The 144179-nt window shown below is 38.9% G+C and overlaps 3 protein-coding genes, 1 long non-coding RNA gene and 1 other non-coding gene across 21 annotated transcripts in view; 4 read left to right on the plus strand and 1 right to left on the minus strand.

Annotated features, from left to right (window-relative positions):
* Nucleotides 1–3415: 3415 nt before the first annotated feature.
* UBN2 (ubinuclein 2) lies at nt 3416–94524 on the plus strand. 7 transcript variants are annotated; one of them, XM_045495829.1, is made up of 18 exons: nt 3416–4219; nt 10278–10370; nt 30724–30825; nt 34750–34887; nt 35495–35598; nt 37638–38127; nt 43053–43123; nt 48252–48381; nt 51450–51568; nt 52075–52188; nt 52774–52917; nt 53647–53697; nt 56579–56621; nt 60527–62077; nt 68494–68725; nt 69159–69248; nt 72495–72671; nt 91839–94524. In XM_045495829.1, exons 1-17 carry the CDS (start codon nt 3749–3751, stop codon nt 72542–72544), a joined length of 3993 nt encoding a protein of 1330 aa, XP_045351785.1. In that variant the 5' UTR covers nt 3416–3748; the 3' UTR covers nt 72545–72671; nt 91839–94524. The 7 variants fall into 7 exon arrangements, with proteins under 7 accessions (XP_045351785.1, XP_045351784.1, XP_045351790.1 ...); XM_045495828.1 differs by lacking the exon at nt 91839–94524 and adding an exon at nt 82294–82851; XM_045495831.1 differs by lacking the exon at nt 91839–94524 and adding an exon at nt 82294–82851 and having other exon boundaries at nt 3506–4219; nt 10281–10370.
* Nucleotides 94525–99440: 4916 nt separating this feature from the next.
* TRNAR-CCU lies at nt 99441–99513 on the plus strand. The gene has a single exon. It is a non-coding gene; the product is annotated as a tRNA-Arg (tRNA).
* A 517-nt stretch (nt 99514–100030) lies between these two features.
* FMC1 (formation of mitochondrial complex V assembly factor 1 homolog) lies at nt 100031–103498 on the plus strand. Its single transcript, XM_045495848.1, has 2 exons — nt 100031–100263; nt 103210–103498. The coding sequence occupies exons 1-2, from the start codon at nt 100120–100122 to the stop codon at nt 103411–103413; spliced, it is 348 nt and encodes a 115-aa protein (XP_045351804.1). The 5' UTR covers nt 100031–100119; the 3' UTR covers nt 103414–103498.
* A 6192-nt stretch (nt 103499–109690) lies between these two features.
* Nucleotides 109691–111162, minus strand: LOC123606944. The gene is made up of 2 exons (XR_006716576.1): nt 111054–111162; nt 109691–109845 (listed from the first exon to the last, which is right to left on the minus strand). It is a non-coding gene; the product is annotated as an uncharacterized LOC123606944 (long non-coding RNA).
* A 103-nt stretch (nt 111163–111265) lies between these two features.
* LOC123606942 (putative RNA-binding protein Luc7-like 2) overlaps nt 111266–144179 on the plus strand; it is a 58347-nt gene continuing 25433 nt past the window's right edge. Inside the window, exons 1-5 of one of the 11 annotated variants that reach the window (XM_045495837.1) lie at nt 111398–111797; nt 121767–121843; nt 124606–124676; nt 125685–125758; nt 126251–126345. In XM_045495837.1, coding sequence (XP_045351793.1) covers nt 111737–111797; nt 121767–121843; nt 124606–124676; nt 125685–125758; nt 126251–126345 — 378 coding nt within the window. In that variant the 5' untranslated portion in view covers nt 111398–111736. Of the gene's footprint in view, nt 111798–114787; nt 114858–114926; nt 115051–117626; nt 117649–120015; nt 121844–124605; nt 124677–125684; nt 125759–126250; nt 126346–144179 lie in introns of those variants that run through there. The other 10 variants (XM_045495838.1, XM_045495839.1, XM_045495836.1 and 7 more) reach the window with 10 other exon arrangements.

A 144179-nucleotide genomic window follows, 5' to 3' on the forward strand; every position in this document is an offset into this window, starting at 1 on the left:
AATGTGTACTATTTATTAATCGAGTTGGTATCAGTTGTTCTCAAAGAAGTTTCTTTGTTATTAGAAGAAATAATAACGTGAGAAATATAGAGGCACCTGGGTGGCTCAGTCAGTTAAGCATCTGACCTTGGCTCAGGCGTGATCTCACGGTTGGTGAGCTCGAGCCCCACTTCGGGTGGGCCCCAGTTCTCTTTCTCTCTCTCTGCCCCTTGTGGGACTCTCTCTTTCCCTCTCTCTCTCTCTGCCCCTCGCTCACTTTCACCCTTTCTCTCAAAAAAGAAAAAAAAGTAAGAAAGAAAAATACAGAAATTGTGTTCGTTTATTTATTTATTTATTTATTTATTTATTATTTTTTTTCAACGTTTATTTATTTTTGGCACAGAGCGAGACAGAGCATGAACAGGGGAGGGGCAGAGAGAGAGGGAGACACAGAATCGGAAACAGGCTCCAGGCTCTGAGCCATCAGCCCAGAGCCCGACGCGGGGCTCGAACTCACAGACCGCGAGATCGTGACCTGGCTGAAGTCAGACGCTTAACCGACTGCGCCACCCAGGCGCCCCCGTTTATTTTTAAAATTTTTAAAAATATTTATTTATTTAAAAAGCTTATTTATTTGCTTTGAGAGTGAGCAAGAGCAGGGGAGGGGCAGAGAGAGAGAGGGAGAGGGAGAGAGAGAGAGAGGAGAGAGAGAATTCTAAGCAGGCTCAGTGCTCTTAGCACAGAGGCTGACACAGGGCTCAATCCGACGAATCCTGAGATCAAGACCCAAGCCAAAATCAGGAGTCGGAGGCTCAATCGACTGAGACACCCAGGCGCCCCCATGTTCAAGTTTAGCTGTTAGATTTGGATGTGCAGTGAAAATACTGAGAAAAATACGTTATTCTAATAATCAGAAAACAGACTTTACATTTCAAAGAAGAGAAGATAATACATTTCCAGCAAAGAGAGCTTAATAATACCTTCAAAAGTAAAAGGACATTTGAAAATACAGCATGATCAACTTGTCAATAAGCCCCAAAAAGATGTTCTTAAGGAAAAGGGCATAAAGTTATTGGCACAATTATCAGTTGCTTCACAAATATTAATGAGGAACACAATCTTTGTGTTTAGCTGTGGCAAAAGAAAAATGGTTTAGCGCTAAGTGCTAAAAAGCTGCGTCATCCAATATGTCGGTGCATGTGTTTTTGGTGGCAAACAAGCTGATAAGTTCAAAGCTATACTTCCTAGAAATAACACAATATCAACTCAATTATCACAGAAGCTTGAGAAGAATCAATGATTCTTATGCAGTAACAGTCCAACTAGATGAGAGTACTAATATTGCAAATTATATAATACTTTTATGCCAGATATGTGTAGCAAGACAATTTTATAGAGGAGTTATTGTCTGTATGGAGAAAAATATATTCACAACTAGGAAATAGCATTTAAGTCACTAAAAAAAAACTATACAATTTGTAATGGAATTGCAAGTGATGGGACAACAAATATAAACAGGAAACCATAAAGATATAAAAATTATTGAAAACTACTAAAAACAGAAGATAACTTGAAATATTAAATGAAAACAAATGTATAGAAGATTCATTTGGTCTTCAAAACCTTAAATAATTTTATTAAAGTTGATGTCTATGAGGAGAATAAATTATTGGGGATTAGTACCTCATTTACACAGAAAAATGATTGCCATACATGAAATTAATAATCATTATGTTGGATTAAGATGAAAGAATTTACTGCAAAGAAAGTGGATTCACATTACTATTCACAATGCCTATGTGTATGAACTAAGAAATTCAGTTTTGACTCATTTGAAAAATAAAGTTACTGGGGCGCCTGGGTGGCGCAGTCGGTTAAGCGTCCGACTTCAGCCAGGTCACGATCTCGCGGTCCGTGAGTTCGAGCCCCGCGTCGGGCTCTGGGCTGATGGCTCAGAGCCTGGAGCCTGTTTCCGATTCTGTGTCTCCCTCTCTCTCTGCCCCTCCCCGTTCATGCTCTGTCTCTCTCTGTCTCAAAGATAAATAAAAGTTAAAAAAAAAAATGAAAAATAAAGTTACAGATCAGGCTCAATGGTAGACGAGATGAATGTGCAGCATTACCCTCATGCATTGTGGACTGAAATAAACCTATGAACAGGCAAGGATTTCCACAGCATTAAATAAAATCTTCTGTGCTATTTATATTGATTGGTTTGTACATTGTATTATAAAATATATTTATGCTGTATTAATTTTGTTCTTTATTTTACACAATAAGGTAAGTTCTGTGAAACCTGTATTTCAGCTACGTATCTGTGCGTATACTGGGTTTCAGTGTAGAATCTATTTCTCACTGGGAGTTGTGAGAAGTTAGAAAAACAGTACGTTAGAAGTTGGAAGATTATGTTGGAAGAGTCACACGCCTGCAGAACGATTCAGCCCACAGACCGCCAGTTTGCTGTCTGAGCTAAGCTGTGGAGGCTACTGGATACGAGTTACCTTACAACTTACTCTGTAGGAAAAAACTTGAGTGTCTAAGACGTCATACTGACCCAATGAAACGGTCGCGAATTCGTGGTAACATTGTTAATCCGGTTAATGGATTTAACAGAAGGCGTGAATTCTCTTCAGGATTTGGAGGGGGGAGGGCCTCAAATTTGCTTTCTGGTTCGTGGATTAAAATGGACAGTAACTCTCATCCTTTTGAATCTGGATTCCAATTAGTTTATCACACGTGTGCCTACAAGGCGTTCCCAAACAAGGCTCCCCTCCACCCCGAAATGGGTCATTTAGCATTCCACTTGCAGAGAGTACGTTCTCTAAAATACCACCAAATCCTCCTGAGAAGTTTTCTGTTAATTTCAACAGTTTAGGCTTTGTGGACGAGCCCAGAACTGTTCATTTACCCAACTGCAAAACGGTACTGCTCATTTTACGACCGTGCCACACACAATCCCCACCGTGGCCGGGCGACAGCAGTCGGTCGAGGAAAGGTAGGCCTGTGGGAGTCAGTGTTGCGCTCTGCGGAGGGAAGCCGCAGGGCGAGTCCGGCTGGAGTTAGCCATTTCCTTTCTTCCCTCGGTATTTCGGGCAGCGGGGCGCTGGGCAGGCAGGCACCGCAGCTGGTCCTCGCGTCCCTCAACACTTTCTCCGTATCCGCCTCGAGTAACCAGCTTGACAACCCCAACTCATTAGAGCCGAGTGCCGGAGGAATGGGCCGGACGGGACCCAGCGCCATGATTAGGTCAGTCCCAGGCGCATCCCGACACTGGCTCTTTGCTGAGCCCCACGCGCGCCTCCGGTTTCCGGGTGCAAACGGGAAGCTAGGGAAACCCCAGACCCCTCCCTTTTAGGAAGGGCGCAGACGGCGTCTCCGTTTCCAAGGAAACCGGCCCTGCCACTACGTCACTTCCGCTGACCTGTCTGGACTCCAGACTGTTGGGAGGAAAAGAGGAAAACTGAGCCGCAGCCACGACGGTGGACGCGAGCGTCTCCTATCTGCGCATGCGCCCGCTCAGCGGCCTGCTTCTATTTATGTGGGGTATCCAACATGGCGGCTGCGGCGACCCTGGCGATGGCGGTGGAGCCCATCAGAACATAGTGGCTGGGAAGGGGGCACGGTCCGCACTCACGGTGGCGTCGGCAGAGACGACTGAGGGTGGTGGAGGGAAGAAAAGCGACGGAAAGCAAAAGGAAGGGCGGGCAGGCAAACAACTCGGCGTAGAACCGAGCGCCGGCTCGAGCGAAGGCACAGGGCCAGAACAGTGGGGATGGCGGAGCCACGCAGAGTAGCGTTTATTAGCCTGTCACCGGTGAGGCGGCGCGAGGCCGACTACCCGGGGGCCGAACGCGAGCCCGAGTACCCTCGCGAGCCCCCCCGGCTGGAGCCGCAGCCATACCGCGAGCCGGCCCGGGCGGAGCAGCCGGCCCCGCGGGAGGCTGCCCCCCGGTCGGACGTGCAGCCCCCGCCGCGGGAGAAGCCGCTCCCCCAGCGCGAGGTCAGCCGCGCCGAGCCGCCCATGTCGCTGCAGCGCGAGCCCCCGCGGCCCGAGCCGCCGCCGCCGCCGCTCCCTCAGCTGCACTTGCAGCCGCCCCCGCCGCGGGAGACGGCTTCCCGGGCCGAGCCGCAGCAGAGGCCGCCGAGGGAGACGGTGCGCCTGGAGCTGGTGCTCAAGGATCCCACCGACGAGAGCTGCGTGGAGTTCAGTTACCCGGAGCTGCTGCTGTGCGGAGAACAACGGGTACAGAAGATTCCTCCCTCACCCCCCAGACCCTGGGAGTCTCAGGACGCGTCCGCCTCTCCCAGTGGTTGGCACCTTCCGACGCCCACTTTGCGCGTCTCGGGTCGCCTGGGAGGGTGGGCTGGCGGGGGCAGGGGCCGAGAGGGTGGACGAGTGGTCGGTGCTGTTTTCCCCTGCTCCCCAGGGTTGGCCAAGGCTCCCACCCGGCTCCGCCGACCCCCCCTCGCTCGCCTGCTCCGAATGCCGCTCGGAGCCGGTTTTCCCCTGCAGCTTTCGGGACCTCAGAATTTATGTTCCTTTCTGCTCCCCATGCAAAATCTGGGAGCTCTGCAAGTTACGTGGTTGGGTTTTCCTTGTGCAGCTCCAGCAGTCAGTCATTCCAGTAGAAAGGAAGAGAAAACCTTGGGGGACACGCCCCCCGGTCGGAAGCCCAGAGATAGTGTAACCCCTCGACATCGTCCTCTTCACTCTTATGTTTGGCTCTGAGGTGTGCTTGCGAACGTTGGGTATTTCTCTTAATTGAAGGGGATTTGAAAGTAATCTGAAAAATTTCAGACTAAGGAGTCCGCTCTAGGAATGAAGAAGTGGGTTATTTGGTTACTTATTTTCCTCTCTCATGTTGCTGTTGGTAAACCTATTTAGCTTTGTTTTCTGTATAGTTTGTTCTTAGTGTAATTGAATGGGAAGGTGTCTTTGGCGCCTACCATCATACTCTTATTTGAGTGTTTATCATTAGTTTATAGGTCCGCGTTGGAGGATGGTGTATTGGCCATGGTGATTTTTGGAGAACAATGAAAAACATCTTAGCTTTGAATTTTTAGAAACTGTTGAAAATCCATAGGTATGCCTTTGATGGAACTGGTGAACAACCAAGATAGGAGAGAGGTTTGTTGCTAATTGTAATCTTTATTGTAGGTTTTGGTGATCTTTAGAAGTAAACTAGAAAGGGAAATGATAGAGTAAAAGCAGTAAGAACAATTTCCTCTGTCGTTTAGAGATTATGCTCTTTATTAGGTTTGTTTCAGTACAGATCTAATGGACTCAAGAAGTCATTTGTTTTGTTTTTGTTCTCAACTATCTTTATAGTTGAGATGAATGACTCTTTAGTTTAAAAATATATTAATGTCACTTGATTTTGTTTATTTTAAGGCCAATGAATCTTTTGATCATTATTTGTAAATATTGTTGTGTGGTCAAATCACTTTATTATTATTTTTTTCATGTTTATTTTTGAGAGAGAAAGAGAAACAGAGCATGAGCAGGGGAAGAAGGGGCAGAGAGAGGAGACACAGAATCTGAAGCAGGCTCCAGGCTCTGAGCTGTCAGCACAGAGTCCAACACGGGGCTTGAACTCATGAGCCACGAGATCATGACCTGAGCTGAAGTCAGACGCTTAACTGACTGAGCCACACAGGTGCCCCTAGGTCAAATCATTTTAAATGTTTGCAACCTAAATGAATTGGCAAGGGTAGAGATCATATTGGCCATGTCCACATAACATTTTATCCTTCAGACTCACTTTAGTACCCCTCCTTTTTATAAATTTGATGTTTCTTTTTTCCAAAATAATTTTGAAAATACTGGATTGGAGCATTTTTCAAGTAAATTGTATTTGATCTTCTCATGTAAGTAAGTTTGCTGTTTGACTCCCTAATCTACTTCATACATTACAGATGAAAAGCATCATATTTGGGTAAAAATACATTATGGTAGCTAATATTTACTGAAATCTTCCTATGTGCGTGCTAGACACAGGTCCGAGTAAGGTGTATGGCTTATGGAATCAGTCCAGCAGAGCTTCTTGAGGTAGGAACCATTGTCCCCACTTAGCAAATGAGGACGCAGATGCAAAGTGCTTGTATGTAATTTTATTAGTATTTCTTTCCATACTAGTACCACTTGTTAATAAAACAAAACTTCTTAAAATTTTATAGTTTAAAAAAATTTGGAGGATCCTGCCAAAATGAACTAAAATGAGAGTTATAGTAGAAATAGGGATTTGTTCTGATCCTCTTAATGCTATGATATTCATTCCATGATAAAGTAATAGTAGATATTTATCTTTTAATTACGACCAAAAAAAGTTAATTTTGACCCCCTACCTTGTTTGTTAACCTGATAATATCAGAACTACTAGTTTCATGTAATAGGAGAAAGATGAATAATTCAGTTTAGTTTTTCTGTTTATGCTCTCAATTTTGGGATATATTGGTCACTTTTTCTTGTATATTCAGCCATGTATCATTTGTTGTATTCTGAACAAAAAAAACCCCATGGTTTATATAATGCACCTTTGCAACCAAGATTTGCCAGATTTACCTATGATAACTCCCAATGAACATATTTTTAAAGGAATTGTAGGAAACATTTCTTTAAATGAGGTTGTCATATTTCCATGAAAGGAAATCCTAGCAATAGAAACCAACAAAAAAAGCAAAATGAAACCAACAGAATTGATCTGCAAAGCAGTGATTCCCAAATTTGGTTTTTCTTCCCTCAGGGAGAGTCCAGTTATTTTTAAGGATGTTATAATCTTTTCAAAATAGTTTTAATGTTGAGGGGCGCCCGGGTGGCCCAGTCGGTTGAGCGTCCGACTTCAGCTCAGGTTAGGATCTCGCGGTCCGCGAGTTCGAGCCCCGCGTCGGGCTCTGGGCTGATGGCTCAGAGCCTGGAGCCTGCTTCCGATTCTGTGTCTCCCTCTCTCTCTGCCCCTCCCCCGTTCATGCTGTGTCTCTCTCTGTCTCAAAAATAAATAAACGTTAAAAAAAAAAATAGTTTTAATGTTGAGTTTTTGTAATTGAAAAACTTACTGTGTAGCAGAGTTTGAGTAGAAAGGCAAGGAAAAGACATTGTGTAAAATTAAAAGAAAAAAAGATTCTAAATTTTGAATCTTTAGTTAATAGGTGTAGGTATAAATCTGTGTCGCATGTGAATACCATCTTTATCGGGATACATTTAAAAAAAATTTTTTTTTTTTTCAACGTTTATTTATTTTTGGGACAGAGAGAGACAGAGCATGAACGGGGGAGGGGCAGAGAGAGAGGGAGACACAGAATCGGAAACAGGCTCCAGGCTCTGAGCCATCAGCCCAGAGCCTGACGCGGGGCTCGAACCCACGGACCGCGAGATCGTGACCTGGCTGAAGTCGGACGCTTAACCGACTGCGCCACCCAGGCGCCCCTATCGGGATACATTTAAATCATTCCCCTTCATAGATACAAAATGAATAGTAAAACCCTGATTAACCGAATGCAAACAGAATTTTTGCATATTATTTTTTATTAATGAGGCAAAGCGCAGTTAAATGAGTGTATGTTGGCAAAATATGAAAAACAAAATCCCTTCTTGTTAGGTTATAAGGACGCAGGTTAGCTAAACCCTTACCTTGTTATCTCTGTGGACTGCTAAGCCCTGATTGAGGTGGTTCAGGATGATGACTGAGGCATGGCAATTGTCTCTATCCTCAGAGGTTAATGTGTTCACCATTTCTGGCTAAAGGGAAATAGTACAGTTTAGATATAAGTTCTGGCAGTAATTGCTATGCAAGTAATTTTTGTTTAACTTTTAGTAAACCAGGGAATCAGTTAACTAGAGCATCCATTTGTGAATGTGATTAATTGAACATTTAGTATAAAAAGAAAAAGAGGGGTGCCTGGGTGGCTAGTTGGTCAAGCGTCCGACTCTTGATTTCTGGTTGGGTCATGATCTCACGGTTGGTGGGGTTCGAGCCCCACATTGGGTCAGTGCTGACAGGTGGAGCCTGCTTGGGTGTCTCTCTTTCTCCCTCTCCCTCCTTCCCCCTCTGCCTCCCTCCCTCCCCCTCCCTCCCTCTCCCCCCCTTTCTGCCCCACCCCCACCCCATGCTCTCCCTCCCTCCCTCCCTCCCTCCCTCCCTCCCTCCCTCTCTCTCCCTCTCTCAAAATGGATAAAATAAACTTAAAAAAGGAAAAAAATGATTATGGTGTTAATATGGTTATACTTTTACAGAATTCTATGGTATCCCATTGTCATAGTGCATATTTTTGGTAACGTGGAAGATCCGAAAATGGTGTTAATGAGTTAACATCAAAGGACAAAATTATTACAATGTTTATGCCTGCGGGTAGCTCATAATTTTGATATTTACTGATTTTCAAATCTTTTTTTCCATCGGAAAACCATAAAGCTTACTTAGAGCCTTGATTGTGGGTAGGGGTTGATTTCTTAACTGTGAAAGGAGAGTGAGTCAGTTTTCTTAAATTTATTTTTACAGACTGTCAAGAGTAAGAGATTTATTTTTGATGTCTCTATGAAGTCTACATAAAATCTTATAAAATGGCACATAAGGTGATTCTTATTAAAAATATATGTCCGTGTGTTTATATTTCACATATAAAACGGGTCAGACCAACAGGAAGACCTAGTGTTTAGACTTCACAGTGACTTGAAGCATACGTTCATAATGGCAGTTGTGGTGGTTGCTCTCTGTCCTTAGGCTCAGGTTAGGGCTGTATCCTGGACATGCTTCATATTTCTTATTTCATTATCAGTCTCTTCCTGCTGGTTTAATTATTCCTTTCAGGTCATATGTATTTTTTCCACAGGTAACTCCTCCTGGGATAAAGGATTCTGTAAATATATTACTTATTGCAGTAGATAATTTTACAAGTTGATTCTAAGATTACTTCTTTAAGCTTTAAGAGCATCCTTTTATTCTTATACCCTAGGTCTGATGAATTGTTTTGTATGAATTCTGTTCATATTTTTCTGTCATGTTTTTACACTGATCAAACCTCAGCCTTTATACCCAGGATGAAATATCTCTGTTCCAAAGTGTGCAAACCTTTGTCCCTTCTGAATTTTTTTCTTCAGATTCAGCTGAATCTGTATCCAATATTTCAGTTGTAATATACTTTATCTTTAATTCCTGAAAATACTACCTCAGTAAAAATACCTAGCCTTCCTTTTTTAAAAAATTAACTTTCTAGTCAGTTGTTCATAATTAGGTACAAGTAGAATTTTGACGCATATGCAGCTCCTTGTTTCCCCTTTTTTGGGCTGAAAAACTATATATATATGAAATGTGCCTGCTAAAATAGTAAACCTGAGTAAAGGATGTGATTTATGTTTTTGTTTGTTTCGGTAAATGGATGGCAAATGTGGGATCCGAGCTGTTCGTGTGGTTTTTTAAAAACCATGTATTATAATAAACTTTGATTCTTCCCTGCTAGAAGGAGGCCATGGTAATGGAATCTGTTCGCAGCTACTTCACTTTTCTAGCTTTGTTTGCAAGTAGTATGTATTCCCTTGAATGACTATCCATTGATAACAAGTAGGTGATGTTGGGGCACCTGGGTGGCTCAGTTGGTGGAGCGTCGGACTTCAGCTCAGGTCATGGTCTCGCGGTTCATGGGTTCGAGCCCCACGTCGGGCTCTGTGCTGACAGCTCAGAGCCTGGAGCCTGCTTTGGATTCTGTGTCTCCCCCTCTCTCTGCCCCTCCCCATGCTCCTGCTCTGTCTCTCTCAAAAATAAATAAATGTTAAAAAAAAATTAAACAAACAAAAGTAGGTGATGTAGGTAGAGGTGTTGATGCCCGGCCTCAGCAGAAGGCTATAGCAGCTACAGATACTCTAGTGACAGCTCAGGGCAGATGAATCAGTGGTGACACTGATGAATAACCAGGTGATCCTTTGAGAAGCATTTCCTGACCAAAGCAGTTATCTTTGTTGGGAAGATCTCAAACTAGAGTTATAAGTGGGATTTTTTGTTTTTATCTAATTTTCTTGGGGGATTTTTGGCCTTTTTATTTTGGACATGGTGGCCATAGATCATTCTGTAGGAGGAGACAAGTTGAATTGTTGATCTGTTCACCGAAAAACTTGAGAATGTGTAAGAATCCATTAAAACTGCAAGTGTTATTTTGCTACAGATGAACATTTCTTTCTGGTTACTTTTAATGCTTCTAACTCATTTGTTAATATTTGGAAATTTTGACTCTCATTAAATTTAAGGATGTATTTGCCTCTGGTTGAAGCAGTACTAATACTTTTATTTCTTTTCCCATTTTCTTTGAATCAGAAGAAGCCCATTCACACAGAAGACCCATTTAATGACGAGCAGCAAGAGAGGCAAGAAGTGGAAATGTTGGCTAAGAAGTTTGAAATGAAATATGTGAGTATAATATACTCTTCACTAGGTCATTTTACCCTGTTGGCCTTTTTTCCTCCTGTGACTGGTTGGGAGGGCTTATAATACCCACTGCAAACCTTATTTTGCTCTTATAAATTGCACTCCTTATAGAGTCCAGGTACCTTGCTTAACTTATATTTTCTCTCATCCTTATAATGACACCACATACTAAGTAATACTGAGTGTGTTTTACACATGAAGAAACTGAGGCTCTGAGCTCAAGATCACACAGTGGCAGGAACTAAGCTACATGATCTAGCTCTGATCCTTTGTCTTTCCACTGCCATTGAGAAGACCACTTTAATTCCCTTGGTGTAGTAGGTCTCAAGTTTTCATGCCTCTTTAGACTTCAAGAGAATGAATGTGTGTACTTCTAGGCCCTGGGGATCAGAATCAATCAGAAGCAGCATGAAATTTCTTTGAAAGTCTCTTGTTTACCTTAAACATTCATGTACATTTTAAATTCTGTGCCATGAATAGATTGGTATTGGTTTTAATGTAAAAATAAATTCTAATGACCTGATTGTGAAGTTGCTTAACGTTTTCCTCAAGTTTTCTAGTAACTGGGTTTGTAGGAAAGCCCTCTCCCCTCCTCACTCCTGATGTTTATCCTATGACTTGACTTCATGGCACTTTGCTAAAACATAACCCATGAAAAGCAAGACCCCTTTCGGGTTCCCCTGTAAGCACTGAAAATTGTCTCACAGAGATAGGAGGTCAGGTGGTGCTAGCCCTGTCATTCATGTTATCCAGATTCAACTAGGATCTTGGTTGACACTAGTTGGCTCCTTGTGCTAATGAAGAATGTATTTGGGGTGAGGGAAAAGTATGAGAATGCTTTGGGATGTGGATCAGGTTGTAGGCCGTACTTTGCCACCTACAAATTGTCCTTTGGTGAGATTATTTAACCTTTGTGGGCCACAGTTTTCTTTTTTTGAAGACTCTTTGAAGCTCCTTCTGGCTTTATATTCTGTAATTATATAATAATTTGGGTTGGGGATGGACTGGTGGGCATTTTGATGGAAGGAATAGCAAAAGTTGTTATGTAAACTGTAGTGTTTAATTAAAATACGGTGTTCTCATTATATATTCTGATGTACTATGGCTTGATTTTTATTTTTAAGTAATCTCTGTACCCAAAGTGGGACTTGAATTCATGACCCTGAGATCAAGAGTCCCATGGTTTACTGACTGAGCCAGCCAGGTGCCCCAACGATTTTTTTTTTTTTTTTTTTCTGTGAGAGAGAGTGCTAGCACAGGAGAGGGGCATAGGGGGAGAGAGAGACAGAGAGAGAGAATGGGAGAATGAATGAATCCTAAGCAGGCTCCCTGCTGGGCTTGATCCCACCTTCCTGGGATCATGACCTGAACCAAAATCAGGAGTCAGATGCTCTACTGATGAGCCACCCAGGCGCCCCCTATGGCTTTTTTATGCAAGTTGATACATTGGTTAAATTTAATGTTTTAACCAGACAATATATTTACATGGTTCAGAACTCAAAAAGTATAGAGTGAAAAATCTTTCATTCTTTTGTTCACCCACATAATCTCACCTCCCAGAGGCACATAATGTTTTGGGGGGTCCTTCTGTTCTTTGTTTTTTTCATTTACTCTAACTTGGAGATTATTTCATATCGGGGCGCCTGGGTGGCGCAGTCGGTTAAGCGTCCGACTTCAGCCATGTCACGATCTCGCGGTCCGTGAGTTCGAGCCCCGCGTCAGGTTCTGGGCTGATGGCTCAGAGCCTGGAGCCTGTTTCCGATTCTGTGTCTCCCTCTCTCTCTGCCCCTCCCCCGTTCATGCTCTGTCTCTCTCTGTCCCAAAAAATAAATAAACGTTGAGATTTTTTCATATCAATACAAAGAGAACTTTCTTCTCTCTCTCTCTCTCTCTCTCTCTCTCTCTCTCTCTCTCTCCCTCCCCCTCTCTTTTAGGGTTGCGTGGTATTCCATTGTATGGACATATCACAGTTTATTTAACCAGTCCCCAAATGATTTAAATTGTTTCCAAAAATTTGCTGTTGTAAATAGTGCTACAGTAAATTATTTAGTCGTGTGGTATTTCACAGAGTTGCAAGTTTATCTGTTGGGCAGATTCCTAGAAGTGGAATTTTTAGGTCGAAAGATATATGCATTTATTTATTTAGCTTGGGTATATATTAACCAAATTACCGGTTTCTAAGTTACCAGTTTCCATTCCTCTAATACTACATTGGAGTGCCTATTTTTTCCATAGGTTATAGAACTAAGAATTAGAATTGCCCTTTGCAAATGAAAGAATTCCTAGCATATGATCCTATAAGTATTGTGACTCAGTGTATGATGTACTGCTTCAGAGTTAGCATTAAATCTTATTGGGGAGCCCTTGGATAGTACTTGCCATGGAAAAACCAATATTCTGAAGAAGGTGGTTGATGTGTAACATCGAGTTCCAAATAACTGGGTTATATCCAGGCGCTGTAATTATGCAGGGATAAAATATTACTCTTGTTATAATTCAAATTAATGGGCTATATTTCTTCTCTAGATTTTTATTGTGGCTACTTACTCTCTTAATTCCTTTCTTTAAATTTTTTTTTTCTTTTTTAGTTTATTTATTTATTTTGAGAGAGAGAGAGCACAAGCAGGGGAGGGGCAGAGAGAGGGAGAGACAGAATCCCAAGCAGGATCTACACCATCAGTGCAGAGCCCAGTGCGGGGCTCGAATCCACGAACTGCGAGATCATGATCTGGGCTGAGATCAAGAGTTGGATGCTTAACCAACTGTACCACCTAGGCACCCCTCGTATTTCCTTTCTAAGTAGAGATTTAAAATGTCCTACCCTATGAGGCCTTTATGTGCCATGAGTATTACGGGTATTAAATATGTATGTTTTAACAAATTATTTGGACCCTTTTAATTAAGAAAATCATCAGGTTGAAAGTGATGGGAGAAGATACTTTATCCACCTCTAGGCCCCGGGCTGTCACAAAAGATCACTTCTAAACAGCAAAGATTTGGGGCACCTGGGAGGTTCAGTCGGTTAAGCGTCTGATTTTGGCTCAGGTCATTATCTCACGGCTGTGGGTTTGAGCCCTGAGTTGGACTCTGTGCTGACAGCTCAGAGCCTGGAGCCTGCTTTGCATTCCATGTCTCCCTCTTTCTCTGCCCCTGCCCTACTCATGTTCTGTCTCTCTCAAAAATAAGATAAACATTAACAAAAAATTAAAAAAAATAAACAGCAAAGATTTTTTTGGTGTTGAGAGGTAGCAAATTGGGATGTCTGTATGTATATTTATATTTATGCATATGTTATATGTATATTTATATTTCAAGTAAAAAGCCTTAAATAGTATATGTAAAATATTGCAAAATGTTAACCCACCAAGGTTACATTTCCTTTTTTTTTTTTAATTTCCTTAAAAAAACTTTTTTGGTGATAAAACGAGGACTTAATTTGGAGGTTTATAAAACATGAAACTAGCTACCTTCTAACTTTTGTTTCCTTCATATAATTTAGATGTCCTTGTCATGATTTCTGAAAATCACTTAAGGTTACTTCTAGCTCTCTGCTTTTTAGAATGAGAGATGCACTTTTTTTGTTAAATTTTGTGTATAAATGATAAAGTACTTGAGGATTTACGTTGGACATACAAAGGGGCATGATAGTTGCTTTCTCTTGGAGAAACTTTCAGAATAATTGGGAAGACAAGACATAGACACACAAATCGAGTACCAAGCCGTGCCTGTGGAAGTGAATGACTCTGGGGATCTGAAAGTGAGTAGAAAGGCCAGTTCCACTCTTGAAACTGGAAGGAATTTTGGAGACCTTGGTGCAGAGTCATTGAATGGATTCTTCCAGTCTCCTGTCAAACCACATTTGTCTGTAATCCCTGGAATAACTTTTCTGCCCATCATAGGATATCGAGTGGATGAGAAGCGGAAGGAGCACAGGATTGTGAGTTAACACAGCTGGATTCTCATCCTATCTTTACCATGTTAACTAGCTGACCTTAGTGAAGCCTCTTGGCTTTTTTATGCTTTGGTATCTGTCAGGGGAAAACAAGATCTGTCTAGCCAACTTTATATTTATAGCACAGGGGTTTTGTCAGCGTCAGATGAAAAAATAGATTTTTAATGTTGCAATTATTTAAAGTGCTATCTAAATAGGAAATACTATTTAAACATGTCACTCTCGTGGAGAACTGCTCCGTCTTATTGTACATGTCATAAATTCTTTTTGATATAAACATGTATGGGATTTTTAACCTCTATTATTTGACTGCCCCACTGATTTTGATCTTTTAGCTCAGGCATTCTGTTCCAAATGGCCTTTATCTTTGGTCATTCTCCAAACGGTCAATCACCATTTACAGACAGTTAGTTATTACAGTCTTCGTAAAGACCACAACAAAGTATTTGGAACCCTTTAAGAAAATCATTGGGCCAAAGCGACCTGGGAGGAGATATGTTGTACGGTGCTAGGCTCTCACAAAAGGTCACTCTTAATCACTGAAGATCTTTATTGACTGTAGTTTACTGTCCAATAGTTCCTTTAGTATCCTGTAGCAAATTCAGATGCCCACTGATCCACCAGCGAAGCAGGCCACGTGAACAGTAAAGGTGGGGGGTTGTCTGAAATAGGGGACAGCTCCTGTCAGCTGCAGCCCTTCTTACTTTGCGGGGACTTGGGCTTAGGGTTGTCACATCTTTACATTTCTCAAAAGAAGGCTGAAGTCTGGATTTTCCTCTAATATTTCTTAAATATTGGCTTCTAGTTAAAACACCTACTAGACTAAACAATACATCTGTGGGCCGTATCCAGCTCTCAGGCCCTAGTTGGAGACTTGGTACACTTGCTTCACTCTTTCTTTTTTTCTAATTTATTTAACTTATCAGTCCATGTACTTTCACATCTGCCCCTTGTCTTCTGTGAGCTGGGTGGTTGGTGGTACAGGTGGGAGGGCTTGCCATTTCCGTTGTGGAGGAGAACGCATTTGTAGGAAGTTTCAGAGAACGGAGCAAGTTAGACTCAGTTGGGGGTTTCCATGATACGGGGGAATAATAAGATGCATTGAGTGGTGGCTGGGTCTATAAGCAACGTTAGTGACAAATTGAGTGGTGTGGTGGAGGGCTGAGGCAAGTTTATGGGCTTCTTGTGGTCTCGAGTATGTGTGTGTGGCGGTTCCTTGTGCTGGAAAGGAGCTGTGTGGAGCTGGCTGCCACTTGAGGGAAAAGGACGGAGAAGGTGGAGTTCAGGATGTGTCCTTTGTCTTGCAGCAGTTGCTTGGGGGAAGGGATGGAGACAATTTTAGTAGTTGAAAAGCAGTAATAGAAATTATAGGACTTATAAAATTGTAGACCTAGTACCCTGTATCAAATGGTTTGTTTTTTCCCTCTATTCTGTCCTGTTGTTATTGCCTGTGTCCTGTTACCTTTTAGGTAATGTAACAATGAATGTTCAGCATTAATTGCTACATGTTTTCTTGGGAAAAGAGGAATGTAACTGTTCAGTGCTTAATTTTACTTAGAGCATACTAAGTTGGTTGTTGTATATAAATTTTATTAAATAGCTAAGTCCAACCTTTGATACTTCTCCATAGGTTCCAAATTTTTCTTGTTGGTTATTATAGGAAGAAAACAGGATACAATTTAAAGAGGTTTGTGTTCCTTTCCTCATTCTCAGTTTTAAGGCTCCAAATGTTTAGGCTAAATGTCCTAGTTTCCTGAATATCCTGAATTTCCAACTCCGTTTTTAGATGGTTTCTAGATTGTGTATGCTTTTTCTGAGGCTGTATACACTCTATATCAGTGAATGAGGTTCGCTTTGATGGGTATAGACTTGTTCTCTGAGCCTTCGAGGGCATAGGAAAACCTGTGGTGGTTGGAAGATTTCTTTTAGTGGTTTTTCTCACTGTTACCCTAGCCATCTTGAAAGATCATGGTATCCTAGAATTGGATATAAATTCAATAATCTAAATGGAAGTGCTTAGCATAATATCTGGTGCCTTGCGGGGGTTCAGCTGCTCAGCTCTTTGAATCTGAATGACTCTCTGAATAGGAAGACATGTATTCAGCCAAACATTTATTAGCATTTCTGAAATCACATTATGACTTTAAAATTCACTTACTTTACCATATAGATTTTGAATGCCACATTTGATATTTAACTCTATGTGATTTTGGACTCTCGGAGCCCTGATAGCTTCATATTTATTTTAAAAGAGAGGATAAGGGTAGATTTGATGGTAGGAAAGTAGTTTTCAGCAATCTTATAAAGAAAGCAATTGAAAAATAAAATCAGTTGATCAAATGGAGTTAATACTGTTTTTAATAAAAAAGTATATTTATAAAGTCTTGATTTTCTTTTTGTATACAAGCTTTTTAAAATTGATTTTGCCCTGATATGTTTTAAAGAATGGCAACATCTTTTTTTCTAAATTTTATTTTAATTCCAGTATAGTTAACTTACAGTATTATATTAGTTTTAGGTGTACAATATAGTGATTCAACAGTTACATGTATTCCTCAGCGCTCATCGTGGTAAGTGTACTCTTTTTTTTTTTTTTTTTTAAAGTTTATTTATTTTGAGAGAGAACATGAGCAGGTGAGGGGCAGAGAGGGAGAATCCCAAGCAGGCTCTGCATGTGGTCTGTGGGCAGAGCCCGATGTGGGGCTTGATCCCATGACCCTGGGATCATGACTTGAGCCAAAATCAAGAGTCAAATGCTCAACTGACTGAGCCACCCAGGCACCCCATGATAAGTGTACTCTTAATCCCCTTCATCTATTTCACACATCCCCCTACCTATCTCCCCTTTGGTAACCATCTATTTGTTTTCTGTTGTTAAGAGGCTTGTTTGTTGGTTTGCCTCTTTTTTCCTTTGTTCATTTGTTTTGTTTCTTAAATTCGACATCTGAGTGAAATCATGTCTTTCTCTTACTTCCCTTAGCGTTATACTCTCTAGTTCCATCCATGTTGTCCCAGCTGACAAGATTTCATTTTTTATGGATGTGTGTGTGTGTGTGTGTGTGTGTGTGTGTGTGTATATATATATATATATACACACACACACACCATATCTTCTTTATCCATGTATGTATCAGTGGACACTTAGGTTATTTCCATAACTTGGTTATTATAAATAATGCTGCAAGAAGAGAATGGCAATATTTGGAATAACTGTATAATTTCCAATGAGTGACTTCTTCTCAGTAAATACTACTCAATTGAGTGAAAAGGAAATATGCTTTTACATTTAAAATAATTATGGATTGTTTAAAAAGTGTCCTCAAATATGAGACGGACACAAGTGGATGTTAGAAAACATTTATGCACTCTTTCTGGGAGGTTTAAGAATTTTATCAGTGACTCATATTATTTGATAATCATCGACACTTTATGAGGGGTTACAGCTTCCTTGGGAACTTCCTTGGCTGTTTTTCCTCGGTTTTGGCCTTCTGTTAGGTCTGGTCCCTAAAGATCAACATGGTAGGGTTGGGGAAAGCAGTTTGGATAAATCTGCTGTACTACCACAAAATAAATTCTTTTTATGAAGCACAAGTACCAGAAATTTAGGTTCTATAGACCAACAATAGTATGGTACTACATATATAATAAAAACATAAAATAACAACCTTTTAAAACAAACTGAGGTTGGGAGATTCTTAAATATAGGGCAAGAAAGAATTCTTAAAAAATTTTTTTTTTATTTTTCATTTTTTAAAATTTACATCCAAATTAGTTGGCATCTGGTGCAACAATAATTTCAGGAGTAGATTCCTTAATGCCCCTTAACCCATTTAGCCCATCCCCCCTCCCACAACCCCTCCAGTAACTCTCAGTTTGTTCTCCATATCTATGAGTCTCTTCTGTTTTGTACCCCTCCCTGTTTTTATACTATTTTTGTTTCCCTTCCCTTATGTTCATCTGTTTTGTCTCTTAGAAAGTCCTCATATGAGTGAAATCATATGATTTTTGTCTTTCTCTGACTAATTTCACTTAGCATAATACCCTCCAGTTCCATCCACGTAGTTGCAAATGGCATGATTTCATTCTTTTGATTGCCGAGTAATACTCCATTGTATATATAAACCACATCTTCTTTATCCATTCATCCATCGATGGACATTTGGGCTCTTTCTATACTTTGGGTATTGTTGATAGTGCTGCTATAAACATGGGGGTGCACGTGTCCCTTCGAAACAGCATGCTTGTATCCCGTGGATAAATGCCTAGTAGTGCAATTGCTGGGTCGGAGGGTAGTTCTATTTTTAGCTTTTTGGGGAACTTCCATACTGTTTTCCAGAGTGGCTGCACCAGCTTGCATTCCCACCAAAAATGCAAAAGAGATCCTCTTTCTCTGCATCCTCGCCAACATCTGTCGTTGCCTTCGTTGTTAATGTGAGCCATTCTGACAGGTGTGAGGTGGTGTCTCATTGGGGTTCTGATTTGTATGTCCCTGATGATGAGTGTTGTTGAGCATTTTTTCATGTGTCGGTTGGCCATCTGGATGTCTTCCTTGGAGAAGTGTCTATTCATGTCTTTTGCCCATTTCTTCCCTGGATTATTTGTTTTTTGGATGTTGAGTTTGATAAGTTCTTTATAGATGTTGGATACTAACACTTTATCTGATATGTCATTTGCAAATATCTTCTGCCATTCTGTCGGTTGCCTTTTAGTTTTGCTGATTGTTTCCTTCACTGTGCAGAAGCTTTGTATTTTGATGAGATCCCAGTAGTTCATTTTTGCTTTTGTTTCCCTTGCCTCCAGAGACGTGTTGAGGGGCAAGGAAGAATTCTTAAATAATAGTTTTCTTTATTGGAGTTACCAATTGTAATCACTTGTCATGACATGCCTTTTCAGTTTCTTGACCTCTTTGAGCTAAACAAATTCTCTTCAACTTCCTGAAACCAATAGGAACAATTGAGAATGAGCAGTTTTAGGGTATTTGGAAGGAAGGCCCAATATCCTAAGTGCCGATTCAAGAAATCTGTGTACGTTATATCTGTGCTGTTAAGTCAGCTCTTGGGTGTCTTTCCACTGACTTACATTTCTACTCTTTTCTATTGGTGGGTTAAGGAAATCAGTGGAAGTGGAGAATGATAAGGTTGTGACCAGGCTGGGACAAATAGAGAAGCTTGGTGATCAGGAGTTACATTCTTTTCAGTTATAAGATTGCACCTGGGTGGCTCAGTTGGTTAAGTGTCTGGCTCTTGATATCAGCTCAGTTTCTCACAGCTCAGTGATCTCAGTTTGTAAGTTTGAGCCCCACGTCAGATTCTGCTGGCGGTACAAACTTGCTTGGGATTCTCTCTTTCTGTCTCTCTCGCTCTCGCTCTCTCTTTCTCTCTCTTTCCCTCTCCCCCACCCCATTTTCCTCCCCCTCCCTCCCTCTCTGCCCCTCACTCAGTGGTGTATTCTCTCTCCCCTTCTCTCTCAAAATAAATAAATAAACATTAAAAAAAGACTGCAGTCTTAACATTCACTGTCATGCTTCCTCTGTCTTCCATAGGTGATCAATGAATGTTGCTTATTAGTTAGGTTTCTTATTACCTGGAGTTAATTGGCAGGGAGGTGACCGGGGTGGGATCCTGTACTAAGAACATTTTGTTTGTTTGTTTTCCAGCTTAGTGTTATAGTGTAATCAGATAGCATTGGCTTGAAATACTGATTATCAGGTTAAACAGGTACTAATGATTCAGTAAGTCATTTTCTTCTGAGTCATAGTAAACTAGTGATCTAGGGGAATAGATTCAAAGGGGATTCTTCATTTTAGATGTAGCAAAACTCAAGATTATTTTTTTTAATTTGGAAAATAAGTTTTGTATTTTTATAGGATACATTTATTGTGTAAACTGTGTAACATTAACAACGGCTAAGGTCTGGAAAATTTATCAAATAAGACTTTGATTCTACTGCAGGGAGGATCCTTTCTAAGGCCGCTGGAAAAGAGACCAGTTCAAAACAGGCCTATTCGGGAAGACCCTATAATATAATCCTTTGCCAATGTATCTTGATTTCCTTAGAATTAGGTGAAATTCTAATATTTGTGAATTGTCTAGTATTTGGTTCCAGTTTATACCATTTGCGTATCACTGGACTTGAGCGTAACTGGGGAGCCAGAGAACTAGAGGGTGGAGAATGGAAAAGAGGAGGTGAGGCAGAGGGCAAGCCAAGAGAGAATTGTTTCCAGGAAGACTAGGAGATGAGGAAAAGGGAATTGAGGCCAGAAAACTGTACTCTGGTGGCCTCTGTGATGAAGGAAGGAGCTGGGATGTGCCTGACTGTAAATGTTTTGGCAGAAGGCCATTGATAGGTAGAGGAGAGACTATTAAAATCCTGGCTATCGGGGAGGGATTTGAGAAAGAGCTACTTGGGCACTGCGGTGTCAAATACATGTTGTCCAAAGCTCTTTCCCCGAAGTGAGACTAGGAAGCAGAACCATATAAGGAGTGAAAACCCAAATGGTATTGAACATTTGGTGGGCCAGATGAAGAAATTCTTGAATAGGTAGTACATGCACTTGACAAAAACTCAAAAGATATGAAGGGAATATGATGTAAAGTAAATCTCCCTCCTACTCCTAACTCCTAGCTAACCAGTTCCCCCCCCCCCCAGAGATAATCACTGTTTGAGTTTCTTGTTCTAGAGATGTGTTTATGTAACCATTTAAATATTTCCAAAGATTTTGTTCAGTGTAAAAGAATACATAAATACAGATAAAAAAGGGAAGAAAGTAAAAATCAATCATCTATAATCCCACTACCAAGCATAACCACTGTTAGTAGTTGGATGTGTAGCCCTTTCAGGGCTTTTAAAAATGCTTGTCTGCTTACAAATGTACTCTCTTGCACTTAAGAAAATTATTTTTAATCGTCTAAGTAGCATATGAATACATTCCTTTATTACAAACAAATTCACAGTGTTACAGCTCTTCGAGAATTCATCCAGCAGGTTTTCTAGTTCCTACCAAAGGGGGAAAAATTCAAACAATACATATTAAGTCAAAATCTTCCTTCACGACTGCCTCCAATTGTATCCCCTCTCCATTGTAGCAAACATGGTTATCTGCTTGTTGTGATTCTTTGAGCTTTTTACATATATTTATGGACATATATTGTTGTGTTTTTCATAAATGAGATCCTACTGTTTGTATGAGAATTAAAAAAGATCTTATTTTTAAAAAAAGCAAGAAAACAAGATCTTGTTATTTTAATGTCATCTCCACAATTACCAGTTTAGGCTGAACACTTCCTTTTTTAATTTTTTTTTTTTTTCAACGTTTATTTATTTTTGGGACAGAGAGAGACAGAGCATGAACGGGGGAGGGGCAGAGAGAGAGGGAGACACAGAATCGGAAACAGGCTCCAGGCTCTGAGCCATCAGCCCAGAGCCCGACGCGGGGCTCGAACTCACGGACCGCGAGATCCTGACCTGGCTGAAGTCGGGCGCTTAACCGACTGCGCCACCCAGGCGCCCCAATTTTTTTTTTTTTTTTAACATTTATTTATTTTTGAGACAGGGAGAGACAGAGCATGAACGGGGGAGGGTCAGAGAGAGGGAGACACAGAATCTGAAACAGGCTCCAGGCTCTGAGCGACCGGTCAGCATAGAGCCTGACGCGGGGCTCGACCTCACGGACTGCGAGATCATGACCTGAGCCGAAGTTGGCCGCTTAACCGACTAAGCCACCCAGGCGCCCCTAGGCTGAACACTTTCAAATGCTTAGTGAATACTGTCTTTTCTATGACTAGCCTGAACTATACATAGCATTTGGTAAACTACTTTTATTGCCTTCTGTACTATTAAATATTCCTCTACCACATGGTTTTAAAATGGCTGTTAGTGGGGCATCTGGATGGCTCAGTCAGTTAAGTGTCCATCTTCGGCTCAGGTCACTATCTTATAGTTTGTGGGTTTGAGCCCCGCGTCGGGCTCTGTGCTGACAGCTCAGAGCCTGGAACCTGCTTCAGATTCTGTGTCTCCCTGTCTCTCTGCCCCTCCCCTGCTCCTGCTCTCTCTCTCTCAAAAATAAATAAACATTAAAAAAAAATTTTAAATGACCATTAGCATTGAATGGATGTGTCACAGTATATGTAATTTATACCTTTATTATTGTTATGATGCTATGATTGATAGGATGCTTGGTGAAGAACTTATACCTGTACATCCTTTGTACAAGTTATAGCAGTTATGTCTTCCTGTGGTAACTCCTGATCAGCTTGATTAGACTAAAATGTTCCTAGATCTTTCTAGTTATGCAGAAGTTATTTGTGCTAGTTATGCAGAAGTTATGTGTAATCATGCCCATTCCAACAGAACCTATTTGTTTTTTTAGTTTTTCCCTAGGTAAATCTTAGAGGCAGTTAGCTGTTCCTAGATAAAAAATGTTAGGAGAGTAGAAAAAGATCATTTTGATTTTAAGTAGAAAGCATGAAGGAGGAAGGGTCTAAAACTTATTAGCTGGGAAGGGTGGGGAAATTCAGAGAGGAGTAAGAGATTATTCCCAATAAGGGGAAGGCAGAAGAAAGATAAACTTCAGTGTGTTTAGGAGGAGAGTGGATAGATAGGTTGAATGAATCAGAGTGTTCAAGTTGGAAAATTGTAAGAAAAAGTTGGAAAGGTAGTTTAAATGCCTTTAATGCCTTATTAAGGGTTTTGGATTTATTTTATAATAGGATGCTTCTGAAGCATTTTGAACAGAGGAATGATACGAAATGGTATTTTAGAAGTATTAATTGGATGGTATAATGCAGGATAAACTAAGATAAATGAGGGAAGAGAGGCTAATTAAGGCATTCATTACATTTAAGTGAAAAATAGTGGCCGAGATTATAGCAATGGCAGGTGGAATAGAAAGGAAATTGCAGATGTGAAAAACCACATGAACAAAGGTTTGTGGGGAGAGAGTTGAAGTAGAAAGAATAATGAGGAGTTCTAAAAATCAGCACTTCTGAAAGGTAAGTACCTACAATTCATTCGTTTAAATTGTTCTCCCCAGAACCCAGAAAGTTCCCTCTTACCTCTCCATAGATAATCCTCTCCCTTCATTCCTGGTCCCTGGTATTCTCAGACCTACTTCATGTCAGTATAAGTTTTTTATTTGTTTTTATTTTGTGGTTTCTAGAGTTTCTGTGGTTTCTGGGAATCTTAAAGTCTTTTGTGTCTGGCCCCTCTGACTTAGCATGATGCTTTTGAAATTCATCCATGGGTTGCATGTTGTCAGCGGTTCCTTCCCTTGTGTTGCTGCATAGTAAGCCATAGTTCTTGGCTGCTATGAATAAAGATGTTCTGAATGTTAGCATATAGCTTTTTGGGTGAACATACGTTTCCATTTTTCTTGAGTAAATAATAAGAGTGGGATTGTTAGGTCATATGTGAAGTGTACGTTTGACTTTGTAAGAAACTGTCAGCTATTTTTCAGAATGGGTCTTCATTTTGCACCAGCCATGTAGGAGAGTTTTAGTAGCTCCACATCCTTGTTAACATTTGGTATCATGAGTCTTTTTAATTTTAGCTAACTGAAGTTTTAAGGCAGAAAAATAGAATGAATAAAATGGGAATGTTCAAGTGGAAGGAGCTAATTTGGAGGTGGCTGACAGTGGGGACACTGGTTTCAGTCTCTGGTATTGAGTTTTAAGGGGTCTCCAAGTAGGAAAATGACCCCAGAGATTCTATAACTTCTCTTATAGAACTTTTAATGGAATGGCACTTTGGAGCCAGATAGTCATGAGTTTGAAGATTAGCTCAATTACTTTCTGTGTGATCTTAGCCAAGTTATTTGCCCTTTCCAAGCTTTAGCTTTTCCCATTTGTCAAATGTGAAATAATAGATGGTTACACTTAGAAGAGGCGCTGATGCAAAGTTAGCACTCAGCGGGTGGTAGCTATCATCATCTTGGTCGTCGTCATCATCATGTTTGCTGCTTAAATATATATTTTATGCCCCCAGTAACTTAGGAGTTTCTTGCACATGTCTGCATTTCTTCCCTTCCTAACCCATCTCCCTTTGCTCATCTTTGCTCATCCCCCACCACAACAGGAGTGATTTTGTTCAGCACTAATCTTGTCTAGTCACTTCCTGTTCTGATCCGTCCACTCATGTTGTCCGGGCATAAATATCTACGGAAAGCCTTGATTAAGACCGCTGTTAGAAAAGTCTGGTACCACCTATATTTTCCTTTCTACTGTGTATCATTACTGTAATTTGTGTAATCTTTCTCCTGTCTACAATACTATAAAATCCATGAAGGCTGGCACTTGGAAGGTACTCAGTTAATTTTTGAGTAGATTATCTTGTTTTAAGATTGTTCAGGACAGGATTTTTACTACTTAATTTAAATTCTTTCTGAGGGTACCTGGGTGGCATCTGACTGTGGATTTTGGCTCAGGTAATGATCTCCCGGTTAATGAATTTGAGCCCTGGTTCTTGGATTTGAGCCCTGCATCGGGCTCTGCACCGCTGGTAACAGTATACTATGTAATTTTTTACAATTAAAAAAATTTTTTTAATTCTTTCTGACATTTACCATATTACTTTCTTTTTTAAAAAAAAATATTTATTTATTTTAAGTAGTCTGTACAAGCAGCATGAGGCTCGAACTCATGACCTCAAGATCAAGAGCCGTATACCCTTCCTATGGAGCAGCCAGGCACTCCAGCGTGTTACTTTCTATGGCATAAGTTCTTAACAGATATTCTTGAATCTAAGTAGTGGTTTGAAATAAGCTTACATAGAATTATCAGGTCAAATAAGGTAAAGAGTTTTAAAAATTATTTTACTGTATTTCCATTATGACATTAATACTTTATAGAAAGTTTGGAAAATAGAGAAACAAAAAGAAGAAACACAAGAGGATGGCAGAATTCTTGGCAGATGCTTTTAGATTGCTTTCCAGAAGAGTTTCATGGTATACTGTTACCAGCAGTGCCACCTTTCTCATGTTAAATTCTTACCTACTAGGATAGGTTTCTGAACATTGTTGTTGATTTATGTTTATTCTTACATTCCTGGTATGTTGATTTTAACTCCCATAACTTTATTTGTAACTTAATTTTTAAATGTTAATTCCAGTATAGTTAACATATGGTGTTATATCAGTTTCTGGAGTACAATATAGTGATTCAACAATTCGCTGTATTACTCAGTGCTCATCAAGATAAGTGGACTCTTAATCCCCTTCACCTATTTCACCCATCCCCCCACCCTCCTTCCCTCTGGTAACCATCAGTTTGTTCTGTAAAGTTAAGAGTCTGTTTTTTGGTTTGTCTCTTTTTTTCCCTTTGTTCATTTGTTTTGTTTCTTAAATTCCACATGAGTGAAATCATATGGTATTTGTTTTTCTCTGACTTATTTTACTTAGCATTATACTCTCTAGATTCATCCACGTGGTTGAAAGTGGCAAGATCTCATTCTTTTTTATGGGTGAATAATATCCCAGCATATGTATGTATGTACACACACACACACACACACACACACATACACACACACACACACACACACTCTACATCTTCTTTATCCATTCATCTGTCAATGGACACTTGGACTGCTTCCATAATTTGGCTATTGTAAATAATGCTGCAGTAGGCATAGGGGTGCATAAATCTTTTTGAATTAATGTTTTCATGTTCTTTAGGTAAATACCCAGTAGTGGAATTGCTGGGTCATATGGTAATTCTACTTTTAATTTTTTGAGTAGCCCCCATACTCTTTTCCACAGTGGCTGTACCAGTTTGCATTCCCACCAATAGTGCACAAGGGTTCTTTTCTCTTCACACCCTCATCAACACTTGTTGTTTCTTGTGTTTTTGATTTTAGCCATCCTGACAGGTGTGAGGTGATATCTCATTGTGGTTTTGATATGCATTTCCCCAACGATGAGTGATGTTGAGCATCTTTTCACGTGTCTGTTGGCCATCTTGATGTTTTCTTTGGAGAAATGTCTGTTCGTGTCATCTGCCTATTTTTTAATTGGATTATTTGTTTTATTTATATATTTATTTATTTATTTATTTATTTATTTATTTATTTATGGTGTTGAGTTGTATAATTTCATTTGCAAATATCTTCTCCCATTCAGTAGGTTGTTTTTTGTTTTGTTGATTGTTTCCTTGGCTATGCAGAAGCTTTTAATTTTGATGTAGTACCAGTATTTTATCTTTGCTTTTGTTGCCCTTGTCTCAGAAGACATATCTAGAAAAATGCTACTATGGACAATGTCAGAGACCTACTGCCTGTGCTGTCTTCTAGGATTTTAAGATTTCAGCTCTCACATTTAGGTCTGTGATCCATTTAGAGTTTATTTTTGTGTATGGTGTAAGAAAGTGGTCTGGCTTTATTCTTTTGCATATTGCTGTCCAGTTTTCCCAGTATCATTTGTTGAAGAGACTTTTTCCCACTGCATATTCTTGCCTCCTTTGTTGAAGATTATTGGTCACATAATTGTGAGATTTTTTCCTGGGCTTTGTATCCTGTTCCAGTGATCTATGTGTCTGTTTTTGTGCCAGTACCATACTGTTTTGATCAGTACAGCTTTGTAGTATAACTTGAAATCTGGGATTGTGATACCTCCAGCTTTGTTTTTCTTTCTCAAGATTGCTTTGGCCATTCGGAGTCTTTTGTGGTTCCATGCAAATTTTAGGATTGTTTACTGTAGTTCTGTGAAACATATTTTTGGTATTTTGAAAGGAATTGTATTAAATCTGTAGGTTGCTTTGGGTAGTATGGACATTTTAACAATATTTGTTCTTCTAGTCCATGAGCAAGGCATATCTTTTCATTTGTGTCATCTTCAGTGTCTTTCATCAGTGTTTTATAGTTTCCAGAGTATGGGTCTTTTACCTCCTTGGTTAAGTTTATTCTTTGGTATTTTATTATTTTTGATGCAATTGTAAATGAGATTGTTTTCTTAATTTCTCTTTATGCTGCTTCATTATTAGTGTATAGAAATGCAGTATATTTCTATAAGTTGATTTTGTATCCTGAGACCTTACTGAATTAGTTTATCAGGTCTAGTCGTTTTTTGGTGGAGTCTTTGGGGTTTTCTATATGTGGTGTCATACCATCTACAGATAGTGAAAGTTTTACTTCTTGCTGATTTGGATGCTTTTTATTCCTTTTTCTTCTCTGATTGCTGTGGCTAGGACTTCCAGTACTATGTTGAGTAAAAGTGGTGAGTGTGAACTTCCTTGTCTTGTTCCTGACCTTAGGGTAAAGGTCTCCATATTTTCCCACTGAATATGATGTTAACTGTAGGTTTATCATATATGGCCTTTATTATGTTGTTAACTCTCATAACTTTAAATATATTTAATATGTAACAGGGTTAATATTCTTCATTTGTTTTTATATTTTTTATATAGTATAAAAAATATAGTATATTTTTATATTAGTTTTCATGTATCTGTGCATTTTTATATTCTCTTTAGAGTTCTCTCTGGTTTTTGGGTGAAATAGTCCCTCATGCTTAATTGCATGTATGTAACTATCCTAGAAATACCTCCTTCTGTTTGTCTTTTTTTTTTTTTTTAACTTCTGCTTCTAACTGTAGTTCTATAAACTAGTTGTAAGGGTCCCAGTTTGCAGACCTGGCAAATGGAAAAAAATAAGAACCATTTTTTACATGTGTCGTATATAAGCACACACATGCTGTGTATATGTGTGTATGTGTATATATATATATATATGTATGTATATATATATGTTATGTATGTATATGTTTAATGTTGCCAACTAGTATTTCCTTTTATTTTCTTTTTTTAAAAAAAATTTAAATGTTTTTATTTATTTTTGAGAGAGAGAGAGCCAGCAGGGAAGGGGCAGAGTGAGAGGGAGACACAGAATCCGAAGCAGGCTCCAGGCTCTGAGGTGTCCGCACAAAACCTGATGCGGGGCTGGAACCCACAAACTGTGAGATCATGACCTGAGCCGCAGTTGGACACTGAACTGAGCCACCCAGGCGCCCCTGCGAACTAGTATTTCTTGAGAAGGATTTTTGTTGTTCTGAGATTATGCCCTATAATGGCTTTATTTGGGGGTCGGGGGGGGGGGAGAAGGGTTTCCACCTTGTGTTGGTCTCCAAAATTGTTTTTAAAATTTACTTAATTGTAAAAATCTAAAAATACGGGAACTGCTACTTTATCTCACACTGTAATGACTTTCTTGGCGGTAGTGGTATAGTAACAGGGCTGTTTTGGTCACCGAAAAGCATACAATGAAGTTACAGCTTATGGGGGTTAGGTTTTTTAACATCTGGATGTAATAAAAATATAACATTGAATCAGGATTACTTTTACAAATTACTTAGAAAAGGATGTCACCACGTTGGTGACTTCTCAGCAAGTCCAGCATAACCATTTTTTCCTTGAATCACTGGAATAGATTATTTCTTTGCGTGGAAATAAGATAGAGCAGTTTGCTTTTGTTTAAGGGCAGTGTTGCACAAAACTTATCCATCTTCACTGTTAGAATCACACTTTCCATTGAGAGCTATTCACTGAGAATTGAAACCGAATAAGAGATTTACATCTTGCGTCCCATGCTTTCTGCTGGACTTACTCTGGCTCAGTGGTAGCATGTTAGGCAGAATCCTTACCACTTAGTGTTTTCTCTCCTCTTTCTGAGCATCTTCTCACTCGTGACCCACTTCAGTAAAAAAATCAGGGGTCATGGAGGTGTTAGGATGATACTTAGAGCAGTTAAATTTGAGTGAGTATGGTTGAATATCTAAAATGAGTTTTGGAGACTAAACTAAACACTTGTTTCAGCAGTGCCACAATAGTTTTAGGTTTCCTGTCCACTTAAACTCCTTAAAACGAGCTTATCTATACCATTTACCGTACATGTACCATTTATACCTGACATAGAATGTTTTCTTTATAACTGTAATCAACCAGTTAAAACCTCCTGAAAGTATGACATGAATAATGGAAGGTATACTACCTGGTTCTTTTTATTTTGTCGTTGTTTTACTTTAAAAAAACATTTTTTTTCTTTTAAGAAAAAAATTTTTTTTGTTTTTGTTTTCTTTTTTTTGTTTGTTTGTTTATTTAAGTAATCTCTATACCTAACGTAGGGCTCAAACTCACAATCCAGAGATCAAGAGTCATACGCTCTGGGCTCCTGGGTGCCTCAGCTGGTTGAGCAACCGACTTGGGCTCAGGTCGTGATCTCGCGGTTCTTGAGTTAAAGCCCATGTCAGGCTCACTGTTGTCAGGACAAAGCTAGCTTCAGATCTTCTGTCCCTTACTCTCTCAAATAAAACAACAACAAAAAAACCCAAACAAACAAGAGTCATTCACTCTGCTGACTGAGCCAGCCAGGTGTCCCTAAAATACTTTTTATTTGAAGAGATTGTAGACTCACATGAAGTTGCACACACAATAGAGAGGTCCCTTGTACCAATCACCCAGTTTCTCCCAGTGGTAATATCTTACATAACTAGAGTTATCAAGACTAGAAGATTGACACTGGCACACTACAATTAACTAGCCTTCAGTCCTTATTCACACTCACTGGTTTTTGCATGCACTCATGTTTCATTTTCTTGTATGTCTGATGTGTATAATCCTGTGGTGTTTAAAAAAATAATTTTAAGAATAGTTTGGATTTACAGAAAAGTTGCAGAGATAATAGAGGCTTCCCATATAGTTCTCACCCACTCTCTCCTATGACATATTATGAATGATGATATCTATACAGTAGATTTGTTACAGCTAACAAACCTACTTTGGTATATTACTATTAATTAAACTCCACATTTTATTCAGATTTTACTAGTTTTCCCCTAGTTCCCTTTTTTAGTTCCTGGATCCCATGCAGGATACTACATCACATTTAGTCATTACATCTCTTTAGACTCATCTAAACTCTGACAGTTTTTCAGATTTTCCCTTGTTTTTAATTATCTTCATAGTTTGAGGAATCCTGGTTAATTATTTGTAGAATATCCCTTAATGGGACATGGTTTAGTTTGTTGTTTTTCTCATGATGAACGTATAGCTCGGATTATAGGCTTTTGAGAGAAGACCACAAAGGTGCCATTTTTATCATATCGTATCAAGAGTACATGCTATCAACATGACTTACCGTGTTGATGTTGAACTTGATCACCTGGCCAAGGTCATGTTGGCCAGGTTTTCACTATAATTAGTCTCCTCACTTTCATACTCTATTCTTTGGGAGCAAGTCCCTCAACACAACTTATATTCAAAGGGTGGGGGGATTTCAATTCAACTTCTTGGAGGGGGGATTATCTACAGAAATTATTTAGAGTTCTTCTGATAGGTACTTTTAAAGTTTATGGAAACCGTATGAGTACTGATATCAGTCTAACGTATCTGTTCTTTGCAGGGTGGGAAACCCCGTAAACACCGGAAGGATCGGCTACAAGATTTAATTGATATAGGCTTTGGCTATGATGAGACAGACCCATTTATTGATAACTCAGAGGCTGTGAGTAATGTATCTTTAATATAGCAGCAATTCTTTGTTTGGGATAGAAGTCAAGGATAAAGTTACTAAAATAGTTCAGTATTTGTTTTTACTAACTAATCCCCTATTGACGTCCATCTAAATTGTTTCTACTTTTTTATGTGCTTACGAAGAGCTGAGCATCTGTGTACGTTTATCTTTGTGTACTTGAATACCTATGTAAGATAATTAGAGAGTGCAAATGTATGTACAGGATAAATTTCTAGCAGTGGGGTTTATTCATTAAGGGTATTTACATCTTGAATTTGTATTGATATTCCCAGACTTGGGCAGGTGTAATTTCAAATGGCTTCCAGGTAAGACCCATATGAATTTGAAGATTGGAGCTGCTGGGTTGAAGTTAATCTGGCAGACATCTTTAAAATGTGCTTCATTTTTTCATTACTGCCAAGCCTTAGTACAGTGATGGTGATTGAATGCCAGCCTTTATCAAACCCTATCTGTTTTGTTCCAAGCCCTACAGCTTTTTCCCTGGAATCTTCTTTCTTTTATAAAATGAAGAGGAATTTAGGAGAGCATTTAAGGACTATAACAATCCATTAATCACATAGCAAACAAATGCAGGCATATTGTGTTTGGGGGTAGGTAAGGTGTATGTTCTTACATTCTTCTCAGTGCACTGGAGAAATCTAAACAAACCCTGGACTTATGGCATCCTCTGCATTGTTCAGTGATTACTTAGAATACACAAAAAGGGACACCAAGGTAAACATTGTAGTACTACCCACAAATTAGTATTTCTTTTTCCTGTTACTACAGTGCTTGGTTGTATAGATGATGATAAGGCATATAGTGGTAGGAGAATCATAGAACTTCCAGCAGGAGGCATACTGGATACCCTGAGTTGTTTCAGTGTTCTGACATAAACTGGTTTACCATACCAGGCAGCCTGTTCTATAGGAGTAAAATATTGACAATGCCCTTTGGAGCAGAGAAGCCTTCTTGTTACCAGAAAGGTTGACAAACCTTTTTGTAGATTAGGGCATGGGATGTTTTTAAAAGTCTTGACCTTGATTTGAAATACAAGTCAAAATTCCTAGATTCTATACTCAACTCGGTTTCTAAAGATTTCTAGACAAATCTTTTAGCATTGCTCAGTTTTCTCTGCTACAGTCAGAATATTTGAATATGGTGTTTTTCATACTGACTTTTGCAACCCATAATTGGATTACATATCACTTTAGAGAGTGTGGCCAGCATTTTTAACAAAAGTGAAGTAGAATAGAATAGGAGCTATCATAGTAAATCATAGTAGATTATGTGAGTTTTTTTATGTGTGTGTGTACACACTGGGATTTGATGTGTAACATATTTCCCACTTGGATTGTGGTGAAAAAAATTTGAAAAGTACTGCCTTAATAAATAAGGGTAAGTTTTGTATGTAAAAGTTGTTGAACAAAAATTATTTTATTAGTTGCTGACATTTAGAGGACAAGATAGGTTCCTGTTTAGTAAGAGGAAATTGAACTAGATTACAGGTTGTTTATTGACTCGCAAAATAATTTTGTATTGTTATTCTTACAGATTATTGGGTTCTTATGAGATAATTCAGACATAAGACAATTATTATCCAACCAAATGATTTTCTGTTCTTTTCATTGATTGTAAGCTTTCACTGTTTGTAATTATTTGATAGTGAAAATAATCTGGTTCTAATTAATTTTCAGAATCATGTACCACTTATAAATACCTGAAAATAAATGCTTTTAAAGATTATTTTTAGTCTCACTTATGCTGCCACGTTTTGTGAAGACTGAAAGAAATGTTTTTCTTTATTAATAAATAATAATACCAGGCATGAATAACACTTTTATTTAGTTTGTCTCTTGTAAATTTCACTAGACCATTGTGAAGTGATGTTGTCACCGTTAGACAACCCCAAGATATCCATGTTAAGTGATTTCCTCTGGGTCACAATTGCTAATCATTGGCAAAGGATCTAAATCCAGGCCTTCTGATTCTCAAGTTCAGCGTTCCATTGCCTCTTAACACATTCTACTTGGACGGCTAAATTAAATATGCATAAAGAGCTTGTTCTCCTGGAGAGCGTTCCGATAGGGAGAGCTTAGGAAACACTGCAGCAGACCGATATTGAACACACCCATGTTGCTATGTAACGTGGTGATGAATGTGTTTCCCACTGCATGATGTAGTGGATGGTTTGGGATACAGCCAGAGCCTCTACCATAAGCTTATAAAATTACTCTGGGGGTTCTTATCCTCTCTAAATTTGGTTTTCACTTATAAAATGCCTTTTTTGCCTCACAAAGGTATCAGGAGGGCCAAGTGAAATAATTTATATGAAGAAGCATTGTAAATTATAAAGCAGTGTAAGCAAAAAGTAATGTTTGTCACGGTTACACATTTCCAAAATAATTACTACAAAGTCTTTTCACTTCTAATTCTTTCTCTTCACTCCTTTGCTTACAGATAGTACCGGACCCTTTCTGAAGGTCTTACCCATAGATCTTTATAGTAGCCCGTCAACTGAAGCAACAGGAAAGGGATTCATTCCTTTTTTTGACTCAGTATGATTAAACTGGAAATTCTTTTTCTATTTACCATTTAATTTAAAAGGATACAGGTTAAAAGCAAAAACTTTTTTTAAATTTTTTTTTTTTTTTTTTTTTCAACGTTTATTTATTTTTGGGACAGAGAGAGACAGAGCATGAACGGGGGAGGGGCAGAGAGAGAGGGAGACACAGAATCGGAAACAGGCTCCAGGCTCTGAGCCATCAGCCCAGAGCCCGACGCGGGGCTCGAACTCACGGACCGCGAGATCGTGACCTGGCTGAAGTCGGACGCTTAACCGACTGCGCCACCCAGGCGCCCCTAAAAGCAAAAACTTTTGCATGTAGCCTTAATGTTCTTACAGTAACTAGTACATTCCCTATATTCCTTGTCCAGTGCAAAGGATCTGCTTAAAATCTGCCTTTCTTAAAAATATAAAATATGAAGAACCTATAAAGTAGAGTTCTGGGGACCCCAGGTAGCAGGTATGTTGCTTCTATTAGATAAGTAACTCGCTCCTTTTTTCTCAGCCACTATGGACTCCCATCATTTGGTTAAGATTGACCCTCATTTAATGTTTGCTTTTGTCCATTTTCATCAGGTGAGAAATGATAAACTTTAAAAAATCCAAGCTTAGAGGACATCAGCTTAAGTGTTATTTTAGGTCAGACCTTCTATCTAATTTAGACAATTTGCATCTCTTGATCCAGGCAAAGTACCTGGCTCATTATAGTGTATGCTTACTGAACTGGGCAGTTATTTTTCTGTTGCGTTTTTAAACACATGTTATTTTATGTTTTAAACTTTTAAACAATTTTCTTCATTTAAAAGCTTAGAGCTAAGACATAAGAAATAACTCTGGTATTTATAATCTTATGAATAAAATTATATACTGATATGGTAGGAAATGAAATTTATTCCTTTTCTGTATGTTTTGTCATCTATTTTAACTTGTTTCAATTTCTCATCAGAATCATTTGTCTTTGGGGCACCTGCCTGGCTCAGTCAGTAGAGCATACGACTCTTGATCTCTGGGTGGCGAGTTCGAGCCCCACGATGGGCATAGAGATCACCTAAAAAATAAATAAAGGTTTGAAAAAAAAATTTGTCATTAAGAATAGTAGCAGTGATCCTTAAATTTTTCTCAGCAGATGATGGATATACTGAGGATTTGCTTCATTATTCCAGAATTTCCTTTCTTTATATATACTGAGTACTCTGGGCTCATTTTTATCCTAGATACTAACTTTTTCTAAATTTATTCCACAAACATCCTCATTGCAGTCAGTTTTGTAGTTAGGATTTATGGATTTCTCTGATGTATTTGTAGAATTAATAATGGGATATATCTGAAACATTTTATTTTAAATATAGTATGACGAATTAGTTCCTGCTTCTCTAACAACAAAATATGGAGGCTTTTACATCAACACTGGCACTCTGCAGTTTCGCCAAGCTTCAGATACTGAAGAAGAAGATATTACAGACAACCAAAAGCACAAGCCCCCCAAAGTGAGTTTATCCAACACTGCAATGGTAATGAGAGTGTTCAATAAATACGGTATACTTTTTGAATTTACTTGTGGATATGAGAAAAAGTAAAATGCTAACCATTGTTTAATAAATCTGTAGTTATTTACCTGCTTTGAAGTAAAACTATGTAGATATAGGGAAAATTGATATTTACATCATAGTATAATTGTATTTTCTTTTAAGACTTCTCTCTCCATATGTGGTCTAATAATCTACTGTTTGGGGGATAAGGGTAAGTTTCTAGGATAGGTTAAGACTTGGTGTAGACATTAGCTTTCCCGAGACAGCTAATTCTATTTAAGATATATATGGTTTTAGGAAGTGAATAGTGTGTCCTTAGGTGTTTCTTGAAGCGTGATCCAAAGACTGACTTGTGCCAGAATCACCAAAATGTTTGTTAAAAACTAGGCAGTACTCAAAAACAAAAACAGGTAGTGCTCATAGACCCCAAGAGTCTGCATTTTTAACAAGCATTTCTAATGCACACTGAACTTTGAGAAAAAACACTGCCCCAGATGCTAGATCGCTAATCTAGCAAGTAAAGCATTGATCCTCTGTTAAGCGATACTTTCTTTATCATTTGCAGATTCCCAAAATAAAAGAAGATGATATTGAAATGAAGAAGCGGAAGAGGAAAGAGGAAGGGGAAAAGGAGAAGAAACCAAGGAAAAAAGTCCCCAAACAACTGGGGTATGTAAAATTAAACATCCCAAGGGAACTAGGGTCAGAGCATGACTAGCTGCCCTTTTGGAAAGATCTATTTAGCATTCATTAACCCAGCTTAGCTGGGACTAATTTAATACTATATTTAAAAGTGTCAATGACCATTAACTTACATTTTAATAATATTAATATGTATTAAGTATAAGTTTTTATTAAAAAATAGAAGGCTTTGTCATCTTAGAGACTCATGGTGTTTTAGATCAGATTTACAAATTAGTTCATTAAGTATTTTGGTCGTTAAAATTTTTTACCAACAAGAACCAGTTTGAAAAGATGGTATAAACGTTGAGCAAGTTGTTTTCATCTTTTTGTGCTAAAACTAAACTTATTAGATGCCTGGGGATTGAGGACTGGCAGTAGTCTATGTGTGAATGATTTATAGTTGTTTTAGTATTTAAAAAGTCATTTATTTAGCTCTTCTTTAACACCTGTGACTTTAGGTAATGATATCACCTCTAAATACCAAGTAGAATTTCTCGAAAGACTGAAGTCATAAGAATGAAATGTTTGTACCATGCGTCCATAAAATTACCAGTTGGTCTTACTTTTCCATGGCCTTTTTTTGGAGAACCAAGGGACAGAAACTGTGACAGGCTGGATTTTCTTCCCTTCCTCACCAGGGGAGGTGCATCTGAACTTTGGGCTATCAGTATTCAAAAGCTTGATGTAGGGAGGTATTTATTCTCTCCTAAGCATGAGATTTTAGTGAACCTTGAATCATTAATTAAGAAAAAACATATATATATTACTAATGCATGTTTTAAATTCTCATTATTTACAAGTAAATTTCTTTAATGCCTTTTAATGAATTTGTTATTTTCTGAAATCTGTAGCTTATTCATGCAACACACACTTATTAAATACCTTTTATATACTAAGCATTGTTCTGGTTTTGGAGTATATAACAGTAGATAAAACACGGGCCTGCCCTCAAGGCACAAGTGATAGTTTCGATTCTGTAGTGCACCTAGAAGCGTGTATGCCATAGAATGTAAAAAAGATTTCTAGAGAAAAGTGTTAACTACACTGAGACACCTTTCCCCCATGGTTCCCATAGGGAGAAAGTTGTCATAGAAAATCACACATATGTGATTGCCTCACATGGCTGTTCCTAGAATGGAAGGTGAAAATGATCAGAAGGTAGTGGCAGAATAGGGTCTAGAAAGATTTTATATTTCTTTGGCAGTTTGTAGCACAAACCACCTGGGGTACCAGTTTGAAGGTGTACTGTGTGAGCTTCTCTGGTTGCTTATAAGGCAATTCTGTTTTCTCAAGTACATTTCTTTCTCTCTTTCTTTTTTCTTTTTTCTTTCTTCCTTCTTTCTTCCTTCTTTCTTCCTTCTTCCTTCCTTCCTTCCTTCCTTCCTTCCTTCCTTCCTTCCTTCCTTTCTTCCTTCTTTCTTCTTTCTTTCTCTCTCTCTCTCTCTCTCTCTCTCTCTCTCTCTCTTGTGCATGTGCACATACACACTTGCACACAAGCAGGGAAGGAGCATAGGGAGAGGGATAGAGAGAATCTTAAGCTTGCTCCATGCCCAGCGCAGAGCCTCACTCGGGGCTCGATCTCATGACTCTGAGATCATGACCTGAGCTGAAATCAAGAGTCAGATGCTCAACCGACTGAGCCACCCACACACCTCATAAGTGCATTTCTTTACTTGGTCAATTCTTTAGGTGACTACTTTATAGATGTGCTAAAGAATGTGAACATTCCAAAAAGAGTAGTTAGTTTGACTTCATAGACTTTAATAATCCTGAGTTACCTTCAGTTTTGTTTCTTTCTGTTGACTTTTGTCCTTTTGTTTTCTTCACTCTGGTGGCCATTTGCCTTTTGACCTTTCCCAAGTGAGTCCAGATGATGATGAAGGTGCTGTTGTAAAAGGATGATGTAAGAAGAAATTTGCTTTCCCACCCATCAAATGACCGTTTTGATTATCTGTGCCTCCTTATTTACACGGGCTTTAAAGTAAAATCCTACACAGCCTAACTGATCCCTTCTTTCTTCACAGAGTTGTGGCTCTAAATTCACACAAGTCTGAAAAAAAGAAGAAACGTTATAAAGATTCTCTTTCTCTAGCTGCCATGATACGAAAATTTCAGAAAGAGAAGGATGCATTGAAGAAGGAGCCTAACCCCAAAGTCCCAATGAACTTAACGACGTCCTCTCTGAATAAGACCCCCTCCACTGCCGTAGCATTGGGAAGTGATGTCTCGGACTTAAATCTGAACACTGCTGATCCGGACCTCCCCATTTTTGTTGGCACAAATGAGCATGAACTGTTTCGGGAAGCTGAAAATGCCCTAGAGATGCTAGATGATTTTGACTTTGACAGATTACTGGATGCTGCTTCTGATGGTAGCCCCCTCTCTGAGTCAGGGGGAGAGAATGGAAACACCACCCAGCCAACCTATGCCTCTCAGGTTATGCCCAAGGTGGTGCCTACACTCCCAGAGGGTCTGCCTGTCCTTCTTGAAAAACGCATCGAAGACCTCCGTGTAGTAAGTGTAATGATTCCCTTGTTTCTTATTTGCCACACAAACATAACAATAAATGCTTTTTATAAGGCAAAAATACGAACCCACAATCCCAATACCCATATAAACAATTTTTAATTTTCTGTATTTCCTTTCAGGCATTGGCTATATTTATAGGCCTTTGATTTTATTTATTTTTAAAAAAAAATTTTTTTTTTCAACGTTTATTTATTTTTGGGACAGAGAGAGACAGAGCATGAACGGGGGAGGGGCAGAGAGAGAGGGAGACACAGAATCGGAAACAGGCTCCAGGCTCTGAGCCATCAGCCCAGAGCCTGACGCGGGGCTCGAACTCACGGACCGCGAGATCGTGACCTGGCTGAAGTCGGACGCTTAACTGACTGCGCCACCCAGGCGCCCCTAGGCCTTTGATTTTAAGTAGAAGTAGGTGTAGCTATAGTTACAGCATGATATGGGTGATTGTTTTATTATTTCATTTCAACTTACAGTTTTCATAAATATAATTTTTATTGTAAAAGAAAATCATGTAAACACAACAGAGGAAAGGTAGGGGCAAATAGTAACGCTGCAGGAGTGTACCTGAACGTGGTCCAGACTGTATTGACATCTGGTTTTTTTATAGTTGATTTTCCAACTAGTCCTTTGTAGCTAATCAGCACCCTTAGTAAGCATGCATTGTTCCCACTAGTACTTGAGAGCTGAGGTTTTAGCATGTCACATTAGATACCTCTCTAGATTGGCTTGGATTCATAATCTTTAACTAGCTGCAAATCCAGATAAATGTCATCACACTTACCCAGTTAATCTCAAAGAGATAGTATTTTGACTAAAAATAACACGCCAAATCTAGCTTAAAATGCCCTTCTTGATTACTTGAAGATTTGAACCCGTGCCATATTTGAACCCATGCCATATTTTAGTCCCCTTTTTTCCCTGACTACAAAAGTAAAACACACAATACAAAACGTATTTCAGGAACACCTGACTGGCTCAGTCGGAAAAGCATGCAACTCCTGATCTCGGAGTCTTGAGTTTGACCCCCATGTTGGGTGTAGAGATTATTAAAAAAATAAATTAAAACCCAAAAACACCAAATATGTATTTCATACATATGGAAAGATTCCCCATAATCTGATATGCATTCCCCACCCCCCAGCAGAGGTAACCACTATTAACTATGTATTTTTTTGGATTTTAATCCATGCATTTGCAAATGTTATATTATTATAAAAAATAATTAATGGGATTGTAATGTATGGACTGTTCAAAACTTGCTTCTTTCTCCTAGGATTAGTGTAATCCAATTTAAGTCATGTTTTAAAATTTACTAATAATCTTTTTATTGTATTTATTTCTCTTAACTTTTCCTAAAATTTAAATATCTGATTAGGGGAGTAATTAGATTTATCTAATTTTTTCAGTAACTGGCCCACAGATTTTATTTAGTAATTCTGTTTTTTTTTCTGTTTTATTCTTTAGCATTTCTTCTAAACTTGTGACTTAATTGTAATTCCCTGTTAATTTAGTTACCCTTATTTTATTTTAATGAACTTCATTAGTCCAGGACTTAGAGAAGTGTGTTATTTTTTTTTTTAACTTTTTTTTAAATGTTTTTATTTACTTTTGAGACTGAGAGAGACAGAGCATGAGCAGGGGAGGGGCAGAGAGAGAGGGAGACACAGAATCCAAAGCAGGCTCCAGGCTCTGAGCTGTCAGCACAGAGTCCAATGTGGGGTTCGAACTCATGGACTGCTAGATCATGATCTGAGCTGAAGTCTGACGCTTAACCCACTGAGCCACCCAGGCGCCCCTAGAGAAGTGTGTTAAAGTATCTCATTGCCAATATTTCTTTTTAAAAAATTTTTTTAAATGTTTATTTATTTATTTTGAGAGAGAGAGCGTGACCAGGCGAGAGAGGCAGAAAATTTCACACTTAACCAACTAAGCCACCCAGGCGCCCTTATTGCTAGTGTTTCTTAGGTTATAGCTTGTGTTTACCATAGTTTTTGCTTTGTTTATTTCTATGCTGTGTTGTTTGACCCATAAAATTCTTGATGACTAGATCTTTTTTGTGATAATTATCATTTGGAGGTGACTTTTTGTGCTATTAATGCCTTTCATCTTGAATTTAGTTTTGTCTGATCTACTGTGGACTTTTTATTTTTACATAGTATAGCTTTTCTTATCATTTACCTTCAACCTCTTTGATTTTCTTTATTTTAGCTCTTTCTCTTATAAGGCAGCGTAAAAATGGAAATTTGTTTATGGATCTCATTTGAGTCTTTTTCCTTTAACAAATGATTTTAACTTCTTCTAGTTGTTATAATTATGTAATTGATCTTTGTCATTTTCTTTTTTATTCTGTTTTATTACTTCCTCCTTTGTTTTCATTCTTTTGCTATTTTCTGTGCTTATTTTTTGAAAAGTATACAGTTTCTATAGTTTCGGTAATAAATGGGTTTTTTATTTAACCTTTTTAGCTACTCTGTGTAGGAAGTATGGGTCTCATTTCTTTTTTATGGTTCAGAAACTTGAGGTAGGTTATAGCTTGGTCAGGTCCACACAAGTAGTAAGTGGTAGAAATTTAACTACAATCCAAAGTATGGGCTTTTTGCTCTGCCATTTTGCCCATTCCTAAAATCTTTAGTTTCTTCTAAATTTGAAAAAGTGCTTAGTGATGCGATCCACATTTTTCAAGATGTAATTAATAATAATAGCTGCTGTTCATTTAGCGAAACTTGTACTCTGTCCTGAGCACGGACGGTACTGCCGGGTGTCCCAGAGCAGTTACCAGTCAGGAGGCAGCCCTGTGACTGCGCTCAGTGTGCTTCACCTACTGTGCAGTCTAGTCCTCCCACAGTCCAGTGACGTACGTAGTGTTCTTCCATTTAATGGACGAGGAAACCAAGGTTCAAAAGGTTTAAATGCTTTGCTCAAGGCCACATAATTTTTAAGTGTCTGAGTCATGATTTGAAGGCAGAACCATGGAGCTCTGTAGCAGGCACTGTGCCTCTGTGTTATATGCCATTCATTCTCACTTAAGAAACAAAACTGATTAGTAATGAGTGTGTTACGATCTTGTAAAAGCATTGTCTTCCATACCAAAAATTATTCTCTGTCTCTGTGGTAGCCCTGCCAGGGTTAATATATCTGTTCCATTGGTAGGAAATTATCAATAAGAAGTTTGATTTCACTTACTGGTATCTGTGACTTCTATTTTTTCTTTGAAATATGAGATGGAGGGGTGCTTGGGTGGCTCAGTTGGTTAAACAGCCGACTCTCGAGTTTGGCTTAGGTCATGATCTCACGGTTCGTGAGTTCAAGCCGCGTGTCTGGGCTCTGTACTGAGAGCATGGAGCCCACTTGGGATTCTCTCTCTCTCTCTCTCTTTCTGCCCCTCCCGCACTCGTGCATGCTTTCTCTCTCTAAAAGTAAATAAATAAACTTAAAAAAAAAGAAATGTGAGATGGTATTTTTTCTTTAGGAAGTGAGGTTTCATCCTTGGCTTATATGCTTATGTCTGTATGATAAGGAGTTGCTTCTCATGACTCTTCTTACTTTGTAATATTCTTCCACTGTTCACCTTCTTGACTTTTTTTGATTCTCTTTCTTGACATTTAGTTTGCCTTACAGCTTTCGTGTATTTCTGCTTGCTGCATATACGCAGTTTTCATTCTTTCTAATAAGTACTAAGGCACATCCTAGAAATTTTCTTCTATTTATTACATGTAAAACTGTCAAATAACTTGATGGGTTGACATGGTCAGCATATGGCTTGCTCAGATTATTAGATCAGATTTCTTGATGTTTTCCATCTCATGGATCTCAACTACATCCTTTGTGATTTTCCCAGTAAATTTTGCTTATGGTAGAGTGTCTTGGTTTGTACCCTTGGTTTCTGGGCACCTGGTTAAGGTGACAATAATCATGAAAATATTATTCTTAAGCTCATGGCATTAATATTTGCTTCTCCCTTGATAATAATCTTGGCTAAATTTTTTTGTTATTAGTAATTAGGTAGAACCTAGACTGGCTGCAGTTAGCTGAGTATCTTTGTACGGCATGGTCATGTTGCACAATTGAAATCAGAGGGCTTGTGGTCTGAGTCCTGGATCCACCACTTATTAAGTAGTGTGATTTGGGAGGGAGAAGGAGGCGGGATTAAAAAAAAAAAAAAAAAGTAGTGGATTGGGGGCATGCCATGTAACCCTCTCACAGATTTAGGTTCCTTGTTTGTATAATGGGGGCTGTCATACCAATGTCATTGGCTGTTATGAGGATTAAACATGATAATGTGTGTAAAATAGAGGATATCAGACAGATCTTCTGTAGACAGTGTCTGTAGAAAGTGAGCCATCTGCTTTCTGTTATGTTGGAGATCACAGCAGTAATTAATAAAGCAATGGATAGTCAAAATGCACAAGATACTCAAAGCACGAAAAAATCTTGTATTTGGGATGCCTGGGTGGCTCAGTCAGTTGAGCATCTGACTTCAGCCCAGGTCATGATCTCACGGTTCATGGGTTTGGGCCCTGCATAGGGCTCCGTGCTGACAGTTCAGAGCCTGGAGCCTGCGTCGGATTCTGTGTCTGCCCCTCTCCTGCTCATGCTCTGTCTCCCTGTCTCTCTCTCTCTCAAAATTAAAACAAAAAAAAAAATGTTTTTTAAGTCTTATATGTATAATTTTGTTAATTTATAAAGATTGAGAAAAATTAAGTACAGATATAATAGAAAACAGTGGTATATATGCTAAATTTGTTTCAACACTCTGTAATTGCCTACTCATGTCAGGTACTAAACTGAGTATGGATGATCCAAAGGGAAGTAAATCACAGTAGCCTCACCCTTTAGAAGCTTATTCTTTCCTAAATACATATGGAAACAAATAATGTGTTGAAAGCGGTATTGACAATCCTATGTTTCTCTAGGCTGCCAAACTTTTTGATGAAGAAGGAAGGAAAAAATTCTTTACACAGGATATGAATAATATTCTTCTGGAGTAAGTAATTCTCTTCTTTGATTAAAAAAACCTAAAAAATTATTTAAACTTTAAGAACTCATTTAAAACTATAGTTGATTACAACTTTACAGGTTGAATACTATTTTAGATTTAAATGTATTTTTTTGTCACTTTCTATGAAAGTGTCTTTCTGGAACAGCTCTGAGTGGTCATATTAATTTTGGTGTATTTTCCTTCTATTTTCATTCAGACTTGGGAAAAATAATTCCATTGGTATCTAGCAAGGTTGTAGACAAACATTTGGAGACAAATGGAAAGTATGGTTTAAAGAAGAAATTCTGGTTGTGAGGTAGGAGAGAGGCAGTGTGGAGAAGAGAAAAGGAAGAGTGGGAGGGGGAGGCTGAAGGCCGACATATGATACAGATTGTATTGAAATTAGTGACAGTTTTTACTCTCAGCTGGAGTTTGATACTAACAAAGCTGCAAGTTCTAAGTTTGTGGCCAACTAAGCTGTCCTTATAAACCTAACGGCTTGTGAATTCTGACCATTGGTTATAGCATTTGAGTGTGTAATTAATTGCTGCAAGCAGAACTGGGCAAAAAAACAATCCTGGAGAAAACAGCACATGTTACTCCTCTTTCACGAAAATGATGTATGCCTGCTCTTAGTGGTTCAGTAGTGTTATATACAAAGAAACGAGGAGTGTTTCCACTACTGTGTGTGAGGCTTGTCTTTTAAATATACAATGAAGGTAGTTTCTCATATAAAAGATGATGGATTGGTTTGTTTTGATAACTGTTTTTAATTAAGTACAATCTCTCTTTTCTCTGGAATACTTAAAAGATCTTTCTGGTCCCCCATGGACCCATGAAACACCTAACCTAGTATGCCACCGGTATGGTGACAGGAATTTCTTGTTCCTGTTCTTCATTTTAGCCAGGGATTTTCAGACTGATTCTGTCTGCCTGGAAGCAAGGCAAATGTTTCCTGTCTGCACCAGATCCTTTTACCTGGCTCCCTTTTCACCCCAGATTCAATGAAGAGTGTAACCATTACTCATCAGAGCTGTCCCAGATTCCACAGTCAGGAATCTGACTAGCTCTTCTTTTTCTTGCCACTTGAGAGCCCTAAGTTTACTAGAGCAAGTCCTTTTCCTGTGACTGAGACCATTGTTTTTTATTTTACTCTTCTGTAAGAGGGACCCTCTTTTTCTCTCCTGAGAGAAACAAAGGACCATCCTTGGGACCTAACATCTCAAATAAGCAGAATATCAACATTCCATTAACGGGCTTCTCTCTTTCTTGCTTTCTTTTTTTAAGTAATCTCTGCACCCAATGTGGGGGTCAAACTCACGATCCCAAGATCAAGAGTCACATGCTCTACCCACTGAGCCAGCCAGATGCCCCCACCACCCCCAGCAGACTCCTCTTAATCTCTCCATGTCTGTCTTAAATCGTCTAATTTTTTTGGAGCCCTATTTTTATTTCACAGAGTGTGCCTCCAGTTCTACAAGCCCGAGTGCTCAGAGTTTATTTTTTTTCCCTTTTAGTCACTTATTTATGCCCCCTGGCCTCTGTTCCCACTTTCCTAAATATCCCTGATTTCTTTGGACTGAGTTGATCTTCTAAGGGCATATGGCATGTGATTATTTTGAGTAGTAAATTCCCATGAAATGATTCACATGTATTGGCTCTGCCTCACCATTGCTTCTTTATGATGGGGAGAAAGGGAGGTAAGTTTATTGGAACAGGGAACACTTTTTCTTTTTGCCTAATTGAGTTTGACTTGGATCAATAAATATACAGCATGCCGACTTGATCCTCCCCATTTCCTCCTTTACCTCAAGCAGACATTGCTAACCAAATCTTAATGCTCTTTGCCTGTGATCTCAATCCAGCCTGAGTTCTGTTCAACAGATGCTCTAGGAAGGTACTACCAATCCCAGTGGACACTTGCAGTGAGCCCTGTTGTCTGCCATCTCATTGTTAGACGCTCCTTTAAGGAGCTCATGAATGAGTATTGACTTTTGAATCTCAGTATGAATAGACTTATCAGTTGGTCTGTCTGTCTCACCCTCTGTGACATAAAGGAAAGTTACCAAAGTGAGGGGGTTGATCCTCTGCCACAGCTTTCCTTAACTCTCTTGAGGGATTACTTTGCATTTGGAAAAACGAACTTGGAACCACATCTTTAATCTATGCCACACCAGGCGTTCTTTAGGTGACACTAGTACCAGCCCATCTGAATAAAGTCATTCAGGGAAGGAGGGATCTTTTGAATTCTTGCTATAAAATAAATTTTCGATTTTGAGTTTGGGTTACTGCTCCCTAAGTCTTTCTTCAGTTACTAGTTTCAGTGGTTCTGTTATATGGATAGTATTGGTAGGGTATCTGAAATATTTGAGGAAAAATTCAAGAAATTTACTAGATCCTGGGGGCACGTGGGTAGCTCAGTCAGTTAAGCGTCTGATTTCGGCCCAGGTCACGATCTCATGGTTCGTGAGTTCGAGCCCCGCATTGGGCTCTGTGTTGACAGCTCAGAGCCTAGAGCCTGCTTCAGATTGTGTGTCTCCCACTCTCTCTGTCCCTCCCCTGCTCGTGTGCTCTTTCTCTCTCTCTCAAAAATAAATGAACAGTAAAAAATTAAAAGAAAAAAAGAAATTTACCCAATTCCGAATTTATTTGGACTTAGGTTTTCTTTTACTAGTGTTTTTAAACTGATTGACTAAGATATGTATTCTGTTTTGTTGGTTTTTTTTAATGTTTATTTTTGAGAGAGAGCATGAGCCGGGGAGGTGCAGAGAGAGGGAGGAAAACAGAGGATCCAAAGCAGGCTCCATGCTGTTAGCAGAGACCTCGTCATGGAGCTTGAACTCAGGAACCGCGAGATCATGACCTGAGCCAAAGTTGGACACTTAACTGACCAAGCCACCTAGGAGCCCCTGTATTCTGTTTTTTAAAAAGAGGGAGAAGGGTGCCTGGCTGGCTCAGTTGATAGAGCATGTGACTTGGTCTTGGGGTCAAGATTCCAAGCCCCACATTGGGTGTAAAGCTTACTTAAAAAACAGTTATTAAAAAGAGGGAGTTGATGGGATGGGAAGATTTATTTATGTATCAATTATGGTGAAATGATTGTATTTCTAGAATTTTGTGTGAAAATATAGGTAAGACTAAGCATTCCTGAGCCAGAAGAATCTTTTTTATAAAGTTGGCCATTGCTTCAGCTGTGGATTCCTATGTTGTGTTTCTTTGAGCCTTCTTCAGAGGCAAATGAGAGCCTTGTACATACAGATGGGGGTATAAAAGTGGGTTTCAAACTTATATACTCAGGAAATCCAGTGTTTGTCCTCCAGTGCATTATCAGCAGGTGGTCCCAGTATATTTTTATCCATTTAGAGCCTGTAGTAATCTCATGCTTATAATTTATTATCAGAGGGTTGAGACCCAGTCATTGTAACATTCTTGCGTGGATATCTGCTTTGGGGACAGACTTTACTTAAAGAAGGAAAGAAAAGACAAGAAACCTAGTAGAGAGAAGGGGTCGGACTCAGGAAAGTTCATTGCTTTGGGAGAACCTTTATTTTTCTGAAATGTGAAAATACCTGAAATTCAAACTTTGATTGGCATGTGTTTTTAGTCATCTGCAGATCCTTCTTAGACCTTAGAAGATTGTAATTCTTAGGAAAAAAAATAAATAACTGTATGAGGGATGTGTGTTTAAAATATACTGCTGTCAGGTAGGATTTTGTATATATTTGTGATAGACCAGTATAGTCTGTAACCTTAACGGTTAATATGCTTCTCTGATTTTTCCCTAGTATTGGCTTAGCAGCAGGGAGTCAGTTCTTCCTGTTTTCGAGTTTCGCCCTCTTTGGAAACCACTTATTTTTTTAAGTATGTCACTGAGTCAATCTATTCTTAATTGAAATCTCTTACTACTTGGAGTTTCTATTTTATTTTCAGCCTCAACTACCGTTTAATAAAAGGGCAAGCGTAGAAAGCATCCTACCCAGAGTCTAGACTTTTAATAAAGCTTCACGCATAATTTATTTAACCAAATGTTTATACACAGAACTCATGACAGTAATGGTTGTTTCCCATATGATCCTGTGCATTTGACCTTCTGGTTCTTATAGATCCTAAACATTTTTCTATTTGTATATTGTATTTGACTTCTTTAATACCAAGCGTTTTCTCTTGCCAATGCTAAGAGCATAGTTTTCCATGTTTCACTGTTTCTGAACTTGCAGTGTATCTTCTAAGTGATGGATATATTTGATAGGCAGGGTTTCTTCCCCAAAAGCTGTTAACTGAATCTATTTATGAGAATTATTTATTAAATCTATCTATACGTTGTCCTATCATAGAATGTGATGATTTGGATGTAGTTTGTTGCCAAGAGCTCCAGTTAAGTCTTGGCCTTCAAATTAGCATCTGTTCCTATCTTCCTACAATAGCAGCTGCCAGATTTAGTGTCTTCCATCTTGGGAGAAACCTCCGTTATTTCTTGGTAGACTTGTCCAGCTGGGAATATGGTGGCTGTTAAAACTCTTTTCCTTTTTTTTTTTTTTTTTTTTCCCCTTCTTTAAATAACTATTAGGCTAAATACCCATTTAACAATTTATTTTTGATCTAAAAAACTAATTTATAAATGGAAACAGGAACTGAAGAATTGGAATAAATTGAGCCAACTATTAAGTATCTAATTTGTGCAAGGCAGGCATAATAAGGGAGACAAATGGATAAAACAGTCTGTATGTGTAGCCAGAAGAGCTTTACCTCTTCTGGATCTGCAATTTTTTCAGACACCTCTAAGGAAAAAATATTCTAAGAACTCATTGCAACTATGTGACTCTCTAGCTTAGCAATTGTGGTGGGGGAGAGGGGATGTGAATATCTATCTCTTTGAGGAAATGAGGTTTTGGTTAATAATGGAGTTCCTATGCTTTACCCAAAAATGTAGGCTTTGTCCCTGTTCATCAAAAAATTAGTCACCAGACTACTTATGTTTATATAAATTCTCTGTATATTTTTTTCCTTGAAAAATACTGTCTAGGAAATCGTGGAAAGATAAAACGAGAGAAGAGTCATTGCTTTTACCTCCTTGCTTATGTATTAGTACCTAAAGGAAATTCTGTACCATCTATTTGTTGTTGTTTTTGTTCAGCATTGAGTTACAGCTACAGGAACTAGGCCCTGTCATTCGTAGTGGTGTCTACTCCCATCTTGAAGCTTTTGTGCCATGCAATAAAGAAACACTGGTGAAACGTCTAAAGAAGTTACATCTCAATGTCCAGGTAAGAAAAGGAACAATAATATCCGTATCTGGAGTTTTATAACCTATAAAGAGACTAGTTTCTATTTGGGACTTTTGCATATTAGTTGCTTTATAGTCTTAATTGTATGTATTGAATAACCATAGGAGGTTATTAAAGGCATAGAAAATCTCTTGAAAAAAATTACTTTTCAACAGTTGAAAAAGCTAGACGAGAATGTTTCCTAAGGCGTAGATTCCTGAACTGGTAAATTAATGTCAGTTCCACAGGTGATACAACTTTGCCCTCAACAAATATCTGACAGATTTATAACTCGGTTTTCTTATTACTGAAATCGATCTGTACAGATTTGTTCATGCCTACGTTACAAAAACTGAGAAAGAATCACAGGGTTACGTGTAAACTTGGAGATTTTTGTGTGTGTAATCATCCATATTTTGCTAGATTCTTCTCCCCTAAAACACCACCAAGTAATTATCTAAGTTTGAATGCTTCCAGTGGTCAGAAACTTATTTCAGTATAATATCAGAAAGTTCTTCTGTGCACTGAGACATATCCAGATGCTTTCCACCCTATTGGTCCTGATTCTACCTTTGAGTCCATTCATAAACCTAATTATTTGTCACCTTCATGGCTTTCATGTTTTTGAAAGCTTGTATTATGTCCCCTCCTTCACTTCCATATAAGGCGGTTTTCAGTACCTTCACTGCCTGATGATTTTTCCCTTATGATTTATTTGATTATTTATTTTTTAAATATTTATAACTTGCAAGTAATAGGAAATAATGCAGTTTAAGACAAGAAAGGACATTTTTTTTTCTATTAATAAAGGTATTTGATGGAATTAAAAGTACATACGAGGGGGCACGTGGGTCGCTCAGTCAGTTGAACATCTGACTTTGGCTCAGGCCACAATCTCACAGTTCGTTAGTTTGAACCCCACATCGGGCTCTCTGCTGTCAGCGCGGAGCCTGCTTTGGGTCCTGTGTCCTCCTCTCTCTTTCCCCCTCCTCTGCTCATGTGCATATGCACTCTCTCTTTCTCTCTCTCTCAAAAACAAAACAAAAGAAAACAAAAAAACAACCAGAAAGGGATGGGAACTGATAATTTGGATTAGCTCTTGTTTTTCTCTCCCTGTGTCTTATTTTTATCCTTTTATGTGCATCTGAAAATAAGATTACTTCATTCTCAAGGTTTTATATTATAGAAAGGCCACACACAGAGACTGACTCAACCCTCTCATCCCAATCCAAGTTTTTGGATCAGGAAATCTGATTATACTATGTTGGGTCAACCTAAACTTTTCTGGCCAGAGGTTGGGAGGCACACAGCACAACATGGCTGGCCAAGGGCCTCCATAGCTGATGGGGGAATGAACATGGTGCCCAGGACCACTAGTATTAAGAGCTGATTGGCATAGAATTCTTTATTATAGGTATTATACTTCTGCTAATAAAATAACTCTTTTGAATTCAGAAACTGTAAGTTCTTTCTCAACGTAAAGCAGAGTAATCAACAAATGAAATTTACTCGAGGTCACAGATTTTGTGTGATCTGGCTCCTTTTTTTTTTTTCCTGGCTCCTTCAGACATTGACTGCTGGAGCTCACTGCCATACATTCAGGTGACAGACATGGGTACCAGTGAAAAAAGGAACTAGAGGCAGGAGAACAACTTTTCATACATTATAAAATATCTTCTAAGGGGCATTTCAGATTTGATGTTTGACGTTATTTAATATTCCTGTTCTTCCTGTGGAAGAAGACATCTATCTTAACCTTTGATTTTCTTCATATGGTTTTATCATGTATACTTTATTTATTTATTTATTTATTTATTTATTTATTTATTTATTTACTTTAATGTTAATTTTTTGAGAGAGAGAGACTGAGCATGAGCGGGGTAGGGGCAGAGAGAGAGGGAGACACAGAATCGGAAGCAGGCTCAAGGCTCCGAGCTGGCAGCGCAGAGCCCGATGCGGAGCTTGAACCCACTGTCTGTGAGATCATGACCTGAACTGAAGTTGGACACTCACCTGACTGAGTCACCCAGGCGCCCCTGTCATGTGTACTTTTAATCCCTAAATACTATATTATTTGATTTTGCATGTTTTTGAGCTCCGTATGAATGGAGTCATCCTGTCTCCATACTTTTCCTCTGCAGCTTGCTTTTTTACACTGAACATTATGTACCTCAGATTTAGCTATGTCTTTACCTGTGGAGGACTCCAGTTGTACTGCTCTACAGTGTGTACACTGCTCCATTCTGTTAATACATCCCAGTTATTGTGTCTTTTTTACGGCTGATGGATAGGTGGGTTGTTCCCAGGCAGATAGTCGCAGCTACAGAATTAGGAAGTGATCACCTAGGAACCCTGATACCGGACGTTCACATTTCTTTTAATAGGATTTTGTAGCAGACACTGTAACGTGTGCAGTAATGTTTGTTAACTGGTATGCATGAAAACAGTAAGAGTCTTCCAGTTTCCTCTTTCTCTTTGACCTTGACCGTGTAACTTTGCTTGCAGCGTAAGTCACAATTGGTAACAATAAACGAAAGAACAGGATGCCAACGTCCAGTCGGTTGTCACCCAAACCAAATTATGTGTTCTAGTGTTGCAGAGCAGTATCTCCTCTCATGGTACCCCATCAAAATGGGGATCAACCGGTAGTAGTCTGCATAGTGTAGATTTTGTTCTTTACTTAATTTTTTATGACCGTTGAAGTGTCCGTATAATTTCTTGGCCAAACGTGGGACATTTTTAAGAATGTAAAGGAATACGTTATGTGTCATCTCTACTCGAATAAAACATTTTTTTTTTAAAGAAACAAGTGTAAGGAACACTATTAATTATGCTGGGGTAATTACCAGGCACAAACTAGGATTCTCGTTGGCTGCCTGGGAAGTATGGTCATTCTAATTTTATATCCAGTGTGCCTCCTGAAGACTGAGTGCTGTAGAAGAAATGTCCATATTTAAATATGCTTACATTTTAAATCTATAATTAGTGTCTTTTGAGAATCTGCTTGCAAAATAATTTTTTGTAAATGTATTTTAAAAAACTTGTAGTATTTTTTTTTCCCCCCTCAGGATGATCGTTTAAGAGAACCTCTGCAAAAACTGAAACTGGCTGTTAGCAATGTCATGCCTGAACAGCTATTTAAATACCAGGAGGACTGCCAAGCTCGCAGTCAAGCTAAGTGTGCCAAGTATGTACCTCTTCTGTTTGGACTGGCTTTTGCATCTGAGAAATATTTTTAGCTCTTAGGGATTGGTCTTATGTGGACTTTATCACCAAAGAGAAATCCACATATGCCACTGAAACAGTATAATTGAATATTTTCTAAATGACACAACACTTCCCATTCAGTTGCTTTGATGTCAAAAGCAAAAGTTCTGTTGATCTAGTGGATGGGTGTGATGAAAGCAAGAGCTGGCACTGGTCAGGTATTTCCCATGTCACCCAATTTAACTGGCTGAAGTCAGTATTTTCTGAACTCAAAGATAAGTAATCATGCCCTTAAATGACACAGCTTGAAGACCTAATTTACCAAACTACTTTATGATGCTCTTCAAAATATTATGTATAAAGGTAGATTATTTACTCTGCCTTTTGAGTTAACATTCAGTTAAGCAATTTAACAGGTGTCTCTGGAGCATATCATAGGCACTGTTGGGTTAGAACTTCGCTTCATAAAATCTTTTTCATTTTTAGGTTGCAGACAGACGAAGAACGAGAGAAAAATGGATCCGAGGAAGATGATGATGAGAAACCGGGGAAGCGTGTCATAGGACCAAGAAAGAAATTCCACTGGAATGACACCATCAGGTAAAATTTGACCAAAGCCTTCACTTTTAACCAAATGGACAATGCGGAACTAAGGTTTCTAATAAAAAGAATATATAGTAAATGGAAGAGTAGATTGGCAGCAACCAAAAATTGGTGTGTAGGAAAAATTTATTCAAGAGAAGTTTGATTTGGTCCTGGTATCTTTAGAGTGCTCTCACTTTTATTTTCATATGCTACTTTCTATAAACTAATCTTCTAATTATTAAGTCAGTCATATTGGCTTCAGAAGGTGAAGTACTCTGTATACATCTGTAATCAGTCATCTTTTTTGACCAATATTTCTGTACCCCAAATAGAGGGTTTGGTTGCAGGACTATCCCTTTCAGTCTTTGGTGCCTAGATGAAAGGTATCAAAGGAAATTGTTTCATATTGGGGATTTGGCTGTAGTGCAATGAGTGATGTGTGTTAGAAATTATTTATCTTCATGTCATCTGAATTCTTGAGATAATATTCTTTATTATTGCTGTCAGATTTATGTGCTTAAAAAAAATCTGTTTCAAACTTACTTTTCCACAATTTTGCAGTCAGATTTATATATAAATATATATTTTTAATCTGTTTAGAACTTTGTTATGTAACCTTGTTGAGATCAAATTGGGATGCTATGAGTTAGAGCCAAATAAAAGCCAGTCCGCTGAGGATTATCTTAAATCCTTTATGGAGACAGAGGTGAAACCATTGTGGCCTAAGGGCTGGATGCAGGCAAGGTAAGAAATATGACATCCTAGATTTTATTTTACTTTCTTATTGTTGCTGTGTTTAAAGATACATGTATAGAGACAGATATGTGACATTCATTTTGCTAAGAACCTAGTGTGTTTAGCGTTCTCTATAGTCCTCTCAGATGATCTCTGCTTTGAAAACTTCAGGCACTGAAAAGACAAAATGGTTAGTCACAGGGACATGGAGATACAGAGATACACATGAAGGTGACTTTTTTGCCAACCACTTTCTCCTTTTTTGCACCTGACTTTGCTAATAGAGAAAGTGGGTGGAGAGGTAGATGGCTATAAACTTTGGGAGGGGACTTCACATAGGTATCATGAAGATAAGCCTAGAGCTGAATACAAAATTGAGAGTGTAGAAATAGAGACACACAACCTTGGGTTCTGTTGTCAATAGTCAATATAGAGTGGTGTCTCAAAAATGCATAGTCGTCCAATTTAAACCATAAAGCGTTAAGAATGTTAAGATAGGCAGCTGTTGCAACCAGTTAAATCAACAGAAAACATCTTTTGATCTGTTAAAAGATTTAAATAAATAAATCTTCTGTAAAACTCCCTGTAAGACAGATTACTGAATTTACTCTGTGCCATTATAACTTCCATTTGATAAATAAGCAAGTAATAGACTGTTGAAAACCATGTGAGTAAAATGAGAAAGTGGTTATCATTATCTGTTACACAAAAATAATTGTGTCCTTTTAACTTTTGCAGAATGCTTTTTAAGGAAAGTCGGAGTGTACATAATCATCTTACTTCTGCTCCGTGAGTAAAACAGACTCCATAGTTCTTCATTTGTTTTTACTCACATTATGTGCTTTAGTACACAAAAGTACTATTTATTAAATGCTAGGTAACATAGTACTTAAATGTACATTTAGACGATCTCCATTCTACTACTGCCTTTTTTTCCAAAAAGAATCATTTTTCTGTTGACCTGAGACCACATTTATCTGTTTAATAGTTCTCAGGCTAGTCTCCAAACACCTGAATCTATGCTGGCCTGAGATCTGGCGGCTAGGAGCCATGTAGACAGGAAGCCTCTGATGGTTTCCTTTGTTCCTGGGCCTTCTTCCCTCCAGTTATTTTGTGTCCTTTTTCTTTCCCTCTTAATGATGATCAGCATAGCTAACCTGTAGCTTTGTGCCTTCAAAGACAGTTTCTTACACTGCCTTGCCTTGCAGAGTGCTTCATTCTACAAAATTAATCTATTTTTCATGCCCTTCCCTTCTGTTCAAAACTGGGTATTTCCCTAGTGGTATGATTACTAAAGAAAAGTCTCTGATCCTGGTAGGCAGTAGTAAAAAGCTGGGTTTTTTGTGGTTATATTTTTGGGTGAATACTGGTTGACTCAACAAGAATTTTTTTTTTTAAATTTTTTTTTTTCAACGTTTATTTATTTTTGAGACAGAGAGAGACAGAGCATGAACGGGGGAGGGGCAGAGAGAGAGGGAGACACAGAATCGGAAACAGGCTCCAGGCTCTGAGCCATCAGCCCAGAGTCTGACGCGGGGTTCGAACTCACGGACCGCAAGATCGTGACCTGGCTGAAGTCGGACGCTTAACTGACTGCGCCACCCAGGCGCCCTTTTTTTTTTTTTTTTTTTTTTAATTTTTTTTTTTTTTCAACGTTTATTTATTTTGGGGACAGAGAGAGACAGAGCATGAACGGGGGAGGAAGAATTTTATATTTACCTACAACTTAGGGCTATTTCTCTGCACCATAGAAGTGTAATAGTAAGAGTTAATAAAATACACAATTGGGGCGCCTGGGTGGCTCAGTCGGTTAAGCGTCCAACTTCGGCTCAGGTCACGATCTCGCGGTCCGTGAGTTCAAGCCCCGCATCGGGCTCTGTGCTGACAGCTCAGAGCCTGGAGCCTGTTTCAGATTCTGTCTCCCCCTCTCTCTCCCCCGTTCATGCTCTGTCTCTCTCTGTCTCAAAAATAAATAAATGTTTTAAAAAAATAAATAAATAAAATAAAATAAAATAAAATATACAATTAGCAAGTCACTGAGAATTTACAGACCACTGTAATTCAATATTCTAAGAGGTCTGGTTAACAACTGGGTAACAACATTACAAAACTCTCCATCTCCTTGTGTACAATTATAATGGAATTTTTTACGACTCTTAGGAAAGACACTTTGTTAGTATACTATCAGAGTTATGTTGGGTTGATTGTGGTTTTTGGTTCTTGCTATTCTTGTTTATTGAATATAAATTTGGGATAAGTTTGGTTTCATACACATAGGTTTACTTTGTTGCTGGTGGTTTAATTATCCTGGGGTGGGGGGTATATGTATATGTGTGTGTATGTATTGATGTCAATAATATTTCTGGCCTTTAATTTCCCTGTAGTTCTAAAATCACAAATGTGTTACAATTCAGGTATAAATAATTCATCCCTTTAAATCTAAAGCATATATTTACATAGACCACTCTCTTCAGTTTTTTAGGTGGCTTTATTATTATAACTAACTTGTGTTTTGTTTTGTCTTGTTTTGCTTTGTATCAGAAAGTACAAATCTATGGGATGCGTGGGCCTGATATCTTTTGCCCCAATGGTCTTTATCAAAAAAACTTGGAAAATTACTGTCACCTTAATGAAGTTGTAGATGGGCAGTTTTAATCAAGATATTTGTTAATTTAATGGATGACATTTCAATTTAGTGAAGTAGAAATACTCAGTGTGAGGTATTTTAGCTTGTTAACCCTTTAGTTATTCAACAGACATTTGGGTACTTTCTCCTCTTATGGAACACATAAGATTTTTGTCTTCAAACTTTTTCACACTGGTTCCCAAAGTTTCCAGGGTTGCATGGTATTTTACTTGCCTTTTATCCTCCTGTCATTTTGACATTTTTTATTTGAATTCTCGTATTAAAATAATTTTCTTTAAAAAAGAGAATTTTATTTTTTTATTTTTTTTGTTATTTTTTTAAATTTTTTTTTTAACGTTTTATTTATTTTTCAGACAGAGAGAGACAGAGCATGAACGGGGGAGGGGCAGAGAGAGAGGGAGACACAGAATCGGAAGCAGGCTCCAGGCTCTGAGCCATCAGCCCAGAGCCCGACGCGGGGCTCGAACTCACGAACCGCGAGATCGTGACCTGAGCTGAAGTCGGCCACTTAACCGACTGAGCCACCCAGGCGCCCCTATTTTTTTAAATAATACCTTATTTACAAGTTTTTGGCATTGGTTCTTCTCAAATTATGGTTTAATTTGAGCTTGAGGTTTCTTGAAGATCTATTTTCTTATAAATAATTATTAATTCTTACCAGTTCTTTGAAGTGGGTCTTCTCAGGCAGCTTTGTTACCCTATCTTCAGTTATTTTTTTAATTTTATTTTGACTATTTACATTTAATTTTTAAAACCTTTTATCATCTACCGTTCATATTTTGCTAATGGTTCAGCCTTTCTTCCAGTTAATTGAAATTGGAGGAAATGTTGCTGTATATTCATATGTGTGTGTGTGTGTGTGTGTGTGTACACATATATAAATACACACATATGTATAGTTCCTTCATAGAATTTTCCAAATAGCGTAAGAAATTATTTACCCATGTAATGGCAAGATTAGAATTTCATAATGAGTGACCTAATTGCTACTGAAATGACCTCCTTTTTAATCTGTTGTCTTAGGGCAAAGAAAAAGGTGATTCCTGCACCTAAACCCAAAGTGAAGGTAAGTATTGAACCAAATCTTTAATTGGTCATAATTGAGGAATGTTGAAATACATTCATAAGATGAAAAGGATATATGGTATTTATCATAGATCAATAGGTAGTGTACTCTTAAGAAGAGTGTTTTTAAACTTTGTAAAAATCCTAGAACCCCTGTATTTCCAAGAATAGATGACTGTGTGGTAGTGGGAAATTTGCACACATTAATTAAATTGTAAGATTTAACCTCATACGAGTTAGAAACACTATAAAATATAACAAATATGCTTTGAAAGCACAGCTGAGATTGCAGATGTATAAGAGAAATCCCAAGGGCCCAACGCAAAGAAGCTACCAGCGTGTTAATATGTCTTTGAAACTTTGGTTGCCTGTAGGGGTACTTGCTGATTTTCATCTATCACTTTATGATTTATTTTCAAATTTCTTCTCAGAGCACAGGAGATAGGGTTTTCTTGGGCTTATAGAGATTAAGAATTAGACTGAAACTCTGCATGAACCCGACCTTCAAAGGGTAACACCTTTGGTAAAAGAAAGAACTAGAAAAATTCACTCGCCAGCAGAAAGTAAGAAACTTGTGTGTCTTGGCCTGAGTCCTAGATTAGGGGAAGGAAGTCCTCCCTGAGAATTTAAGGAGTTCAGGAGTTTAATTTATACTACCTGCAAGATCTGGGAAATCCTCAAACTTTGAAAATAACTTAAAGGAATTAGTATTAACCCAAGGCAATTGGCGAATCAAATTTTCCTTGAAATAATTCAGTCTCATAGCAGGCTTCAAAGGCTTGCCACATATATACTGTGTCAAACATGAGTTTACAATCTGAAAATACAGATTACACAAGGAAATGAATTACTATGAGTGAGAGTCAGCAGAAGCAGCTGACAGAATTATATCCCTGAGAGGGCCAAGTGACGGACTTACTGGGTTTCGAACATAAAGGAATTTAACTTGTTTAATATTCACGAAGGAGAAGACAGGATAAAAAATATCACAACAGACAAAGCAGTTGAAAAAGAACCAGGTATAATCTCTAGAAGTGAAAACTGTAATCATTTGAAAAGTAAAATTATAGAGAAATCCCACACGCTTTATTTAGCTTTTGGACTTTCCCTATAGACTTCATCTCTTTGAATAGGTGAGTTTCTTTGCTTATGAGGTATGGCCAGAAGGCCATCCTTCTCTGTGGCCTTCTTAACTTTTAATATTAGAGGCTTTGTAAGTATGAATAGTCCTCTTTTTCTTACATACCTCATTTGTCTTCTAATCTAAATAATGGTGAGCCAGTATTCCATCACATCTGTTGAGTTCGTGCTTTGTTTTGACACATTATTTTTAAACTCCTAATGCCCTTCATAAAGTGTTTGTTAAATTTTACATCTGTTCAAACATATGACTAATTTATCAGAATTCTGATGTTGACAAGGATGGTATAGGGAATTCCCTGTTTTTGCTTATTTGTGTCTTTGTGATTAAATTATTTTTTCCTTTTCCCCAAATGGAAAAACTATATTGCCTATTTGTGTTTCTCCTACCCTGCCACCCCTCAAATACCTGTTTTAATTACAAAGGTAATACAAGGAAATACATTAGAAAATGCAGGGGTGCCTGGCTGGCTTAGTTGATGAAGCATGTGACTCTTGATCTCAAGGTTGTGAGTTCAAGCCCCACATTGGGCATGAAGCCTACTTTAAAAAAAAAAAAGAAAGAAAGAAAATGCTAACAATACAGAAAAATAAGAAGGCAAAAAGTATAAGTATCCAGGAAAAAAAAAAAAGCTCCTACTTGCTGGTACAAACCCACCCTCCCTTCCCTCCGTCCAAACACCTGTTCATTTATTCATATGACTTAACATTTTATAAATGGGATAGTTTGCTTTTTTGACTCAAGTATATACCCTGAACAATTATCTCTGCCAGTATAAATTTACACAGTACTCTGCTGGGTGGATTTAATGTTATTTTTTTAAAGAAAAATTTGGGGGCACCTGGCTGGCTCAGAAGAGCATGCAACTCTTGATCTCAGGGCTATGTGTTCAAGCTCCATATTGGCCCTAGAGCTTACTTTCAAAATAAATAAATAGGGGCACCTGGGTGGCTCAGTTAATTAAGCCTCTGACTCTTTAATTCTGGCTCAGGTCATGATCTCATGGCTCATGAGATCAAGCCCCACTTGGGATTCTCTCTTCCTCTTCTCCTCTCCCGCTGGTGCGGTCACTCTATCTCTCTCTCACACGTGCACGGTCTCAAAATAAATAAAAACTTAAAAGATAAATCAGTAAAAATAAAGCCAGTTTACTCATTAAAAAATAAAAAGTTACTTCAAAAAGCAATTTTATATTGGTAACACTACCAGTATTATTCTGATACATTCTCCCATCATCAGTTTCTATACTTTTTTATAAAATGAAATTTTCACTAATCACAATTAGATGGATGGCATGTCAAAGCAGACATGTTTTATGTGTATTACCCATTCATATCTTAACAATTTTGACCTTAATGCAGTTATACTACAGAATTCTGAGAGGCAGTGGGGTTTTCAATCAGGGCTTTTGGAGTAGCAGTTTAGAAAAATTGCTGAAGAAGTTAGAATTTAAAGCATTTTTAACAGCTGATTTACTGTAATACAGTAGAAGGTGATAGTAGAGACACTTCCTCTCCATTCTTTCCCCACTGTGGTTAAGGTAAGTGTTGTGGTGATATAAATTGATACACAATTTAAGACTTTGGGTTTAGGTTTATTTGGGTTTGTTTTTAAGAAACCAATCAAAGAAACTTTGAAATGATTTTTATGTCATAGTTTTATTTCTTCTTAATTTTAAAAATGACATGAGTCAGATACTTTATATTTCTCTTTTAAGGGAAACAGTTACTTTTTAATTCTTTTGCTTTTTGAATATTTTAAGCTGTGCTTTATGGGGTGCTTGGGTGGCTCAGACGGTTAAGCAATGAAGTGTCTGACTCTTGATTTCGGCTCAGGTCATGATCTCACGGTTCGTGAGGTCGAGCCCCAAGTCGAACTCCACGCTATTAGCACAGAGCCTGCTTTGGATTCTCTCTCTCCCTCTCTCTCTCTGCCCTTCCCCTGTATGCGCGTGCTCTCTCTCTCTCTCTCTCAAAATAAATATATAAACTTAAAAAAGAATAAACTGTGCTCTAATTCTCTTTTCTCTTACTTGAATTTTAAGAAGGTTAATTTTTTGAAAAAACAGTATTCTTTTAGGTATTCAGAATTTTAATTCCTAATAACCCTGTTTTCTTAGTATATGGCCTTGCTCATAGTACACATTTAGTAAATATATGTTGAATACATTACAAACGATTTCTACCATGATAAATAGAAGACATGATTTCATATGCTTGGACGAATCCCAGTTTGATGTACTACTTTTTCTACGTATGGCTCTGGGTGGCTCTAGCACAGGGCATACAGAGGGCAGAAATACAAGGAAGCAGAAAGCAAGGGTCAGTATCCTAGCAAACCATTCTATAGAAGAAGGGTGGAGTCTTAGGATAAATGCAGAATTTCTAGGTGCAAGGAGAATAAAAAGAGAATAGCCTCTGAACAGACGGATTTGGAATAGCACGTGAAGATCTGATGTAGGTGGGCAGGGTGAACGGGGTTTCACCAATAATGTAACTAGTATGTGAACGTTCCTTTGGCTTGGTTTTAATTTTAAGTCTTCTCAGAAGAGCTTACTAAGGTATGGCAGCTGTTTGCAATGTATCAGATGCTTTGGCTTATGAGCACAGTTCCGTCAGGAGCTCTGTCCTCAGAAATGTTTTGGTTTTTACAGTCTGTAAAGATTTCCAGTGGAATTTTAATCATCATGAGAATTTCTTAGTCCTTTAAAAACTGATACCTAATAATTCATTTAATTTTTTCCAATATAATGCTGTTTATGGTAGGAGTGTAGTCCAAAAAAGGACCAGAAAACTCCTGCATCCTTGGTGGCTTCAGTTGGTGGTCCTTCAACGAGCTCTAGCACATCTGCCGTGGCCTCTACCAGTTCTAGCTCTACACCAGCCCAGGAGACCATCTGCCTTGATGACTCACTAGACGAAGACCTTTCTTTCCATCCACCTGCACTGGATCTTGTTTCTGAAGCTTTGGCTGTTATCAACAATGGGAACAAGGGCCCTCCGGCTGGCTCAAGGATAAGCATGCCAACTGCAAAGCCTCGTCCAGGACTGAGAGAAGAAAAGTTAGCAAGTATCATGAGTAAGCTGCCATTGGCTGCTCCTAAAAAACTAGATTCTTCTCAGACTGCACATTCATCAAGTCTTATTGCTGGTCACACAGGGCCGGTACCAAAGAAACCCCAGGATTTAGCTCATACTGGCATCTCTTCAGGCCTTATTGCTGGTTCTTCAATTCAGAACCCTAAAGTTTCCTTGGAACCTTTGCCAGCCAGGCTGCTTCAACAAGGACTACAGAGGTCGAGTCAGATTCATGCTTCTTCCTCTTCACAGACCCATGTTTCCTCTTCTTCCCAAGCCCAAGTTGCTGCCTCCTCTCACGCTCTGGGAACATCAGAGGCCCAAGACGCTTCTTCGTTAACACAAGTAACAAAGGTGCACCAGCATTCAGCTGTCCAACAAAACTATGTGTCTCCATTACAAGCAACCATTAGTAAATCACAGACCAACCCAGTGGTGAAATTAAGTAATAATCCCCAACTTTCCTGTTCATCCCCGCTTATTAAGACTTCGGATAAGCCACTTATGTACCGCCTTCCCTTATCCACTCCCTCACCCGGAAATGGTTCTCAAGGGTCCCACCCCCTGGTTTCTAGGACAGTACCTAGCACCACTACCTCCAGTAACTATTTAGCCAAGGCTATGGTGTCACAGATGTCCACGCAGGGTTTCAAATCTCCCTTCTCAATGGCTGCATCCCCCAAACTTGCCGCATCTCCAAAACCTGCCACATCTCCTAAACCCTTGCCCTCACCTAAGCCTTCTGCCTCACCCAAGCCCTCTGTGTCCACTAAGCCTTCAGTATCAACTAAACTTATTTCTAAATCCAACCCAACTCCCAAGCCTCCTGTACCCCCAAGCTCTTCCAGTCCAAATGCACTAGTAGCCCAGAGCAGCCACTCCAGCAGTAACAACCCAGTCCATAAACAGCCCAGTGGGATAAACCTCAGCAGACAGTCTCCCACCTTGAGTTTGCTGCCCTCCAGTCGTACTTCAGGCCTTCCATCCACAAAAAATCTTCAGGCCCCTTCAAAGCTAACAAATTCCTCACCCACTGGAACTGTTGGGAAGAATAGCTTGAGTGGAATTGCAGTGAATGTACCTGCCAGCAGAGGTAGCAACCTTAACTCAAGCGGAGCCAATAGGACTAGTCTCTCTGGGGGAACAGGAAGTGGAACACAGGGTGCTACTAAACCGTTGTCTACTCCACATAGACCATCCTCTGCCTCAGGGTCTTCAGTGGTAACCGCCAGTGTGCAGGTATGTATGTTCTGTGTGTTCGCGTGATAAAACGTAAGCTCGTTTGATTGTTCTCTTCAGTCAGTTTAATAACCATATACATACAGAAGTTGTTTGTAATAGTTTCTTACAGCTTATGGCCAAGGCATGTTCCTGATGTTGACATCACAGTAATGGGGATACTTGGTGGATGAGGTTTCTGTTGGGATGTGGATTCCCCCCTCCCCCCGCCCCCCCCCCCATAAAGTAGCACATACATACTTTCACAGTTGTTGAAAAACACATAGAATGAATATTTAAAACTGTATGTTGTCAAAGTCCAGAACAAAGCCGTAACTTAGGAGTTTAATATACTCTCACTTGTCTCCTTTCTCCCCTGTTCTAGTCCCTCCTCTCCTGCTAACTTTGATTTTTTTATTTAGACAGATTTATACATTTGTCAGAGTTTTTTCCTTTAGCCATTTGTCTTTTCAAGTAAAATTTTTATTTTGCATTAAACTTACAGTTATTCATACATAATTCTCTCTGTCAAATTACTGTCAATAACCCTTTTATATACCAGTTTCCCCTTTTGTGAGTTTTTACTTTACATTTTACTTTACTCTTGCAGTTAGCAGAGTGCCTCACTCAAGAAAGGAGTCTTTTCAAGAAGGCTAACATAAAACCTAGTTTCCCTTAGCTCTAGCGTACCTGATAATTTCTGTGCCATCACGCTTGAGTATGTATAGACTTCTTGGGTCACTGTCTCCCTCCCAGTGTTATAAGTACTGTTCCACTGACCTTTGCTTAGTATTTAGGATTATGGAGAAGTCAGAGGCCATTCTGATTTTTTGTTCCCTTATGTGTGTTTTCTCTGCCTAAATGCTAGTAAGATTTTCTCTTTTTACTTGAAATTCAGGTATTCTCGGATTATGACTAGATTTATGTATAAGGTTTTGTTAACTGTACCTAAAACATGGTGACCTCTTTCAGTCTTATACCTGGTGGCTTTTTCAGCTCAGGAATATTTTGTTCTATGCGTTTCATTGTCTTTTCTGATCCATTTGGCCTAGGTTTTGTGAGAACTCTTTATCACTCATATATTTCATCTCTCTCCTTTCCATGTCATCTTCTCTGTCATTGTTTTCGTCTTGCTGCCACTTCTTGTATTCTGAGACTTTGTCAGATTTGTCCTTCTTGTGACCAGTTTGATTTCTTTACTATTCTTTCTCCCTGTTCCCTGTCCCCAGAAGTAATACGTATTCACTGTAGGCAAATTCAGAAAAAAGAAAATCACCATCCTCCCACCGCTGTTTGTATTTTCTGGGTACTGTTTGAGATTCTTGTCAAGAAAATGGGTTTTACATAATCTGTTTCATAACAAGCTTTTAAAAAATACATAACATTTTATGATGTGTTCTTCAGTTCTTAAATGTTTTTTGAAAACAAGACTTTTATTGATTTGTGGAATTCTGTTGTCTAAAAAAATACTGCTTCCTGTTTATGTGGAATAGGAACATCTAATGAAAGAATGTTTACCTTAGTGTTTGTAAATATTTCTGCTATTCAGTACAAGCTAAGCATCGGTATTCATAAACAAATGAAACCCAGATCATCACTCTGCCATCCCTGTAGGCCTAGGAATGAATTCATTGTAGAATTCTAATAAAAATAAAATTCAGTTAACTGATACTTCATTAGTTGAAATCTTGGACTCTCTGATGTTTTATCTATTAATTTTACTTTTATCAGAAATAAACTAGCAAACACTGATTAGGGATGGCATGTTAAAATTCAAGTTATAAACTAGGGTCTGGAGAGTTAGTTCACATTCTTATTACTTTTTGATGTTAATCTTTAATTTGACTAAAGGAGAGATTTATAACAGAAATACCAGTTCCCTGCCAAATGGGTCCTCCTTCCTAGTGTCAGTTACTTTTAATTCCCCTAGGTTTTTGTGTGTTTTTAAGTATGAAAAATGGATGAAGACAATTTATTCATTTTAGTATTAACTTTTAACTTCTTGTCATGATAAGGCTTTTAGCTCGCTTTATACCTTTGCCATTCTCCTGAAAGAGTAAAATTACAGCCTTTGACCATGTAAACTATTGTCTCTGTTAAGCCTACTCATAAACTATGGTTTCGTTTGCTTTCTTATTACAAGTTTTTGGCTTTTTTTCTGAAGTTAAAAATTCGCTTTTTCCCCCCTTCACTTAGGAATTTAAAGCTAAATCTTTCTCCATCCTTTGTCATCTCCAGTGTCTATTAGTTCTCTTTCCCACCCCTACCCCCATCCTTCTTGTATTTGATCATTTATCCCGAGAGAAGCTAGATACTTGGCATAACAGTTGGTTTGTCATCAGGGAACCTATATGGCAGAATTTGTGTTTCCAAAAAAGAACTGCTTCCTTCTGGTTTTCTTCCTTTCTGAAATGACTTTATGATGTGAAGGCCTTAGCGTTCCTGCCTTCAGACTGACCCTTTTTGTTCTGTCTTACTGGTTTCACTGAAGAAAAGGTCAATAATTGAATAAGGTTGTTGGTAAGTTGGGGAGAACCGATGGCTTTTTGTTTTTAATGTAGCCTCTCATTGAAACCTGGCGGCCTCTAGATACCTGTTTCTCTAGCGCTCTGATACTAAAAAGAGATTCCCTATCCGTGCTTGCAAAACATTCAGTTCAGCTATCTGTTCGTTTGCGGAGTGAAAAGGACAGGTCCTGAGTTTAACAGAAGTTAAAATCTTTCTGGGTTCAGATTATCACCGCTACCTTCTTTCTATTTAATAACTTTCTGCTCAAGGCTTTCCTCTTCTTTCTTACCTTTCAGCCTGTCGATTTTCTATGAATTCTGTCTTTGCCACTTTATAATTCCCAAAATAACTCATTCCTTAAGCAAATGTTTATGAGATGTTTAATATGTGCCAGGCACTCTTCTAGGTGCTGGGGAAATAGAGTGAACATCATACTCAAGATTTCTCTTCTCATGGAACATATATTCCAGGTAGAGAGAGAAACAAAACACAAATTTTTAAAAAATATTTTAAGTGTTCTGAAAAATTAAAACAATAATATGATAAAGTGTGATTGCTGCTAACATAGATAAGGGAGTTGGGAAAAGCCTCTTTCAGGAGGCAACATTTGAGTGGGGAATTGAATAAGCAGGCCAGTCATTTGGAGATAGGGGGGAATGAACAGTCCAAACTAGAGTGAAGACACTGAGATAGGAAAGAGCCTCACATGTAGGCGTGCACATCTAGACTAGGGAGAGATGGAGAGGTGATGAGATCTGAGATCAAGCAGAACCATGTGATGGAGGACCTTGTAGGCCACGATGAGAACTTGGGGTGTTAATGTGTTCAGTGGGAAGCTTTTGGAGGGTCTTCAACAGGGGAGTGGTATGGTTTGATTTATATTCCAAAAGATTACACTGGGTGTCGTGGAGAATGGGGGTGGGGGCGGGGCACTGGTGCACTCACCAAAATAAAACATGCGGTTAAAAAATTTTTTTATATATATATATATATATATATATATATATATATATATATGTATTATATATATGTATATATGTAAGTATTATATATATGTATATATAAGTATTATATATATATGTGTGTGTATATATATATATATATATATATATATATATATATATATATATAATGCCCACCACGGGAAGAGCAAGGTTTTCTTTTATATTTTCTCCTGGAAATAAAATGTGGAGGTCATGGAAGTATTTTTGATTATGGAGCATCATCCTGAACTTTGCCGATTTACATTTGCCTGTTTTATGTTGACAACTTCTCCTATATGCTTCTGAATCATAACGATAGGATACCCAACTTTTGAAAGGTCTCCATCTCATAAGAGAGAGAAATTTATAAATGCCACGTAACATTCAGATAATCTGATGTTTCATTTTAATTTTAGAAACAAAAGTGGATATCAAAGTTTTTTGAAAGCACAAAATGTTAGTTATGGCGTGGTATCATTTTCAATTGCTCAGTTACTTAATTTTGGAAGTTGCTCTAATTTACACTTTCCAGCTATTTTAATACTTCAGTTAGCCTCCTCTAGAAAAGCTTGAGTTCTCCTTATTAGCAGTATCTAATGTTCCTTACTACGGGGTTTACTTGGGGCAAACGGTATTGGAGTGTGTGCACCATATTATCCTGGGATTACAATAGAATTATGATTAAAAAAGAACTCTTATTCTTAAATTGATGCAGGATCCCTTCAATCCAAATTGCTTCAAAGCGTTATTTCTAACTTAGTAATTCTTTCAAATTGTATCTGTTTTGTATATCATGGTTGGCTCAGTAAGGGAAAGACCTGAAAATAAGAAAAATAGCCAAGTCCAAGCAAAAATGATGGAGATTTGTACTTAAGTGTTGGAGGAACTGGTGGTTTAAAAAAAAAGTTTTTTTTAAGAAAAAGAATGAGTATGTTGACAATGAATTCATCTTGTCTTGTTATTTTATGATGTCTAAAAACTAAGGTTTCAAGCCTGAGTGTTGAGAAAGAATGAGACTATTAATGATAGCCGTTGACAAATAGGGTGGGGTCGCATGATTGCAGGAGCTGATGAGTTCAGTTGTGGTTGATGAGTGTTCCATATCCAAGTGACATTCCTCACTGAGCTTTTAGATTTACAAGATTGAAACTGTGACGAAGTCAGAACTATGGATGTAAGTTTGAGAGCTAACAAAGAAGAGAAGGGAAGGCTGTTGGAGAAAGAGTTGTAAAACTAGAATTGAAGCCTTCTTGAGGATATTCTTCATTTTTTGTTTAGCACTGGCATGGAACATTTGGTGTATCAATATATGTTATTGGCATATAAGTATGGGGAGATCATTTACATGGATTTTTCATGGATTAACTAAGAAATAGATCAGCCCCTTTATTAATTAGTAATGTTTACTGCAAGAGTAGTTAACACAGAGATAAACCTGATAATAGTTAACATTGATTACTGACTAAAAAATATTCAAAGAATTCAGTTTTGTTGACTAAATTTAGAATCGTAAAATTTTTGGCCAGGGAAACTTAGAATCGGTAAAGATAAGACTACAAAAGAAAATTCACAGTTGCAGAAACTATAATAATATCTGATACTGAAAAAATTTTACTGTAATTTTTGTTAATAAGTACATATAGAAAAGAAAGTCAAAATGGGGACAGATTATTGCTGAATAGAAAATTGTTCAAAGTTGGGGCGCCTGGGTGGCGCAGTCGGTTAAGCGTCCGACTTCAGCCAGGTCACGATCTCACGGTCCGTGAGTTCGAGCCCCGCGTCAGGCTATGGGCTGATGGCTCAGAGCCTGGAGCCTGTTTCCGATTCTGTGTCTCCCTCTCTCTCTGCCCCTCCCCCGTTCATGCTTTGTCTCTCTCTGTCCCAAAAATAAATAAACGTTGAAAAAAAAAAAAAAATTAAAAAAAAAAAAAAAGAAAATTGTTCAAAGAATTAAATTAGCTTAATGAAGTATATTTAATTTCTCAGTGAAAGCTAATTACTGCTTGCATATTTCAGATTTAAATGTGTTTTTCATAAACATGGCATCAAAGCCCAGGCAGAGGAGTATTAAAACACCTTTTTACCTTAAGGAGTCTTAGGTTGAGAAAAGTAGTGAAAATGGAAACCAGCTTTCAGGGGTTAAGGAGAAACTAAATAATATGGAAATGGAGGGTATCATTTAGTAAGTTTGATAACAAAAGGAGTACAAATAAGTCAGGTTGTTTCTAGGGGTTGAGGAAGAGCCAGGGATAGCTGTGGTTATAAACAAAACAGAACAAAAACAAAAAAACAAAAACATGAGGACTCTGTATGTGACAAAGCAGAGGAAACATGGGGAAAGGCGTAATACTAGATATTTGTACCAGAAAGTTCTGCATAGGTGGGATTCATGGCATGGTCAGATGGTTAGTCTTGGAGAAGAGACAGGTAAGGCTAATGATGAGGAAGAACATCTGGGATGGCCTCATTTCTTTAAGGCTTTATGATGAAAGCAGAGGGTATTGCATTAGGGGCTCTGAGAGAATCCTAGTCTGGAACAATAACCATGAGGATTGTGTCAGGAAGGTGGTAAAACAATGAAATTACCGGTCATTTTCAAAGATCATATTGAAATTGAATGAAATTAATGGCTAGTGAGTGGCTCAGATCTAGGGTTTAGAAGCAAAAGTAGAAGTCTGAGGTGAGAAAGACGTGTTAATATAGACATTAAAATAAGTCAAGGAGTCTAAACTGGTGATGAAGAGCTGAGTAGAGAATTATTTCCAAAACCAATATGGTAGCTCTTAGAAATATACTTTTCACCTCGGTCTTTATTTTCTGTCTCATGAAGTTTCTGTTAGAGTATAGTTAGGACACAGTCTTGCGCCCATGAGGATATTAAATACAATAAATCAATTCAGGTTAAAGATTTGATTTCTTATGTATTTTGACCCCTGGTTTCTGCAGTCCACAGCAGGAGCATCATTATTGGCTAATGCCTCACCTCTGACTCTCATGACATCACCTTTGTCTGTAACAAATCAAAATGTGACTCCTTTTGGGATGCTGGGTGGCCTTGTTCCAGTGACCATGCCCTTCCAGTTTCCCTTGGAGCTACTTGGCTTTGGAACGGACACAGCTGGAGTGACAACCACCTCGGGATCTACCTCAGCCGCTTTCCACCATAGCCTAACTCAGAGTAAGTGGGGCTCTTTTAGTTACTTGCCTACGTAGTTTGACAGAACGGGAAAACTCATGAATTTATACTGATTGAGAGTAGTCCATTTGGAGTTAGTGAAGATTACAGAATTTTCTTTAAGAAATGCAGTTTAATTTCATTTATATAGAATAAATCAAATTGGTGGATTCAGAATTTATTTACAGTTCTTAAATGAACCATCTATACCACATTGCTATCTTAATGAAATTTATAAGAGGCAGTCAAATTTGCTGAGTTATTTGCATGTACGTATTTATATATGTACATTTTTTCAATGTATGTACTCTAAGGAGGACTTTGAAATCAGGGGCTATGCTTAACGTTATATAAATTAAACTATTTTCATTTTTTATCTAAGAGGGCTTAAGTGTTAGATTGAAGAAGATCACTGACAATTCTGTTTTTCTCTCAGATTTACTAAAGGGTTTACAGCCAGGAGCTCAGCATGCAGCAACACTTTCCCACTCACCTCTGCCTACACATTTACAGCAAACATTCAATGGTAAGAAAGCCACCTATTTTTTTCATCTCATAATATTTATATAGATATATAGATTGGATTAAACATCTCTGGAAACTAAATGGGATGACAAAAGTTGGAAAAAACAGATTTCACATGACTGAATCCTCATTAGCAACAAACTCCTTGTAAGGAGAGGAAATCGGTAAAGAGACCTTTTGTTACATGTGGAGAAAAAAAATTTTGAGAGCAGAATAGCACGAGTAGGAGAGGGGCAGAGAGAGGGGAACAGAGAGAATCTTAAGCAAGGTCCACACCCAGCACGGTGCCCAGCATGGGGCTTGATCTCAGGAACGTGAGATCATGACCTGAGCCGAAACCAAGAGTAGGACATTGAACCCACCGAGCCACCCATACGCCCCTGAAGAAAACATTTTGAAGGTATTTGTTATATTGAAATGATAACGAAGAAGAGGATTCATAAAACAGTGTACAAAAGTCATGTCCAGTAGTTGCAATAGTTCACATTTTGAAGGTTTACTAAGTGCCAGTTAGTCTTGTGACTACTGACATGTATTAGCTAATTTAATCCTTACAGCACCTGAGAGTGTGCTGGTAACAATCCCCATTGTTATAGATCAGGAAACTGAATTAGAGATAAGCAACTTGCCCAAGATGATACAGTAGTAAGTGATCTGAGATACAAATCTGGGAAGTCTGACTTGATACCTTTTCTGCCTTTTAGCAGTAATTCAGTTAATACCCTCCAAACTGTATGCGTTACACACTTGCAGCCCAGCTAGATCACTCTGAAATTAGATAGTGGACATTGGACATAACATGTTGACCTCTAGGTTATTGTTTTCAACAGCAGTCGACCTCAGTAGACTGCTGATACTATTCTTGAAGGCCATTTTCAGGATCTTTTGAACAGAAATAAGTGTTCAACTGGCCTCCTAACTTTGCAGGTTGACTGCGATCTCACTATTCTTTTTGGCCACTGCATTTAAAATGATCTTTGAAGGGGCACCTGGGTGGCCCAGTCAGTTAAGCATCCGACTTCAGCTCAGGTCGTGATCTCACAGTTTGTGAGTTTGAGCCCTCTGTTGGGCTCTCTGCTGTCAGCACAGAGCCTGCTTCAGATCCTCTGTCCCCATCTCTTTCTGCCCCTTCCCTGCTCATTTTCTCTGTCCCTCTCTTTCTTCCTCTCTCTCTCTCTCAACAAAGAAATAAATAAATAAACTTAAAAAAATAAATAAAATGATCTTTGAGGGACACCTGCGTGGCTCAGTTGGTTAAGTGTCTAGCTCTTGGTTTCAGCTCAGGTCATGATCTCATGCTTCATAAGATCAAGCTCCTTGAGAGAATGAATATAACTTCTCTATATTCATTTTATATATAATACAAACTTTTTCTGTAAAGGCCTCAACAGTAAATATTTTCAGCTTTGCAGGCCATGTAGTCTTTATCACAACTACTCAACTCCGCCATTCTAGTGCGAAAACAGCCATAGATAAATATGTAGCATGAGTGTGGCTGGGTTCCTATAAAACTTTTTAAAGTAGTGGTGGGCCACATTTGGCCCTTGGGCCAAACCTTGGTCTAGACAATCTCACAGTCCAGTTAATATGAGTATTTTATTTTGTAGTTTCCCAAAGCTGCTTTGAGCACAATCCTTCCTTGCCATTTTATGAATTTAATCATACCTTAGGTCAAATCATTCTCTCTGCAAACACAAGTACATAATATCTCATTATGAATGGAAAAACCAATTCCTTAGATGTTGTCACCAAAGTTATTTTAATAGTGTCCTATTTATACAGCTTTTGAAACAATCATCCTCTCTCATTGATACAACAGAGGCAGTTTCTTCAATAGAGGCAGTTTTTTGTTTTATGTTTTACCAGAGTAATTTAGATACCACGTGAATGAACCTAGCAGTGTGACATATGGTCTCCTCTAGCCTTAAGGTTGATCTTGTAATACAGCAATTTGTTCCTTTTCACCTGTGTGTCTCTGCCATTCATGCCTCCCCCTGCCTTTTTCTCTCAGGCTTAGGAGTGGGAGGCTTCATTGTCCTTGCTAAGGCAGTACCTTGTTAAACTTTCTCTATATTTTGTTGGCTCTTAAGGTCACTGGGTTCTAGTCTTGCCCATTTTTTTTTTTTTCCAACGTTTATTTATTTTTGGGACAGAGAGAGACAGAGCATGAACGGGGGAAGGGCAGAGAGAGAGGGAGACACAGAATCGGAAACAGGCTCCAGGCTCCGAGCCATCAGCCCAGAGCCCGACGCGGGGCTCGAACTCACGGACCGTGAGATCGTGACCTGGCTGAAGTCGGACGCTTAACCGACTGCGCCACCCAGGCGCCCCTAGTCTTGCCCATTTTAAATAGAGTAATCAACTAACTAAAATTTAAGAAATAAATCAGTGTATAAATAAATACATACAATAATCAACATTTTCCCAATTAAAAGTTAAAAACCATATGTAAGGAGCACCTGGGTGGCTCAATCAGTTGAGCATCCGACTTTGACTCAGGTCATGATCTCATGGTTTTGAGTTCGAGCCCCGCGTCAGGTTCTGTGCTGACAGCTCAGAGCCTACAGCCTGCTTTGGATTCTGTATCTCCCTCTCTCTCTGCCCTTCCCCTGCTCGCGCTCTCTCTCTCTCCCTCTCTCTCTGAAAAATAAATGAACGTTAAAAAAAAAACACACACACACATGTAAAACTAGAAACCGTTCCCAGTTAGCAGACTTACCTATCACTTACAACTTTTGCCAGGTTAGGACCAAAACAAAGACTCAGCTGGATTTTTCACTACCAGTGTATCCCATTTATTTACATAAATAATCGAGAATTAATTATCAAATGCTATGTCATGGCAGGGAATTTAATTTCACTTGCAAGAAAATGAAATTGACTTAGTCTTCTAAAGGGATCAAAAGATGTGGTAGGTTCCTTGAAGGTGGGGATTATGTCTTTTATGTTCCTTTGTGATCCTCATAGCATTTGACACAGTGAGTTCTGAGGTGGATAATAATAGTATTTCAACTGAAAACCAATCGAACCACAGCCATTTGACTTAAGAGGATCTTTTTTGTTGAGTTCTCATGTTTCTCAACCTCTGTAATGCCATGCATAGCATGTAAATTATTAAAGGTTATCTTTTTTAGCAGTGTCATTTCGCGTGGAAATTAAACGTTAATTGTTCTCATTGCTTTGTTTGCTTTTAATATGTATTTTTATAACACACCGACACAGCCCAATTAAACATCTCTTTTCTCAGATGGAGGCCAAAGTAAAGGGGACACTAAATTACCACGGAAATCTCAGTGACTTCCCAGCGAGCAATGGAGATGAGACACTCAGCTGGCTGATGGAATCTACCTGATGGGAAAGTACTCATGTGGTCATAGGGCTGCTGTTCTGTCGATGTTTACATTCTCTCGTCCCAAGCACTGTGGTGAGGAGGAAAAAAGAAAAGAGAACATTACTTGAGTCAAGCCAGGTGCAGGAGGAAGAAATGCTTTCGTGCAAAGTTAGTGACCTGTGGTCTCCTCTAAAGAAAGACAAAGTGACCATATTAACTGACTTGAAAGAGACTCAGTTGTCAAACCCACAGAAGTACAAATTTGATTTTTTTCCCCGGGGGAGAAAGAAGGAATCTGAGGATTTGGGTAAACTCCATCCATCCTGGGGGTTGGATCTGAACACTTGTAGACATAATCGCATAATAAAAGGCAGTCTATCTGGAATTAGGCCAGTTTGTCAGGAGTAACAATCATGTTGATCTGAGTGGACTATGCAGCAAATTTGCCACACAACAAAATTAATGACCCTGTGTTTGATCCAGACAGTAGCTGAGGAAATACTGTACTCTCACAAGTCCTGAACAAACTTGAATCTTCTCCAGTGTGTAGCAACCCCCCATGTAAATCAGTGGACTAAAGATGTTTCAGGAAAGTTATTTTAGCACAGTGATACATATTATTAAATCATCAAGATTTTTAAAAGTGAAGAAATTGAGCCTGTTGCTCTTAACAGACAAACTTAGATGTCCCCTTTTTGTAAAAGGGTCAGTTTCATCTTCCATTCAGAAGCAGGTACTTAACTCTCCTTCAGGTGATTTGTGCATCTGGTATTGACTGGTTAATTCTTACTTCCATTCTTGATGTTAAAATGTGACTCTTCAGAAATGGGGATCTTTGACGTAGGGCTGCGACTTCGGTGCTCCTAGCCCCTGCAGGCCCAACACCCTGAACTGTAAACTTCCCCAGCCGCACCTCGGTTCACAGCTTCTCCTGGTCTTGTAGCTAGTGGTACTTCAGGTGATTCTTAATTGTTGACAGAGACAGGCGTGAGTGTGTACTACACATGCCTCTTCGTTGGTCATTCAAATGGCATATATATATTTTTGGAATTTTTAAGATAGTATTTTAAAGGGAGGAATTACATTAGGATCATTATGTGTATAAGGGATTATTTTTTATAACAATCACAGTGTATTTTTACTCCCTATATCCAGTGTAGTGAAATTGATTTGGAGCATTTGGGATCTTAAAGCTTTATTAATATTTACTGAGAATATTGATATGTGAGTAAAGCTGCAGATAACGGGATAACAAAACTGCTTAGTTCTTATAGCTTCCTTATGCAAATACATACTCAACAAAGGATGTTAAGGGAGAAATTTATGGTTCTTTTTGAATATATTTGATTTGATTTTCTTTTTTTTTCCCCTCACCTTTGGTCTTGTCTCCTTTTCTCCCTATTTAGGCTTCTGAATGTTTTCAAACTATACCCATGATTGGTGTAAGCTTGATCCATTTATAACAATAGACTAACCTAAAAAACAGCATGAAATTGATAGTAGCAAGATTTGCATCTTTTTTCATTACAAGTCACCCTATACCCTTACATTTCTTCAAATAAGTGTATTAACCTGGCCCTTTTTTCCTTTTACAAGCACAAGTCCCAAATAGCCTATAGGACTGTGAATAAATTACCACAGATCTGTTCAGATCTGTATACCTATATTTTGACTTCAAAGTCACATTGGCTTGCTTCATAGCAACAAGTTAATAAGTAACTGAAAGCTTTAGTTCCAAGAACTTTTTACAGTAAGGGGAAAGGATTATTTCAAAGGAATCACTGATATAATTACTTGCCCCTAAGAATTTAGTTTACCAGTAAAACATAAGAATGTTGTATCAACCCCAGTTGGAAGGATATTGGGATGTTGCAGCGAGGCTTGACTTGAATCGAATATGTTTAATTAAAGTTTGTTTGTTTTTTTAAATTAGGGAAGCTTACCCAATTCTTGAGTTATTCGAGTGTAGTATACCTGTTGCCTTTATCTAATTTGGAAAAAGAAGTCTTTGCTAATACTCTATGGGAGTTTTCCTTTGGGAAGCAGTAGCCTTTGTTTTACTTCCCCCACCAGGAGAGAAGTCACAGTGCATACTAATCTCTCTTCCTGCTGATAATTGTGTACGTGTTCATCTGTGTGCATATGAAGATTTATTTATATATAAATTCATTACTAATGTAAGTCAGGGAATAATTTCGGTTTCTTAAATCCATCAGTTCTGAATCATGCTACGTGAAGATCCCTGACAGTTCTTGGTTGTCATTAGAGAAGAACAGGATTATCAATTCTTCCCCCCAAGTATTATTTTATAACTAACCATTAAAATTGTCTGAAGGCTCTTGGCTCTGAAAAGTCCATATATATGGAGATGATATTCTATTCTCTTCACTCTTGATTCCTTGAGGACTGCTACCTGGTCCCCCCACTCAGCCCCCAACCACATTTTCACTAACTTTCGTCCATTTCAATCAAGACGACCCTTTTATGTTGTACAAATGAAACAAACATCTTTATATTTCTTAATAGATAAGTATGACCAGAGAGCTCCTAGATGTAAATACAGAACTGTTTCTTTTCTAGATCATAACATTGAAAATGGTGTCCATACTTTATGGGTGCCTGTCTTTACAGTTTTTCTTACTAAATACAACCATATAAATTGGTTATTTTTTAGCACAGAGACTTGTGACTCATACTGTATTTTTGCACTTAAAAGTCAAATCGTGTTATTTTTTAAAACGGTGAGTAATTGGAAAGGATATAGAGCAATGTGTATTTCTGAAGAGCATTAGCAACATCCCAATGCAAAAATAATCAGCACACTTAATTATGTCCCACTCAGCGGGATTCTTGATTCAGGAAAATTAAGCTGTTTTGTTTTCAACTGTCGTGTATTTTAAATTGCCTTCACTGATGTATAAGCTGTTACTGTACATACAAGTTAATCCTCAGTATTCACAAGCAATAACGGTCAGCAGAGTTGTCTTCAGAGATAGCAGTGCTGAGCCTCAGTTGGAGACTGTTTGGGAGCAAAGTGTCAAGCTCATTCAGAGCCTCCAAAGTCAATGCAAGCAATAATTCCAGTATAACTCAATTCTAATTCTTTCTCACATGCTTCTCAAATCCAAGTGTAAAAGAAATCGTGGTTCTAAAACAGCCTGAAGAAAAACGTTTTGGAAAAAGAAGTGAAGTTAATCTGAAGTCACAAAATCCCGATATTCTGAGGAAATCAGAGGATTGTGTTAGTACATTCTGTCATGCCTGCCACCCCTTTGATGGATGTTGTTAGCCCAAATTACATTTTTTTATATCCTAGAAGTTGAATAGGGTGTATTGCATCACCGAGGTAGGAGGAAGAACCGGGCACATACATGTTTGGATACTGTGGGTTTGACACCTGTTTGAAAACAACTTATTGGGAAAGATTTTTAACCCAGGATCCCCACCCCACCCCACCCCACCCCACCCCACCCCACCCCACCCCCTCCAAAGCAGATCTAAATTGTTTACTACCCAGGGTTGGAAAGGGCAGACACGTCTAGTCTGTTCCGGTTGCCCTTACCACTCCCTTTTCCACCTCTACTTGGTTCAAGACGTTTTCTGAAATGGAAATTCTGCTGTTAATCAAACTGCCATTGATTGTGAGAACTCTATGTCCCTTGGGATCATCTCTTAGAACTCCAGTTATCTATCATATTTGCTGCTACATTTGTAACATGAACTTTGCCTGTATTGGTCGATTTTAATCTAATTTACAGTTCTTCATTTCTAGGAGGTTTTGTCATATAACTTGACCCATGTATAGAGTTAGGATACTTTATTTTAGGAGTGTACCGTAAAAGCACACTGGTTGGTCCCTGTATTCTTTTTATTATCACTTAGGTTTTGAATTTATGTTTGCCTTTTTGGTTCGTTGATGTTTTGTTTTGCTTTGTTTTAAATTAGAAATAGAAGAGTGAGAAAAATCTATAATCAGGCCAAACTTGAGAACTTTCCCTTGTGCTTCAGCACTATAGTTTCTGCTGACCATATGTTCTCAAAAGGGGCACTTTTACTTTCTCTTGTGCATGTATGATTGTTTTGTTATGTTTTTTGCTTTTGTAATAAGCAGAAGAAAAATGCAGTAGTAGGTAAATGATTACAAACATGTTCTGCAATTTTATTTTATAAAATTTAAGGGGAAAAGTTTAACTCTCTGTAAATCATTTCTTAGCTCTGGTAAAATGCTTATTCCTCTAAAACACGCTCAATTCAGGCCTTTGTCTTCGTTAAGTGCCTTTTTTTTCTTTCTTTTTCCCCCTCTTGAAAGTGTTCTCAGATATCCTAAAGTACAGGCTAATAAGTTAGGGGATTCAGGAGGAAGAATCTCATACTTGCCAACATCATGTCATGCTGTAATATTATTCTTCCTTTTTTTGTTTTATAAGTATAAGGATATATGTATAAGATACATACATGCATATATATGTATACATATGTAATATACATACCCATATATATACATATATATACATATACATATATATACATATACATATATATGTGTGTGTGTGTGTGTGTGTGTGTGTGTGTGTGTATAACTAGTAGCTGCTGTACCATCGCATCCTTTCCAAACACACTCCTTTCAGTGTTTGCAAAATTTCTGGCTTGTTTATTCCATTGTTTTAGTCAATTCAAATGGGTAGATTGGGAAACTGTCTTTATACAAGATGCTATCTTCCCCCTTTGAGTATCTGTTTGTAGAAGTTAACAAAAATGCCTAAATATAATAAGTCATTTATTTCAAGTAAAATAAATTTAGTGGACTCATTGCCCATCCTGGATGTAACCCACTGCTCTGTGCCCTTCAAACTTGGCATGAGTACTATTGGAGAAAGCATTGGAATAACAGTCTTTTGTGGGTCAAGTTGATAAGGAGCACTTATCAAGTTATGGCAGGCAAGACTAAAGACATGGGCAGCCAGAGTCAGAAGCTTGGTGTTGTATCTGAATAAGTTTTGAACAAAGATGGCAACTTTGTCAACATTAAACGTGCATCAGATTTTTCTCTGGGAAATTATTTTTGAAGAATTCATATAGCTGCATATCTGTGAAAAGGTTAATAAACTCAGAAAGACTTCAGATACTCATGTAAACACTCATATAACCTATAGCATTCTTGAGAGATCTTCAGTTTTCTTTTTATTTGCCAGATAATTACATTTGGCTTACTCTGATTTTATGGTTATTTAGATTTCTCCCTTGAACAAACTGGCCTAATTTTCAGTATCTAAGATTCATCTGTTTCTTGTTAAAAACAGGTATGATACATTAAGGGAGACTAAGTTGAACCAATCCTCAAAGCCCAGTACAAATATATCTAATAAGTGCCCCCTTTTAAAGACATTTTAATTGGGAAGAGGAGACGGGTGGCGAACAAGAAAGCAGTGGCTCCTGGTAGCGCTACCTGAGAGCACAGCGCTTATCTGGCAGCCTCAGTTCAGGCGAGTCATTCTTGAATTACTATATTTAACAGGGGGAATATCATTTAACCTTCGTGCCTCAGACTACCCATTCGAAAATTGGGTATAATAATATTCACCTACCTCCCAGGGATATCAGAGACTTTACTATTTCAAAAATACTTTGAGTTTTTCTAAAATGTCCTATAGATTTAAAAAGTATCACCATCTTCCCGCAGAGGCTAAAAAATGTGTCCCCATGATGGGTATAAAAAGCACCATATGATTTTTAAGTTTAAAGAAGAGTCACTGGAATTCTAATTTAGATGCATATTATTTAAACATATTTGTGGTGGGATGAAAATGGTTAGTTTCAGGTTAATAAGTGGGGAGGGGGAATAACACTGAGTTGCTTAATTGTAAGTAGATTTTCTTTTTTAGCCTTTTATGGTGTTAATACATGTGTGATTTTTGCCAAGGCCGTGGAGCTGCAGCTAGGTAAAGGTTGGGTGATTGGCTACTGAAGTTGATAAATGATCCTGAAAGTTTTTTCCGTCTCACTTTTCCATCTTCTCAGTCTGCTTTCCTTAGAGCACTTGTTTGGTGATGGAAAGCTAAGCTTTTAGCTTCTAAGCAGGAATGGACAACTCCTCATTCTTGTAAATCAGAGATTGTGTACTGTTCATGTCACTACTGGCTTCTCTGGCTTTGCCCTGAAGGAGCAGGCGCTACACGCAGTCAGCTGGGTGTACCGTTAGCCCGGCGACCTCTGTGTAATTCAGTCTCCTTCCACCCACGACGGAGGCGGAGTCATCTGCCACTCAGGTTACAGAAGAATGGGGAGAGGGGAGGCAGGATTCACTTCTTAGCTGGGACACGGGTGGGAAGGGTGGGGGTAGAAGGAAACCGGTTTTTGCTCATCTCTAAGGAAGAAACGAAGGTCATTTTATTCCACTTTCCATCCTGGCATATTAAGTAGTGATGCTTACAATTTTCCTTTATCGTTTCAAACAACAGCAACAACGGGAAAAAATGGATGCTGCATTTTTAGTTAGGGCTAAATGCTAAGCAACAATTATTAGAGAGTGTGTGCAGAATTAAATTATAGCACAGATTCAGGGTCAGGAAGGAGAATGTAGACCGTAAGGAAGAAATTATCCAGCTCAAGTGAGTCAAGAGAAAGCACCATGCCCAAGCAGACCGAGCATCTGGGTTAATTCCCACAACTGGCCAAGGCCCATTTAATATCTAGTGATAGGATGTTTTTCCTTAAAAATCACTTTTTGGTTGTTTACTGCTTTTTCCAGACAAGGCCTTAGTTAGTAACCTCTAAATATCAGCTATGCAGATAAACGTACTCTTTATTTTCCACATTTCCCTCTTTTTCCATGCTTCAGATAATAGATGTTAAATGACTTCTACCCAAAGAAATAAGGCATAAGGGTTTTGTTGAATGTGTGTTTGTTCCTCTAGGGAAAATTAACAGAAGTATAACACAGAGATATTTTGTGTGTTCCTCTATCCTAAAATGTGAACTTTATATTCAAAAACTTAAGTACAGATCCTTTTACTGGTGCAAAACTGTAGTTAGAATCATGGAGTGTCTTTGGGTTGTTAAGATAAAATAGTCCCAGTGTTCAGTTCTGAGAACGTTTTAGATTCTGTGGCATAGTGTTCAGGTTTATAGAGCTGAACAGTTGGTCAGACTCTAATTAAAAATAGCTTTGAATATTTAATGTTGAATTCCTTCTTTCCTCATTCTTCTTACCTCTAGTTTGAGCTCTTAAGTTAACCATTTCATCAGCTAGTTGCTACACTAGAATATCACTTGCATGTTGTCAAGAGTCTGGAGCAGAAAGGTTAGACTTTCACCTCCTTTTCTCACTCACCTGGCCCATCTTTCCTGTGTCTCCACTGAATTCAGAAGGGAAGACTACAGTACAGGCATCGTCCAGGAGACTGTTTATATCCTAGCACAGACTCAGACAGGAACTCAGAGGAGTTTAATCAGACTGTTTTTGAACAACTTGACAGTAAATGACATTTTTCTCAGATGCTCCCAAAGTACTGTTTGCTCGAAAGTAGCTATTTGTGACCTTTATTTAATTTCCTCATACTGTAATTCTTGAACTTCTCAGTCTTTCTTACCTATTTCTATTTAGAATAGGTTAGCAGTTTTCTGAACTGTTTCCCAAACAGGTCAAGAATACTTCCAGAAATCTCGGTAGTATAATTAAGGGGGTCTGTATTTCCAGGATTTGGAATCATCACTGGTGACTGGAATTTTTTTTTTCTCTTCTCCCTTGTATTAAAAACTAGATTACTCTCCTACTACACAGTGTGGTAGCTGTAATTCATGGCCTCCTCTTGATACTTTTCAAGGTTATTCAAAAAAGATGCAGACTTTTATCAAGGGCTCTTATTTCTCCTAATACTCTTCCTTGCTTATTTTCATACCGCCTCTGGAATAAACCTACTTTTGCAAAGGTCTGAGTCACACAGGCCATATAAATTCTTGCCAGTTTTAATGTTCCTCAGAAGACTCTGCCCATTATTTTCTCCCATTTTGCTAATAATAATATAATTCTATTTTACCTTAAATCTAGTTTTAAAATATTTTGTAATAGAGCACTAATGGAAACCTAATTGAAATACAAAAAAGATAACTATTCCTCAAGGTAACTTGGAAATACTTCTGTTCTTGAAGTTAACAGCTCCACCTACCCCCAAGCACATTTCAGAGTCAGCAGTAACGAAGACCAGCCACTTGGCATGTTTTTCTGTGTGACAACCTGCCTTTAATTTGTCAGGTCTTACCTACCTTGTATTTTCTGTCCTCACAACCATAAACTTTCCTCATTTTTGGCTGTCGTGTGCTGTTTGCAGGGTTGACGTGCCCTGTGGCAGCACATAGGATTTTTCTTTCCCATACCTGCAAATTTACCAAGGATGACCCCGGTTTGGGCAAGGGGCATTAAAAGACAAAGAAGTTATTCTCAGCTGATAAAAGTATTGCTGTTTTTATATAGTGAGTTTAGAAAATTGGCCAAAGATGGCCAACTTTTTAAATCCTGGCTATGCCTACATAATTAATTACATATCCCGTCTGAGACCTTCTGATAAGTAAGGGGCCCTTCCACCAGTAGAGGCAGGTTTGCAACCTACAGATAATTTCCTCTGACCTATGGCCAGCCATAGAAAAGATTCAAGCTTTGTACTGTCCTTTTGTTGGCTGTCGTTGAAAAATTATATTATAGAAAGTATCAAAAATATCAAACTGTTCTTAAGAAGAGTATGTAATCTGGGGCTTGCCTTCGTGTTTTGCTCACTAAACGTTGTCAAGCTTAAAAGAAAAGGAAATGAAATCTCTGGCTGGTGAAAATTTTGTGCCCCAAACAATATGTTAATCAAAGTCTACCAAGGTAACTAAGTGATGGGTGTTTTCTCTCTTTTATTACAAGCAAGAAAGTTTATTTGCAGTTGTAAAATTATAGCAGAACTGCAGACCTATTTGCTATAACTGATTGGAAATAAAGATTCTGATTTTTAGTCTGGGTAAGCACATATTTCCAACACTTGTGGTATGCATTTCGAGAAGGGAGAGACTTTTGTTTGGTAACAGAAGGAAAAAACAGGACTTATTTATACAGTGAACGTTCACTCTGTAGAGGAACTTCCCTCCAGGTACACATCTTCCTCTTACCTTAGCCGCCTCCGCACTTGGTAGAGATGCCAACATGTTTCACAACCGATCTTGAAGGAAGGAGCCTAAAGAATTGCTGCTCCTCTCGGTGAAAGGCACTGATTACTGTATCGCGTTTGTTTGTAGGGAGGTGCGTTTTTGCTCACTTGAAGGGATATACTGTATTTTAAATAAGTGTGTGACTTAATATTTGGGGATTTTTTTTTTCCTCCTTTAAAACTGGACCTGAACACAGCTTTGAGTTGATATTTGTAATAATCTCAGGACCTGAAAGATTGTAGCATTTAGTGTGTCTTAAAAATTATGTACTGTACCAGCCATGGATTTTTGTAAATATACCTGTCTCCCTTTTTTGTATTATTTTAGTAAAAAAAATAATAAATTTAAATAAAAGGGGGTGGTGATGACATGTGAATGGGTGTGGGTATGTATGTGTGTGTGTTTGTATAAGGCTCTTTTGAGACGAACTGGTGCTTGTTTAATTTCCGGCTCTGAGGAGAGCAGGAATATGGCCAAACTGCTGCTACCGACCCTGCACTGAGCCCAGGTGTTTCCATTTTGTCTTTCCCAGTGCTTGATTGGACGCGGGCCACCAGGAAATGACTCAGAAGCTAAACTCTTCTTCCCACTGCCACCTTGCCTTTGCATTCTCGGTTCTGCACACCCTTTGAACTTCCGTGGCAAAGCTTTCCAAACTCTGGGTGGCTTGTCGGTCTGTAGTTTTCAGAGAGCTCTTGTCACTATTTTCTAAGAAGAAAGAAGGACAGGTAAATTTCGTAACCAAAAAATAATCACACATTTCATAAAACCCTGATGAATTCTGGACATGTGAGAGGGCTTAAACATTCCTAAATGTGGATCTGTGAATTGAGAAAATCAGCCCCGTGGATATACGCCTTCAGTGCAGGGAAAAAAAATTTTTTTTTTTTTTTTTTTTTTTTTTTTTTGTTGCAACAGCCTTGCTCATATTCCAGGTATAGTTAGCAAATCCCTGTTTTAAAGCAGGAGCCTTATTTGATTCCGTGTAGATGTTTCCTGTCTATCCTTTGTGACAGGACCTTTTACATGAGTGTTTTTTCTTTTTGTATGTGTTATGTGTTGTATTAAATAAAGAGGAATGTACATATTACTCTTGTGTCTGTTGTATTATTGGGCTAACTTGGATTTTAATACCTCATTCTTTTAGTAGTGGTTGAGCATCTGTTGTCTGTATTGTACTGTGCTGAGCGCTATCGGATACAGAAGTAAAGGGCAGGGACCCCACCTTCAGGGTATTGACAAACACTTTGCAATCTCATGACAAGTTAAAAGGTAACAATTCGAAATTTGTCACAAGGGTGTGGTCCATTGCTGCCTGACATGTGAGTTCAGAACAGGGAAGAAATTGGACTGGAGCGATCTGGGAAGATTTTGTCAATTGGATGGCACTGAGCTGGGTCTCAGGATACTGGGATTTGGCTAGGAAGAAGGAAAGGGGAATGTCCCGAGCAGAGTCAGGAAATAGACGAGGCTGGTGTGAGGTGTATACTGGGATTGGTAGAAGCCAGACTGTGGAAGTCCTGGAATGTAGGCTTGCTAGGTTCTTCCTCCGGGTTATAGGGTGTGTGTGTGTGTGTGTGTGTGTGTGTGTGTGTGTGTGTGTGTGACAGAAAGCAAGGAATACTACTACTAGGGTCAAAGTTTGAAATGTAGATATGGGAATTCGGCAGAACTGATCATCTTTGGGGTGTCTGGCTGGCTCAGTTGGTGGTAGAACGTGCAACTTGATCTCAGGGTCATGGGTTCAAGGCTCATGTTGGGGATAGAGATTACTTAAAAAAAAAAAAAAAAGACCCCCCCCACCCCCCAAACAAGAAGTGATCACCTTTTCAATCCTTACTTGTAGAAGACCTCTGGAGAAAATATTATTAAGATAAAGAGTAGAAAAAGAATTCAATCTTAGAACTCTGGTGAAAGAGTGGGGAAAAGATGACATAGAAAGCAACATGTGAGAGAAATTCAACAGTTTGTCATTTATAAGCGAATATGTATATATGCATGAAAATACAGAAAAGACATATACCCCAAAGTATAGAGTGATTATATGAGTGTTTTTTTCCTTTTACTTACGCATATTTTTGGTGCGTTATCATTAAGAGGAAGAGTTTTTAAAAGGATTGATCCTCATGCATGGGGGAGAGCGTAGGCTGCAAATGCCCTCACTAAAAAACAATATTTAAAGACAGATACGCCAAAGCAGATTCTTGGTAGTAATAGCCCCTAAAGATATCTATCGTTATTCAACTACATTCACCTATGTTGTCACCATCTTGTATATTAACATATTTAAAGGTGTTATTGTAAGCAAGATATTTTTAAATCTGTAACTTCCCCGAGTTTCTTTGACCATGGACTTTTTCCATGTAACTCCAATTAACATTAGGCATGTAAAGCACTTACTAGCACGGTGACGCGTAGCAAGTACTAGGTAAATGTTAGCTTTTATCATTCAACCTAGTTCTGTTTTATTACTATTTCTGTAGTTTGGAAAAGTTTCTAAGAAGATACTTGGCCCAAGGAGTTAAGGATTTCAGAATAACCTTTAGAGAGCCAACAAGTAATCCAGAAATGCTCCCAGCCTTCCAGAGTTGAACGAGGGCCAAGTGTCCAGAAGGGGTTTTTCAAAGGTGTATAGTGGAATATGTGCAGCAGGAAGTACTTCTGACACTGTCCGTGTAGGCAAGAAATTGTGTCAGGCCTGAGCTTTGCCACAGGAGAGTGGTTGGTTAGGAAACGGGTGCATGGAACAGTTCCTAGTGATGGAGTTCAAAGGCAAAGTGAACCAATTGGTGCTGGAGTTAGTTACTTTGCTTTTATAAGTTTATTCAAAGGGAGAAATGGATGGTACAAGGATTTCTGTACAGTGATGTAAACGATTGAAACAGCCTAATGCCATGTTAGGATTTGGTTAAGTAAACAAAAATAGTACTAAGTAAAAAAAAAGTTTTAATAAGAAATGACCAAGATATCCAGGCATTAAGAAAGAGCAGACATAAATATAAATGCACACTGGCGCAGAAAAATAGAAAAACCAACACTCCCAAGTCCAGAGGCGTGGTGTGAGTGCTTGTTCTGTATCCTTTTACTTAAATGTATTTTCAACTGGGGCGCCTGGGTGGCGCAGTCGGTTAAGCGTCCGACTTCAGCCAGGTCACGATCTCACGGTCCGTGAGTTCGAGCCCCGCGTCGGGCTCTGGGCTGATGGCTCGGAGCCTGGAGCCTGTTTCCGATTCTGTGTCTCCCTCTCTCTCTGCCCCTCCCCCGTTCATGCTCTGTCTCTCTCTGTCCCAAAAATAAATAAACGATGAAAAAAAATTAAAAAAAAATGTATTTTCAACAAACGTGGATGATGTGAGAAAGGGCTTTTGTTGGTTTGTTTTTAAGAAACAAACAGGTGGGCTTGGTTGAAGAAAGAAAGAAATGGGAAAGAGGCTCTTCCCTGTCTCATCACTGGGAAAAGGGAAAAGACCTTATTTCTTCTACTCAGATCCTGCTAGAGCCCCAAATTGGCTCTGTCTTGGAGGGAAGGCACAATGAACTGCTTGATTTAAAATAAAAATTTTCTTTGGAAAAGATTATCCTTGTACTTGGTTAAAAAAAAAAAAAAAAGTACCAAGTACATGGGCATACAGAGTGCAAAGCGTGTCTTTCCTGGCTATAGTCCCTGTTTTCTTTCCTCAGAGCAACCACTGCTACGAATTTTCTCCAGCTATAAGTATAAATATGTACCTGACTCTTTAACATAAATTCAGCATACGTACTTTGCTGCACAGTACCTAGCATTTTTTCCAGTTGTCTCAGAGATCATTCCACATCAGTACATAGGGGTCTGTCCTCTTCTTTTTGACAGCTCACAGTCTTCCATACTTACGGTATCATCACGGTTTATTGTATTTATTTTTATTGATGAGCACTTAGATTACTATCACAAGGCAAACTGTAACATCCTGTGTATGTACATCACACGGAAGTTCGTTTTGGCGTGGGTAGTAATGACCTAACATCCTAGATTTGAAAGTCAGGGTCTGGAATCTCTGACGTTGCTTCTCATCCAAGTAAAGCTTTGAGAAATGCCTGGGAAAATCAATCTCTTGTTTAAAGGAATTTGGAAAATTGGAAATAAAAGCAGAAGAGGTGACTCTGGGTACACCAAGGGTGGAGTCACACGCGAGGGAGATCATGAGTTTCTTCAAAGGACAGCCCCCTCTGATGTGTCATGCGTGTCCTTGCCTCAAAAACGATGGCCCTTCCTCGTCAGTGTGTGCCTTGACATGGCTTGTTTTTTTCTGTCTGTATATTTACCTCTTCTGTGCCCTGTGTCTGTACCTTTACCATTTCCCCACTATCTTTTTTCTAGTAGGTGGCATAGCATGAAGGAAAACAGGCTGACATTAGATGGGTTCACGAGTCCCCGCTCTGAAGCTGTGACACTAATTTAGACAAGATGCTTACCTTTTAGCCTGTTAACTTATTTCCACAGTGATGATAGCAACGATGGGGTGTGTGGTTGAATTAAGAGACTGGATATGGAAAGCACCTAGCATAGTGCCTAGCACATAAGAGCTAATTAATGGTGGCTACATTATTCTCTCTCTCTCTTCTGCCTTTTTTCTTCTTAAATTCATACTTCCTCTTGCTCTCCTAACTTCCCAAACTCTAGAGGTGAAACCATAGTGGTGTTTTTTTTTAATCTTTCTTAAAAAAAAAAAAAAAAAAAAAAAAAAAAAAGCTTACAGTACAGGAGTGGATAAATATCAGAATTCTTTGATTGCAGATGTCAAACCCCTGGTTTAAAAAGTAACCAGAAACTTGTCGAAAAAGTAAAGTCTGTTAAACACAACAGTAAAGAGAATCTTTTGGTTCGTAGAACTGAGTCGTGTAGAGGTGAGCCTGGAGTAGGGGAAGCTTTACCCAGTGATTCGGTGTCCTCACCGTCTAGCCGTGTCTCTGCCCTGGCATTCGAAGTGCCAAGATTTCACAGATAGCCCTCTGACAGCCTCAGGCTCTCCCTTCGTGGCCAAGTGGCCGCTGCACTTCCAAACCCCATGTGTGTGTCGTGTGTTAGTTTACTTTTGCCTTATTGTACCTCACGTGCAAAGCAGTGCGTTAATCACGTGCCTCCAATCATAGTACATGGTTCACCATCACTCAGTACAACAACTCATTCCCTCATTGTATGATACATTCAGCTTCTCCTTCCTTCCTGAGTCCCCAGCGCCCTGTGTCTCATCGGTGCCCTCTTGATATGTGCCCCTTGTTATGCATGTTCACTTCTAAAATAGTGCTGTTTAGTGCGTGTACAAATTTCATTTGTACGAACGGTCTGGGCCTATACATTTTGCTCTTTCCTACTTTTCTCACTTTTCTTAAATTTGTCCATGTTGCTGTGTGTACATCCTGTGTGTTGCTGCTTATCACCGCGTAGTATTCCATACTGTGTATCCACCACGTTCTACGTACCCGTTCCTCTGGAGGTGGATACCTAGGTTGCCTCCAATTCCCTGTTATTGCAAGAAAGGCTACAGGCCGTCTCCTGCCGATTGCCTGTTCATCTCCGCTTCTTATTCGATTGCGTTGTATCCTTTTGTTATAGGTAATACTCTCTTATCAGTTGTAGGTGTGCTTGATATTTTAGTCTGTAACCCCTCTTTCAACTTTGTGGAGGACATCCTGAATTGAACAGAAAATGTTAATTTTTAATAGTCAAATTGATCTATTTGTCTACATGTATGTTGAGGCACTTGTTAGGAGATATTTCCCTATCCCTGTGTCACAAATACATTTTCCTGCTCTTTCTTCTATTAACTTTATAGTTTTAAATTTTCTTCGTAAAGGTATTGTTCATGTATTGATTTCTAGGTACTTTATAGTTGTTGCTTTTATGAGTGGTATATTCTTCTCCATTCGATACTCTCATGGTTTTTGTGGGTAACGAGGAACGCTGTTGATTTCTGAAAGTCGAGTTTGTGTCCAGCAACTTTGCTGAACTCTCCTATTCCAGTAACTCATCTGATGATTTTATTAGCTTTTCAATGAAGATGATCATATCATCTACAAAAAATGACAGGGCGCCTGGCTGGTTCACTTGAAGAGCATGCGACTCTTGATCTTGGGGTTGTGAATTCAAGCCCCATGTCGGGTGTCGAAATTACTGAAATCAATACATAACCTTTTCAAAATGACAGTTTAATCTCCCTTCCCAATTCTTTCACTTTTGTCTTATCTTAGAGCATTAGACTGGTCCTTTAATACTATTTAAACAGTAGTGGTGAAAGTGACATCTTTGTTCCTTGTCTCAATTTTCTCAAGTGTGGTGTTTATTCTAGGTTGTTGGTATATAGATTTTAAGAAGTTAAGAAAGTTCTATTCCTAATTTTCTGGGAATGCTGATCATAAGTGTGAACTGGATTATAGCAAGTACATTCCCCCTAACCCTGATACATGATCAGCACTTCCAGAAAATTTCTGAGAAATGTATTCATAATTTTTTCATTCTTATAATCTTCATTTTCTTTGTTTTCCTGTTGCATTCTGTTTCATTTATACGCATCTTCTCCCTTGTCCTTCAGTCTTGCCAGTTTTCTTCAGTCTTACTGATTTTTCAAGGAATCATGAATTTTATTGGGTGCACATATGTTCGTTATGGTGATATCTCTTTAATCTGTTTTTTCCACCAATATATAACGTCCCTCATTTTTCTTTATGATGTGTTTTGCCCTGATATCGCAGTTATCTATATTCTGAATAATATCCCATTGTATGAATATATCACATTTTTAATTTATCCATTTATCAGTTGATAGACACGTAGGCTGTTTGTACATTTTGGATATTGCGAATAATGCTGCTATGAACATTTAGGTACCATACTCCCCCACCCCACCCCTGATCCAAGTGGCATACGTTCCGAGACCCCCAGGGGATGCTTGAAACTGTGGATACTACTGAACCCTCTAGATCCTATGTGTTTTCCTATGCATACGTACTGATGATAGTTGAATTTGTAAATTAGGCACAGTAAGAGATTGTCAATAATAACTAAAAATAGAACAATTATAACAATATACTGTAATAAAAGTTATGTGAAGATGCTCTCTCCCAAAATATCTTATTGCACCGCCCTCACCCTTCTTGTGGTGACGGGAGATGACCAAATGCTTGCATGATGAGATGAAGTGAGGTGAATGACGTAGGCAGTGTAGCATAGCATTAGGCTACCCCTCACCTTCTGACTCTGTGTCCGAAGGCAGATCACCTGCTTCCAGCCCATGGTTGACCGTGGGTGACTGAAATTGCGGAGAAGGGGGACCACTGGACAGGTTTTTGTGTGGATGTATGTGTTCACTTCTCTCAGGTGTGTACCTAAGAGGCCATATGGTAACTCTGTGTAACTTTTTGAGGAACCACAAAACTGTTTCCCACAGTAGCTGAAACATTTTGCACTCCTACTAGCAATATGTGAGAGCTTAAATTTCTCTGCATCCTTGCCAGCACTTGATATTTTCCGTTTGCTTGATGATAGCCATCCTGGTAGGTATGAAGTGGTACCTCATTCTTTTGATTTGCAACTCCCTAATGACTCACGGTGTTGAGTATCTTTTCATGTGCTTATTAAGCAGTTAGTATATTAGTATAATTATAGCATATAGCTTAGTACATTAAGTATAGAAGTACTTTTTCGAGACGAGTTCCCAAAGAGACTGCTGTAAAGTCTCTGAGGCCTTGCATGTCTGAACATATTATCTTTGCATTCTCACATTTCAATGAGAGTTTAGCTGGATATAATATTCCAGGTTATTTTCCTTCATCACTTAGAAAACATAACTTGATTGCGTTTTGTCTCCAGTGTTTGTTAGAAACATCGATGTCAATCTAATTCTTACTTTTTTGTGGACTAGCTGCTCCTTCTCTCTAGCTTTTAGAATTTCATTTTTGTCTTGAATGGTCTTAAATTTCACTAGAACGTGTCAAAGTTTTAGTTTTTCCATATTTACCCTGGGTGGTGCACCATGAGATCTTTGTATTGGAATCTTTTTTATCTTTAATTTTTGAAAGTTCCGGGGCACCTGGGTGGCTCAGTCGGTTGAGTGACCGACTCTTGATTTCAGCTCAGGTCGTGATCTCATGGTTTGTGAGTTTGAGCCCTACATCGGGCTCTGTGCTGACAGTGTGGTGCCTGCTTGGGATTCTCTCTCTCTCCCCCCCCCTCTCTCTGTTCCTCCCCCACTTGTGATCTGTGCTCTCTCTCTCTCAAAATAAATAGACTTTAAAATTTTTTTTAAAAAGCTCTTAGGATTTCTGTAAATATTCCCTTTCCTAAATCTATTTCCTCTCTTTCTGGGACACATATCATACATATATTTACATCATATCACCATCATCTCTTTAATGTTCTCTCATATTTTCCATCTCCTTCCAGTACCTTCTGAGAAAATTCCTTGAGCTGATCTGGATCATTATTCATTTTCCAGCTATGTAGTCATTCTTGTTTTTATCCAGTCTTTTGGCTTTATTCATCTATCACGTATTTCATACCCACTATTTCCATTTGGTTCTTACAGCTGCTTGTTTGTTATTATTGTTCTCCTATCTTAGTAAGGATCTTTACCGTGCTTCTTTTAGGTTCTTGTTTTGTCTTGTTCCATTCTGGCTTGTCTAGCACGATTCGTCCCAGTTATTGTCTCTTTTGTTGTGACTCTACTCCTCAAATATCTGATGATTTTCACTTGGGAGCTTGTTTTGTCCTGGGCTTATAAACAGCCTTTTTTAGCTGGTGATGTATATACCAAGGGGAAGGGCCAAGCACCCTAGCATGTGCTTTTAAGAAGTGGGTTGGGAGCCTCAGGAGCATTTCCCAGAGCAAAGTCCCAGGTACCAGAGTCAGATTTTGACCCACACTGTGGGTCCAGTCACATGGGTCATTATTTTCTGCAAACTTGCTCACAGTGGCTTATTTCTGTATATTTGGTGTTTTTTTTTTAGTATATATCCCTGCACTTTGTAACTTCAGCTATGGGCATTCTTCGAGGCCTAGATTTTTATAAAGTATGTTCCTCTAAAGGGCATTTGAGTTTGCTTCTTCCAAGCTCCTAGGAACATTACCAACCCAGGACCACTTCAAACTAAATGTTAGCTTAGGGATTTCAGGGCCTCAGAGATAGGATGAATTTCAGCCACAAATGCGTGTGAATGGTTATTGCTAGTAGTTAGGAACTTTAGAAGAAAAGAAGGCTCTCTACCCTGCTACCCTACCCTGAGCTGAGATTAAAACAGAAGGGTCTCAGGGCTCCTGGCTGGCTCAGTCAGTAGAGCATGCTACTCTCTGACTTAGGGTTGTGAGTTTGAGTCCCACATTGGATGTAGAGATTATTTAAACAATAAAATCTTAAACACACACACACACACACACACACGCAGAAAAGTCTCTTCTTGGTGAAGTCAGGGATATTTTTTTCATTCCCGCCAATGAGGCCAATGTTAGGGGTTCCATCATTTTGTAAGACTTTTTGATCTGACTCCCACCATGCTAGTCTGAGGCTTTTTTTCCCTTCTGTCTACAGTAAATTGAAATCCCGACTGTAGGCCACCAGGGATCAACAGATAGATATCTTCAGGGCAAATCAGTGCTCATTTTCCTAGTCCTCCTCCTTCCTCACCTCTGGCTACTCTGGCTCCCTTTGCTGTCAGCTCTGTCATGCTCTGAAAAAGTGTTTTTATGTGTTTGTTAAAATTTCACTCAGTGCTTAAGGCGTTTTATATTGAGAGATTTCTCTGCACGTCTAATCTTTCATAATGTCAGAAACAAAAGTCCTGTATGTATTTTGTATAAGCTCATTATCTCTCTATGTAAATATATAGTATGCAAACATTAGTATTGAATATGAAATTATAATATATATGCTACTTAGTACTTAATTCTATATGAACTGTACATTCACAGTCCATTTCATAAGTCAGACTCTTGCAGATCACCTACAGCGCATCAGGTGTCCTGATGTAAGAACAGGAGTTCCATAAGGAGGAGGGGTTGACAATGGTGACTTCACATTTACTAAAACGGGACTCTTTCTGTGTCAGTTTCACCAGAAACCCCAAAGGCTGAGAACAAAACCATAGGCGCCAATCTGTCCACATTCTAAAGGGAGGAGGAGCCAGATCACCTATGCACCCACCCTAAGAGGTTGTGAAATGGACCCCGGGAAGCACTAGCTCAATACTGGGAAGGATTAGCTCGGCATCCACCTCAGGCTATGGAAGAGAATGTGAGAGGATTTCTTTGAAAGTAGCTGTCTGTATGCTGGACGTTTCCCCTTCTCCCCAAGCAGGGGAGGGTGGGGGGTGCTCCCTCTTTGCTTCATGCCAAATGAGGGGTTGCTTCAAGAGGACCACCTGGGGAGTTTGATACAGCCTGCGGAGTTTCAGGGACAAAGGGACTGGTGTCTGACTTCTTCCTAAAGTCTGAAGACAAACTGTCGATGGCTAGCTCCTTGAGAAGACAGAAGAGGAGAGAAGACTGCGCTCCAAATGGCTGGCACGCCCCAAGTTCCTGGGTTCCCGAAGGCTTGCTGTGCTTCTTGAGAGAGGGAGGCAGGTTTGGCCATTTCAAGAAGGAGTCCAGCCAAAGGGAACACCTGGAGGGAGGAGATGACATCAGTGGCAGGGAGGCTGCTGGAGACCGAGGGGCTGGGGCAGGCACCCTAAGGAACTAGAGACGGCATGGCCCACAGGGGGACGACAGGTGCGAGATCCCCAGTGATGGACGGAGACTCGAGAACCCGTGAGGAAGCGCCTGTGGGACAAGCAGCCATGGCTTCTCCTACTCCCAGGGGACACCGGCGCCAGCTTACAACTCAGCCACTCACGTGAGACTTACCCCCTCTCCTTCCCCTGCGGCCACACGAGAGCAAGCCCGGAACAGCCACGAGTGGGAAGAGGTCCTGTGTGAGAAATCAAAATGACGCTGACCGTGACCCCCGTTCTCCCTCAGATTTCCGGGCCGGGGAAGGGAAGAAGTTTTAAAATTAACTGACATTTGAAGTTTTGATCGATCACTCGATGAGACTTGTTGATAGCCAGAACGAGAGACTATTTCTGAAATGATGATGATGACAACTCTTTGGCCTGTTTGTTACTTTGCAGAGACTGGAAAAGCTGTAAATTTCATCCAGGCACACGGGAGACCAAACCATGACCTCAGGTTTGTCGGGGCATTCACAAAGTTACAAAGTTACTTTCTTTTTACACAAGTCTGGCTTGTTCCAGGAACAGGTTGCCTTTGAAGAGGTGACCAGCCGATCAGGGGTTGGAGAGGTTGGCCAGGTCCTCCAGCCCTCGAGGCTCATTTTCCAGCTGACAGTCTCACCTTGTCAGTGAGGAGTCTTATTGGGGAAAGTCTGGGGTTTTAATGTTTTACAGACTGGACTCTTTTTTTTTTTTTTTTCCAAACCAAAGAAAAACCGCCAATTGTCCTGTTATCTCTTGGAAGAGCTGCGTGAACTGCTGCCGATCTCATGCTGGAAAGGAAGCCTTCAGCTAGGAGGTCCGCAAGCAGCAGGGGTTGAGAGGGATACATCGCGGCTCTCTCTGCCTGCATCTACGGGTCAGCTCGCCTGTTAACAGTCACATTTGCTCCTGAGTATTATAACGTACTGAGCTGATATGCTACAGGATGTCATCAGTTAGGTTAATTTGATGAAAAGTAATACCTTTACATGGAAGAAACTATTACGTAATGCAAAGTAGTCATGAAAATCCCGTACACCACAAAGAGACCGAGTGATTCGCTTGCTGCAAAGTATCTACCAGAGTGGCCAAACTTAAAAATGGCTATTTTTCGTTACAGAAGTGTTTCTCAATTGCTCTCCTTTTCTGTGACGACAGGAGGCTATCAGGAGTGTGCTGCCCGTGAGGTCTGCAGTCTGTTTTTTGACAGCCCGCACTCACTCCCATATCCCTCTGTGTCATGCTTTCTCTGTGTCACAGGGACTGGACTTACGGGAACTACATCTCCCAAACTCCTTTGCCTTCCAGGTTCTGGATGTCATTTCTTTCTGCCAGGGTATTCATGTGAGATTTTTGTAGGTGGGAGGAGAAAGTGGTGTTATTTTTTTCTCTGGCAGCACCTTGCAAAGTGGGTAGGTCCCGGGAGACCTGAAGCTCCGCCCCAGCCTCTAGGTGACCTGTCAGCCGGCGCGTCTCAGTACTCGGCTCAGCTCTGATGAGCAAAGGGGGCGCCCTGCATTCTTCTGACCTGGGTGACGGCAGAGACCTTCTAGTGACTGCTTAGAACTGCTGAACATTAGTGGTAACTTCCCCAAACTCCGGCAGTCCTTCCCATAGTGCCGCAAGCATCCCAGTGCCCTGCACTCAGTTCCTGTTTGCTTGAACAGCCTGCAGTGGGTTCTCTCTTGGTGACTGACCCCTGATGGTCACAGCGCCTACCTAGCTGATATTGTGAAAGAAACGAACATGCCTAATGGGTCTCGTTGAGTTCAAAGTAAGTTTTTAAAGTGATGAATGAGGCCCTGCCTGCCTCTTTAAAAGAAATTCATGCTATGAAGAGAGAAATTTAAGAATCGATCTTGAGAAATATTTATCACTATGTGATTCTGTGGCCCCAAATAATGTGTTAAACCAACATTTTCAAAATATTGAAACGTATTGAATTGCATTGTTTTCAATAAAGGAAACAATAATCTTTCTTTACTGAGAGAAATTAGGACGTTTTTTACTGTTAATAAATAAAATAAAAATATTTTCCAAATATTGTATATTTCATTTATTCAAAAGCATCCTTTTAATTCTGTTTTGTGCATAGTTTCAATGTACGTACTACATTCATGCAGTAGTGCATGTGTATGGTTTAAAAGTAAATACAAAGAATTATGGGGGAGGCACAAGATTTTTACCGCTATGGATACACCATCAAAAAAGTTTAGAGGGGTTGCCTGGCTGGCTCAGTCAGTACAGCATGCGACTCTTGATCTCACAGTCGTGAGTTCAAGCCCCATGTTGGGTATAGGGTTTACTTACATAAATGAATGAATGAATGAATGAATAAATAATAAAGTACTATCATTAAAAAATTAGAAATCAGTGCTTGGGACACACATCTAAAATATCACAACTGATGGAAGCCAGCAGCTACACATATATATTCTCTCAGATATACCCTCTTTCATTAGTCCTGGCTCTTTCCCACCAACAATTTCCCCGGATTCCTGTGTGGCTGACTGGCTTGGCTACCCAGCTCCAGTTGCAAAGTTAAGACTGAACGCTCTGGGTCTGTTCCCACAGTTTCACTGGCCACAGAAAACATCCTAGAATCCCTTCCTCCTTCACAGAGCTTGAAGGAGCAGAACGGTATCCTCACAATGGTTGGGGAATGGAGGTTGGGTCTCTACTTAAAAGCATGGGCACTAGGGTGCCTGTGTGGCCCAGTTGGTTAAGTGGCTGACTCTTGATTTCACCTCAGGTCCCCATCTTGGGGTCATGAGTTCAAGCCCCATGTTGGGCTCCATGCTTAGCATGGAGCCTACTTTTAAAAAAGTATGGGCACTGTCCCACCCCAACACATGCACACACACAAGCTGACTATGCTTACACCATTTGTGTTTCTGCTCAAATGTCACCAAGTCAGTGAAGACATCCCTGAACACATTATAAAGCAGCAGGTCCCAATCCCCTGCCCCAGTTTTACTTTTCTCCATAGCACTCATCACCATTTGGGAAGTTTTGCTTTACCAGATTATTGTCTGTCTTCCCCTTTCTAGAACGGAAACTTCACTGAGTATCAAAGCTTTACCTACTCCGCTTTTGCTTCCTCAGCATTTGAAAGAGTGACTGACTCATGGCAGATGCTCACTAAAAATTCAAAGAATGATAAAATACTCGCTTTTCCCAGCCACCCTTGACCAAAACAGGGGGACATGACCCAGGCCATGCTCATCAGAAGTACTCACCCCAGAATGGGACTCTTAGGAAAATACTTCATCCATTCTGGCACAAGGGAGAGCAGAGAAACCAGCCAAAACCAGTGTCCCGGAGCAGCAGCTTTGGTGCTGGCGCCCAGTCCCTGTCCATGGTCATTGTGTCTGCATTGTGAAGCTGTAGCAATTATGCCTGGTGGTGTTTTCACTGGATCAGATCTGGGGCAGGATAGTGGGTGAGGTTTCTGAGCCTGGTCTCTGGCCTTACTAGGAAATTCTGAAAATTATCCAGCATCTTTTTTTTTTTTTTAATGTTTATTTATTTCTGAGACAGAGAGAGACAGAGCATGAACGGGGGAGCGGCAGAGAGAGAGAGAGAGGGAGACACAAAATCAGAAGCAGGTTCTGGGCTCTGAGCTCTCAGCACAGAGCCCGACGCAGGGCTCGAACTCGCAAACCGTGAGGTCATGACCTGGGCCGAAGTCGGTTGCTCAACCGACTGAGCCACCCAGGCGCCTCACCCAGCATCTTTTTAATAAAAATCCTTTTTCTGCTGTAACTTTAAAAATGATTTAATATGCTTTGGAGTCAGATTGCCTGAGGCCAAATACCGGTTTTCCACAGACCAGTTAATAATGTTGACTAACCCATGGAGCTATTCTGAGATTATTCCCACATTTCTAAGTGGGAAAAATCAGTACTACCTCACAGGATTGTGGCGAAGGTCAAATGGGACATTGCCTGCAAAGTCCTCCGGGACGCAGTTCACACATTTGCAACCCTAGGCTATGTAAGGCCAACAGAAGTGTTCTGTTTGGTAATTTATTGTTTTTAACTTGATTGCTAACGTTGAAAAGTCAGGGCACTGCATAAAAATGCTGGATTTACAACTATTGGAAAATCAGAAGCTCTGGCAACACTGGGTCCACGTGCCGACTTCACACCAATGAGACTGAGCTGAAAGCGTCCAGCTCCTTTGCGGGAAGTAGCCGCCCACCTGGCCTGATTTATTCTTGTGTTACCTGCCTGGTCTCTGCTGTAGGGTTTCGGGGTTGTAGCCCTGTAACTAGGAATAGAAAGATTTTCTAAAGCTGCAAAACTGAGAAGTTTGGCTAAATCGTCTCTACAAACTTTTCCAGACTGATTCGGTGTTTTGTTGCTGCACAGTAATTCCAAAACTTAGAGGAATTATTCCCACACAACAGCCATCTTATCATCTTCAATGATTCTTCAGGTTAACTGGGTTTAGCAGGGCAAATCTCTGCTTCAGCTGACACTGGCAGAAACTGTGGACATCTGGACATTCGAGATGGTTTATTCACATAGTCGGCAATCGGTGCTATCAGACAAGAGCTCACCTGGGTCTATCCCAGTACCCCTCCTTGTGCCATGGGGTTTTCATAGCATGGTAGCTAGACAAAAAGCAGGAAGTGAAAGTTGCCGGTTTTAAGACCTGGTGTTCTACAGAAGTTCCAGAATGTCACTTCTGCTACATTCTATTGGTCAAAGGTAGTCACAAAGCCAGCTCAGATTCAAGAGAGGGAAGGGTACATGGGACAGGAAATAAGCTTCACCTCTTGATGTAGGGAGCAACATATGTATAAAAAGAGAAGACTGCTGGAGGGCCATCTTTGGAGACTAATGGCTACATATACATATACATAAACATTTCATGAGTATTCACCCTTTCCTAGTGTAAGAATGGCCTAGAGAAGAAGAGTCTCTTGGCCATGCAGTAAAAAGGAATTCACAGTTATTGCCCGTATCACAACATATCAAGTTATTGAAGACCTACTTCCAAAACATTCTCCCAATTCCTCAGAGCTGGCTAAAATTCGCTACATTTTAGAAAGCTGGTTAAACAAATTTATATTGGTAAATAACAAAAATTCAGCCGACTAAATTTGAAAGATCTAATCAACTTAGGAATCAGGCAGCATCCCCTCTAGCAAGTATAGGGGAGTTCCAAAGGACTACAGAAAAGGAAAGGTTTTTAAAGGTAGAGAGTTGAAAAAAGGAAATTATTAGCTAAGAATCCATTGTTTTAGGCAAGGTTGCCCTCCTAAAGGGAATGGATGGGATCTATCAGTAAATGTCTCAATGCTGACTAGGAAATTTCTGCACTGACTGGTTATAGGTTCCATTTGGGGGGGGGGGGGGCTAGGTGTTAATTCTTGGTTTAGTGACTTGCGGGCTTAACTAAACGACACCATTTTTGGCCTGTGGTTTTTCTCTTTAACAATGTTCAGAGAAGAATAACTGATAGCATTCTCCCCAGCCCCTACTGCAGATGAGATGTGCCTTTTATTTTTATTGATTTATTTATTTAAATGAAATTTATTGTCAAATTGGTTTCCATACAACACCCAGTGCTCATCCCAAAAAATGCCCTTTTCAATACCCATCACCCACCCTCCCCACTCTCCCATCCCCCATCAGATGTGCCTTTTAAAATCAGATACTTGTGAATTATAGGTTGATAAATATTTTATGAATGCCACAGGGAGAAATTAATTCACTCATATGAAGTCATTCTAGTCTGGTTTCCTCTAAGGTCGATTCTGGAGGTGTCAGGATTCCAGCCAGAGTATGAACCTTAAAGTTACCTTAAAGTTGGCCACTGTTCTCCAGACAGGGACCTAGGAGGAGGGACCTAGTGAGAGTGGGAAGTAGGAGTCTGCGCGGTTGCATCCTGATTCACGGGAAAGATAATGAAACGGAGACACAGGTAATCCACACGTAAAAGGAAAGATTAACATGTCATCTAGAGAATCTAGAGGAATGCAGAGGTGAAATAAATCATTTTCGCTTTACCATACTGACCACAAAGGCCTAAAGCAGTGTCTGACCTAGACTTCTCAAGGAAACTGGAAGCCCGAAAAGTAAATATTAATACAAATGGCTAAACTTCAGGCGGAGAAAATAAGACAAAGGGAGGCGAGGAAGACAGAGAAGTTGAGACACCTGGCACAGAAAGAGTGTGAGGAAACGACTAGTGAGAGATGACGGTTACGATACAGGCAAGTCTCCGGGGCAATGGAGAGCCACTGCGAGATTTTAAACGAGGAATTAAGGTCGCTGATAACTCAAGAAACCCAAGTTATACAATTAGAAACAATCAGAAAAAGAACTACTAATTATTTCTAATTAACTAATTCCTAGTGAATTAAATAATAAATTCCCGCTGTCCTACGTTCATCTCTGACGCGGCAATTCAGAAGGTAAGCTACACATTCACAACTCCCCAATGCCTCTGCGGTAACGGCCTCACCCCTACAACCGGAAACAGAAAGTGACCGCTGCGGACGCCACCTAACGGCGTGTTGGAGCCAAGCTAAGTGGGAAAGCCGCACCACCGGAAGGGGCCGGCTGTTTCCGGTAAAAATCCGACCCAGCCGCAACTCAGAGGGCGAGTCTCCGAGATTCGGCCAACGTGCCCCGAGCGCTCGGCTCCGCGACATCGTATGCCCGCTTTTGCGCAGGCGCGGGGTTACCGGGCAGGCAAACGCGTACGCAAAACCGTGCGCGCGCCCGTCCTCCATCCGGCGCATCGGTGCTGATTCGAGGGTAAAGCCTTTGGAGCTGGAACGCGGACTCTTGTTCCCTGAACTACAACTCCCAGCATGCCTCACCCCTCATAGTGGTACTAGGTGTGGTTTCTCAGGATAGGTTAAAAGGAGACCTAAGTGACGATGACGTACCAAAGAGGAAAAAAAATTGAATACGTTGCTGGAGCGCCTCGCTCACAGAAGCCCCAGTGGCCTAATGGATAAGGCATTGGCCTCCTAAGCCAGGGATTGTGGGTTCGAGTCCCATCTGGGGTGGTGAGACTTTTGTCTCGAAAAGGATTTTTGCTACTCTTAAAGAACTATACCGAAATATGCTAACTTAATTTTACCTTTTAAAAATGGGAAGTATACGTGTCGTTTTCCTAAGTGTTGGGCTACTGCTTGAGAGAATAAGCATATTCCATTTCCTTCTTCTGAGCCACCACAGTGCCGTAAGATTTCTGGAAAGTCAGTGCTCTGAATTCTGATATCCCCTCTGGGTATCTTTCGTGTTCTAGTTCAAATCAACATCCATTCCCACCAGGCCCACTTATTCTCGAGACTCCGCGGTCAGTTAATGACGTCTTAAATGACGCAGTCACCAAAGACCCTCCTTTCCTCTAGCCCGGCCTTTCTCGGTGTTTCTTAAGGAACTTTGAGTCAGTTATACTCGGCTTTCGTTTGCTTCTGTCTTAACTCCTGAGGGCGTCTGTCGGCGTTTGATTAGTAAAGCTGTGCGGAGAAGGGAAGTGAGACATTCCACTACTCGGCGATCGAAGGGGGGACCCGGCAGTGTGGGTCCGGCCGTACCATTAAGCAGCTGGGCGGGGGTGAGGGAGTTAGAGGGGCGTAGGACGCCATTGGGCACCACGCTCCGAGGACATGAAAATGGCGGCCTTAGGGTCGCCGGCACGCACTTTACGAGGCCTTCTACGGGAGTTGCGCTACATGAACGCGGCCACTGGCCGACCCTATCGCGACACTGCAGCCTATAGGTACCTCGTGAAGGCTTTCCGTGCGCATCGGGTACGGAAGCCCGTGTCCGGGTGCTCCAGCGGCCGTTCCCTGAGGAAGGAAGGGGGAAGGGGGTGAGATCAAGCTGGGGGGGTAGGGAGCGTCTGGCCTCAGCCCCTGCATTTCTGAAACCGACCCTCCCACCCAGCCCTGGTTCTGGCCAAGCTTACCCAGGCCCTAGTCCTTGGTCTATGGCCTAAGCCCGGGGACTAACCAAGGAGCGGGGATTTCATTGGCTGGTCTTTTGCAGGTGCAGAGGACAAAGTCAGAGCCATGGGAAGTGGAGGGGATGGGGCGGGGGTTGGTAAAGGAGAGATGCACTTGATGGAGAGTGTAGGGTCACTAGCTGCAGCATCTATCAACCACTCTCCTCATCCTTCCCATGGTAGTTATTCTAAAAACCATTTTTTGAGGCGGAAAATAACTGTAATAAGATGAGGAATATTAAGAATTTGGCAGGAACCGTGTTTCACTTATGTTGTATTTCATTCCCCATTTAAAGGAAATGGTGCCTGTGGAGCTGAACTAGAGAGATCTGTAATGACATTGCGCTATCACAACATTAATGTGATATCTGACCAGATATATTTTTTCCTTATGTAGCAGATAAATATGAACATATGGGAAGCCATCCTTGGGAAATTCCTTTGTGAACTCCACACTCCATATTCCCGTTAGGCAAGATCGGGTGAAGATGTTTTATTTTTCAAATGGGGCAACTGAGGCTCAGGGACCCCGTGCAAGGACTTGTATAGGAACAACTAGAAGTTAAATTCCCAAATAATGGGTCTTCCATTTAATAGCTGTCTTTAGAGTTACGGATTGGGCTTTGAAGGAAGTTGCAAGCTATCTCCAAAATAGTACGTTGGAGAGTCATCTTGGGCTTTAGGGTAGGAAACTGTCTTTTGAGCAATGTGGGAAAAAGGAGAACCAGGATCCTGTTGAATCTTTAAGCTATGGAAGTTAGAATGCATTATGTTAGAACTAAAATTAAAACATTTTTATCTTTTTATCAAGATATATATATATCTTGGTAGATAAAAAGGTAAATCTATATCTTGATATATCTATCAAGACATATATATCTATCATCTATATCTACCTATCATATATATATATATATATATATATATATATATATATATATATATATATATATGTAGGGTTACGAAGAACCCTACAACAAAGCACTTGGAATAAGTAAGTGCTAAGAGCATAAACAACAGGAGGTCCTTGTATAAAGAAGGATTTCAGGAGGAAATTAAGCAGGGACCTGAAGTGTAAATTGCAAGCAGATGGGGGTTGGGGAAGATGAGGTCCAGGTCGAGAAGCTGCACAACTGAAAAGCCCAGAGGTGAGAACAGACATTTGAGACTGGTTGAAGCTTAAGGTGTGGTAGGTGAAGTAGAAGTTGTGGTAGGCAGGAACTTATTAAACTTCATTGTAAATGTAATGGAAGGTCATTCTAAGATTTTTAAGATGACATGATTATAGCTGTACCACCTTATGGGGGCATTATTGCTCTTGAGAGGCTCTCAAATTTTGTGTAAATTCATGTTACAAGTTTCAGAAACACAGCAAGGATATGAGGAATGGTTTGTTTCCTGCTGGCTCAGAGCTAGCTCAATAACCATCTATGCCCATTTTCTCCATCCTTTCCCTTAACTGAAGGGGTTCAGTTAGGGAAGAACCTGTGCCTTCCCCTTTGAGAAAAAAAAAAAAAAAATTTTTTTTTCATTTTATTTCATTTGGTCTCTTGTGATTCATATACTGTTTATATATTGCTGACCCTTCTGTCCTGACTCATGATTCAGGCTTAGCTGAATCATGGCCTACACTAACAGAATTCTTGTTTCAAATCTTATCAGTTTTGGTGTTTATTATAGAAATGGATGTTAACCTTTTTTAAAAGTTTGACATTGGTGGTGTTCATTCACAGATTTTTACTTATCAAAAGTTAACTGATTAAAGCAGATAGTTCTTTTTTTGAGCAGCTTATGAGTGTTATTTTCACATATGTGATCTGCAGATCTTTTTTTGTATGTGTGATGTGCAGATCTTAAACCACACTTTATAGTTTTCAGATTCCAACTCTACATATTCAAGTAAAGAAAGGTCAAAGGGGTTTACGTAGGCAGTGGTACACAGAGGTTAATCTACATTTAGAGAAACACAGGGCTCCTTAAGTATTTTAAGCTATGTACACATCTCTGTCTCACCTTTTCTTCCTTTTCTCACAACTTCAGAACGCAAAGTTAGTCAAATAAAGGACAGTGTACTAAATCTGGGAATTAATTGTGATGAAGAAAAAACAAGTTTGGAATTATTGGCGACCTGTGAATGGATATCATTTCTAGCTACTTAACAGTTATCAGAATATGGGTTTTTCAGATGGATAAGTAAATTATAATGAATAGATGCATATTAATTTTATATATAAAGGCTTCATTTTGTTACGTTGAGGACAAAGCTATTATTTTTCAGACAAAATGGTTTTACTTTTCATTGAAATGATAATCATATACCACCTTGACCAAAGTCAGAAATATAAAAATCAGACTCATTTGTTTGAAGGGGAGAAAGTTCTATACACCTTAGGCGACATTAATGATTATAGTTTCCTATCTCTGCCAGTAACCAACTATTGAGCCCCTCTGGGCTTTAGTTTCCTCATTTGTAAAAACAAGAGTGTTGAAATGACTTTTTCAGTTATTAAAATATGAGGACACTCAATGAAACTCCTCTGTGAAACTCCTTGTAAACTTCCTCTTCAATTAATTAGAGGTCAGGTTCCCTGATCAACAGAGTGTCTCTACATATGTAATTAGTATATACGTATGCATGTTTATATTTCCTCTGTGCAGTTTACTTCCATTCTAGAGAATGCTTATTAGATCTCTCTGGCTCTGTATCTGTAGCTGGCTGTTAATAAAGTATGTGACCTTGCTGCTTCTCCAGGTTACCAGTGAGAAGTTGTGCAGAGCCCAACATGAGCTTCATTTCCAAGCTGCCACCTATCTCTGCCTCCTACGCAGCATTCGAGAACATGTGACCCTTCATCAGGAATTTCATGGCAAGGGTGAGCGCTCAGTGGAGGAGTCTGCTGGCTTGGTGGGTCTCAAGTTGCCCCAGCAACCTGGAGGGAAGGGCTGGGAGCCATGAGAATGGAGAGATTCCTTGGATGCTGCCTTCATACAAGAACTTAATCATTTCTATGTATTTATCATTAAATTTGTTTCTAAGTTTAGGGTCTTTCTCTGTAATTTTGTCAACTGAGTGTTTCTTAGGTTTTATTCTTACTCAGTGAATTTACTGAACTTCTTACATTAGGCTGATTGATGCTCTTCATTTTTTTAAAACTTTATTATTTTTATTTTTAAAGTATACAAACCTATTGTGTTAAGTAATTCAAGTGGTATAGAATATAAAATAAAAGCTTCCTTTTCTTTTCCCTTGTCCCTCCCCTCTCCCATCCCTGTTAACTGGTGAGAAATGTTGCTAACAGTTTGGTGTGTGTCTTTCCAGCTATTTCCTGTCCTTATACAAGCATACAATTATATTTATGCATGCCAGCACACGTGCACACACACGCACACTTTAGTACAAAACACAAAAATATGATGTGTTTTAAGTTCCTGACAGGAAACAGGTGGCATACTCAATTAAATAGGTTTGCTGAGGAGAGTTAATGAAGGGGTAGATAAAGATGCGATGCTCCTAGAGGCTAGCAACATAGGCTGAGTTGACCCTTAGGTGTAGGAATATGACCACCACTCAACTGCAGGCTGCAGAGAGGAAGTCCAGGGAGAGGGAGATGAAATGAGCATAGTGACTTATGCCTTCTAATCTGTCAAATTGTTACTCATCTTGAATTCTCTATCAGGGTAAAGGGCTCCCAACCACACACTTGGCTGACCGAGTAAACTACTTGGGCTTCATTCTGTATTCCTGACTCTTCTTAGTCTCCATATCTAGTCAATCAGCAGTTTTTGCTTCTGCAATGGCTCTGACATCCCACCCCCTCCCCCCTCCCCCCCCCCCCCCCCCGGGCCGCCCCCGTCTCTTCATTGCCTCTCTTCTTGTTCAAGCACTAACAGTCGTTTGTCTGAACTACTAGTCTCCTAAATGGTCTTTTTGCTTCTAACATTCTTGAATAGAAATTACTCTTTCTGTGAACTACCAGTGGTTATCTGTGACCACTTTGTGGCCTAGGTTGGTTTCTTGTAGGCACGTCTTACAGCTTCTTTTTCCCTGGACTCAAGCTCCTGAAGAGTAAGGGCCAGTCTCATGCATCTTTGTAGGCTCCAAAGCACCATCCATGGTGACTTACACATAGCATTATTCCATATTCTGAATACATAGCTCAGTACTACTCGCTAGGAGTACAATCTGAACAGAACTATTCATAAAGCATTCCAAACACCATCTCTTCTAAGAGATCAACATAAAAACAATAGTATTAAGAGGTCAAACAAGCATTTATTCAATTAACAGATCAAAAAACTGGAAAAATTTAACACACTTTGTTTCCCATTTTATTTCATGAGCATGAGTGTATTATTATTTTAATGTTTATTTTTGAGATAGAAAGTATGAGTGGGGGAGGGGCAGAGAGAGAGAGAGGGAGGGAGAGAGTCTGCAGTAGGCTCCATGCTGTCAGCCCAATGTCCGATGCGGGGCTTAAACCCACAAACCGCAAGATCATGACCAGAGCTGAAGTCAGAGTCTCAACTACTGAGCCGCCCAGGCGCACCAGGTATGAGTACATTATCTGAAGATGTCTTACTTTTATAAAATAAAGAAAGCAAAAGGACTAGCGTATGTTGATGTTTTGATTTCCTTTGTTGTTACGATATCATATATACAATAAAGTTTGGGGTGCCTGGGTGGCTCAGTTGAGCATCCGACTTCGGCTCAGGTCATGATCTCACAGCTATTGAGTTCGCGCCCCACATCAGGCCCTCTGCTGACAGCTCAGAGCCTGGAGTCTGCTTTGGATTCTGTGTCTCCCTCTTTCTCTGCCCCTCTCCTGCTTGTGTTCTCTCTAAATAAACATTAAAGTTATAAAAAAAACAAAGTTTGAGGCAGAATTGCCTAACCAGGGTAAGATATTTATTATGGGTTTGAAGTGATAGAGACCTAGGTTTTAACCCACTTTTGTAATTCACCAGCTGTGTTATCTTGGGCAGATTAGTTGACCCGAGTTTGTTCCCTCTTTTGGAAAATGGGAATGCCAACAAGGTGGTTGTATGTAATAAATACATAAAATACTTGCACAGTAAATAAGGAGTACTTGACAAAAAGAAAATCTTACTATTTTAATCATTTTACTATACTTTCCTTCTTTTATCATGAACCCTTCTCTAAACCCCATTGCCACCTATCCTCTGGATTATAGACAGGGTTTTTTTTTTTTTTTTTACTTTGATTTGCTCAGGCAAATCTTTTTTAAATAGATTTTTAAGTATTCTCCATGTCCAACATGGGACTCAAACTCAAAACCCTGAGATCAAGAGCCGCACGCTCTTCTGACTGAGCCAGCCAGGTGCCCCTGCTCAGGCCATTTCTATCCATGTATGTTCAAACCTGTACCTTTTACTAATGGTCTTACCAAAAAGAATTAGTTGAACTCAGTTTTAGAAATAGAAGGAAATGATTTTGGACCACAAGCTATTCAACTTTCTATCTTGGGAGTTCCAAGAACTGAGGTTTTTGCACTGTGTTAATTTGCTGCTCTAGTGTTTGATGTGCTACATGCTTTGTCACATTCCTTTACTTTGCTGTCTCTTTTACCCTCGCTCCTTTATTTTCAACTGCTTCCTCTCACTGAATTATATAGTAGCATTTAAATATGTTCCAGGCTCTTTCATCTAAAAACATACTCAACCTCTTACACAAATGCCTTTTCAGTTACTACCTCTTCATTTAAAATATGAAATAAGCTGTATTGAAGTATAATAAATATATCCATTTTAAGTGTGCAGGCCAATGAAAAATGACAAGTGAATACATCTGTGTAAGAACCACCCCATGAAATTTAAAGAACCTTTCTGTAACCCCCAAAAGTTGCCCTGTGTCCCTCTGAAGTCAATCCAGTTCCCTTTCCCCACACCTCCCAGGCAACCACTGACTTGCTTGCTGTCAGCAGAAATTAGTTTGGCCTGCTCAGGGATTTAATCCAAATGCAGTCATATAGTATGCACTCTTTTGAGTAGCATACTGATTTTGAGGTTAATAATCCATGTTGCATGTGTCCATTTTCTGCATTTTTCACTGCCCAATTATCCTCAATCCACTGTAGTCTGGTTTTTGCCCCTCTACCAGAACTGCCTTGCAAGCTTACAAATGACCTTCAGGTCACTAAACTCAGGGGATCATTCCTTATCTTGTTTGATCTCTAGGGAGCATATTTTTTCTTAAGTAAACTCTCAACATGGGTCATGAATTCATGACCCTGAGACGAAGATTCCCATGTTCTACTGACTGAGCCAGCCATGTGCCCCTCTAGGAAGCATTTGACACTATTCACCATTATTTTCTCATGGCTTCGAGGACCTCACATTCTTGTTTTCTTCTCTTGCTCTAGCCATTTGTCTTTAGTTTCGTCTTCTGCATATATCCCTTATATATGTTGATGTTCCTCAGGTTCAAATCTAGGTTGTTACCTCAAACTTGGTATGTTTTCCCTGGCTTCAGTTATCATCAACAGGCTAACTCCAGCCAAGCCCTGCTGTAAACCTGTATGTCCAGCTGCTTCACAGACAACACTACTTAGATGATTCAAAGACATCTTAAATTCAATGCATTCAAAATAGAACTTCATCATCTTCCCCTATAAATCTCTCTGCCACTGCCACTTGTGCCAGTTGCTCAAGCCAGAAAATGGGAGTCATTCTTGATTGCTTCTGCTCCTTCATATCCTCAGTTAAATCACCACTGAATTAATTAGATTCTACCTCCTAAGAATCTCTTGAATCTCTAATACTCTAGGTCCAGACTTTGTACCTCTTGTATCTCTTTCCAGAACCACTTTTGTCCCTTATAAATGTAGCACATAAAGACACATATTTGGCTTCAGGGCATTTGCCAGTTTTGTAGTAACAGCTTCAGTATTAAAACTGAGCTGTAGTTTTGGTGGCTTTGTAGGGTTAGGGATGCAAAAGGCAAAGTCTAGGGCCCTTCAAGGTAGGCACTCTAAAAATCCACATCCACTTGCATCTGGAATCCTCAAGTTCACCCTAAAGGATGAATTGTAAGCAAAAAGTCCTTGCTAGGTTTTCAGCCCAGATTTTTGTCATTTTGGTGGTCAAGAGGAATTGAGACCTTGAACTTGTATTATGGTGGTCCCTGACTAGTAAGGTCTTCAGTGACCGACAGAGAAAAATAAAAATCTTCTCTGGAGGAAGATATTAGATCTTAGGCAAGGGGCCCCTGGGTGGCTCAGTCGGTTAAGTGTCCGACTTCGGCTCGGGTCATGATCTCACAGTCCGTGAGTTCGAGCCCTGCGTCAGGCTCTGTGCTGACAGCTCAGAGCCTGGAGCCTGCTTAGGGTTCTGTGTCTCCCTGTCTCTCTGACCCTCCCCTGTTCATGCTCTGTCTCAAGAAAATAAACGTTAAAAATGTTTTTTTTTTTAGATCTTACTTAGGCTTATACTATTCCCATACATATTTTTTCAGATACATGTTCAGCACATAAAGATAACCAGACACACAAGAAAACAAGACTCCAAAAGTGAAAAACAGCAGAAATAATAGACAACAGAAACAAAACTACAAAAAACTTCAGATAATTAGATTTAGTAAACTCAGATTACAAAACAATTATGTTCACTAAGTTCAAAGAATAGCCAGGCTTGAAAATGTTATCAAGGAACCAGAAACTATTTAAAAAAAAAGACACAGAAGACTTGAGAAAGAACTCAATAAAAACTATAGAACTGAAAAAAGTAATTCAATTTATGGATTTAGCAGCAGGCTAGATTCAGCTGAAAGGAGACTAGTGAACTATAAAATTTGTCAGAAAACAAAAGTACAAGAAGGCAGCTTGTCAAGACAAGGTAGAAAATGCAGAGTAAAGAAATCTAGACAATACAGTGAAGATTGTCTAATAAACACTTATTTGGAGGTCTAGAAATTGATGAGTGAGAAACAGTATTTAAGAACAGCTAAACACTTCTTGGAATTGACAAAAGACAAGTTTACAGATTCTAAAAGCTCAATGAATCCTAAAAGCAGAAAAAAAAAAAAAAAATATATATATATATATATATATATATATATATATATCCACACCCAGAGACATTATAGTAAAATTACAGAAAACCAAGAGCAAAAAGAACAAAACTTTAAAGCAGCCAACTATCTGCAAAGGAGTAACAGGCTGAAAACTGACTTCACAGGAGCAAAGTTAAGGAGAAAGATGGTGTGCACATGTTGAAGAAACTTCAAACCTAGAATTCTATACCCAATAAAAATACCCATCTAGAATTAAGAAAAGCAAAAGAGCAAGCTTTTAAGGTAAAAAATGGGACAGTTCCCCACGAGCAGACCAACACAAAAGCAAACTCTGAAGAGGTTAGGCAAACTCCAGTAAAATGCTAGATAGTAAATATTTCAGTCTTGCTGGCCATACAGTATGTTCTCTGTCACAACTACTCAACAATGCTGTCGTAGTGCAACAGCAACCATAGACAATAGTAAATGAAATGAGCCTGGCAGCATTCCAATGAACTATTCAGAAAAATGGGCAGTGGGCTGGATTTGGCCTGTGGGCTGTAGATTGCTGACTCCTGTCCTAAAGTTTAAACTTCAGACAAAAGGGAAATGATTCCAGATGGAAAGGCAGAGATTCCAGAAGGAATGAAGAAAAAAGAAAGTGGTAAATAGATGAGCATTACGTGAAGTTTAGCTTCAAAAAACACAGAACTAAAACACATATGATAAGGGGCATAAAACTTCAGGAGAGGTTAAAAGGAGTCTTCTTTGTGTTATCTGGAGGAAGTGAAAAGGTATTAAGAATGCCTATTTTAACTTTTAGGGTAACTACTAAAAGAATAAAAATAAAATGAAACTTCCAAATTACTAGAATGGATGATTAAAAAGCAGGCAAGAAAGGAGAGAATGGGGTGCCTGGGTGGCTCAGTCGGTTAAGCAGCCGACTTTGGCTCAGGTCATGATCTCGCGGTCCATGGGTTCGAGCCCCACGTCGGGCTCTGTGCTGACAGCTCAGAGCCTGGAGCCTGTTTCAGATTCCGTGTCTCCCTCTCTCTGACCCTCCCCTATTCATGCTGTCTCTCCCTGTCTCAAAAATAAATAAAACGTTAAAATTAAAAAAAAAAAAAAAAAAAAAAAAGGAGAGAAAATTAACTAGATGAGACAAATAGGCAAAATAGAAGAGCTTTAAGACCAAATGAGTAATTACACAAATATAAATGAATAATTGCTTCAATGAAAATATGAGTATTAAATTAAAAAAAGCCAACTATATGATGTTTATGATACATTTAAAATGTAAACAACCACTGAATGCTGGGACACTGGATAGTTCCTCCAGTTGTGTCTCAGGTCCTCATCTTGTAATATAAAGAAGTTGAACTGTAAAAAAAAATAATAATAATAATAAATAAATAAAATGTAAGCAACCAGAAAAGTAGAAGGTAAAAGATAAAAACTAAATTTTCATTAACACATAGATATTTCAACATGTTAGTTTACTTCCCTCCTAAGTTTTTCAGAAGATTATATATATATAAATATATATATATAAATATATATATATAAATATATATATATAAATATATATATATAAATATATATATATATATATGCTTCCCACTAAGACATGATAATTTGTACACTTTTATTGCGAATTGTGTTCAGTAATATTCTTAGTATTTGGAGTTGCTGGAATTTTGAATTCTTTGAATAATTGGAGGGAAACTATTTTGTCAGTTACAAAAGACAGCTTAATTTAAAAATTTTTTATTGGCCCAATATAGATTCAAAGTGATACTGGGCCTAGGGCTACTATTTTCTGTTTTTTACTAATCTTGCGAATAAATTATAAGTTCCAGGCTGATGCATATAAATTTTTAATGAAAAAAATTTAGTTATTTCTTTCTTAAGTATCTAGGAAGTACCTAGGCCTCGTTTTAAAGAATTAGTATTTTACAAAAAAAGTTAAAATGCCAGGCTAAGCATTTTCTGCTAGCTCATTTAACCCTCACAACAATGCTGTATGTATTTATATCCACAAACATGAGATTACGAAATAAACTGCTGAAGGTTCCAGTTAGCAATTAGTCGACTAAGATTTTGAATCCAAGGTGATGGCAAGCTATGAACGCACAGGCTTTCTTTCCCGTTGGCAATGCTGCTGATACACTGAAAAGGCCTAATTCTTCAAATTTACCTCTTAAGCAGGAAAAAAAAAGAAATTCTCTTAAAAAAAAAAGATCACCTCCTTTCCTTTCTGAAGATACTGCTCAATTTTTATAGTTCCAAATTTAGACTAACAGCTTCCTGTTATAAATAATGATAATCTGAATGGGTTAGATCATCTGTTTCCTAGTGTATTAAGTTCAGGTGTTATTTCATGAAGGGAAACTACCCAGACGTCAGTTCTCCAGGGCTCCTTTTATAGAAGGTCAAGGCAGCAGTGGGGAAAAGGTTGAGTGTACGAGATTCTGGGCGGGCCCCTGAAAGCGAGTTAATCGGTCAGTGAATAGTCGTTAGAAACACGCCTGCATTAACTATTAAGATTGCTAACCTCAGTAGAACCGATCCGCATGGTCTCCACTTACTTTCGACTCGGGGTAACCCTCTGGCACATTTGCTAATTTGAGTCCGGTTCGCCAGCACAGCGTGCCGCGCGACCCTAGCCCACTTGCAGAAGGGTGCGTGCAGTTTGGCGCCTCGGGCGGATCTAGCTCGAGGGTCGTTTGATAAGCACTCTCGCGAGATCTGGGGGAAAGGGGCGGGCAAAGCCCGCGTGCACGCGCCCGAAAGCCGTTAGGGCGGAACCTCTCCCGGGCGGGGCGGGTGGAGCAAATACAGTTGGACGCCAGTTGGTGGAGCCCCCGCGGGAAACAACTAAGCGCGAGGAGCGTGCGCGCTCACGTCCCGGCGACGGTGGCGGCGAGCGGCGTCAGAGCTTGAAGGGGGGGCTGACGGCTTCTGGCGGGTGGCGGTGTTGGAGGCGAGAGCTTGCTTAGCCCGTAACGCTTCTGTCCCAGGACCAGACGGAGAGTGAGGGAACGAGGGTTGCTTTCGGGGGCTGCTGCTTTCCACTTACGCATCGTCGTGAGGAGCGCAGCCCGGACTCTCCTACTACAAGCCCTCCAGCTCCCTTTCCACACGCCTCGAGGCGGCGGCGGCGGCAACTGAGACAGCGTCTCACCTTCCCCCACCCCTTCCCCTGTCCCCCCCGCCCGAAAGGGCCCGGTCTGCGCCCCACCCCCGCCCGCCCGCTTGCTACGCCGCCGCCATGTCGGCGCAGGCCCAGATGCGCGCGATGCTGGACCAGTTGATGGGCACCTCCCGGGACGGTAAGTGTCTGCCAGTGCCCTGGGGGTGGGGGAGGGGAAGGGAAAGCGAGGGGAAGGGGCTCCGCGGGCGTACCTGGGCTTGCGTGTGTGGCTGAGTAAGGGGCTCCCAGATTGGTAACACGAGGTCCCGGCTCCCGTCCCATCCAATCAGGGTTGGGCAGGCGGGCTTGGGGGGCGGTGACCGAGCGGATTGGCGGGAACTGCTGCCAATGGGGTCAGACGGGGCCTGGAGGCAGAAAGGAGAGTTTGAGATTCAATGTTGACTTGTCTGGGATGGGGGAGCCCACGTCTCTGTTGGCGTAGTGGGGCATCCCGTCTTGTGGCTGATGAGGTACCGGTGGACCGCTAAAGCCTCCGCCCCTGAGCTAATTCCTTCACCCAGAGCTTTGGGATCATCCCTCGCCGCCGCCCTCCCGAGCATCCAGAGACAACTGGCCGCCCCCTCCCCCCCCCCCCCCGCCCCTTACCTGGGTCCGGAGGAAACCTTCACAGTTCCAGCCCCAGAAGTGCACTCTCGATCCCCACAGAAACAACCATTCTTATGGAAAAAATCTGACCCAAACCATGGTTTCTTGAAGTGGGTGTGTTTGGCCCCATTTTGTGAAAAGAAAAAATGTTATGGCCTGTTTTTTCCGAGAGACCTCCATCTTGTTAGAGAATTTAATAGAAGCTTTGTTCAGTAAATATTGACAAATCTTGCATGTGCCCCAAATAGAGCCATTTTGAAAATGTGGTGCCCAGTGAAATAGAATTGAGGGAAACTATCCTTTGAAGCACTTAGGTTAGAGTTTGTGTAGAAAATCACTAATTGCTGGATATCTTGTCATAAAGAATTTCTAATAAAAAGATGAAATGCTGTTGCTTTTTTGGTGATGATAATAACAGTGTATTCTCAAATTGAGCTCAAATCCATGCTATTTGCGAGGAAAGATCTAGTTTAGTACTTTCTCTTATAACAGCAAAACACTTGCTCATTTTTATATGTTGCTTGTTTAGGTAGATTGTTTCTTAGCCATTAAAGAAATGCTTTTTTCTTGAAAAGTTATTTAAATTGCTTGACGTAAGAGAAAAGGCACACTTATATTTTTAACAGTTGCTCTTCTGATTTTCTTGAGTACTTTGCAGCAAAATATGTGAGTAGATTAAAAAATATGTACTGAATTCATATACTTTTCGCAATGCATATTAAGAGTGGCTTTTCAGTGTTCACATTTGAATTTTAATAGAAACCCACATTGGGAACATGTCTTCATAGGACATATAAACAAATAGGTGGAGGTGGCAGACCTATTTGTGGTTGTGTAGAGAGAAGGGGAAGATTGGGAAGGAAATGAATTTTGTGTAGTAAACCCTTGAAAGTTGACATTAATTAAAAATGCCCCTGGAGAGACTGTTAACCTGTTCATTTTCCACTTTAGATAAGAATGGCTATTTTATAACTGCAGCATGTCTTGACATTGCTCCTTTTCCATAATGAAGACGGTATTGGGAAGAGACCTAATTCAGGATTTTAGTTGATAGAATAACTGATTTTTGTAATAGCAATTCGGAAATCATTTAAGATTTTCCATGAAACTTTTAATCCTAGATGGATACCATTTTTGGTACCTTCTGCATGGATTGAATTTTCTTATTTTACTGGGAGGGTAGTTGGAGCAAAGTAACTGTTAATCAGTTGCCTGATAAATTTCCAAACTAGGTAGCCAATCTAGTATTGCAAAGCTACATAAAAAAATACCTTTCTTTCTATTCCTGTGTGTGTAGACAGCAGAAACATGGGTTTCTTAAAATCCATTCTGCTTTGTATACAAATTTACATTTTTATGTGTCTGTTACTGGATTTTTTTTGCCTCCAGACTAAGAGGATTTACCAATGAACTCATGTAAACAAGTCCACGATATTATTTAGCTGAAATGACTGGATTTTCACTGCTGTGTTGGGCCAGAAGTAAGAAACCTACTACTTTCAAGGAAAAGAATTGAATGTTTTTTTAGATACCCAGATTAATTCTTTTATGTATACAAGATAAGAATCAGAACATTCTTTTCCTTCTTACTAGATAATGAGTTTACATATTTCATCTTACGATTCAGGACCTTTAAATAATTAGGATTGTTCTTTTTTAGCATACAGTCAACTTCAAGTTATCCAGGGGTAGGGGGGACATGGATACGTTTCTGAATAACACCATATAATTTGAAACCACATAATGGAAAGCTTTGTATTGGACAAAGGAACAGCTTACAGGGAATGCTGTTGGGTGTCTTTGGCACTAAGAGGTGGAAATGGGGATCCAAGAGGTGGGAGAGAGATGGAAAAGGTAGGTAGGGGAAGGTATTTAAGGCAGCTTTGTCTCTCTCTCTCTCTCTCTCTCTCTCTCTCTCTCTTTCTCTCTTTCTCTTTCTCTCTCTCTCTTTTTTTAAATCACCCCAGAGACTATAAGACAACTACAGTCTTCTGGGATAGTGGGACTCAAAGTTGCAATAATGCCCCTCAACCCCTAGTGTCCTGTCTCAGGGAATCTGAAGTGGCACAAGAGGTCTAGGACGCTGGGAAAACCTTTCCCTCACCTTCCCATCTCCTCCACCAATAAAAATATTTCTTCCTTCTTCCCCTCCCCCCAAATCAGTGTTTAATTCTTTTTAAAACTCCTTGGAGATGTAAATCTATTAAAAGTAGACCTTACTCTGAGTTACTTAAATCAGTTAATCATTTAGATTACCTAAACTTCATTGAAATTCTTAGAAATAGGAATTTTAGTGTCAGGGAAATGGAGAGGTAATTTTGGAACACTGGGCACTCCCAGGAAGGTCAGTCCTGGGTGAGTGGTGGAAGTGGGGGGCTTTGGACAACCAGAGGGCAGCATGATGGTGCTGGGAGGCTGGGCAGGGGGATGACCAGGAGGTGGGAGAGGAATGAATAAGGGTGGTGGGAGGGCCAAAGACAAACTTTGCCTTCTTTGCAATTTTGCCTAGGGCCCTGGTGGTGGCAACCGCCTGTGTGCCACTGAAAATCGTGCCGATGCCTGGCATACTGCATAAATGGAAGCAGGGTACCGCGTGAGTTGAAACATTGGTCACACTATATAAAGTTTGTATATGTGAATCAGTGTAACTCATACCCATGTAACTGGGGGTCTGACTGTATTTGGATTTTTCTGATAAGGCATCATGGGCTAAGGAAAAGAGCCCTGGGCTGAGACTCAGGAGACCTGGTTTCTAGCCCCAGCTGTACCTCTAATTATAACCTTGGGTAAGTCGCTTAACCTTTTTTGCCTCAAGTTAAATCAATAATTTGTTAAATGGGAAACCAAACAATTTCCTATGTTACACTCAGAAAGTATTGAAAAATAAGTATATTGTAAGCTTTTTAGAAGAGAGGAACCATAAGTAGATATAAATTAGTATATTATTTTATCTGAAGTTTGAGATACATTAAACTTTATAAATACTTTTCTGTTTCAGTTGTTAGCGTTAATAGAAGGGAGAGGGATAATTTATTTTCCCTGAACGTAGTCCATTTGAAAGTAGGGAGGAGTAGCAAAGGAAAATTCAAGCAGCAGTTTGAGAACTCTTTGTGACAGTTGGAGGAACTCTTGTGTCCTTTCACAGACTGTAGTCATTTCTTCGGAGTTAGGTTAATTGCAGGGATGTCCCTTAGCTAAAGCCCTATTGTCAACACATACAATTTGGTTATAAGTCTCTGCTCCCGACCCCAAAAAGGCCTGGCAAGGTGCAAGGGATAGGAATTAAACAAAATTGAGGATATGAATTTAGATTACATCCTAAGTTTGGAAACTAGGGAATTTACAGTAAGCAGTTTTGAGGACTCTGTACATTTTAATTACTTAACAACCTTTAAATAGAGATCATCTCTGAAAGGTTAAAACAGGCCAGGAATGGCATCACCCCTCTCCCCACCCCCACATCCCCTACCCCAAACAACCAGTAGACTAATAGAATATAGAGTATGGAATAGAATTTTATAGCATCATTAGTTGCCCATTATGGCTAGGAAATGTTGAGGGCAAGTTAAAGCTCTCAGATAATTTTACCTGTTTTTCAGGGTAATCTTTCTAACCATACAATGATGTACTTCCTCAGTTAATAGAGTACATTTCATCATAATTTAATATTTCTGCTAATCAGTTATATTATACAATAGTTTTCTGGAATCTAAAATTAAAAGGATACTACTCATCCTAGGAGATAGCCAGGAAAATAGAGTTCAGAAAATAATTTACTTGTTCCTAATGTAAGTTTAATGGTACGTAAGTGTTGAACCTGTGGGACAGTATGACATTGCTGCCTTTCTGCGAAATGAATAATTGAATCCAAGATTGAAGTAGTGTTTTCTTCAGTGGATTTTCTTCATAAAATCATCTTTACTGTAATCTGTGTTCCTTGACTTGTCATCAACATTGAGAGCATTTTTTTTTAATTTTTCTCATTAGCATAATGAACCATATTTATTTCTTGGTCGGTTGTAAGCCATTCTTCTATTCTACTTGGATTGTTCATTTTAAGTGAAGGAGGCATAGCCTTTGATGTACAAGCACACATTTTAAAAAATAATGGGGTGTATCTTACTCCAGAGCTTGTAAATTCTTTTAACGTAAGAAATTTTAGCAAAAAACAAAGGCTAAACAGTAGTTAAACATAAGCCTAGTAAGAGTTTTAGTAAATATTTGACTTCCATCAGAGGTCCAGGCATATCAAAACATTGAAAGCTCTGCTAACATCCATATAGTAAATCTGTTGTAAACAAACTTTAACTCATTTTGCATTTTGAACTCTGAATATTTCTGTCTGCAAGACGGTCCAGAAAATAAGAATAGTATCATTTCATATAATCTTGTATTGTCCTTGGGTTGTCTGTAGCTGTTTAGCTGTCTTCAAGGAAGCCTATGCAAGAGAGTCTATGCTCTCTTTTACTTAGGTAAATAAGTTGGAACTGAAGAAAAATCATTTTGTCTTAAGCTTTACTGTAAGCAGTAAGTAAATGATTTGGTTTGGATAAGATGTCCTACAAGGAGAAATGGTGAGCTGCATGTTCAAGATAGGTAGCAGGAACTCAAGGGCAAATTGAAGTCATGGATCATGGTCATTCAGTGAGTCAGATCGTGTTCATTACCAGGTGATTTCATACAGACCTTAAAGCTTGAAGTTGCTGAGTTCAGGCAAGTGGTGGGGTTCCAAAGATAGATGGCTTTGAACTGAAGGTCACTAAGTGTAGGCAAAACTGTGATAAATGAGGCAGATGCTCCTCAAGAATGAAATTCTAGAAATGAAATAGGTTGAATCCTAAGAGCCTAGGGCTGTTATGTTAGTATAATCTATCAGAAAGTATAAGTGATTGTACTTGTCCACCTTAATCATTCTTAATAAGAAGTTGACTAAGAAGATGAAGAAAGTTGGAACATTTTGCTGGAGAAAGAATGAGGGAGTGAGAGAGGGTACATTTCTGATGGGACTCTTACAAATTCAGCACCTACAGAAAAGTCATTCTGTTCCTTTTGATTTAAATTCTCATACACTAGTAGCTGCTGGGGTAGAAATTGGAAGGCAAGGCCAAAATACATCAGTTAATCAATTTTTGTAAGGTTATTGAGGTAATAGAGAAAAGTAGTTTGTAAACACTGAATAAATGTCATATTTTGCTGTTTAACATGGGCTAGAGAAAGGAGTCTTCAGAATTTTTTTCTGAAAAAAACTCTCACTAGATATTGATCCATATGTTCTAATTTAGTTGTGAACCATGTGCAGTGATGTTTGACCTGTGTGATTCAACATGAAAAGAATTTAACAAGCTGCCTTTGCTGAGTGTTTTGTCATGTCTCCTGAATGCATGGTAAATTGTTTTGTTTTATCTTCTTGAGACCTCAGTTTTCTCTTTCAGAGTTAAACTTTCCAAAGTTTTGCCCTTCAGTTAGATAGGTTGGATAATTATTGGATAGTATCTTCATTATACTTAGTTGCTCACTGCTTCTTTATTCTGTCCTACTATTAGGTTACACAGTAGACCATTTTCAGTTATATTTTAGGTCAGGATTGGCACTGTGGCCCACTTGGCTTTTTGTAAATAAAGTTTTATAGGAGCACAGCCATGCCTATTTGTGTACATACTGTCTATGGCCGTTTTGCCTTAAAGCATAGTTGAGTAGCAAGAGACATATGGCTGCAAGCTTAAAATGTTTGCTATCTGGCCCTGTAAGAAAAAGCTTATTGGTCACTATTCTAGATGAGTGATTCTCAAAGTGTGATCCTTAGACCAGCAACTTTAGTAATACCTGGGAACTTGTTAGAAATGCAGATTCTTGGGTCCACCCTAGATCAACTGACTCCAGAAATTCTGGGGATTGGGAGCAGTAATGTGTGATTTAAGAAGCCTTCTACATGACCCTGATGCACATTAAAGTTTGAGAAACCCTGTTCTCTAGGTAAATGTTTCCTGAATATTAGTCACACTACCACATTGACTATTTTTTACTCTGTTTTCTGTTTTTTAATATTTTCTTTATTTCAACTCACTTTCTAAAATTTAATTTTAAAATGAAAATTTATGTCAGCAGAAAAATACAGTGAGAACAACATGGTATTTTAAGAGGTAACTTAGACTCACAAAAAAAGAGAGATAACCTAGACTGTGTTGTCACTTTGTGCTAAACATTAGAACTTGTTAGGTGTTAAGCACTAGATGGACTTCGTGTACTTTTAAACTTAATCGTGATAAAGAATCACCACTAAATGAGTAGTGCTTAAAATGTTGGTGAAATCCTGTTGGTAAAATCATACAACACCTAAAATCATCTTTTGTACAAATCTCATACTCTGGAATGAAAATTGTAGTTGTTCATATGAAAGAAAAAGCTGCTTGAACTGTACGTACCCAAGACCAGAAGTAGAAATAACTGACCAGAAGAAATATATACCTGTGAGATGGAGAGTTCTAGGAGTCCCTAGAGAGGTTCATCTAGACTTCTAGGGTGACATTACCTCATTTAGCTTTAATTCTCACCTCTCCAGTAGTGTTTTGGTCTACAGTGACCAGTGGTTTTGCAGGATTTCACCAACCTGTGGGAATGTGAAAAGGTGCCTGGATGTGGGAAAAGTTGCTTATCAAAGATAACCGGGGCGGGGTGGGGGGGAATGGCTGTGGTTTTACATTGTGGACAGGAGACCAGAGGGACATGCTTGTTAAGAAAATAGTGGAGTCATCTCAGATTCTAGAAACCATGCGTTCGTATTTTGAGAAATTCCCATGTTATTTAATTTGCCTCTTAGTATTTAGAGGGATACTTCCCCTAGGCATGGTGTTCTGTATACTTATTGGCTGATGTGCTTTAGGGTATAGTAATTGTTGATAAGAATAGAATCTTTCTTTCCTGAATATCTCCAAGTTGCTGAGTTGATTTAGCTATTCCTTTCCTTAGAGATTATGGACATAATTGTTTTCTTACCTTTTGTCTCTGCAGTAAAGAGTGATACAAGACTAACCTTAGAGGGACTGAAAGTCTAGTAGGGAATGAAGATTTACTCATGAGCAGTTACGTTTAATTTTAAGTGATGAGTTCTGTGATGCTGATTATAGGGGCCTAATTTTGCAAATACTGTTTAAAAATACAAAAGACTCTCAAACATCTATAGGAGTAAACATGTTATTTTGTATGTTTTCTTCAAATTAAAAAAAAAAAAAAACAAAGCATTACAAATGAAGTTCCTTCTCTTCGCTTCAGAGTCACAGTCCTTTCCCCAGAGGCAATCCTTGTGAATTTAGCGTGTATCCAATGCGACACAGTATTTCTCCTGTGTCGTTTCAGTAGTTAGAAGGCTCAGTCTCCTTCATGGTAATCTCTGTTTTTCATTTTAACTTCCTTTATCATTGAGATGTCTGTCACTTCTGTCCTTTGATATTCTCATTTCTTTTCCTTTTTTATTTCTTCATTATTTTTTGATTTGGGGAGGCTCCTACTTAGCTTTCATAGCTATAGCCAACCAGTGAGAACTTCTTTTTGGTAAATTAGCCAATCACTTTTTCTTTGGTTCTTTTCAGCTATTTCTTCATAGCCAGAGATAGCTTTCGTTACTTCTAATTTTGTGTATAGAAAGTTGTGGATGATAGAAGGCACCAGATACCTAGAGTACAAGTGTTACTGTATCAGAATTGCAGCTCTGCAAGTAAGTATCAAAATACAGAATTTAGCAGGCTGCAACCTTTTAATGACTAATTTTCCTTTATGACATGTATCATAATAAATTCTGTATAATCTAGAACTTAATTTTTAGGTAACAATTTATTAATAAGGCTTTTCTGATGTGTTTCTTAAGTCTAAAAGAAATCTATTGACAGATTTCGTGAAGTATGTATTCCACCACTACCCCTGCCAGTGGCCAAGACTCTGCTTGTGTAATGAGAGAAGATACAGTTGTGGCAAGGGGTGGAATAGAGCCTTTGGAATGTAGCTACTTTAGTATTTGTGTTCTCACATTTCCATCACCATTCTGTTAGCTCTTAAATATCATGCAAGCTTTTTCACCTAATACAAAGGTTATTTCCCTGTCTCATTCTTTATAATTTGTTACAGGGATTTTTATAGACAAGCAGGCTGGTAGATTTAAAAAGTTATTTTAGCATTATTGATCTTTGATCATACTTGGTAAGAACGAACTTGTTCTAGAAATTTATTCTACAATGGGCATTGCATTTTTTAAATGTTGGGGTTGTCTTGGGGCTTCTGGTGGGGGTAACAGTAGTACCTATTTGTAATTATAAACCTATAGGATCATATGCAAAGATTAGGAGGGATAGCCTTTCTGTACCATATAGTACCCTTACTTTTGCATTTTCCGTGGTAAAGGAAATTTTCTCCTATTCACTCAGTATGATTTTATAAGTTCTGTTAGATAGAAGTGACTTGATACTACATTTGGGAGGGAGAATACCATAATTGGTTTTTCCCACTGCCACCTTCGGCTGAGTACATTTTCTTTCCTTATGTAGTAAATATATTCTTGAAAAGTTTGACGTGTATCAAGTCACATTAACTGTTTTCAAAGCATCTGTAATCATAATAGGCTAAGACATGGTAGTGAGTCCTTTTATAAAACAAATTCTATACTTTGAAGTATGTAAACATGCGGTGAATTAAACTGAGTGTATTTATTAACACTTACTTGGAGTAATAGATTTTTTAAAAGAATAATTACAAAAGAGTTCTTACAGATGAGTTTTAAGGCTGAATTCTAAAGGAACAGCAAAGGTAGGTGGGAGAAGTTAGTAGTTGATGAGAAACTTAAAGGAGGGTGTAAAAGGAAATCGGTTCTTCAGTGTAGTAGGCACTGTGCAGCAGTAATCACCTGCTTTTACCTCTGAACACAAGGGTTTACTGAGGCCGGGCAAGTTTCTCCCTGCCCTAGACTAGAAATTGGCTATGGGTCTTTATATAGTTTCCTTGTTACTATATGGACTCAGTAGCTAATACGAGAAATGGTGGTAAGAAGGTGAAGCATTTCTCTGTTTGATGATTTGAGGCCACAGGGAAATGAGAAGCTTTAAGTGTTTGGTTAGATGCCTGTCTTTCTTGCTCTGCTTTCCTCTGACTGAAGGGGTATGCATTTTATTTCAGGGGGAATGTGCCTACTCTGTCCTAAGCCATTGGTGACACTTGGCCCATAATAAGTGTACCTGCGGGGAGGGCTTTTCTTTTTCTGGCCCCATTTATAAGCCAGGGGTTGCTTCCATTTGCTTTGTGTGCTGTTGAGTTTTATTCTCTCTGGTTTCCCTAAGCTAAGCTCTAAGCTAATTCTATACAAAAGAAATATTAATTAGTTGTTTTTATAAGTTGCTTGCCATTAATGCCTGATAATATGCAGTAAAATAAGGATTCTGCATACCATTATATATGTCAAATATTACAGACTTTAAGGTTCTTTTAATTACAATACTAAACTCAGTTCACTTTTGCTTAGCCTTCACAGTTGTTGATCACATAGCATGGTCATCCACTCACAGCTTAAAAAAATACAGGGAGCATCGGAGAGAATGGGTAAAGTAAAATTTTGATGTTTTTAAAATAGCACCTAAATCTATGAAAGTTTATTTGATTTATTGTTTGTATGGGAGGGAGAGGGTGGGTGGTACTGGAGGGAGGGTGGGGGGTGGGCATTGGTAAAATAGCATGCACCATGTAAAACGATGTCAGATACCATATAGGCTGGTTTTCATTGTTACTAGTACAATTTAGGTCTTAAGTCTGTTTCAGAAAAGGTAGGACCATAAAATAGTGGTGTTGGCATTTTGCAGTGGGCTTATTTTTCCCTCCCAACAGATTGGAGGGGATTTTGAGAATAGCAATATTTGAGTACAGTTTGGACAGGAGCCTTCTTTTTAGAGCGGCCTGTTGGCATTCCCCAAGTGAAACTGCTTCACCGCCATGTTAGGCCCTGTTAACTTGCTGAAAAACTTTTGAGAGGAATATTAGGCATTCCAGTTTTTATTGTACCCCTGCAATCAGGTATTCCCAAATACAAATTACAATTTGTGAAGCTCATGAAGGGGTTGAATCAAAGAGAGAGGGAAAATAAGTTGTTACTCTGAAGTTAGTTGCTTGGTAGGAAATATTGACAGAAATTTTGATGCTTGCATTCAGATGAAAGGCACTTTGCCCAGCAAAGTTCTCAGTCAAGTTTCTTATTCTACAAACTTGGCATTGTAGGTATGTACAAAGCCTAATTAATGTAGAGGTTATAGGGCAGAGCAACCTCCATACTTTTATGGTTAGGACATTGTGTTGCTATTAAATCACTTGATCTAATCTCTGCCCCATAATTTTTAAACTTTTTTTTTTTTTTACTTTGTTTATATACTAAAAATCTGGATTGAAGAAAAAAATGAAAAAAATTAAGAAATCAGGTATTACCCACACAAAATTCTGACCCCAACTTTGCTCTTCCCTTACATTGAAGTCATTTGCCAAAGTAAAATAAGACTTGCCGTGTTTACCATTTCCTAACCTTCCTGCCTCTATAAACTTTGTCAAAGATAATACTCCAGTTTGGAATGTTCTTCTTTCCTGTGGTTTAAGTCCTATCTTTTCTTTAAAATTGGGCTTCTACTTTTTGCATGAAGCCTTTTTTCTAACCTCTCCATCCTTGGTGGCCATTCTATAGCGTCTTAGAAGTATTGAAGTACTACTGTTAGTGAAACCCATGTGGCACTCGGGTCATGCTACCTTTATTACTTGTTAAATGTCCTATTTCTCTCTCAGAATCATGGACTCCTTGAGGGTAGAGAGCTTCTAATTATATGCCTATTTGTAGCCCCATTGACTAGCCCAGAGGAGATACTTTCACTAATAGGTTTGATTCTGTGATTTGGATCCAATGTTAGTGTAAGAAGGTAATTGTTTTTTCATAACTCAGGTAATTTTTATATGAATATAGGCCCAGAAGACCCAAAGATAAAGTATATTGAATTCATAACGTAATTCTTTGTATTCAAAGATTTGATTCATAATTGTTTTTTATTAATTGTAGTCTCCCTCCCCCTACCAACACCCCCCCCCCCCCCCCCATGGGCACTGTTTTACCTAGTTTCTTTTGAAAAACATGGTTTGGGCCAGATACCTTGACAGAAACCAAAATTACCAGTATTTTTATTTTAAAAATTCTTTGTTGATTTAGCCAAATTATACTTCCATGGTATATGCCCAAATAAATTAATGAAATACTGCTTGGTAGTGTAAACAAATTATTTTAAAATGTTAACCTTAAGACTCTTAAGTAAAGCTTTAAAAATACAAATAAACAGATACTTAGTTGCTAGTCCCTCAGGATATTTCTGTATCTTAAATTATTAGGGGTTTTATTATTTCATTGTCTTAAAGGTTTCTGTAATGCATAGGCTGATATTTGATAGCTGTGTTTATTGTGTTTGCAGTTATCAAATGTTTTTAGAGCAAGCATTTTGAGGCACTGAGAAGTTACTTTAAAACACTTTTTGGCATTTATAGAAGTAGATTGTTTTTGTAAAAACTCATCAGAGATAGTCTTTGCTAAATTCATTTTTGGAATTGTTTATATTTCACCTGATAGCTGTGTCTTCAGGGCACATATATCTTAATATTAGATTTAATGTTGTGATTTCTGAAGCAAAAACAGTCGCCCTACTTCACAAATGTTTGATTAGTAAGATTCCTAAGAACCTTGATTTTATTCTAAAGCCTGGTTTATAATAATCTTGAGCCATTAGTTTGACATAGCATTGAAACAGTACTCTTGTTACATACTAAAAAGCTTAGATATTATAGCAGGGAGAGTCCTAGATATGAAAGGGGTTTTTTTTCCTACTTAAAACCTACATGATCTTTAAGTTTCTTAATATAATTTGGGTAGAGATTTTAAATAAGACAGTTTTTCTTACATGCCAGTAAGCAAAAAATGTCTAGTATATAGCATTGCCTTTCTGGTGCGAGCTTAACTTATTCTAATGTGAACTTAGGCCCTCCCCAAAGTCTAAAATGAGGTAAAATTTTTTAAAAAGCATTTTTTAAAAACCCCAGTTGGCCCACAGAGCATTTCCTAGAGTTCCAGCATTGGACTTTTTCCTGTGGTCAATCATATTCTTTTGTAGGGTTACACTTGTTAAGTCAATATTTTGAAAAATAAAACACCCTGATTTTGTTCACTTTTGTTTTCATATACAAGAATCTTTACAGGCAACATGTACTTCTAGATGCTGTATTGAAATTGCTGGCAGAGTCTATTCTATACAAACTGAACAATCTGGCCCCTTGTTTTATTTGTAAAGGTTCAATGTATCTATGCCTGCCTACTTCAATCTGCAAGGGAGTGTCAGAAAGGCCCCGCATTCGCCGAGCCGTGAGTTATCACTAACTTTTCAGATGTGTTAATGAATGTGGAACAAAAGCAGTTGTGTTTAAAAGGAAAAAAGGACCATCAAAATAACCTTTATTATAGTAGCAGGCGTGAACACTAAATGATTTATTCCAAATTGTGGTGTCAAAAATAACCTACTTTAACTAGAGACTAGCCTCTAGAAAACCTATTGTTGAACTGCTCTGAAGCTATCATTTTAGCTATAAATTATTTTTCTTAAATATAATATACCCTGATTGCAAATTAGAGTGTTAAGTCTTTTTAACGGAGTTAAAACAATTTGAACAAAATCTTACCCCACCTGAAAATGACATATTTAGTTGACTGCATTAAGCTCTTCAAATAAGACCATGTTAAAGGGGTAAAGGCTTAACCTTTTTGTTGCTCACATGTAAAAAACAAATTAAATAATTGGATCACTTCCTAGATGAGTTTTTGGAGTGCCCCAGGCATCACATGAAGTACAGACGTTTTTATAATCTCTTTTGGTACCAACAGTTCTCGCTTCAGTAATTCATCAGTAGGTTTTCATTCATCAATGATGGTATCAATTTAAGGCTAAAATAAAACACATTTCTTAGGGTTGATCATTCTACATAGAGGAAACATCCTTAAGAGTTTTTTCCCCCCCAAAGAGATTTTCTAAGCAAAAAAATTGTAACTAACATCTATATTTTGTTATTAGAGCTAGTTACCTTTATTTTTCTTAGTCTTTAAAATTTGAGTTAGATAGGCCTATTTGATTAGCAGGTTGGATGCTTCTGTTGCTTAGGAGGTATATTGTGTTATATGAAGACAATAAATTTAAATGTACCCAGTTTGGCCATATATAGCACAGACCACCTAAAACGTGAAGGTATGGTACCTTTGGAGGCATTAAAGTTAACGTTTCATTTAGGCAATGTGCCTTTGTTTGACTGGTGTGTAAGTCCTTCTTCCAGGTTTGTACACTCTTAAACACGCTATTCTACCCTCTCTAACTCATCCCAGCAGCAAATGGGAGACACTTCAGCTGGAACAAAATAGTGGAAGAAATGGCGTCTGGGGTTCAGTGGGGATTCGCAGTGTGTATGCAATGTTTGCAAGATTACTTTTTATGTTTTTCAATTAATGTAAATAATTACAAAATAAATCTATGCTTAGCGTCAAGTAGGGAACATTGTATACCAGTAGAAACTCTCCTAGTGGGTCTGCTGCAAGTCGCTTAACCTCTTGGGGCCTCAATTTCCTCATCTGCAGTTTGAAGGAGTTGGACTCAATAATCTTTAAAGTCCATTCCTGCTCTGTATCCTATGCTTTTCTGAAGTACTCTGTTAACAATGCATTGCTTTCCCACTTTGACTATTTGAATTATGTTTGCAGTACACATACTGCAGCTGCATGTCTAAAATAGTTTTTTCATGGGATATTATATAAAAAACTAATCCCTCTTGAGCTGATTTATAAATATATGTGTGTATAGCCACACAGAAAAAGCTAGTGATAGTAGGGCTCTCAGAAAGTAAGTATTTTCCGGTTGTCTAACCTTGAATGTTATTAACTTTCCTATATTACAGGAGATACTACTCGCCAACGAATCAAATTCAGTGATGACCGAGTGTGCAAGAGTCACCTTCTCAACTGTTGCCCCCATGATGTCCTCTCTGGAACTGTACGTATTTATTAAATCTATTGTTTGATTATTGGTATCCTTCGAAAATGAACTACTTGATAAAGACTTAATTCCTTGTCAAGTTATTATGTGGTGATTTTTAAAAACACTGTTAGAGGAGGTATTTGCATCCCTTATATTGTTTGAGTTTCCCAACTGCAAAAATGGGATTCCTCCCAAAAGTAGTTGCTGTGCTTTATCATTTTTTCCTTCTTCAGAGCAGTTTTTGGAAAAGCCTTTCTCATTTGGAATATAGAGGCAATTACTGCACTATAGTTGCACTTTTAGTTCCAAAATAATATAAATGATTTTTAAAATAGTTTTTTTTTTTTTTTTTTTTACCGTTGGGCAGAGTAGACTTTTATCCAAAGCATTATATATTAAGATTTGTGCACGTTATATTGTGGAAATCATAGTGGAGAAAACATATTAGTAAATACTTAAATTCACAGAGCTTAATTTGCTAGTAATGTTGTCACTTAAATTCATTTTATATTGCTGACTTCTATTGTAAAAGCTCGTTTAATTTAGATGCTATATCTAGTCATGTTGGTTGACCTTGGAGTATCATCATTTTTTTATTTTTCATCGTTTTAATTTGAAAGATAAACCACATGATGATGGACCTGTTTAAATGGAACAAAGGATCTGATTTCCTGACTTGATGTGGTTGAAATGGTTACTCACTGTAAGAGCTTCCCTTCTCTGGGTAGCTGTGATGGCAGCTAAACATTTAGTTGGCTTTATTTCTCATTTGCCTGAAATGATGAAAAGCTTTCTGATTTCCATTTTCAGAAGTGATGAGTTCCTGTAGTTAAATTAGTCTAAATCAATGGTTTCTTCTTAATAGGAAGAATTAAATACCTCTAACAGATAGATACCAAGGCATATGCAGTAGGAAACACTTTTGTCTTATTCCAGTAGGAAAGACTGTGGAAACTGTATTATGTTAAAAGGAAAAAGAGAGCCTACATTTAAAAACATGTAATACTTGGATTTTTTTTTTTTTTTTTTTTTTTAAGAATAACATAAGGTAAGAAATTAGATTCTGAGCATTTGAATTAGAACTATGACAGATAAGTTAGCCCTTGTATCTACGGGGTAATGTATTTTCTACTGTGATATAAAACATTTGAAATGTGAAAAATCGACAATTATCTGTAGTATTCTTTGATTCTTCTTATTTACTATTGTAGTAAATTTAACAAAGTCATTTTATTTAATGGCTAAGTTAATCACTTCAAATAGATTTTGAGAACGGGATTAATTACCAAAATGACAAATTTAGTTTTATTTTTTTTTAAGACTTAAAACCAGCCATAGCAAGACTTGGACACAGTGTTAATTAGTAAGAATCACAGTTGTGCTTTACATTTTATAATGTACATAGGCAATTACGCTCATTTCTTAAAACTATTTTGTGAGGTAAATGATTCACAGCCTTAATGTTCGTAGGTGAGTTGCTCAAAATCACATAGTTCTGTTGATTTAAAGTAAAACTGGGACCAAAACTGAATTTTATTCAGCATGTTTTCTTCTCTAGGGAGTACTTAATTTTTCATTATGTTAAATAAAAAAAGATGAATGGTTGGTCTTGGACTTTCCTTCTTGTAAAGTTCTTGTCTGGTAGATTTATAAGATGCACATTTTCTCAAACGTTAACATCTCTGAAATGTACATTAAAAATTTTTTTTTTAATGTTTATTTTTATTTTTGAGAGAGACAGTGCAAGCAGAGGAGGGGCAGAGAGAGAGAGAGGGAGAGACAGAATTCAAAGCAGGCTCCAGGCTCTGTGCTATCAGCACAGAGCCTGACACGGGGCTCAAACCCATGAACCCTGAGATCATGACCTGAGCCGAAGTTGGACGCTTAACCGACTGAGCAACCCAGGTGCTCCAGAAATACACATTTTAAATTGATGATAGAAAAAGTATGAATTGGTTACTTTTTCTTATGGTACAGAATTGAATGCTGAGGCTTAAAATTGATGGTGCTTGGATTATATCAGTTAACAAAAGCCCTTCTACATGTACTTGTCAGGGAAACTGTGGGTGAAAATACCTCATTTTGTCAGTGTAATAGGCAAGAGATTGTCGTATGTAAGGATGAGATTAAGTAATTGTGAACCTCTTTGAGAAGTTAATCAGAACTTTGTAGATTGGCTATAGGACTTTGTGAGAATCCAGGGTTATAGAGTGGTCTCCTTGAGAACTCAAAACTATCCATAGTGTGACTTTCTCATGACCCTTATTAGGAAAAAGAGCTATTTATAACAGTTCATCCTGTGTACAGATGGTTTGTAATTACAGAGTTATGACTTCTTTAGCAACCAGTCTCTGTAGAACAACTCCTTTTCTGGCATAGTCTAACTATTCATACAGTGTTAGCCTGTTTTCATTTGCCTTTACATTGCAATGCCTGCTTCTCTTTTGTTGTTGTTTTAACAAATTAGATGAAAAGAACTGAATTGTAACTCTTAATTTTACAGTGCTTTTTCTTTGTTGCATAACTAAAGTTTACCCTTTGCTCAGATTTGTCACTTCCAACAGAATATGACTCACTAATACTCTAGATTATTTAGCAGAATACACAGAAATGTATTCTTTGGCATTTTTGGAGATGGAGAGTGTGATTTCTAAAAACGTACTCACAGCTATTAGTATGGAATATTTTTGGAATTTAGTTTGGTGAAAATGCTCTGTAATATTTTACCTTTCAGTAGTCTGATACTCTGGTATAACTAATTCATAAACTAATAAGAGGAGGTCAGGCGTACAACAGAGAGGCAAATAATTGTGTATATGTTTATTTGGCTTATGATTTTTAAAGAAGTGCGACTGTTTCTTTATAACTGAGGAAGCTGCTTTATTTTAAAGGCTTGGGTTATTTTCATATTCCTCTATAATAGTGTCTTGTTTTAGTGTCATTCATTGCCTTCTTTAGACACGCTTGGTTTCTTCCCGTTCTAGTCACTATGCAAACAGTAGGCAGCATCTGCTTTCAGGTCAGGCAAAACAGAAACCTAAACAAAATTGTCCTTTTTTCTCCTAAATACATTATTTCTGGTACATACCTTCCCTAAAGAAAAATAAATATATTGAAGTGCTCAAAAACATATCTTTCAGTCTGGTTCCTTGTGATCTAGGAAAAAGATGTGTAGTAGTAATAATTTATAGAAGCATTTAACCTAAAGCAGAGATGGTAACAGAAGCTTGAAATTAAGATCTACAGAGATGAAAATGTACACTCTCGGGGCGCCTGGGTGGCTCAGTAGGTTAAGCGGCCGACTTAGGCTCAGGTCACGATCTCGCGGTCCGTGAGTTCGAGCCCCACGTCGGGCTCTGTGCTGACAGCTCAGAGCCTGGAGTCTGTTTCAGATTCTGTCTCCCTCTCTCTCTGCCCCTCCCCTGTTCATGCTCTGTCTCTCTCTGTCTCAAAAATAAATAAACGTTAAAAAAAATTTTTTTTTTAAAGAAAATGTACACTCTCATGATGTGCCTGTCCTAAAATCAGAAATGGCCACTACTAATTTTATTATAGCCATCATAGTACAGTTGTAGGATTGACAGGCGTCATGATTATAGTAGAACGTCGTTATTTCATAGATGGGAAAAATTAAGGCTCAGAGAAGCTGTGCTTGTCAGATGTCTGACAGAATTACAGAAATACACAGGAATCTTAAGAGTTATTTAAATCTCCTTTAAGGGGCGCCTGGGTGGCGCAGTCGGTTAAGCGCCCGACTTCAGCCAGGTCACGATCTCGCGGTCCGTGAGTTCGAGCCCCGCGTCAGGCTCTGGGCTGATGGCTCAGAGCCTGGAGCCTGTTTCCGATTCTGTGTCTCCCTCTCTCACTGCCCCTCCCCCGTTCATGCTCTGTCTCTCTCTGTCCCAAAAAAAATGCATAAATGTTGAAAAAAAAAAAATTAAAAAAAAAAATAAATAAATCTCCTTTGAAAAAAATGTTTCTGTTAATTTTTTAGATAGCACATTTACTTAAGGCAGTGACTTGTAGATGCTTCTGAAATGTCCTTGGAGGCATTTCATGCACTAAGAACATGGGGACAGGCCAGTCTTTACTATTTCAACTAGAATTTTACACATTTTAAGTATAGAGCGTTTCCATGAAAGTTTAAGTAAAGAGATTCTACTGCTGAGAAATAGAATTTAAAGTTTAAAATTGAGAAATATTAAGGGACAGGGATAAAGTAAAAATTTTCTCTGTCTTTTTGAAGTGATTAAGTAGGATTATTAGTTTCAAAAATTCTGAGTTGATTTTATAGTTCCCCAATAGGTTCTGAGATCATGACGTGAGTCGAAGTCTGGAGTTGGACACTTAACCACCTGAGCCACCCAGGCGCCCCTATCTAAAGTGTAGTTTTTACTGATTGAAACTCCTTTATTGTTTCTCTAAACTATTCTGTTTAAGGGCTGGTCTAAAATCAGTTACTTGGATACATACAAACCTGAACTTTAAAACTGCTGCAGTCTTGGTAGTACCTATGTAAGAGACCCATGAAAGTATGGAGAAGAAGAATAGGTGGTAAGAAAGAAAAACCACAAAATTTTCTCAACCAGCCACTAGAATGTAAGTTTCACAGTAAGAACAGGGATGTTTTGTTGAGCGTGGTGTCCCCAGCATCTAGAACACTGTCCCTCCGTTGTGTTGAATGAATAATTGATTTACCCAAAGTAGAACACTAAATAAATCTGTTACAGAACTAACTTAAGTTTCAAGAATTAATGATTGTTAGTGGGAAATGTGTTATCTTGCAACTTCTGAGGAGCCGGGCAGTATCTTGGGTTCTTTGAGCTGCTGATTAGAATATGACAGCAGTAGTTTCACATGCAGATGTGAAAAATTGGTTTGTAGATAAGCAAATCAACAAATGGTTTGTTTAGGGCTGCTTTGGTATTTTTTTAAATTTCTTTTCTTAATGTTTATTTTTGAGAGAGAGAGTGCATGGGGGGACAGGGGCGGGGGGGGGGGGGGGGGGGGAGACACAGAATCTGAAGCAGGCTCCAGGCTCTGAGCTGTCAGCACAGAGCCCGACGTGGGACCCAAACCCACAAACTGAGATCATGACCTGAGCTGAAGTCAAGACGCCTAACCCACGGCCACTCAGGCGCCCCTGCTTTGGTATTTTTTTAAACAATTGTTTTTAACATTAGCCCACATTACTGACTTGATTTTTTTTTTTTTTTTTTTAATTTACATAACATTTCTAGAGCCTTCCCACTTTGTGAAAATTCCAGGTTTTGCAATCTAGGTTTTACCAGTTTTGGCTTTTGAAGTATATTATATATAATGTCTTCATATCAAGCAGGTTTGCTGTTTGTATTTTCTTCTCAGTCTGTTAAAAAAAAGTATGCGTTTCTTTTTTCTCATAGTATTATAAAAATATGCATTCCTTTAACAAGCACTTGCAGAAACTGCCTAAACCAAAAACACCTTTGGTGTCCAGGAAGTCAGAGGCACATTAAAAGCTTCCCACTGAATAATTAAAACTTTAAAAACCAAGCCCTCAATATTGTTTATAGCTTTATTGGCAAAGTAGCACATGAATATCCTAAACTATTCAACTTGGGGTACATATAACCTTGGGAAGTAACCTTTTTTTTTTCATACTGAATAATATTGCAGTCATTCATTCTATATCCTTAAAATAATACACTTGAGGCTTGTGGAAGTGATTTTTAAAAAAAATTTTTTTTAACATGTTTTATTTATTTTTACGAGACAGAGCATGAGCAGGAGAGGGGCAGAGAGAGGGAGACACAGAATCCGAAGCAGGCTCCAGGTTCTGAGCTATCAGCACAGAGCCCAATGTGGGGCTCAAACTCACAAACCATGAGATCATGACCTGAGCTGAGGTCAGATACTTAACTGACTGAGCCACCCAGGCACCCCTGAAGTGATTTTTTTTTTTTTTTTTAAAGGTGATCCAGAGACCATGTATTCTAGAATCTTGTTATAGTTTTAGTATGACTTTAGTTGAGGTTGCTCAGCAAATTTGTTACTTAGATTAATGGCTGAATACAAATACAGGGACACCTGGGTGGCTCAGTTGGTTGAGCGTCTGACTTTGGCTCAGGTCATGATCTTGCAGTCTGCGAGTTTGAGCCCCGCATCAGGCTCTGTGCTGACAGCTCAGAGCCTGGAGCCTGCTTCAGATTCTGTGTCTCCCTCTCTCTCTGCTCCTCCCCCACTCATGCTCACTCGCTCGCTCTCTCTCTCTCTGTCAAAAATAAATAAACATTAAAAAAAATAAAAAAAAAATACAAATACACAGTTGACTGCTGACCAGCACAGGTCTAGGGGTGCTGAGCCCTGCACAGGCATAAATCCCTGTGTAACTTTTGACTTCCCCAAAACTGAACTACTGATACCCTGTTGTTGACTGGAAACCTTACCAATAACATTAACAGTCCATTGGCAAGATTTTGCATGTATTGTATATATGTATTATATACTGTATTCTTACAATCAACCAGAAAAAATATTAATAAAGTCATGAAGATATATTTACAGTATGGTACTATAAAAAAATCTACATATAAGTGGATCCATAGCAGTTCATTAAAAATTTTTTTTTTTTAATGTTTATTTTTGAAGAGAGAGACATTTTGTGAGCAGGGGAGGGACAGAGAGGGAGAGACAGAATCCGAAGCAGGCTTCAGCCTCTGAGCTGTCAGCACAGAACCCGATGTGGGGCTTGAACCCACAAACCATGAGATCATGACCTGAGCCAAGGTCAGTGCTCAATCGACTGAGCCACCCAGGCACCCTTTTTTTAACTTCTATAATAGAAAATTTCAACTATAAATAAAAATATAATTGTGTAATGAATTTCATGTACCCATACAGCAACTTCAATAAATCTTTTACCACATAGCTGCCTTATTTATAATCACTTATGTCCTTTGGTTTGTTTTTTTGAAGCAAATTTTAAATCTTGGACTTAACCTGATAGGATGAGTCTTGTAACAGTATAAAGTAGTAAAGATCAATTTTTTGGGGGGCGCCTAGGTGGCTCAGTTAAGCGTCAGACTTTGGCTCAGGTCATGATCTCACAGTTTGTGGGTTCAAGCCCTGTGTTGGGCTCTGTGCTGACAGCTCAAAACCTGGAGCCTGCTGTGGATTCTGTGTCTCCCTCCTCTGGCCCTCCCTCACTCATGCTCTGTCTCTCTGTCTCTCTCTCAAAATAAACAAACAAATTTTTTTTAAGCAGATTGTTTTTCATAGTTTGGTACATGATTAACATATTTCAGTGTCACATTTACTTCTCTGTACAATGATTCTCAATAAATGCTTATTACCTGAGAACCTCCCATCCTCCTCCAGGTATTCCTTGAATTCTTCAGATCTGTTTTAGAGATAGGTACAGTTTTGTAAACTGCGTTTTAACAAGTCTGAGGAAACTAGTGTCTCTCTGAATTTATTTAATGAAAAAGAGAGGATGGAGTTATAAATGCATCATTTGGAGGATGAAGACAGTGAACACAGAATGGAACAAGCCTATGATAATAAATGAAAACTCGAAACAAATATTTGTTGTACGGGGATTAAACTACAAACATCAAGCAAACTCACAGATTCTCTCACTGGAAATACTTTTTTTTTTTTTAGTTTATTTTGAGAGAGAGCCCACGCACATGCGAGGGAGGGGCAGAGAGAGGGAGAGAGAATGGCAAGCAGGCTCTGTGCTGTCAGCATGAAACCCAACATGCGTCTTGATTTCACTGAGCTGTGCGATCATGACCTGAGCCAATCATGCGTTGGACGCTTAACTAACTGAGCCACCCAGGTGCCCCTGGAAATATTTTTTTAAATTGATGAATTCTACCTTGATGTGCAAAGACAGATGTCTTAAGAAAAATCCTTTTTAGTTTGACGATTCTCATTAAGGGAACTTGTAAAAGCATTTTTGTTTGTTTTTTTTGACCTGTATAGAGTTAAATATCTTGAATGTATTTTGTCCCATAGACATAACTGGTCTACAGGATCAAAAAAAATATAGGCATAAATATTAATTTATTTGGATAATTTTATTTGTAAAATTTCCAAATTTAGGTTTTTCTGTTTTTTCCCTTTTATGATATTTATTACAGTGTTTGGAGTAATGGCATTTAAGTAATACTGAAATTAAGAGGAGGAAGAAATAGAAAAAAAAAAGTGAGCAAGAGATACTAGGCTAGTGAGGGCTGAATGGAGAACGTAAAGGATTTACAGTAAAGATTAACAGAAATTTTCTCCAAAAGGTGATTTATTTTTTCATCTCTTTGGGAGTGGTACTGATTGCTGTGAACAACATTCATTCATTCACCTAGCAAGTACTTATTGAGGACATACTATGTGTGGTGTTGGGGATACAGAAGTGAACACGGGTTTCTCCTTTAGTGGTAGGAGCTTGCATTCTGATGTTGGAGACACACACTAAGTGAAAAGAAATAATGTGGTTTCAGGTAGTGATTTAAGTTGCCAGAGGAAAAAACGCATGGTTAGGTAATTTAGACAGTCTGAGACAGTGGTCCAGAAGCTACTCAGGGTGGTTAGAGAAAACTTTTTTGATGAAATGACATTTAAAGAGATCTAAATGTTAAGAAATTTAAGCCAGTCATTTCTAAGTGGAAATAAACAGCGTATGTTGCTTCCCCACAGAAACTTTGGGTGTTTCCCTGTTATACATATGGCCCCCAATGTAAAATCCTTAGACCAATCTACCTCTTCCTTGAATGGATAAATCAGTTTGGTCCTCTTTTTCCCAGACTGATTTAAAAAAAAAAAAAAAAAAATTTTAACATTTATTTTTGAGACAGAGAGCGAGACAGAGTGTGACAGGGGAGGGGCAGAGAGAGGGGGGGGAGACAGAATCCGAAGCAGGCTCTTGGCTCTGAGCTGTCAGCACAGAGCCCGACGCAGGGCTCGAAGTCACAAACTGCGATCATGACCTGAGCCAATGTCAGATGCTCAACCAACTGAGCCACCCACGCGCCCCATTTACCAGACTGATTTATTCATTGTTGTCTATTTTCCTTCCCCAGTATGCTTCTTATTTTTGCATCTCTTTCTTTTCCTGGGATAACTTTTCTCCTTTACACATTTGAATCCTGCTTGGCTTAGTACGTGTGATTGCCTAAGCCTGTAGCTGTTTAGCCTCTGACCCCTTCATATAGCACCTGCTCTCCATACTGCTGAATAGGCACTTGTTAGTTCATCTTGTTTATATATGTGTTCTCTCTCTGTCTTGTCTCCGACGGTATAGTCTTTATAAAGCAAGGATTTTTGTTTTAATGTTTCCTAGATATCTTTGCATATGTTGGTTTGAAATGGATAAGAAACGGGGCGCCTGGGTGGCGCAGTCGGTTAAGCGTCCGACTTCAGCCAGGTAACGATCTCGCGGTCTGTGAGTTCGAGCCCCGCGTCAGGCTCTGGGCTGATGGCTCAGAGCCTGGACCCTGTTTCCGATTCTGTGTCTCCCTCTCTCTCTGCCCCTCCCCCGTTCATGCTCTGTCTCTCTCTGTCCCAAAAATAAATAAACGTTGAAAAAAAAAAATATGTTTGAAATGGATGAGAAAGTATTCTCTGCTATGTTCATCAAAAAACATTATCAAGGGGCTTCTTGGTGGCTCAGTTGGTTAAACGGCTAACTCTTGATTTGGGCTTAGGTCATGATCTCACAGTTTGTGATTTGAGTGCTGTGTTCAAGTTCATTGTGCTGAAAGTGCAGAGCCTACTTGGGGTTCAGTCTCCTCTCTGCCCCTTCCCCACGGGCACACGCAGATTCTCTCTCTCTCAAAAAAAAATTAAATAAATAAATCCAGCAACCACCAATATTAAGAAAAGCTAGAAGAGGAGCTTTATTTTTCTTTATCCACTCAGGGAAAAATGGACTTGGAAGTGGAACATACGAGTGGGAACAGGTAGTTACTAAATGGGAAGTGGTAAAAAGCAGGAACTACTCTGCATGCACAGTGTGCCCCTTCCCTCTTCACCCAGTAGTCCTGTTGGACTTGTTAGTTTGAATGCCAGGATTGGAATTAGGAAAGAAAAAGCTTAATTTATTTATGTGTTTATTTATTTTAAATCTTTATTTTTGAGAGAGAGAGTGTGAGCAGGGGAGGGGCAGAGAGAGAGGCAGACACAGAATCTGAAGCAGTCTCCAGGCTCTGAGCTATCAGCACAGACCTGATGCAGGGCTTGAACCCATGAACTGGGAAATCATGACCTGAGCTGAAGTCTGAGGCTTAACTGGCTGAGCCACCCAGGCGCCCTACTTAATTTTTATTTTTTAAGATAATATGGCATAACTTAAACTCATACCCAAGTTTTGTTATTTCAAGGGTATGCCATATTAGACGACTTTCTCTTGTTCTTGAGCTGGGGCTTAACTCAAACATTGAACATGTATGGAAGAGAGATTTTACAAATGTGAAGAGAGAAAGTGAAGGTGCAAGAAGAATCAAAATGTAGGCAATTTGTGTTAGAAAATAGCATTGGCATTGGAAGGTATATGGAAGGGTTCAAATGGCCACAGGTTTATATTTCCTGTGCTCTCTGTCCTGCTGTCATGTCACTGTTTCACTTGTTCTCTAGCTGGTGTGTATTCCTTTTAGCACTTTACCATTGTTGCTATCTATTCTTTGATTCCTTGCTATTTTTCTACTGTGAATTATTTATCATATTTCTATGTCTTTCACTCTTGAGACTCTTAAAATGGTGTAAGACAACATCATAGAAAGACAAGTGGGAAGAATTATTTTAAACAGACTAAGCAGTATAAATAAATGAATGAATTAAAACCAGGTTAAATAACAGTGAAACTATTGCTCTAATGAACACAGGTTTTTAGAAAGTTAAATAAAAATTACCAAGCAGTGGGGGAGAAAATTACCAAGCAGTGGGGTTTGTTTTTAAATTTTAAGTATGATAATAGAAATTTATACTGTTCTTCCCCAGCATTCTTCCTCACCTTCCTTAAATTTTCCTGTGGCAGTATACTATTATCTTGCAGGTGGTACTGTTCTTTAGAAATAGTTTTCAGAATTTTGTTAATAAATTGACTTAGGGAGGTCAGATGTGGGGTTTCTATATAATTTTTTAAAGAGGGTCTCCTAGAAGAATAATTGAGATGTAATTCTAAGGAGAAACATGTCAATCTGTCTGTTTGGAAAACTTAATTGGATAAAGAAAGCCTTTAGTATTATATCTATCCCATACTGGACACTGCTACTTAGATATCGTATTATATCACATTACACATGTCCAGACAAACGTTTTCCATCACAGACCAGCTCTCCCAATTTATTTAGTTTCTTTCTTTTGGTGGCGTCATTGTTCGCTCATGTTTGAAATACTTGAAGCCTTGGTAAGATTCCTGACTTTCTCCTCTCCACACTTCATTTCCAGTTAGTTAATTGATTAGGTGGTAGTTCCATTTAATTAGTTGTTTGAGAATCATTGTGTTATTGAAAGAATATTGAGTGATATTAAGGACTGGACTTAAATTTTTACTCCTGCTAAGCTTATAATCTTAGCCTTATGATCTTAAGATTTCTCTGAGCCTTGATTTCCATTTTTATAGGAAGGTAGTCGTGCAATAGATTTCAGAGATCCTTCCCATCTTTAAAATGGTTTTACTCCTCTTTAGCCCCTTATTTTACCTCCATTACCTGCCTTCTCTTTTCTTTTCTGATTTGATACTAAGGATTTATTTCTGGCTTATATTAGCCTTTCCCACCCTTGATCTCTTTCTTCTGGTCAGTCCATCTAGTAGTGTGGTGTTAATGCTTTTAAAATACAGATTTTATCACGTCATATTTCTGTCCAAGTAGTCAAGCATTCCTGTTTGCCTAATAGAGCAAATTCCACATGTTGATTTGTATTCAGAATTTCCCATGATCTAGTCAGAGTTCATAATTGGATTGATAAAGCAATCCTGAAGTGTTTGAGAAAAGACAAGTTTGGACAGACTTAGGGAATTTACCAGTGTTAAATGGATAATGACATGTAAAGGGAGGTCTTGTGTGTTGCTGAGTACCCATTGTATCTTATTTTGTTAATTACTTAGACAATATAGTCTTCGAGTATAAGTGAAAACATAAAATATGAATATTTACTATTAGATGTCATCCCCCATCCCAAACCTAAACCTTTTTCACTCTCTTTTCTGTACATTTACAAGTATGTGTGAGTGTGTTTTAACAAATGGCATTATATTGTTTGATTTTTTTTTTTTTAACTTGGAGAAGTTTCAAATTACTGGTCTATATTTTATTTATTAAAAAAATTTTTTTTAATGTTTTTATTTATTTTTGAGACAGAGAGCATGAACAGGGGAGGGGCGGAGAGAGAGGGCGACACAGAATCTGAAGCAGGCTCCAGGTTCTGAGCTGTCAGCACAGAGCCCGACGCAGGGCTCAAACTCACGGACTGTGAGATCATGACCTGAGCCGAAGTCGGACACTCAACCAACTGAGCCACCCAGGCGCCTAGTGGTCTATGTTTTTAAAACATGTCTCTATATTTCATAATATGGCTGTTCCCTAAAGTATTTATTCAGTGATTATTAATATGTTAATAGTTTTTGGTTTTGGTGCACAGTGTGACAATGAAATCTTTGTACTTCTTTGTATATCTTTGCAACTGTTGCTTTAGTTTGATGTCTAGAGAGTATAAATTCCTTGATAGAAGGAATGATATACTGTTTTATAATTCCCCTTAGGATCTAGCTCATGGGCCTGAGCAAATGTACTAAATACAACAAAGCAAGAATATTGCAATTCTTGAAGTAGTCACTGTGCCTAGTTTCTGTCACAGATTTATTCATTAACCTATTACTGCCGTTCGTTTACACCTGGCAGCACACTAAAATGTGTATAATATATACATATAATACCATGTTTGTTGATTTTGATGTATAATTTCCACATGCCTCTGTTCCTATTATGTAGATTTTTTTGGTCCAAAATTAAAGTGACTTCATTGATTTTTTTTTTCTTCTGACTTTAAGAATAATACTAGTTCATTGCATTTAATTCAGCCGATATCAAACAGCAGTGCTTCCATGAATTTACAAAAATGGCATTTTTATTGCATTTTTCTTTGCCGTCTCTTTACTCCACTTAGTATCAAGATCATCATTTCTCTTGGCTATATAATGTGTTATATGGCTGTTCCATAATTCAGTTAATCAAACTTCTGTTCCTAGGCTCTTAAAATGTTTCTAATTTTTTACATCAAAAACATCATTGTTAAACTTCTGTCTGTTTAACCTCTGTGTACTTATTTCATTGTTTTTCCAAGTTCTTAGAATTCCTTATGTTAAATCGTCAAGTTTATTTAGTAGTCATGGGTTGTGTAAAACCTGGTCTTTTATGTAGGAAGGGAAAAATAAGAGAAGCCATTTTCCTCATGAAGCTTAAAGTCCACTTAAGGAGATAACCTTCATTTTTGGAATTTCAAAACAACACTTAAAAAAGCACTTAACAGGGGTGCCTGGATGGCTCAGTCAGTTAAACATCTGACTTCGGCTTAGGTCATGATCTTGTGGTTCGTGAGTAGTGAGTATAAGCCTCGCATTGGGCTCTGTGCTGACAGCTCAGAGCCTGGAGCCTGCTTCTGATTCCGTGTCTCCCTTTCTCTCTGCCTCTCCCCACTGCGCGCATTCTCTATCTCAAAAATAAATGAACATTAAAGAATATATGTATACATTAAAAAAAAAAAAACAAATCACTTAACAGAATCAAGTTTGTTAAACAGTGAAAGGTAGTACAAAGTGTTGAGAGGTTGTAAGAGAAGTTGCCAGAATCATATATAGTTATTTGGTCAAGACTTCATGGAGGAAGTAGATTTAAGATGGAGGAGACAAAATGCAGAACTGAATTTATTCAATTAAAAGTTTTAAGTATTTTGGGGTACCCAAGTGGCGTAGTTGAGTGTCCGACTTTTGATTTCTCCTCAAGTCATGATATCAAAATTGTGGGATTAAGCCCTGCATCAGTCTCTGCTGAGTGTGGAGCCTGTTTAGGATTTGCTCTTTTCCCCCTTCCCTCTCCACCACTCATGTGCTCTTTCTCTAAAATAAAAAAAATTAAAAAGCATTTTTCCCATTTACAATCTGAGAATTTAGATGCCTTTTAATTAAAACACCAAGAATAATAAACTTGTGGGAAGAATTTAATTATAAAGTAAATTACTTGTTAAATTTAAAACTCAAATCTCTTCCTATGGCTTTCATCACAAATAGAGCCATTATAAGTTAAAATAAATAACCAAACATTTTATTTTGTTCACTTTGAAGCTTAATTATGTCAGAAGAGAAGCAGGGGCAAATATCTGTGCACTTCGTGTTCAAAGTACTCTTGAACCATCAGTGAAGAAGTCAGGATTGATTTGGCTTTTATTTATCTTGCCCTTTTTTTTTAATGTTTAATTCTTGAGAGAGAGAGAGAGACAGAGCATGAGTGGGGGAGGGGTAGAGACAGAGAGGGAGACACAGAATCTGAAGTAGGCTCTAGGCTCTGAGCTGTTAGCCCACAGCCCCATTCGAGGCTTGAACTTGGGAACGGTGAGATCATGGCCTGAGCCAAAGTTGGACGATTAACCAACTGAGCCACCCAGGTGCCCTGGGATTGATTTGGCTTTTGAGGATTGGTTCATAGTTGGTCATAGTGTGGTTCTACCATGGTTCCCTTTGTAGTGGCTTTTTAATTTGATGACTGGTGTCCTGGAGAGCATTAACATGGGCATACTTGCCCCTCACTCTCTTTTACAGTAGCAAGTACTTGTGTTTATTTTGGCTTGCTTGTTTTTCATTTTAAATACTCTGTGCATGTATGTACATGCTCAGTCATGATGATCTGGACAGGAAGACAGATGACTAGTATCTAGAATTCTGAAAATTCTGCCTATACCTACTGTCCTGCTAGATCCCTGAGGGATAAGCACTGAGGCCATATACATACATACATACATACATACATACATACATACAGATAAATAAATAAACAGCTACCGCATTTCCTAACGTTTTGGCCCCCAAATCTGCTGTTGTAAGCAAGCCTAGCTGTAGGGCTCAGGGTCGAGGATAGCATCAAGCCCAGGTGGTCTACTTCCTGGAGGACAGTAGCACATAGGAAAAAAGAGAGAAGAGCTTTAACTACTTATACTTAGAAAGGAAAGGAGTCCCAGCCAAGTTGTTAATCCATGGAGAGGCAAAGACCTTCCCCTTGAGAGCTCAGACCCGGAGCTTTTGTCCTGGGTTGCATCTTTTTTTAAAAAAAATTTTTTTAACGTTTATTTATTTATAAGAGAGCCATGAGCTGAGAAGAGGATGCAGGGCGGGGGTCACAGATTCCGAAGCAGGCTCCAGGCTCCGAGCTGTCAGCACAGAACCTGACACGGGGCTCAAACCCATGAAGCATGAGATCATGACCTGAACCAAAGTCGGCCGCCTAACTAAGTCACCCAGGTGCCCCCCCCCCTTTTTTAAATGTTTGTTTATTTTTGAGAGACAGAATGCAAGTGGGGGAGGGGCAGAGAGCAGGAGACACAGAATCCAAAGCAGGCTCCAGGCTCCAAGGTAACAGCAGAGAACCCAGTGCCAGGCTTGAACTCATGAACCATGAGATCATGACCTGATGTTGAAGTTGTATGCTTAATTGACTCAACCACCCAGGAGCCCCATGTCCTGGGTTGCATCTTGACCACCCTTGCTTGTTAAGCTCAGGGCTCCCTGTGCCAAATGTTGTTCTTTGTCCTCTTTTACCAGTTTGATTCATTCAAAAGATATTATTAAACATTCCTATATACCAGGCACAGGTACATAGTATATAAAACAGATAAAAAAAAATCCTTGTCTTTGTGAAGCTCACATTCTAGTAAGGTATTAAAAAATTTCCCCCTTCCACAAATCCTCCTCCAAGGCATCCAACTCTCCTCCTCTTACCAAAATTCCACCCTTACTACAGTGGTATAATTGTGTCCTTTTTGTGTTCATTTTGTCTTGATCCACATAGTTGGGGTTTTTCCTTTTGTTGGTTATATGATGTAAATTTAAAGATAAGAGTGGGGGAATTCCTGCCAATGTTTAGTATGGGTGGGTAACAGATGTTTAAGTAAAACACAGTGAGACAAGATTTATACACTACTTTTAGATCTTTGTGAGAACAGATTGGAAATATAGTTAAGCAGAGGATAAAGATAGGAAGATAACTAGAGGAAAGGCAGTGTAGATAACTGCTTTGAGTATCTACAGTATGTAGAGGTTGTAGGGAGTGATTGTTACCTAGAAATATTAAAAGGTAAGTTAGTACTGATTTAATTGGAACTGGCATGGTTTTAGACTAGAAATCAGTTTAACTGGATTTTCTAGTAAGTACCTGGAATAAAGCCATCTTTCTAGGCCTTAATTCTTTGTCTGGAGAATGGGAGTAAAACTAGATCAGTGAGTGGTTCCCAACACTGTACATTAAAAACACCGGAGAGGCTTTTATAATTCTCTCTTTGGACGGTGGGGCTTGGACCTATTTTCAAACCACTGCATTGGATCATTGGCATTTCCAACTGTGACATCATAACATTTTAGGAAATAAGTATAGCATCCCATTAACCACTATAGCTGTAGAAATACACATATAAAAGGAGTTGTTGGAGTGATTAATGTTAAGATATCGATTAAGAAACACACTGGTGTAGCAAAGATGGTAACAACCTTCTTTTGCAGTTAACTTCTTTCATTTCTGTCTTACTTTCCTACAATTTTAAGAGTGTTAAACTTTTTTCTATAGGTTTTTAAAAATGCCACTTGATAAGCAGCTTTGAATTTCCACACATCAACAAGTTTCAGTTGGCTGTTTATTGTCATTAGAAGACTTCTTAGCTAACCCATAGACTTATGAATGAGAGTAACGAGTGGAGCTTGGAAAAATCTCAGCATCCTCGGCAGTGCAGTGATCCGTGCTAGTCTTCAAGTGTGATAAGGACTTTTATTATACTAGTGAATATTCCTTATTATTTCTCAAAGGATCGCTTTGAAGATATTGTCTGTATTTTCCCATTCATTCTTTTATGTAATTAAAAATTGAGGTAATAGTTTTACAGAGGAACTTGTTATTTTCGTCATAAAGTCTCACTTGGAAAGAGGAAGCTATCTGATAGTACCTGATATTCTTTTCCTCAGTATCCTAGATAATTGGTTGTCTAAACCATATTCGAATCTTTCCATTATCGGGGAACTCACTAACTCTTGAGGAAGATTTTTTCTTTTTAATGTTTGAGAGAGAGAGAGTACGTGCATGAGCGGGAGAGGGGCAGAGAGAGAGAGAGAGAAAAATCCCAAGTAGGCTCCATGCTCCATCCATCACTTGAACCAAAATCAAGAGTGAGATGCTTAACCAACTGAGCCACCCAGGTGCCTCTAGAGGAAGAGGGAGGATTCCAGGCTGGCTCTGGGCTGTCAGCTTGAAGCCCTTCAAGGGCCTGGAACCCACAAACCATGAGATTATGACTTGAGCTGAAATCAGGAAGTCAGACACTTAACAGACTGAGCCACTCAGGCACCCTGACTAGTGTGTTTTTAAATTTGTCTTAATTTTCTGTTCATAGCTAATTATTTGTAAATTTGTCTTCTTAGATATGACTATAGGACTTCATATTTATTTATTTTAAATTTTATCTGGTCTATTCTTTTGAATATTACCTTTTTTAAGTTTATTTTTAATTTTTTATTAATGTTTTTGAGAGAGAGAGCACGCGAGCAGGGGAGGGGCAGAGAGAGAAACACATAATTCACAGCAGGCTCCAGGCTCTGAGCTGTCTGCACAGAGCCAGACATT

The sequence above is a fragment of the Leopardus geoffroyi genome, chromosome A2, assembly GCF_018350155.1.
Source record: "Leopardus geoffroyi isolate Oge1 chromosome A2, O.geoffroyi_Oge1_pat1.0, whole genome shotgun sequence".
In the NCBI taxonomy this organism is placed as follows: domain Eukaryota; kingdom Metazoa; phylum Chordata; class Mammalia; order Carnivora; family Felidae; genus Leopardus; species Leopardus geoffroyi.

Excerpts from the sequence above, each read along its gene's own strand:
- UBN2 (XM_045495829.1), top strand. The coding sequence starts at position 3,749 with ATGGCGGAGCCACGCAGAGTAGCGTTTATTAGCCTGTCACCGGTGAGG. Across the intron at positions 43,124-48,251 it reads ATGAATAATATTCTTCTGGA|CATTGAGTTACAGCTACAGG; the intron begins GTAAGTAATTCT and ends GTTTTTGTTCAG. Across the intron at positions 52,918-53,646 it reads AAGGGCTGGATGCAGGCAAG|AATGCTTTTTAAGGAAAGTC; the intron begins GTAAGAAATATG and ends TAACTTTTGCAG.
- FMC1 (XM_045495848.1), top strand. The coding sequence starts at position 100,120 with ATGAAAATGGCGGCCTTAGGGTCGCCGGCACGCACTTTACGAGGCCTT. Across the intron at positions 100,264-103,209 it reads AGGCTTTCCGTGCGCATCGG|GTTACCAGTGAGAAGTTGTG; the intron begins GTACGGAAGCCC and ends CTGCTTCTCCAG.